General features: G+C 42.0%; 2 protein-coding genes and 1 long non-coding RNA gene across 6 annotated transcripts; 1 reads left to right on the top strand and 2 right to left on the bottom strand.

Moving 5' to 3' along the window:
- Positions 1-25,683: 25,683 nt before the first annotated feature.
- On the bottom strand, positions 25,684-47,763 carry COQ2 (coenzyme Q2, polyprenyltransferase). Its single transcript, XM_081582445.1, has 7 exons — positions 47,478-47,763; positions 38,572-38,738; positions 34,296-34,417; positions 32,674-32,759; positions 30,712-30,845; positions 27,140-27,328; positions 25,684-26,254 (listed from the first exon to the last, which is right to left on the bottom strand). Exons 1-7 carry the CDS (start codon positions 47,728-47,730, stop codon positions 26,090-26,092), a joined length of 1,116 nt encoding a protein of 371 aa, XP_081438571.1. The 5' UTR covers positions 47,731-47,763; the 3' UTR covers positions 25,684-26,089.
- Positions 47,764-53,542: 5,779 nt separating this feature from the next.
- Positions 53,543-95,642, bottom strand: HPSE (heparanase). Of its 3 annotated transcripts, XM_081582344.1 has the most exons (12): positions 95,378-95,642; positions 81,592-81,737; positions 78,954-79,079; positions 72,334-72,507; positions 69,362-69,530; positions 68,863-68,910; positions 68,288-68,381; positions 67,739-67,845; positions 65,047-65,161; positions 61,588-61,706; positions 60,288-60,434; positions 53,543-55,363 (listed from the first exon to the last, which is right to left on the bottom strand). In XM_081582344.1, exons 1-12 carry the CDS (start codon positions 95,605-95,607, stop codon positions 55,204-55,206), a joined length of 1,635 nt encoding a protein of 544 aa, XP_081438470.1. In that variant the 5' UTR covers positions 95,608-95,642; the 3' UTR covers positions 53,543-55,203. The 3 variants fall into 3 exon arrangements, with proteins under 3 accessions (XP_081438470.1, XP_081438481.1, XP_081438484.1); XM_081582355.1 differs by lacking the exon at positions 72,334-72,507; XM_081582358.1 differs by lacking the exons at positions 65,047-65,161; positions 67,739-67,845.
- Positions 57,238-93,614, top strand: LOC145542812 (uncharacterized). 2 transcript variants are annotated; one of them, XR_014080154.1, is made up of 3 exons: positions 57,238-57,335; positions 91,839-92,004; positions 92,393-93,614. It is a non-coding gene; the product is annotated as an uncharacterized LOC145542812 (long non-coding RNA). The 2 variants fall into 2 exon arrangements; XR_014080153.1 differs by lacking the exons at positions 91,839-92,004; positions 92,393-93,614 and adding an exon at positions 59,242-61,399.
- Positions 95,643-106,982: the final 11,340 nt, after the last annotated feature.

Genomic DNA, 106,982 nt, shown 5'->3' with positions numbered 1-106,982 from the left:
GAATTCGCATTTAGAATCAAACCTCATTCCTGACAGAGATGCTCAGAGGGCTCAAACATACCTTGTGCACTCCAAGACCCAGGGTCCCCACAGAGACTGAGACAGAACTGTGTTTGAGTGTCTCCTGCGGAAGTACAGGTCAGCAGTGGACTGCTGCAGGGGCAGGGGCTCTGGGTGTGGGTATGGCATAAGGCCTCCTGGAGGAGGTCACTGTTAACCCCACCATAGAGCTTTCAGAACTTACACAGGACTGGGGAAACAGACTCTTGGCGGGTACAAACAGAACCTTGTGCACACCAGGACCCAGGAGAAAGGAGCAGTGACCCCACAAGAGACTGACTCAGATTCGCCCAGGAGTGTCCAGGAGTCTCCAGCAGAGGCATGGGTTGGTGGTGGCCTGCTGCAGGGTTGGGGGCACTGACTAGCGGTACATGCATGGGACCTTTTGAAGAAGGCTGCCATCAACTTCATCACCTCCACCATAGTTTGGCCGAGGTAAATAGCAGGGAGGAACACAGCCCCACCCATCAACAGAAAATTGGATTAAAGATTTACTGAGCATGGCCCCACCCATCAGAACAAGACCCAGTTTCCCCCTCAGTCAGTCTCTCCCATCAGGAAGCTTCCATAAGCCTCTTATCCTTCTCCATCAGAGGGCAGATAGAATGAAAACCACAGTCACAGAAAACTAACCAATCTCATCGCATGGACCACAGCCTTGTCTAACTCAATGAAACTATGAGCCATGCCCTGTAAGGCCACCCAAGACGGATGGGTCATGGTGGGGAGTTCTGATAAAATGTGGTCCACTGGAGAATGAAATGGCAGACCACTTCAATATTCTTGCCTTGAGAACCCCATGAACAGTATGAAAAGGCCAAAAGATAGGACACTGAAAGATGAACTCCCCAGGTCGCTTGGTGCCCAATATGCTACTGGAGATCAGTGGAGAAATAACTCCAGAAAGAATGAAGAGACGGAGCCAAAGCAATAACAACACCCAGTTCTGGAGGTGACTGGTGATAGAAGCAAAGTCCGATGCTGTAAAGAGCAATATTGCATAGGAACCTGGAATGTTAGGTCCATGAATCAAGGCAAATTGGAAGTGGTCAAACAGGAGATGGCAAGAGGGAACACTGACATTTTAGGAATCAGCAAACTAAAATGGACTGGAATGGGTGAATTTAACTCAGATGACCATTATATCTACTACTGTGGACAGGAATCCCTTAGAAGAAATGGAGTAGCCATCATGGTCAACAAAAGAGTCCGAAATGCAGTACTTGGATGCAATCTCAAAAATGACAGAATGATCTCTGTTCATTTCCAAGGCAAACCATTCAATATCACAGTAATCCAAATCTATGCCCTGACCAGTAATGCTGAAGAAGCTGAAGTTGAATGGTTCTATGAAGACCTACAAGACCTTCTAGAACTAACACCCAAAAAAGATGTCCTTTTCATTAGAGGGGACTGGAATGCAAAAGTAGGAAGTCAAGAAACAGCTGGAGTAACAGGCAGATTTGGCCTTGGAGTACAGAATGAAGCAGGGCAAAGGCTAATAGAGTTTTGCCAAGAGAACGCACTGGTCATAGCAAACACGCTCTTCCAATAACACAAGAGAAGACTCTACACATGGACATCACCAGATGGTCAATACTGAAATCAGATTGATTATATTCTTTGCAGCCAAACATGGAGAAGCTCTATACAGTCAGCAAAAACAAGACCTGGAGCTGACTGTGGCTCAGATCATGAACTCCTTATTGCCAAATGTGGACTTAAATTGAAGAAAGTGGGGAAAACCACTAGACCATTCAGTATGACCTAAATCAAATCCCTTACGATTATACAGTGGAAGTGAGAAATAGATTTAAGGGACTAGATCTGATAGAGTGACTGATGAACTATGGACAGAGGTTTGTGACATTGTACAGGAGACAGGGATCAAGACCATCCTCAAGAAAAAGAAATGCAAACAAGCAAAATGGCTATCTGAGGAGGCCTTACAAATAGCTGTGCAAAGAAGAGAAGCAAAAAGCAAAGGAGAAAAGGAAAGATATATCCATTTGAATGCCGAGTTCCAAAGAATAGCAAGGAGAGATAAGAAAGCCTTCCTCAGTGATCAGTGCAAAGAAATATAGGAAAACAATAGAATGGGAAAGACTAGAGATCTCTTCAAGAAAATTAGAGATACCAAGGGAACATTTCATGCAAAGATGGGCTCAATAAAGGACAGAAATGGTATGGACCGAACGGAAGCAGAAGATATTAAGAAGAGGTGGCAAGAATACACAGAACTATTCAAAAAAGATCTTCATGACCCAGATAATCATTATGGTATGATCACTCACCTACAGCCAGATATCCTGGAATGTGAAGTCAAGTGGGCCTTAGGAAGCATCACTACGAACAAAGCTAGTGGAGGTGATGGAATTCCAGTTGAGCTGTTTCAAATCCTAAAAGATGATGCTGTGAAAGTGCTGCACTCAATATGCCAGCAAATCTGGAAAATTCAGCAGTGGCCACAGGACTGGAAAAGGTCAGTTTTCATTCCAATCCCAAAGAAAGGCAATGCCAAAGAATGCTCAAACTACTGCACAATTGCACTCATCTCACATGCTAGTAAAGTAATGCTCAAAATTCTCCAAGCCAGGCTTCAGCAATACATGAACCGTGAACTTTCAGATGTTCAAGCTGGTTTTAGAAAAGGCAGAGGAACCAGAGATCAAATTGCCAACATCTGCTGGATCATTGAAAAAGCAAGAGAGTTCCAGAAAAACATCTATTTCTGCTTTATTGACTATGCCAAAGCCTTTGACTGTGTGGATCACAATAAACTGGAGAATTCTGAAAGAGATGGGAATACCAGACCATCTGACCCGCCTCTTGAGAAACCTGTATGCAGGTCAGGAAGCAACAGTTAGAACTGGACATGGAACAACAGACTGGTTCCAAATAGGGAAAGGAGTATGTCAAGGCTGTATATTGTCACTCTGCTTATTTAACTTATATGCAGAGTACATCATGAGAAACGCTGGGCTGGATGAAGCACAAGCTGGAATCAAGATTGCCGGGAGAAATATCAATAACCTCAGATATGCAGATGACACCACCCTTATGGCAGAAAGAGAAGAGAACTAAAGAGCCTCTTGATGAAAGTGACAGAGGAGAGTGAAAAAGCTGGCTTAAAACTCAACATTCAGAAAACTAAGATCATGGCATCCGGTCCCATCACTTTATGGCAAATAGATGGGGAAACAGTGGAAACAGTGACAGACTTTATCTTTTGGGGCTCCAAAATCCCTGCAGATGGTGATTGTAGCCATGAATTTAAGAGACGGCTATTCCTTGGAAGAAAAGTTATGACCAACCTAGATAGCATATTAAAAAGCAGAGACATTACTTTGTCAACAAAGGTCCTATCTAGTCAAGGCTATGGTTTTTCCAGTAGTCATGTACGGATGTGAGAGTTGGAATAAAAAGAAAGCTGAGCGCTGAAGAATTGATGCTTTTGAACTGTGGTGTTGGAGAAGACTCTTGAGAGTCCCTTGGACTGCAAGGAGATCCAATCAATCCATCCTAAAAGAGATCAATCCTGGGTGTTCATTGGAAGGACTAATGTTGAAGCTGAAACTCCAATACTTTGGACACCTGATGCGAAGAACTGACTCATTGGAAAAGACCCCGATGCTGGGAAAGATTGAAGGCTGGAGGAGAAGTGGATGACAGAGGATGAGATGGTTGGATGGCGTCACTGACTCAATGAACATGAATTTGAATAAAGTCGGGGAGTTGGTGATGGATAGGGAGGCCTCTGTGCTGCAGTCCATGGGGTCGCAAAGAGTCGGACACGACTGAGCGACTGAACTGAACAAAATAAAAAGTTTAAAAAAATCAAGAAATATGTTACAAGAAAGACTTTGAAAAACTAGTGAGGATGAAGGGTAAGACCCAAGGCCAGACTTGAACAACAGAAGATGGCTGTAAAATTATTACCCACCAGTGAGGAGAAGTTATATTACTCCTGGGAGGGTGGAAGGAGAAAGGGGCAGGGGAGAAAGAGCAGGAAGAGAAAAAGAGGCAAGCAAGATGGCGCAATTCAGTCCAGCCTAGCCCAGAATATTTGTGGATTGGGGCAGGGATGTGGTGTGTCCCGACCGGCCTAGGAAAGCCAGTTGTGCAATTCTGGCTGCGTCATCGTGTTGTTAGCTCAAAATAACCCATGGTGAAAGTATGAAAGTGTTAGTGGTGTCTGATTCTTTGCGACCCCATGGACTGTAGCCCACCAGGCTCCTCTGTCCATGGAATTCTTCAGGCCAGAATACCCATGGTAGAAGTGAGTATTTATTCCAAGGACACTGTGAGTACTGCACACCAGGGTCACCAAGCCCACCCCTCCTCCGAGAGCCTATTTCAGAATACACATCTGAGTGTGGGGCAAGTGTATGCAGGCATACCCTCAGGGACTTTGTGGCTTTGGTTACAGACCATCACAGTAAAGCAAACACGGCCATAAAGTGAGTCACACGAAATTTTTGGTTGCCCAGTGCATATAAAAGATACGTTTACACTATACTACAGCCTGTTAAGTGTCCAATAACATTACATCTAAAAAAAGTACTTACCTCAATTCAAAAATACTTTATTGCTTAAAAATGCTAATCATCATCTGACAACCCACAAGCCTTCAGTTGTTTTAAAAAAAAAAGTAATATCTGTGAAGTGCTATAGAATGAGGTACAACAAAACGAGGTATGCCCGTAAAGAGAGGCCAACATAACATGTCTAAATATTTAAAAGCTATAAATCAAGGTAACAAACTATTATATAAAATATGTTTGACAAGTATACATTTACAATGACCTGAAAGTATAGATTCAAATTTAACTTTCTGTTGGGGTTCACAGCAGAATGAAGAAACAGCTGGCTCCCTGACTGCCCCTCCCTAGCCTAAAGCCAGTTCCTCTACTAGTTCTACCCATCGCTTTGTCCCACACCACAAAGTCCATAAAGCATGTTCCCCTTTGGCATCCATGAGGACTCTGGGCATGTATTTCAGCTAGCCATCTGCCCTTGGGAGGACTGAATCAGGAAACAGGCTGCACAAGTCCTGAAGGGCTGGTTCAGGGCTATTGGGGCAGGTAATTGTAATTCTGGGTTCTCAGGCGCCCTGAACATGGTATAGAAGGGAGTGGTTTTGGATCCAAGTGAGTATGTCTTCTGGGTCCAACAGGTTCCTTGTCCTGTAGGGAGGGTGTGGTCAGAGGAGGTCAGAGTAAGTTTCCCTAAAGCACTGAGCCCAGCCCAGGAGATCTTCCTGTAGGTCTAAGGATTATATTATACTGGGCATTGCACAATGACTCTCTTTATGGATCCTCTAAATTCTAAGTACATTCTAGAAGAATCATAAAATGTCTGGGTTATTAGATTTCCCCTACCCCCGAACCAGTGCTGAGTCCTTGGTTGACAGAGAATGAAACAGAGGCCATACATCTGGACATGATGGGCGTGAGGGCTGGAGTGGCCAGCTGACATTTGGCTTCTGAGTACTGAGTTGAAAAAATTATTTCCTCTACCTGTGCTTCTGTTCCTGCTCCCCCAGGATCTTTAGTCCACCAACCATCTTCTCCTCCACATCTTCCACCCTAATTCTCTGATGGACTTTCCCATCAGTACTTACATTTGCTCAAATTCCTTTCATGTGAACTCAATACAAAATAACAACTTCTTTAGCTAGCAAGTGAAAGTCACTCAGTCGTGTCCAACTCTTTGCGACCCCCTGGACTATACAGTCCATGGAATTCTCCAGGCTAGAATACTGGAGTGGGTAGCCTTTCCCTTCTCCAGGGGATCTTCCCAACCCAGGGATCGAACCCAGGTCTCCCACATTGCAGGCGGATTCTTTAGCAGCTGAGCCACCAGGGAAGCCCTCTTTAGATTGGTCCTCCTCTATTAACTATTTTCTTTTTTTTAATTAAAAAAAAATCTTTTGATTGCATTGGGTCTTTGTTGCTTTGAGTGGACTTTCTCTAGTTGTGGCAATTGGGAGCTTCTCTTTGTTGAGAGGTGCAAGCTTCTTGTTGCAGTGGCTTCTCTTGTTGTGTAGCACAGGCTCTAGGTGAGCGGGCCTCAGTACTTGTGGCTCGCGAGCTCTGGAGCACGGGCTCAGTAGTTGTGGTGCATGGGCTTAGTTGCTCCTCGGCATGTGGAATCTTTCCAGACCAGGGATCGAACTTGTATTCCCTGCATTGGTAGGCAGAATCTTATCCACTGTGCCACCAGGGAAGTTCCTCTATTAACTCTTGTCCTGTTTCTTTTCTCAAATTCAGAGCCAAAATTCTTGAAAAGTTACCTCTCTTTGTCTTTTTTTAAATTCTCACCTTAAATCCACTGTAGCCAGGCTCCTGCTGGCATCCATATTCAGCCTTTGCTTTGCTTACCCGCTCTCTGGCATCTGAAACTATTAACTGCTCTCTCACTCCTGATGGGTTCTCCTCTCTGGCTTCCAGGAAATCAATGTTCTGGTTAATCTCTAAATACGCCACCTCCTTGCCATTTCCACTGCAGGCACCTCTTCTTCTTCCATCCATCAAATGCCTGCTCTCTATAAGGCTCTGTCCTAGTGCTTCTGATCTTCTTACTTCATGCCCTCCCCTAAGGTCATCTCATATGTGGATGATTCTCAAACCTTTATCCCCAAACCAGATTTCTCTCTCTTCTGATTTCTAGGCCTAAAATATTTCACTCTGGATCCACCTGGAAATCTTGGTCACTTTCAACTCAACGTATCCCAAACTGAATTCATCCTCTTTTCCCTTCATTTAGAAAATGTTGTGTCCTTCAGAAACCTGAGTTATTCTTGGTGTCTCCTTCTCTCTCACAGAGCTCAGAATGGGCATGTTGCAAATTGACTTAAGTCTAACTGGCTGTTAATAACTGCTAGATTCTTACTGGGAGATGTTGGAGCCCTCCAACAGCTAAAGGTAGGTGAAGACTTCATGGGGCTTCCCAGGTGGTGCTAGTGGTAAAGAACCTGCCTCCCAGTGCAGGAGATGTAAGAGATTCCGGTTCAATCCCTGGGTCGGGAAGATCCCCTGGAGGAAGGCATGGCAACCCTCTCCAGTATCCTTGCCTGGAGAATCCCATGGACAGGGAAGCCTGGTGAGCTATGGTCCATAGGGTCTCAAAGAGTCAGATATGACTGAAGTGACTTAGCACGCATGCATACACACTGTTACTGTAAGCTCAGCCCAATCCATTAGGCACTGTATTAGTTGCAGTAAGGCAGAGCTGATGCAGCAAACAGATCCAAAAGCAGTCCAGTAGTTTAAAGCAAGTGCCTGAAAGGAACATTTCAAGTCAGCTGGTGGCTTCTATTCCATGCAGTTACCCAGGGGCTCAGGTTCCTTCCAACACAATTTTCCACCATCTCCAGGGCTTCGTTGCCTGCATGGTCAAGGTCGTAGCTACCCAAATGGCAAGAAGGGAAAGAGAACACGGAGGAGGCATACTCATGGTCTTAAGGCTTAAGCTCAGAAATCTAGGTACACATTCTCTTACATTCCATCAGATAAAACATAGCCATGTGACCATACCTATCCATTAGGCGGGCTGGAAGTATGGTGTAGCTGTGTACCTACAGATGTTTTTTTTTTTTTCATGGATGACCAGTTGTTACCTTGCCTGTCTAATGTGCTAAGTCGCTTTAGTTGTGTCCAACTCTTAGAGACGCTATGGACAACAGCCCACCAGGCTCCTCTGTCTGTGGGATTTTCCAGGCAAGAATGCAGGAGTGGGTTGCCATGCCCTCTTCCAGGGGATCTTCCTGACCCCGGGATGCAGGCAGGTTCTTTACCACTAGTGCCACCTGGGAAGCCCTTTACCACCCCTGGCATATCGCCAAATATCTTACATGAAAGGGTTAATCAAGACAAGTGCAATAATATTCTAGAGCTCCTCACTAGTCAGAACAGGGAGCAGAATCTTTAGGTCTAGACCAGAACCAAAGCCAAGGGGGCTACTCTGAAAGACATAATCTGCTGGGCTCATAAATTCATAAACTCCGGTACATATAAGGGCAGAAGTGCCTCTGCAGTATTGACAGTTAATATATGCAACTTAAACACTGCTCATTTTTCCAGTTAAAATTATTTTGATGGCTTCTTAAGCTTATTAACAATTAGCATATTCACATAGAAAGAGTTGAATTGCTTGTTATAAGTCCTCTGGACTGTGGGGACCTGATAAAGGCATTTCAAATATATTCTGGAGAGTAAATACCCAAGGAGGGGTTTTCACATGCTTGATTATATGTCTAGAGTAAAACTAACAAACACATGTACATCACATTGTCCATGCTCTTGATACATATTACAAGCATTATACACACAATACGGAAGATTAGATGTCAGAACAGAGGTGATAATTATCAAGTAGGATTCAATCTGTCCAGTTATCAACATACAAATATTCCCAAAGAGATTCTGTAATTCAGGATCTTATGAAGGAAAACAAAGGGATTTAAGAATGACTGAATCCATTCTGCACGTCCGATCCTCATGTCAATTTCCAGTTCCCCCTTTCTAAGAAACTGGCCATAACATCTAACCTCTGTGGCCAGGGGAATGTTTCCGGGATGGTCAGCATTCCCCTTTTTGGGGTTTCATACTGCACTTATCTCACACCATTTGGGGATGTTTACTTATTGTTTCTAGGTCTTTATGATATATGAAAGTGGTTCTTCTTTTTTTTTTTTTTTGCTTCAGTCCTGGCACAAAATACAGGATCACTGATACAGTCCTTATCAGTTCTTTTGCATGTGACTGTGTTACTGCCTGTGAAAGGAAAATATGACTGATGGTTAAAGCAAGGACTCTGGACTGATCATGGGGGGCTGAATCCCGGCACCGCTATTAACCATCTGTGACCTTATACTCATCATTCAGCCTCCCTCTTCCTCTGTTTCCATCCTATAAAATGAGTTATAGGTGCAAAGGACTCAGAACATTATCTGGATACAGTAGTGCCAGATAGGCATTGGTTATTATCATTAGTCTCTCCCAACACACCAGCAGATTGTGAGCCTTTGAATCTTTTCCACTTTATTATTATTTTTTATTTTAAGAAGTAAACCAGTAACAAAAGCTTTTTTACATTTTTAAAATTGTATTTTTGGAGAGTAATTGCTTTACAAGGTTGTGTTGGTTTCTGCTGTACCGCACAAGTGAACCAGCCGCATGTATACATATACCCCTTCTCGCTGAGCCTCCCTCCCACACTCTAGGTCATCACAGAACACCGAGCTGAGCTCCCCATGCTATACAGCAGCTTCCCACTAGCTATCTATTTTATACATGGTAGTGTATATGTCAATGCTATGTTCCCAGTTTGTCCCACCCTCTCCTTCCCCCACTGTGTCTACATGTCCATGCTCTACATCTGTGTCTCTAGTCCTTCCATGCAAATAGGTTCATCAGTACCATTTTTCTAGATTCCATACACATGTGTTAATACACAGTATTTGTTTTTCTCTTTCTAACTTACGTCACTCTGTATGATACTACAAGCGACCCAATTTCATTCCTTTTTATGGCTGAGTAATATTCCATTGTATTATATATATTATAGATATATATCACATCTTCTTTATCCATTCATCTGTTGATGGGCATTTAGGTTGCCTCCATGTCCTGACTATTGTAAATAGCACTGCAGTGTAAATTGGGGTACATGTGTCCTTTATTTTAATTTTTATTGGCATATAGTTGATTTACAATATTGTGTTAGCCATGGGTATCTTTTTAAATCATTTTATTTATTTATTTTTGGCTGTGCCGGGTCTTCATTGCTGCTCGGGCTTTTCTTTAGTTTCGGCAAGCAAAGCTACTCTCTAGTTGTGGTGTACAGGCTTCTCATTGCAGCGGTTTCTCTTCTAGAGCTCAGGCTCTAGGGCTCTTGGACTTCAGCAGTTGCGGCTCCTGGGCTCAGCAGCTGTGGCTCCCGGGCTCTAGAGCACAGGCTCAATAGTTGTGGCACAAGGGCTTAGTTTCTCTGAGGTATGTGGGGTCTTTCTGGATCAGGGATTGAACCCTTGTCTCCTGCATTGGCAGGTGGATTCTTTACCACTGAGTCACCAGAGAAGCCCACACGCGTCTTTTTAAATTATGGTTTTCTCAGGGTATTTGCGCTGGGTTTCCTGGTGACTCAGACAGTAAAGAATCTGCCTGAAATGCAGGAGATTTGGGTGTGATCCCTGAGTTGGGAAGATCCCCTGGAGAAGGGAAAGGCTATCCACTCCAGTATTTTTGCCTGGAGAATTCCATAGACAGAGGAGCCTGGTGGGCTACAGTCCATCAGGTCACAAAGAGTTGGACACAACTAAGCCCAGCATGGTAGTTCTATGTTTAGTTTTAACAAATGCTTTTATATTTTAGGGCTTCCCTGGTAGCTCCGTGGGTAAAGAATCCGCCTGCAATGCAGGAGACCTTGGTTTGATTCCTGGGTCAGGAAGATCACCCGGAGGAGGGTTAGGCTACACATTCCAGTATTCTTGTGCTTCTCTTATGCTTTGTAACATGTCACTCCCACTCTCTACCCATCAAAGAATTGCAGGACCAGGTTCAGGCAGTTGTTGGGATTGTTTTGAAACTTAAGATGCTTAAGATTGTGATTCTGGCATAGAAAAAAACATTACTTTTTTTCTTGTCATTTATCAGCTGTCTACCTTTTAGATGTTTAACTGATTATCAGCCTTTCAAAAAAAAGGAGAATTGAAATAATTTTTTTGAAAGGAAAAAAAGTCAGTAGGCAGCTGTTGAAAGAAAGTCTAAAAGAGAGTTTTCGGATCACCCGGGCATTGAATTTACATCCATACTATTCGTTCCTCTCATTTTTGTTGTTTAATCCCTAAGCCATGTCCGCCTCTTTGGACCTCATGGACTGTAGACCGCCAGGCCCTTCTGTCCATGGGATTTCCCAGGCAAGAATACAGGAGTGAGTTGCCATTTCCTACTCCAGGGGATCTTCCCGACCCAGGGATCGAACCTGAGGTTCCTCTCATTAGCTTAACATCAGACTTTACTGATGTTAAGATATTCTGCAAATTCTGAGGAAGCTATTTTTAAGTTAGTTATCTACGACAGACTGCGTAATTTTGAGCTTCACATTAACTATTTGTCCACTGAGTTTCTAGTAAATATTTTACCATCTTCTGACTGGAATCAATACTAATGGCCAAAAGATACATAAAAGTTTTTTGTTGTTTGTTGTTGTTTAGTTGCTATGTCCAACTCTTTGCAACCTCATGGACTGTAGCCCACTGCAGGCTCCTCTGTCCATAGAATTCTCCAGGCAAGAATACTGGAGAAGATTGCCATTTTCTTCTCCAGGGAATCTTCTCGACCCAGGGATTGAACCCGCGGTATTCTGCATTGGTAGGCAGATTCCTTACCATTGAGCCACTAGGAAAGCCCATGTAAAATTTAGAGGACAGTTTATTTTAAAAAGTTCCAAACAGACTAACACACTTGATTATATCATAAAGTGGAGCCAAATCTGGGTAAGCTCAATTCATTGCTTACCCATTGCTCAGGTAAGAGCAATTATCTTTCTGTTTTCCTGTACTCCTAGGCAATACAGCTGCTAGAATGTAGCTGGATTACTGGAATACGGGGATCTGGTTTGCCTGGGATTTCCCTAGTTGCAGTATGGCAAGTCCCAAGTCACAGGAAATACCTCAGTTCTGGTCAAGCCAGGACGTTTGCTCACCCTAGCTGGGGGGTAAGAAGTTTTATATGCCAGCCTAGGAAGCCCTGAATACTAGCAGAGCAGCACCTCGAACACATAGGTGCTAAGTATTGTCCTCCATCTACAAGCTCCTAGGAGCCTCTCCTCCCAGAGAAGCAGCAGCCCCAGTCACTGCCCGACAGTCGCAGGTCTGCCGCTCAGCATCTAGAATGCTGTGTGCAGTCCACAACAACCACAGCTCGGTGAGCTTCAGTTGGATTCACACGTCATTCAGACCAAGGCTGTCTCATTATCTTGTGTCCCATATGGAGATAAAAGATAATAATGGCTAAGGGTAGGAGCTGGGGCTCCCCTGTTGGTCCAGTGGTTAAGCATTCACTGGCCAACCCAGGGGACGTGGGTTCGATCCCTGGTCCTGGAAGATGCCGTGTGCCATGGGACATCTAAGCCCCCAAGCTGAAACTACTGAAACCCGCGTGCCTAGAGCCCATGCTCTGCAACAAGAGAAGCCCAGGCACTGCAATGAAAAGAAAAGCCTGACAGTGCATAGCGCTCGCTGCAACTAGAGAAAAGCCAGTGGAGCAACAAAGACCCAGTGCAGCCATAAATAAATAAATCTTAAAAAGAGAGACAGAGAGAGTAGGAGTGGAATTCAAGTCCCTGTTCTGCTCTTTACTAGGCGTGGTGGCCCAGAATTTCTTTCCCTGTGAGGCTCCGGTTAGAATGTGTCATAAGGGAGATTCTTCATTCAAAGACATTCAAAGACATAAATTCACTCAGGTCGAGAAACCCAAAGTGAAAGGCAGTGACTTGCCACTAGGACAACTCAAGCCAAGTTTTGGGCAACCAGTCCCAGAGTTTTCCCTGTGTCAGAAATCAAACCATATGGCAGGCTGTCCATTCTTTTCTGTCAGTTAACCGCTGCCAAAGATCTCTGTGAGCCAAAAACATTCTGACTTCTGAGACGTCACTGCCACCTTTTACGGTGGGTGTGCCCACACATCTTGTTTTTGATGGTTAAATGCTGCCACTTGGCCTCTGCTATCCTGGGGTGCCCTCAGCCCCATTCAAATCAATGGGCCCCTGTTGATGGTGACACCCTCTTCAGTCACACCTAGCCTATGAGAGAGAGCAAGGACAGAGACTGTCAAGGATGTAGGTGCCTTAGTGAAGGGATGGGTCTTCCGGGCCTTTTCCTTGGAACAGAGCTGGGAGGTGGATATGACAATCACACATGATAAATTAGGTCCAACATTCCTGTCTCCTTAAGCTTTTGCAGCCCCTCCTCCACATTATGCCAGGAAAGCATTCTGATAAGTGTACTGGGTCAATACATCTGGCCTGAAAATTGAAAGTGTTAGTCGCTCAGTCCTGTTCTACCCTTTGCAACCCCACGGACTGTAGCCCACCAGGCTCCTCTGTCCATGGAATTCTCCAGGCAAGAATACTGGAGTGGGTTGCCATGCCCTCCTCCAGGGGATCTTCCTGACCCAGGAATCAAACCCGGGTCTCCTGCACTCCAGGCAGATCCTTTACTGTCTGAGCCACCAGGGAAGCCCATTTGGCCTGACCTAGGGTTGTACCACATTCTTCTGGTTTTAACATCTCTAAAATAAATTCCCACATGTGTTTCTCAGGTTTCTGATGAGCTATATTAGAAAATGTGGCAGTTCTGTTGGCACGGAAACTATTTCTTCCTGGGTCATAATGTGTACCTGTCCTGTGGGAACATGTTGAGGTTCAACCTTACTTATGCATCTAGTCACAAAGCTGGACTGCTGGGCCTTGAGAATGAAAGATCCCTTTCAAGACATCTCAAGTGGCCTCAGGTGGGTTTCTCACAGGTATTTAAGCGAGGGAAGGCTCATTTGCTTGACTTAGTTTGCAAGCTGCTGTTATAGGAAAGAGTGGCTCAGAAACTAAGTTCCATCATTGTGATAATTCAGCAACTCAAACAATTAAATTTTATGTTTATTTCTCAGTAGTACCAGCATAAGCTTCTTTTAGGGCTCTCATGGAAGAGTTCTAGTTCTCCAAATGTGACTTTTTGGTTGTTGTTGTTATTTGGCTGTGCTGGGTCTTAGCTGTCCCATGCAGAATCTTTGATCTTCATTGGAACACAAAGGGTCTTTTAGTTGCAGCATTTGAACTCTTAGTTGTGGCATGTGGGATCTAGTTCCCTGACCAGGGATCGTACCTGAGCCCCCTGTGCATTGGAAGCGCAGAATCTCAGCCACTGGACCAGGGAAGTTCCTCTCCAAGTGTGACTTGAGCTCAGAGTTAAAAGATTTGAGTTGGTCATTTTCTTTCTGTTAAGTACTCAAGTGTACTCAGAAATAATTGATCTTGCACCACATTTCTTATTATCATCACTGACTACTGTAACAGGTGCAGCAACCACTTGGGATGATAAGACATTTGTTTCAGTTTGCACTTTAATACCATCAACCAGAGGTGAGAGTTTGGTTGTGCTATCTCAGCATGTCAGGAATTATTAGCTTCCCATACCCCACTGGGCTGCAATGCAGGAGACCCCAGTTCAATTCCTGGGTTGGTAAGATCCTCTGGAGAAGGGAAAGGCTACCCACTCAAGTATTCTTGGGCTTCCCTGGTGGCTCAGCTGGTGAAGAATCTGCCTGCAATGCAGGAGATCTGGGTTCACTCCCTGGGTTGGGAAGATCCCCTGGACAAGGGATTCTGGCCTGGAGAATTCCATGGACTGTACAGTCCATGGGGTCACAAAGAGTTGGACACAACTGAGTGACCTTCACTTTCGCCCCACTGGCAAGGAGCTCAACACTGTGCTCAAATGCCAGGACATCACCAGACAAACTCCCAAATCCCATCTCTGCAGGTCTGCCTCTTAGGGCAGCTTCCAGCGCTGATTCTTTAACAACTAGCAGTGCGTGTCCATGCATAATATGAAAGTGAAAGTTTAATATCAAGAATTACTAACTGTAACAGAATAATAACTATGAGAGGTAAAGAGAACTCTACAGAGTAACCTAGGTCTGAGAAAAGTACCTGAGGAAGAAGAAAACTTGGAATGGTCCCTGTTCTCAAGCTGGGACTCAAACCTGTGGAACCCTAATCCTAACCCTAGAGGAGTGGTTGCAGCCCATGGGATGGCCTCAGTATAAACATCAGACAAACAGGAAATACTCTTCGGGGCAGGAGGAGGGCTGGCCAGGGAGTCATGGTCAGGATTGGCAGAGTAAACACCTCTGGAATACAAACAGGCAAGGCTGGCAGACACTCTGGAGTCCAGGAGGACAGAGGCTGGCACGTGGGTGTGTGCAGGGATTTAGGGAACAAGAACCCATTTTCCAGCAGGTAGTCATGAGGCCTGAGGTCAGGAGGGCTGAAGCTTAGCTGTGTTGGGACTGAGAGCTTACCTTTATATTCACAGCTGGAGTATTCGTTTACTATGACTGCCATAACTGGGTACCACAGACTGGGTGCCTTCAACAACAGATACACATTTCCTCATAGAAAATGTGTATTTCCTTCATAGAAGGCTAGAAGTCCAAGAAACAATTGTCATCAGGATTGATTTCTTCTGAAACCTTTCTCCTTGGCTTGTAGATGGCCTTCTTCCAGCCTCTTCACATGGTCTTCCCTCTATGTGATCTCTTCTTCTGCCGATACTTGTTAGATTAGGGCCCCTCCTAATAATCTCTTTAATATTAACTGCTTTTAAAGAGTCTAAATACAGTCCCACACTAAGGTACTGCGGATTTAGGACTTCAGCATATGAACTTGGAGGAACACAATTCAGATCATAATAGCTGAAGCATTACTGAAATCGTGATCGCATGCTACTGACAGCCACATGTATTGAAAGCACAGCCTCATGTATTGAAAGCAAGCAAACAGAAACATCGGGAGACCCTTCCTCCTGCCCTGCAGTGCCCTCTACTGGCAAAGTTTAATATCAGGCTGACTGCCAAGGAGACGTGCTTCCAGGGTCCAGCTCCCTCATCGTAGAGCAGATAATGCGGGTTGAATTTAGAGCTGAGAGGCAATAATTGATAACTAGCATGCCAGTTCTTCATTTCTGTGAGATTTCTGATGTTCTCTCGACAAACTGCTGAGATTGACCCGTTTGCCACTAAGAACTGACACACTTGTGTTTTTGACTTTTTGACAGTAGTTGGGCATGATTCTATCTTCAAGTTATCATTTTGGGATATATAGACCAAATTTCCCCTAGTATATTATCATTTTGATAAGTGTAAATTAAAATGATCTGAATTCCTAGCAGGGCACGATTATGGACTATGGATACAAGACCAGAAGTTCAGCAATCTGGTTGCTCCTCGTATCTGCTTGATTTATCCAGTTTCAAGGCCGATACTCTTCCTGTCCTCTCTTCCTGGAGCAATCTCCCCCCAGCTATTAACATAGTTCCTCCATCACATCATTTAATCCTATGTTCAACTACTACTCAGAATCTCCTCCCAGGCAGTCTATCAAAAATAGCCTCCTTTACCCTTAACCCTCTTTCCCTTTACCATGCTTTATTTTTCTTTACAACTTAACCACTATGCCAAATTATATTATTTTAAATAGTATATTTATTTATTTGCCTATGCATTCATTCATTTATTTGTTATTAAAATGCAAGCTCTGGGGAGTTGGGGTCTCATCTTGTCCATCTGAGAAATATTAATTAAAGGAATGACTCTAGGTGTTAGGAAACAGGTGGTTCTTCTGGAACATAAATCCATATGCAGACAGAATTTTAGCTTCTAGCTTAATTAGCATAACAACAATGTGATTGCATTTTGATTGTTTTCACCTCATCTTGATGAAAACAATGTTCGTTTACTTTTTGTATGTGTGGTATAATTAACATTAACAAGTAAAATTCACCTTTGTGTGTGTGCACATTTCTATGAGTTTTGACAAATGTATACAATTGTATAAAACCTTTGCAATCAAGATATAGAAGAGGGACTTCCCTAGTGACCCCGTGGTTAAGACTTCACCTTCCAATGCAGGAGTGCAGGTTCAATCCCACATATCTTGTGGCCAAAAAACCAAAACATAAAACAGAAGCAATATTGCAAAAAATTCAATAAAGACTTAAGAAAACAATCCACATCAACAAAAACTTTAAAAAAAAGGATATAGAACAGTTGCAGCATCCCTCCAAACTCCCTCATGCCTTTTTATGCTCATCCTCTCCCCTGACCCCCCGTTTCCAGCAACCACTGATCTGTTTCCTATTCTCATAGTTTCACCTTTATCAGGATACCATATCAATGGAATCCTTACAGTACACTGCTTTTGGAGTCTGTTTTCTCTCACTTGAAAGTGAAAGTGTTAAGTCTCTCAGTCATGTCTGACTCTTTTGTGACCCCATGGACTGTAGCCCGCCAGGCTCCTCTGCCCATGGAATTTTCCAAGCAAGAATACTGGAGTGGGTTGTCCAGAGGATTTTCCCAACCCAGGGATCGAACCTGGGTCTCCCACACTGCAGGCAGATTCTTTACCATCTGAGCCACTGGAAGCCCTTCTCTTACTTGGGATAATGCATTGACAGCCACGCCTAGATCAGTAATTCCTTTTTATTGCTGAGTAGTATTCCATCATGAATACATGCCACAGATTGTTTACCTTTTACAAGTTGAAGGACATTTGGGTTTTTTTCCCCAGTTTGGGGTGATTATAAATTGAGCTACTGTAAACAATCATGTGCAGGTGAACCTGTTCCCTTTTCTCCTGGGTAAATATCTACAAATGGGAATGCTGAGTCAAGTGGTAAAAGCAGAGTTAACTAGAAGAAACTGCCAAACTGTCTTCCAAAATGACAGCGCCATTTACATGTCCATTGGCATGTGGCCACCATGACTTATAACACAGCATGGCACTAGGGATAAATAAGAAATTTGACCTTCTTGTTCCTTGAATCGGCTTGTTTTTTCCTCTACTTCCAAGCTTTGTACTTGCTGTTCCTTTTTCCTAGAGCACATTCACACCTGTTACTGTAACTTCATGCACATCTGACTTTGGAGGAGGGTCTACCTACACACACAATATCCACCAGCCAGAAACAAAATGAAGACACTCAGAAACATGAATGCAGGAATGGGGAAAAATTATGAAACTGTATGCCTTTTTCTTACAATCTTCTGCATATCCTGAGATCATAACAATTTTCAACTAGTAGTTTATTAATCTGTGCTGAAAACTTTGTTTACAGGAATTCCCTGGCAGTCCAGGGGTTAAGACTGTTCTTTCACTGCCAACAACCTGGGTTCCATCCCTGGTCAGGGAACTAAGATCCCATAAGCCATGTGGCCAAAAAAAAAAGCTTTGTTTTTAAGTGAATTTATTTAAAATATTCATTGAGAATTCATTATGTTATGTCAGAGACATAAACTCATTCTTGATGCTAAAGTGTTATAGTTGCCCTTGTCTCTCTTCAAGGAAATAACACAAATGGAAAGGAATTAGTGTTTATGAGGCATTCCTGAAACAAGCCTTGAACTTGGATCCCAGTAATTTTCACTGACACAGTGCAAGTATTTCTATTGCCTAAGCATAAAGGAAGTAAGAGTCATGATCACGTATTTTTGGTACAATGCTCACTGCTGCCTAAGGAAAAATTAAATGATAATTTTAATTTTGTATTTCATTATTTAAAAATGTTATATACAATTTTTAAAGGTTACTTTCCATTTATAGTTATACAGCCAATATTTTGTAATAACCAACAGTAACTTTAATTTTTACAAGAAGGTTCTTAGAGTTTTAAACTCTAAGTAAACAAACAGAAATCCAGTTAGCATTAGCATAATTACTTTCCATTTCTTTACATTGAACTTGTACTTTATTAGTGCGTAGGATATTTCCTTTAAATTTTGTCCATAATTTCAACAAGTTCTCTATTTTCTGTATTTTCTCTATTTTTTCTATTTTCTCTATTTTCTCCCACCGCTGAAAAAGTGAAACCGTTTAAGAAACTCAGGCTTAGGAACTGAATGTGAAAATCATTCTCCTAGAATAGATCTTTAAAAGTAGTTCTTCCTTGATGATTTTGAGAAAGAGGGAGTTTGAGAAGAAAAGGAAAGCTGAAGATGCCTGCAAAACAATCACAATATTTAATAAACATGTTCCACGCTATAAAAAGCTTTACATACGTGAGTCATTCAACAAATATTTATTGAGGGCTTGCTCTGTGTTAAACACCTTTCCAGGCATTGGATATAAGTACTGGTAAAACAGGAAACATCCTTGCCCTCATGGAATTTAAATTCTAGACGGTAAGGACACCCAATAAATAAAATCAAATTAGGTACAGAGCTTCCCAGTGGGCTCAGCTGTCAGGAATCCACATGCAGAGGCAGGAAACACAGGTTCAGTCCCTGGGTTGGGAAGATCCCCTGGAGAAGGGAATGACAACCCATTGCAGTACTCTTGCCTGGAGACTTCCACGGACAGAGACGCCTGGTGGGTTACAGTCCACGGAGTTGCGAAGAGTCAGACGTGACTGAGTGACTAGCACTTTCAAGAGGCTCAGTGGTAAAGCATCCACCTGCCAAGTCTGGATCCCTGGTCTGGAAAGACCCCCTGGAGAAGGAAACAGCAACCCACTCCAGCGTTCTTGCCTGGGAAACCCATGGACAATGGAACCTTGTGGGCTACAGTCCATGGGGTTGCAAAACAGTCAGCCATGACTTAACAATAGCAACAACAGCAAATCAAATTACATTGTGTTTTACTATGGAGAAAAATAAAGCAAAAAAAAGGAAGTTTGTCTGTTTTGAGTGTGTACTTTGAGAAAGGGAAGACAAAGATGTAGGTTTCACCGAGACGGTGATATTCGGGCAAAGTCTGAAGGAGGTGAGGGAGCAGCATTGATAAAACCCGAGGGGAAGCATTTCAGAAACTATGAGGATGCCTGCAGAGCTGGAGCAGGGGAGCAGGGAAAGAGTGGAAGGAGAGTCAGGAGGAAACAGGCAGCCTCATCACACAGCACCGGAGGGCCATGCTTAGGACATTGGCTTTACACTCTGATAACTCGGGCACCCCTGAAAAGGACGGAGAGGCATGACAAGGGCTAGCTTGTGTTTTCATAGGATCACCCGGTGAGAACAGAACGAGAGGGGGAAAGAGGAAAGGAGGGAGGCCAGTTAGGAAGTACTAATTCAGGGTATATTACATAATACCTGTAGTACAGAAGTATGTAGTTCAGAAAAAGATGGTGATGTGGACCAGAGTGGTCGCAATGGAGGTAAGGAAAGGTGGGCTTCTGCACCAATTTTGAAGGTGGAGCCCAGAGGCTCTTGTGATGTCTTGGATGTGGAATGTGAGAGAAGAGGAACCATAGGCAGTCCCAGGGTTTGGCCAGAACAACTGGAAGAGTGGATGCCATTACTGAGGTGGTACAGAGGGTGAGGAGAGGGTTTGAGAGGGAAGACAGAGAGCTCAGTTTTGAACATGTTGAGTTGGAGGTACCTATTTGGAATTCAAGGAGTAGCATCAAGTAGGCAGTTTAACAGTCAATTCTGTTCAGTTCAAGTTCAAAGGGAAAGTTTAGGCTGCAGGTACACATTTAGGAATAATTAGGGTACAGATGACATTTAAAGTCATGAGACCAGATGAGATTGTTTCTTTGTACAATCCTTACACCACCACCATGAGGTAGGTTGTATTTTACTCCTCATTTTAGATATAAAGAATCTGAAGCTGGAAAGATTTAGTTGGCTCTTAAGACAGTTAGTAAACATGTGGACTTACATGTTCATTCTTATCTCAATTTTCATCTGGCAATAAATTGCTCTATTGTTGTTGCTTAGTCCCTAAGTCGTGTCCAACTCTTTTGGAACACCATGGGCTGTAGCCCACCAAGCTCCTCTGTCCATGGGATTCTCCAGGCAAGAATACTAGAGTGGGTTGCCAATTGCCTCCTCTAGGTGATCTTCCTGACACAGGGATCGAACCCACGTCTCCTGCATTGGCAGGTGGATTCTTTTAACGCTGAGCCACCAGGGAAGCCCTATGGGTAAATTACTGTAGGTAAATTATTTCTTTAGGCCTAGTTTCCTTTCATGCAGAATTAGAGGAGAAACAGTTTTCTGACTGGATGGTGTGAGAATCCCAAATCTCCCCAGCAGTCCAGCAGGGATGCCACTGAATGAAAAAGGGAGGCTTAGAGGAAGGACGTCCAAATAGCAAAAGGAGTACGCCAAGGCTGTATATTGTCACCCTGCTTATTTCACTTATATGCAGAGAACATCATGAGAAATGCTGGGCTGGATGAAGCACATGCTGGAATCAAGACTGCTGGGAGAAATATCAATAACCTCAGATGTGCAGATGATACCACCCTTAGGGCAGAAAGTGAAGAACTAAAGAGCCTCTTGATGAAAGTGAAAGAGGAGAGTGAAAAAGTTGGCTTAAAGCTCAACATTCAGAAAACTAAGATCATGGCATCTGGTCCCATCACTTCATGGCAAATAAATGGGGAAACAGTGGAAACAGTGGCTGACTTTCTGGGCTCCAAAATCACTGCTGACGGTGATTGCAGCCATGAAATTAAAAGATGCTTACTCCTTGGAAGGAAAGTTATGACCAACCTAGACAGCATATTAAAAAGCAGAGACATTCCTTTGCCAACAAACGTCCGTCTAGTCAAGGCTATGGTTTTTCTAGTAGTCATGTATGGATGTGAGAGTTGGATAAAGAAAGCTGAGCGCCGAAGAATTGATGCTTTTGCACTGTGGTGTTGGAAAAGACTCTTGAGAGTCCCTTGGACTGCAAGGAGATCCAACCAGTCCATCCTAAAGGAGATCAGTCCTGGGTGTTCACTAGAGGGACTGATGTTGAAGCTGAAACTCCAATACTTTGGCCACCTGATGCAAAGAGCTGACTCATTGGAAAAGACCCTGAGGCTGGGAAGGACTAGGGGCAGGAGAAGGGGACGACAGAGGATGAGATGGCTGGATAGCATCATCGACTCGATGGACATAGGTTTGGGTGGACTCCGGGAGTTGGTGATGGACAGGGAAGCCTGGCGTGCTGCAGTTCATGGGGTTGCAGAGTCAGACACGACTGAGCGACTGAACTGAACTGACTGAGAGGAAGGACTCAGGCACCTTCACAGGTCAAAGGGTCAAGTCTCTGTTTTAATCTGTAATTTATATATTGGGACTTTATGTAAGCTTCTATTTGCAGAATGCATTTCTGTTGCCTATTTAACAAAAGTTAGAGAAATTCACTGGACTAGGTGGTCTCTATGGACACTGCTGCTGCGAAGTTGCTTCAGTTGTGCCTGACTCTTCGCGATTCTATGGACTATATAGCCTGCCAGCCTCCTCTGTCCATGAGATTCTCCAAAGAATACTGGAGTGAATTGCCCTGCCCTCCTCCAGGGGATCTTCCTGACCCAGGGATCGAATCTGCGTTTGTTATGTCTCCTGCATCGGCAGGTGGGTTCTTTACAACTAGCGCCACCTGGGAAGCCCTTCTACATCCCCTACCTATTCCAATAGCTCCATTTATTCATCCAACAAGCAATTAGTGGGTGCTCCTACTGTTTTAGGCATTGTGCACTGCTTTTATGATTCTAGCTCAAGGTCGAGAAGGGAAGGAAAGCTAGGAAGTTTTTCCCATTTTCTGATTAAAATGTCAATAGATGAGGTAACTGAGTATCTATGTTTCTATTGGCCTGTTTATCCATCCATTAATTATTAATCTTCTATTTATCATCATCTCTCTCAACTAATTCATGAAAAAGCATCCAGACAAATAAAAAGACAATACTGTTGGTAGCACTGAACTTTGAAAGTGCTGACATACTGGTTTGCTTCAGTGTTTTTCTTTTTCTATAGCTGCTTACCTTTCAAACAAGGGAATGGGGGATGAACTAACATTCTTTGAGTTTATATCATGTGCCGGGAAATTTATCAGTTTTGCCTCACATCAACCAAGTGAAGTTAAATTTTTTCCCTGTGTTTAGCAGATAAGGAAACTAAAGCTCTGAGTTTATGTAATTTTCATAGATCAAATATTTTGAGTATGGATGAGCCCATATAGTGTGTTACTATATACCAGAAATATAATGTTAGCAACTAGTGCAATACAATGTTTTTCTAGTAGCCCCATTTAAAAAACAAGTAAAATTAATTGTAATAATATATTTGACTCAATATACAAAAATGTGATTTCTTCTTAAAATCAGTAAATTACTACCGAGATATTTTGCACTTTTTACACTAAGTCTTTGGAATCTGGTGTGTATTTAATTAACACTTACAGGACATCTCAATTAAGACAAGCCACACGTCAAGTGCTTGATCAACTCATGTGGCCAGTGGCTACACTGGGCAGCAGAACATACACAGCAGAGCCACCAGTTAAGCCCAGAAATAACATCTTGCTGTTACTGTTCAGTCGCTCAGTTGTGTCCGTCTCTTTGAGACCCCACGTACTGCAGCACGCCAGGCTTCCCTGTCCTTCACCATCTCCCGGAGCTTGCTCAAACTCAGGTCCCTTGAGTCGGTGATGCCATAGGAAGAACGAAAGTTTACATTCATTTATTAGTTTAAAACATGAAATTTAGGACCAGTGCCTATCTAATGTTATTATAAAGCCATATTATACTAACCTATTACCCATGATGTATCTATTTTTGTTTCTTTAGTCTTAATTATATATATGTTTACATATTTTAATCATGTGTACATGAAAATCTAGGCTTCCCAGATGGCTCAGTTGGTAAAGAATCTGCTGGCAATGCAGGAGACCTGGGTTCGATTCCTGGGTCAGGAAGATCCCTTGGAGAAGGAAATGGCAACCCACTCCAGACTTCTTGCCTGGAGAATTCCAAGGACAGAAGAGCCTGGCAGGCTACAGTTCATGGGCTTGCAAGAGTCAGACATGACTAAACGACTAAACAACATGAAAATCCATACTTTTATTATGGTGCCTCACATTGTGAATTTTTTAATGTGTTGTTGAACACCATTCATAATTTCTAACGGTGGCACTTAATCCTGGTTCTGGCATGTATTGAAATGTTAGCTCACTGATGTACGATAAATTACAAATACTTATTGAATGTCTACAGTGTGCTATATTGGGGCTATTTTAGTGAATAACACAAAGTCCCAGTTATTACAGAATCTGCTTTCAGACAGATGATTTTGAAATCTACAAGATTATATTTAGCCCCATTTGAGAAACTGAACCACAGGGAGATCAGGTAACTGGTACATGTTAAAGGAGAGACTCAAACCCAGGTGAGCTGTCACTTGGACTTGCATTCTCAGCCACTGCTCCACTGGTACCAAGAGTTCAGAGGACAAGTCAATAGAGCTCAAATAATTGTTCTATTAGTTTAATTGTTGACACTGCAACAAATTACCACAAATTTAGTGGCTTTAAACAACACAAATTTATGATCTTACAGTTCTGGAGGTCAGAAGTCCAAACTCAGTCTCATGGCACTAGAGTTAAGGTGTCAACAGGGTTGGGACCCTCAAGGGGCTCAGAGGGGATAAGCCGTGTCCTTTTCTTCAGCTTCTAAAGGCCACCCACATTTCTTGGCTTGTGAACCCTTTATGGCCTCACTCTAACCTTTTGCTTCTGTCATCACATCTCCTACTACTGACTTGACCTTGCCTCCTTCTTGGAAAGGCCCTTGTGATTACACTGCAGCCGCCTGGATAAGCCAGGATAATCTCCCTGCCTCAAGATCCTCCTCAATTATATCTGCAAAGCTCCTTTACCATATAAGGTGATACATTTTCTGGCTCTGGCATTAGCACATAGACATCTTTGGAGGGTTGTATTCAGCTTACTACTGTTATGGGCACCGTATGGGTTATAAAACTTGTGCTTTGAGACAAAAAAGTCACAGTCAGGGTGGAAAAGGAGCACTTTCTAGTAACTGCCTTCATAAAGTATCTTTTCTGTTACAGTTCAGTGCTACAGCTTGGTATTAAGTTTGCTTGGGCTGCCATAACAAAAGGGTGGTTAAAAACCACATTCACTTTCTCATGTTCTGGAGGCCAGAAGCCTGAGGTCAAGGTGCTGAAAGGGCTGGTTTCTGAAGCCTCTCTCCTCGGCTTGTAGACGACCGTCTTCTCCCTGTGTGTTCAGTCATCTCTCTGTGTTTGTGTCTCTGTGTGTATCCAGATTTACTGATAGGGACACCAGTCACAATGGTTTAGGGCCTACCCCAAGAACCTCATTTTTCACTTACTAACCTTTAAAGAAAGACCCTGTCACCAAATATGGTTATGTTCTGTGTTACTGAGGGTAGGTTACAACTTCACTATATGAATTTTAGGGCAAAACAATTCAGCCCTTAACAGGTTTTAACATATACCAAGCTCTATCTAATGGGTGCTTCCCGGGTGGCTCAGATGGTAAAGAATCTGTCTGCAATGCAGGAGACTCAGGTTCGATCCCTGGGTCGGGAAGACTCCCCTAGAGAAGACAAGTCATAAACAAGGCCAGATCACGGCGGGCCTGCCACATGACTAGACTTTTAGTTTGTACTCAGTGACTGGGAAGGTCCTGGAGGGTTCTGAGCAGAGCAATGACATGATCTGATAGAGGACTTAAAAAAATGATTCTGGCTGCTGTGTTGAGAATATTCTGAAGGGGGCAAGGAAAGAAATAATTATTATACATAACCAATATACCGCTATCCTATAAATTACAATCAGCTGAGATAAAAAATTAACAGAAACTAAAATAGTCCCTGGTGACCACTTGCCTATTCTAGTCCCTATAGCTGCACACAGAGGCCTTGCAAATAAATGTCAGGATTGGAAATAACAGCAGTATATACAGGTAGAATAGGTAAAAAAAAAAAAAAAATTATTTACCTACTTAAATTATCCTAAAATATAAAAACCAAAATGGTTTCCTGAATTACAGCTTTTGGCAGTAAGTAAAGGTCAATGCAAAGAACAGTAAGGTCCAACTTTCTGTAGCAGCTTTTATTTTTCCCCTAAAAAGAGAGTCCACTTTCCTAGAGACATTCATTTAGATGAGACATATATGAGTTTTTATTGCTAAAGTGCTAAAAATCATGTAATTCCTGTAACTCTAGATGAGGATTACAACAGGAAGAAAGCATTAATTTAAATATTCCCGGTCACTGCAAATCCTAAACAGTCCCTGGTTCTTGTGACAGGAGAAGAATCTGACATGTACATACTTGAACTAAAATCTAGGCCAAAATGCTCTAAAACGTCATGTACTGGTTTGTCATTCAGTAACATACTATAAGACTTATTCAAATCTAATTACGTGGTAACAAGACCTGAAAGTGTTTTGTAAAAGTTTGCTTTTAAAATCCCAAGATAAACTTAATCTGCTAATTTTCTATTCTATTTGCTCTATTTTTCTTTGTTTCATCTGTCTCTTTTGCTTTCCACACATTCCCAAGGACAATCCCTAAGAAAATTATTAGTCCTATTGTTCGGTTGGAGGTGAACTTTTCCCAACAGTCCTCAGGTCTGTGGATGTCCAGAGTGTAAATCTAGGAGAAAAGAGCACATGCTGTGTGAGACCTCAGCATCATCACAGATAAACACATCACTATGAAGAAGATAACGTTGTAGAATTTTAAGCAATGGGAAGCCCTTAATGCACCTGAGACTATTTCCCAACGTAGAAAACAATCGACCATATCTTTTAATGTATAGCTTTTAAGCTGTCCTAAAAACCAGCATTTGACAGGTGGAGGAACACTTGGAGAGGCAACACAGGCTATTTTTAGTTCTATTTAGAAAGTTCTTCCTTACACTGATTGATCTCAGATCTGCTTCCCCCAGCTCCTACCCTCCATTTTAGCTTTATTCTTTGCAGCAATGTTTCTCAACAGGAGAGCAAGTTACGTTTGGGCAGGACAGCTCTCTACTGAGCAGGGCTGTCCAATGCATCAGGAGATATTTAATGTACCTGGCCCTCACTCTGTTTACAGCTCAGCATTTTGTGTCTTATCTTGCCTTGGTCTCAATGCCAGTGGGACCCGAACATGTGAGTGATTAGTTTGCTAATCATCAATAGATGCCCACATTTAAAAAACATGTTTGTGTTGATCAGTTTGCTTTTGGAGTAATTCAACTCGAGCCACAACCTTAAGACATTGCTCAAATTTTTCTAGATATGCATCAGAAATAATTCCAAGAAAATCAGAAGGAAAAAATTATCTAGGTTTAGGTTTATACTGTTTCTCTAAAATAATACAGCTAGCTTTTTTATATGGCATACTGGGGCAGGGAAGGGACAGTCGAATCAGCATAAACCAAGCAATTGTTTTAGGAAGTGTCTAGCTTGGTAAAACACAGAGGGCATTTTGTTTAAATGATTTTTATAATTTATGCCAATGAAAAAAGAGGGAAAGGAAAGAAAAAGACCAAACCTGGTGAGCCAGATGGGCTCCTACAGCAGCCAGGGCAGTGTAGTAGGGCACAGTCTGACCACTGTTCACTCCCACCAGGCTCAGTGCCCCCAGCATGGCCACACTGAAGCCACTGAGCCACTTCTTGGTGTCTTCACGGAACCGCAGTGCCGTGGACTTAAGCCCAATCAAAGCATCATCTTTCTTATCCTAATATTGGAAAGCAGTAAGAAATTGATTTTAATGAGATTTAATTCACATACCACAAAGTTCACCATTTTGAAGCATGTAATTCAGTGCGTGTGTGCATGCTCAGTCACTTCAATCATATCCAACTCTTGGCAACCCTATGGACTACAGCCCACCTGGCTCCCCTGTCCATGGGATTCTCCAGGAAAGAGTAATGAAGTGGGTTGCCATGCCCTCCTCCAGGGCATCTTCCTGACCCAGGGATCAAACCTGCATCTCCTGTATTGGCAGGAGGGTTCTTTACCATTAGGGCCACCTGAGAAGCCTTGTGCAACTATTACTAACATCTTAATTCCAGAAGAAACTGTGTTTTAAAGACCATGTAGGGACTTCCTAGTGGTCCAGTGGTAAAGAACCCACCTTCAATGTAGGGGATATGGGTTTGATCCCTGGTCGGACAACTAAGATCCCACATGCTACAGGGCAACTAAGACCGTGTGCTGCAATAAGAGAGCCCTCGAGCCTCAACTAGAAAAGCCCATGTGCCACAACAAAGACCCAGCATAACGAAAAAATAAAAACATAAAAACCATGTAGATATAAGTAAGTATGTGAAAAATGACAGCAACTCAGAAACACAGTTGATAAAAAATGAATGTGCAGGCCAAATCGAAGTTAAATGTTACTGCTAAAATGATCTTCCAGGTCTATTTCTATATATCACTGTACTTCTACAATCCTATACTGACTTTTTACTTTTACTAAATTAGAAATCAAACTCAAGTCTAATTCTTCACATAGCTCTTCTTTCCTTCAGAGTTCTCAAACCTTGATAATTTCCTATATATTTCAATCTTGCTAAAATCAAACATGTAGAAAAATGATCACTTGCTAGCTAACCACATCCATTCAGATTTCACTTCCAGCTCAGTTTATTCCTTGCTTCTCCCGTCAAATCTTTCCTGTTTAAGTAGAGCTAGGTCTTGATGATACACTCACACGTGGTGGACTGGTCTCCTCTAGCAACTTTATTTGTAAGCATTTCTATTTATTGTTGTAATCACGGTCATGTTACATTAGAGACTGCATGCAAAGCGGGCATGGAGGGAATGTACCTCAACATTATAAAGGTCATATGAGACAAATCCACAGCAAACATACTCAATGATGAAAATCTGAAAGCTGTCCTTCCAGGATGAGAAACCAGATGAGGAGACCCATTCCTGCCACTTTTATTCAACATAGTACTGGAATTCCTCGCTAGAGCAGTTGAGCAAGAAAAAGAAAGAAAAGACACCCAAATTGGAAAGGAAGAAGTAAAACAATCACTATTTGCAGATGACATGGTTTCATATATAGAAAACCCTAAAGACGCTGCCAAAAAACTATCAGAAATTATAAATGTGTACAGTGAAGCTGTAGGGGACCAATTTGATATATAAAAATTTGTTGTTTCTATACACTGAGCTTGCAGAAAGAGAAATTAAGAAAAGAATCTCATTTACAGTCACAACAACAAAATACCTAGGAATAAATTAAACCATGGAGGTGAAAGACCTGTACTCTGAAAATATGAGATATTATTAAGAGAAATGAAGACACAAAGAAATGGAAAAATATTCCATGCTCATGGATTCAAAGAATTAAAATTACTAAAATACCCATACTTCCTAAAGCAATCTACAGTCAATCCAACCTCTATCATAATACCAACAACTTTCTTCATAAAAACAGAACAAAAAAACCCTAAAATTTGTAAGGGACTACAAAAGACTGTAAAAAGCCAAAGCAATCTTGAGAAAAAAGAACAAAGCTGGAGGTATCATATATCCTGATTTCAAATTATACTACAAAGCTATCAGTCAAAATCGCATGGCACTGGCAGAAAAACAGACACATATAGATCACTGGAAACAGAACTGAGAGCCCAGAAATAAGCTCACCTATACATGGACAATTAATTTACAACAAAGGAGCAAAGAACATAAAATGGAAAAAACTTTCTTTAATAAATGGTGTTGGGAAAACTAGACCGCCACATGCAAAAGAATGAAACTAGACCACTATCTTATATCATATATAAAAAGTAACTCAAAATGAATTAGAGATTTGAATGTAAGACCTGAAGCCATAAAACTCATAGAAGAAAACATGGGCAGTACACTCCTGACTGATGTCAGTCTTAGTAATATCTTTCTGGATATATCTTCTTAGGTAAGCAAAACAAAAGCAGAAATAAATGAATAAGACTACACCAAACTAAAAAGCTTCTGCACAGCAAAGGAAACCATCAACAAAGTGAAAGGACAAACTACCAAATGGGAGAATATATTTGCAAATCATATATCCAGTAAGGTGTTAATATTCAAAATACATAAAGAACTCAACAATAAAAAAAAAAACCCTAGTTAATAAATGGGCAAAGGGTCTGAACAGACATTGCCTTGAAGAGTTTTTCTAAAGAACACATACAGATGGCTAACAGGCATATGAAGAGATGTTCAGCATCACTAATCAATAGGGAAATGCAAACCAAAACCACAAAGAGGTATCACCTCATGCTTGTTAGAACGGCTATCAGAAAGACATGAAATAACAAGTGTTGACAAGGTGAGGGAGAAAGAGGAGCCCTTGTGCACTGCTGGTGGGAATATAAATAGGTGCAGTCACTGTGGAAAAACAGTATGGAGATGTCTCAAAAAGTTAAGAACAGAATTACTGTATGATCCCAACTATTCCGCTTCTGGGTATCTAATGAAGAAAACAAAAACACTAATTCAAGAAGATACATATGTACCTCAATGTTTATCACAGCATTATATACAAGCTAAGATATGGAAGCAACATAAGTGCCCATCAACAGATGAATTGACAAAGATGTGTTATATACATACAATGGAATACTATTTAGCCATAAAAAAGATAAACTCTTGCCATTTGCAACAACATAGATGGATCTTGAGGGTATTATGCTACATAAAATATTATGTTAAATAAAAAGTCATACAGAAAAAGACAAATACCGTACGATTTCACTCACATGTGGAATATTAAAAAAAATAAATGAACAAACAAAACAAAACTAAACACATAGATAGATACAGAGAACAGATTAGTGGTTACCAGAAGGCAAGGGGCAGTGGGGAGGGCAAAATGGATAAAGGGAGTCAACAGTATGGAGATGGGTGGAAATTAAACTTTTGGTGGTAAGTACCCTGAAGTGTATACAGAAGGCAAAATACAATGCTGTACAAATGACACATGTAACGTTATAAACCAATTACCTCAATTTTTTTAAAAAAGCCTAAAGAAAAAACCTTTCCTTTTAATTTGGTTCTTATTTTAAAGTTCTTTTTAAAAAAACAACAGTTAAACCAAAGTTACAAAAAAGGGTATTTCTTTACCTGATGGGCATAGATAGTATCGTATATCAGAGTCCACATAATTCCAGAAAAATAAAGAGGAAGGCAAACAGATGGATCACAGGAGCCCTTGATAGCAGACCATCCAAGCAACGCTCCCCAATTAAATGTCAACCCTACAATTAGCGAAACAGAAAGAGAAGAAAAGTCTAAATGTACTTCAGAATTCCACAGGGAAGGAAGGAGGCATCCGCATGTGTTAAGTGCTTCCATGTATTAGGTTGTGTGTGTGCTGCTTTCTCATGTTTCTTTCTTAAATTCTCCCAAGTGTCTATGGTAGTTATTAGCAACATTTTACAAAACAGGAAAACAGAACCAGAAAGGTTAATTAAAATTTACATTGTTAACAGAGAGAATAATATCCCATGGTAAATAGGGGGGGGTTCGTGGGAAGAACATGTGTCCTACTTAGTAAGACGCCTGACACAACCAATAAATAGTAGATGCCTTAGGGTTTGCACTCAGACCTGAGTCAAACTCCCGTGTCCTTTCCTTTACTGCTGTATCTCCCCTCCAAGTTACAGAAACAAGAGTACAGACAGGAACACTGGTTCCTTACACCCTCTCTAAGGACTATAAACAAACATCCACATGGCGACAACTCCTAAATATCTATGTGTCAGCCTAATCTCTTCCCTCAGCTTCAGATCAGATACTGAACTGCCTGCTAGACATCTGCAACCTGCAAGTCCCTCAGGCACGCTGACCACAGACGAGAGGCACTTCACCAGCTGAGGAAGAGGGGTTCTAAGTGGAAACAGGCAACGTAGGAGGAAAAAAAAAGGGTATCTGAGAAAAGATGTCTGGGACTCACTGAGTCTGAGGTACCTGAGGGACTTGCTCCTTCAAGATGGTGAATGTGTTTCATTTTTATTTTTCTAGCACTTGGTATGATTCCTGCTGCTGCTGCTGCTGCTAAGTCGCTTCAGTCGTGTCTGACTCTGTGCGACCCCATAGACGGCAGCCCACCAGGCACCGCCATCCCGGGATTCTCCAGGCAAGAACACTGGAGTGGGTTGCCATTTCCTTCTCCAGTGCATGAAAGTGAAAAGTGAAAGTGAAGTCGCTCAGTCCTGTCCGACTCTTAGCGACCCCATGGACTGCAGTCTACCAGGCTCCTCCGTCCATGGGATTTTCCAGGCAAGAGTACTGGAGTGGGGTGCCATTGCCTTCTCCAATGATTCCTGACACAAAGTAAAAGTTAGGGTTTCAATAAATACTTAGAAGTAAATATACTAGCTTTCTCAATACTCTTTTCAACATTATTCTAGAAATAGAATAGCAAAGTCTAGGAACAGTTATTTTTGCAATAGATTTTGACTTACGTACCTATCTTCCTCTTTCTACCAACACATATTTGTTGATAACTGTGATGTGCCAAGTGCTACGTTAGATGCAGCACCATCCATATATAAAGAATACTTTATTTTCTAGGCGTTTACAGTTTATTAACGGAGAGAGAGGGCAGGCTCTCAGTATCTTCCTGTTGAACTGCTGCTGTTGAAATGAGTAAGAGCCACACGAGAGTGCTATGAGAGAGACTGGCTAAGTCTAAGGAAGGCCTCACAGAGAGGGAGGAAGCTCTCACACACCGTGACCCTTGTTCTCAGTCCACTGCATCTTCAGGGCATCCACATCAATCACCTGAAGAAACGGGTAGGCTCAAGGCCACTAACTTTTTTCTTCATGACATACCCAGATTTTTTAAGAACATTTCAGGAAATAATGATGATGACCTTAGTAAACGTCCAAGATTTTTTAGCCAATAAAAGCAGCTAATTGCCCTCTTTTAAAATATGAAAATCTATTCCTGGTTTGGAAAATTTCACGACTGACCTGACATTTTATCTCTGTCACATTACACATACACGTGTATGACATTATAGATAAAAGTATAGCTTGAGGGTATTGAAGGAGATACTTATGTAGTTATTCCAAGCTCACCCAAGGCTAACTGAGGCCAGTATGTAATTCGTTTCATTAGCGGGTAGGTGATGACAAGAAGTAGGGATGCTGCTCCAAGAACTATACTGAAATCAAGAAAAAAAATATTAAGAAGATTAGTGTCACCATCTCTTAAAAATCGCTAAAAGATAACAATAGTAACACTAATTAGGAAATTATTTATCTTAACTAATACCTTTTTATTTGGTAAAATTTTCTTCCTAGACCTTGATTCCTGAACTTTAATTAGTATAAAGGATGATCAGAAAATACCTGAAGTGCTATACACAGGGAGCTCAGCTCAGTGCTCTGTGATGTCCTAGAGGGGTGCAATGAGGGGTGAGGGGTGAGAGGGAGGTTTGAGAGAAAGAGGGTATATATGTATACTTATGGCTGATTCGCATTGTTGTATGGTAGAAACTAACCTAACACAACATTGTAAAGCAATTATCCTCCAATTAAAAATAACTTAAAAGAAAACATCTTCAGTGTTATAAACAACCAAACAAAATAAGAATAGCTAACACATATATTGCTTTCATGTATTAGGACTACTCTAACTGTGCCACATATGTTAAGTCATAATAATCTTCACCACAACCCTAAGAGATGGGCAGTTTTATCCTACTTGGTTGGTTTTGTGTTTTTTTTTTTGGCAGATGCAAAAACTAAAACACAAAGAGAAAGTAATTTGCCACGTGTCATAACAGCTAGTCAGCAGCAGGGCTGGACTCAGGTCTAAGGCATCTGGCCCCAGCATCCAACACGATATTCCCCATATGCTACTGCCTGTCTAAATTTTGCTTTAAAACACTGAGACAGCAGGTAAACTGAGATGTCCTAACAGAGAATGGGAGTTCAAATACCCCTCCTTGTATGCATGACAAGGCATTATTTCTCTGGAAGATAAGGTCACAAAGCACCTAGGAAAGGACAACAACATCAGATGTTCTCAGGATGCTCACAGCTCACCCGGCATTACCTCTTCAGGAATAATCTTTCAAAGTGTTATCACTAGACTGATAACAGAATAAGATATGCAGTAAGTCTAGTCTCCATATTCGCTGAGCTCCTCCTCTTTTCTGTCTTATTGAAGCACTATGTAATAAGCAGCCATCTGATACACAAAAGTTTAATTCTGTCTGTGTTTAAGAGGTACACAAATGAGTCCTTTTTTGTTCTGTCACCGATTAGGAATATGATTCTGGGAAAGACCCAGTTCCTCTTTTTGCAAAGTTGAGTACAATCATTCCTGCCTCTCCTGTCCCTACCACTTCAGAGAAACCATGTGGATAGGTAAAATTTTACAAATGGGTTTATACACACATTCCCACGCATGGACCTAGAAAACCTAGGAAAGTGCTTGAGTCCTTCAGGGAAGCACAGTGCAAGTCCTGGAGATGGTGTAGGATAAACGAAATTGCTGATCTCGTCACTCCTTTGGCCGAAAGCATTCCTGACTTTATACAACATGAGGTGATTTACTTAGATGGTTAACTTGACACACGCTTGATTAGGTAATAAACAACTTTGTGATTCAGGTATTTCAATTCTATCTTACATCTACTTCTGTACGAAACGAGAGATTTTATGCATGATTATGAAAAACACATTTACTGTACCTGTAGTAATTCAGACACAGAAGAACGCCCAGGGCCAAGGTCAGCTGTCCCCCAAGAAAAACAAAGGACTGAAAAGTTGAAATGTCTCCAGCAGCTATTGGGCGACTTGCTGTTCTTGTAACCTTAACACATAAAACAGATCCCTTAGTGTCGAGAAATAGCTCAATTATTTACTTAAACATTGACTCGAGACTGGCCCATGGTACCCACTAAGACAGATACATGAATAAAAAGTGAATGCTGGAAGGACTGCCAAGAATTAAAGTTCCTATTTAAAACAGCTTTGAAAAGAACTAAAAAGTCCCACCATTCATTCCTCTTTCTGTCGCCCATCCCCATCTACAAACAAAACAACTTCCTGATCTAACTATTTAGCTTCCCAGCTTAGCAAGTATATGCTCAATTTCCACAGAGCAATGAGGGACAAAAATAACGGGATTGTCAGGAAAGGAAACTGCAGAGCATGTCAGATAAGGGTGCTATCATGCGAATGCTTCGAGTATGGGAAGCACTGCAATCAAATGTCAAACATGAAGAAAGAAGACAGATTATCTGAGTCTGAAAGCAGGAATGGGACTTCCCTGGTGGTCCAGAGGCTAAGACTCCGAATTCCCAATGCAGGGAGCCGGGGTTTGAAACCTTGTGATTATTCTAAACTCAACCACAAATAAACAGCACAAACAAAATTTTCAGCGCTGCTGGAAGTTGAGAACTCAGGATCTGGTATCAGAGAGCCTAGTATTTGAATCCAATTCCATCACTTATTGGCTCTGTGACTTCTGGCAAATTACTTGACCTCCCTCAGGTTTAGGTTATTTACTTACTAAAGGAAAAACAGAAAGAGAGGAAGAGGTAATAATAGCCCCTACCTCACAGTGCAATGTCTGATGCCATAAATATTAATTGTAATTAATATAACATAATTTTGTATGATTTATGTCAAGGGTTTAGCAAACTACGGCCTGTGAGTCAAATTCAGCCTTCTGTTTTTATATGGCACTATGAGCTAAGAATGGCTTTTACTTTTTTTTGGTGATTGAAAGTAAATCAAAGAAAGAGTAAAGTATTGTGCCACATGCAAATAGGCTGAAATTCAAATTTCAGTGTCCACAATTAAAATTTTATTGAAACAGTGACACATCCATTTTCTTACATATTGTATGTGTCTGCTTTCATGCTGCAACAGAATGCAGTAGTTGCAACAAAGACTGCACGGCCCACAAAGCTAAAATATTTACTATCTGGTCCTTTATAGAAAAAATGTACTGACCTGATTTAGAGTATGCCTCACTGTGCAATGAAACAGTTTGTCGGAAACTGTAATGATTCATCTTGGTTAGTGCCAGACTAGATATTTTATCCTCAGTTTGGTTCCTGTAGTTTCAAGTGGAAATAATATTTATGTTCTTATATTTGACTTAGGGTATTATGCTTATTCCTGCCAATAATTGAGTGTTAACAGTATGCTACTCAATCTAAGAGTTATACATACATCTCATTGTTGAATCCTTGTAACGACTGTCTTTAAGCCACTCGAAGTTCTTGCCACTTCTAAGTTTTAGGAAATTGAGACAGAGAGGCTCAGTAACTTCCCAAGGTCACAGATATGAAGATGGCACAGCCAGTCCAGTCCCACCAACCACGGTTCTAATCACAAGATTACACTGCCCCTTTAGTAAGATGGAAACTGCCTGGCTAAACTTGAGAGCTGAAAATAAAGCACCCATCAAAAGACTAAAAATGGTGTAACATGATAATCAAAAAACACATTCTATGTGGTTTTTATGAAACTAGAATGCTCACAGCTGATAAAACCAAATCATTAACATCTGTGCACTGTGATTTTTGGACATGTTTATCACATGACTAGCAGACTACATACCTTATCAACAAAACACATTTAGCCCATATAACCTGAGAGCAATTCACTTATTTAATGTATTAGCAATTTATTTAGTCATCTACTATATTAACCAAATGGAGAAGGAAATGGCAACCCACTGCAGTATTCTTGACTGGAGAACTCCATGGACAGAAGAGCCTGGAGAGATACAGTCTATGGGGTCGCAAAGGGTCGGACATGACTGAGCGACTAACACACATACATATTAAGCAAAACCTTCAGCCATAAACATATACTTAAGGATACACAGCCTTTAAGAAACTGTAAGGTAAGCATTACAATTTGACCAAGTTTTTTAACCCACTCCCTCAGAGATGCTCATAACATTTTAAAATTCATGTTAGCAAAACCACAGCTATAAAACACTCACTTAAGTGCTCTGCTGTATGTCAACATAGACTCTGGATTCTTCTAACCAGTGAAAAATGGCATGGGGGAGATGTAAGATATCTAATCAGTTCCCTTTTATCTAGGGAGGAAAAAAATCACTTAAGAGAAAACTAAAATGGCTCTATTTTGTTAATTTTAGAAGTAGAAAAAGTTGGTTGGTTTGATTATGTTAAAGTTAATTATGTTATTTTTTAATTAAATTTTTAATTAAACTTTTTTGGAGACAATTTGTGGATTAATATGCAATTTAAAAAATCTCTGGAAAACATGTATACCCATGGTGGATTCATGTCGATGTATGGCAAAACAAATACAATATTGTAAAGTTAAAAAATAGAAAATAAATTAAAAAAAAAAACTCTGTATTTTAAGAAATATAGAGAGCCTATGTATCCTTTATCCAGTTTCCTCCAAGGGGAACATTCTGCAAAACTTTACAATATCACAATCAGGAAACGGACACCAACCTGCTCTAAATGTGTTCAATAATTATTCTGAAGTGATATACACTAGAAGTCTCGTTCATATGGTCATACAGAATGAAAAACCAACCAGGATGTGCAAACCTCCAAACTAAGAAAGTATGCATCGCTTGGCATGGATCAAGGCATCCCAACTGGGTCAGCAAGACATAGAGATGCCTTTACTGTGCATCATGTGACTCTCTGCCACTGTCCTACCCTCCATCCATACACACAAACCCACAGTTGCAGCCATCAAGCATCACAGACTTTAGCTCACAGCCATGCCTCTGGATCTGCTATTCCCTCTGCCTAGGGTGACCTTCACCTTCCAGCCAGCCTTCATTTTTGGCATCTTATTCTGTCATAGTTTGAAGGTCACCTTACCCTACCTGAAAAAGTTCTCTCTAACCCCTTCCATGATGCTAAGGTAAGGTAGGTGATTTTCAGTAAGTTTCTTTATGTATACCATCTCGTGATAGCTGCTGCTGCTGCTGCTGCTAAGTTGCTTCAGTCATGTCCGACTCTGTGCGACCCCACAGACGGCAGCCCACCAGGCTCCCCCGTCCCTGGGATTCTCCAGGCAAGAACACAGTACTAAACTGAAGTCAGCAATGTTATCTTTCATCCACTCAATCCCAGAATCTGTCACTGTGTCTCATTCACAGTAGGTATTTGATAAATGTTTTTGTATTAAAAAATATACTAATGTGAACTAAAAATCATAGGTGTGCTCTACTTAAGGAAAACTCAGACTTATAGGAAAGGCAAACCCAGGAAGATTATTCACTTTATGTGTTATATGATTATTTACTTTACATAATTCATCCTGGATTTCTTACAAATTGAAAGTTTACTTGATTATTTACTCAAGCATTTAATGAGCTTGTATTTGTTATAGTATGGCTGCTGGAATAAAAGGCAAACAAAATGGACCTTTCCCTTGGGAAACTAATGTATCAAGTTTTAAATGAAGTTTTCTCTGGGGGCTTGGGGAAGGCAGATAAGGAAGGCTGGCATTTTCTATTCTTTCTATTTTTTGTACTAAGTATTTCAGAGAAAGCATGTATTGTTTTTTCTAAGGAGAAAAAAAAGATGAAATTATGTTTTGCAAATGCTAGTAGGGCTGCCTTGGTTCATTTAAACTAAGGTTTGATTTACACAGGAATAGTTATGGTCCCAAAAGTTCTCAAAGGAAGGGCTGACAGTTGTTTCAGACACCCACAGGTTCAGGATGGAATTTTCAATCTCACTTCCAGTATCCTTACTCTGCCCTTACAAGTTTGAATTCACGTTGTAAAAAGGAAGTGTACACGGCCCCCATAGCTGCTTCTGTGTAGAGAAAGGCAGCTCCCTGCACTTTGCAACACCAGCTATTCAGAGGATACTAGCACTTGTTATGCTGATTTCAGAGAGGACACTAAGTGATCCTGTCCCTTTATGTGGCATTCAAAAGGCAGGCCACGGTCTTACTCTGCAGAACTGAGAAGAGCCCCTCTGTGCCTTTCTGGGACAAATCTACCTTTTTATCATAGTCCTGGTCCCACATGTCGTTAATAGTACAGCCGGCTCCACGCATCAGAACAGCTCCAGTGCCAAACAGGGATAACATGTACCAGTCTGGGAGACAACCTGGGTCCGCTGCCAGACCGATGCTCCAAGTACATGGCAGATACAGCAGCCAGGTTCCTGAGCAAAAATAAAGAGACAAAAAAGGGTACACATTCAAGTTAGTTAACTGCTTTCATTTGCTTGAATGCTGCATCCAAAAGAAGTAAGGAACACAAAGTCAAAACCACATGACAAAATTGGGAAAATAAACCTGAAACTCATGTCACAGGGGACTATTCTCCTAATATGTAGGGGTCCCAGAAACTGCAGAGACATCAACAGCCCAACTGAAAAAAATGGACAAAAAACATAATGGAAAATGCAAATGGCTTTTATACCAATGAAAAAATACTCAACCTGATAAATACACATCAAAATTACATTGAGATAATATTTTTCACCTACCAGGTTGACAAAACTCAAAGTCTGACACATACTCTGAGGATTTGGATACTCATGTATTTCTGATGAGGTTACCAATGATCCTATGGAGGGCAAGCTGAGAATTTTTACTATATATGTGTGTGTACGTGTATATATAGGCACATGCATACACATATTAAACAAATATATACATTTGAATGTATGTTCACTATGCCAGGAAGGACACATTAGAAACTGATACTAACAATTGCTTTCAGGGAAGAGAACTGGTAGGGAAAAAGGAGTAGAAGACTTAGTTTTCACTTTACACCCTTGTACCTTTTGAATCGTGTCATATGCATTATTAGCTGCATGTATTACCTGCTCAAAAAAGTGACTAAAACTTTATTTATTGTTGTTAATACAATATGAGAAAATGACCTGGGGAGAGAGGGATTAACCTTTTTTTTTTTAATATTTTGCTAGAACAGTACATGAACAAATGTGAGTAGTTCTGGTACTCAGCTCCTAAACTAGATGAAATTAAGCTAAAACCAAGGAGACTATAGGAATGGAGATTTCACACATGAACTTTAGTAGATATCCTATTTTCAAAAGAAAATTTTTCAATGACTGTTTGGATATAGTGCCTATTAGATAAGTTCTAAGCCTTCCTTTCCTATTGAGAAATATAAAGAGTACAACGCTCCCCTACCCCAATCCCTCAAATGTGTCTCTCTAGCATGAGGATTAATTTAGGCTGATTACCTTTAAGAAACAGAAGATTGAGGAAGTTTTCTTGTTATAGAATAGTGCTATCATCAGATAACTGCAAAAAATATGGGCTAGTTGTGCTGCGGAAAACTTGGTAGGACCTGGAGACCAGAGATAACTGTTTATTGAACATTTGCTTTTCTATCTCCAGTGAATTATGTTCCTCCCCACCCCTTTGAGGTTCTAAACCACTACCCACAATATCCTGCCATGTCTTTAGCTGAAGATGGCATTTAAGATGAGGATATTTTGACCATTTTGGTGAGCTGCTCAGTCTTCTTGGGTCTCTCTCCAGCATTCATACAATTAAACTTTTGTTTGATTATCTCCTATTAATCTGTCTTATGTCAACTTAATTCTTAGACTTAACTTAGAAGGGTGTCACCTAGAGCCAGACATCCTGGAATGTGAAGTCAAGTGGGCCTTAGAAAGCATCACTATGAACAAAGCTAGTGGAGGTGATGGAATTCCAGTTGAGCTATTTCAAGTCCTGAAAGATGATGCTGTGAAAGTGCTGCACTCAATATGCCAGCAAATCTGGAAAACTCAGCAGTGGCCACAGGACTGGAAAAGGTCGGTTTTCATTCCAATCCCAAAGAAAGGCAATGCCAAAGAATGCTCAAACTACCACACATTGCACTCATCTCACACGCTAGTAAAGTAATGCTCAAAATTCTCCAAGCCAGGCTTCAGCAATACGTGAACCGTGAACTTCCAGATGTTCAAGCTGGTTTTAGAAAAGGCAGAGGAACCAGAGATCAAATTGCCAATATCCGCTGGATCATCGAAAAAGCGAGAGTTCCAGAAAAACACCTATTTCTGCTTTATTGACTATGCCAAAGCATTTGACTGTGTGGATCACAATAAACTGTGGAAAATTCTGAAAGAGATGGGAATACCAGACCATCTGACCTGCTTCTTGAGAAACCTGTATGCAGGTCAGGAAGCAACAGTTAGAACTGGACATGGAACAACAGACTGGTTCCAAATAGGAAAAGGAGTATGTCAAGGCTGTATATTGTCACTCTGCTTATTTAACTTATATGCAGAGTACATCACGAGAAACGCTGGGCTGGAAGAAACACAAGCTGGAATCAAGATTGCCGGGAGAAAATATCAATAACCTCAGATATGCAGATGACACCACCTTTATGGCAGAAAGCGAAGAAGAACTAAAGAGCCTCTTGATGAAAGTGAAAGAGGAGAGTGAAAAAGTTGGCCTAAAGCTCAACGTTCAGAAAACTAAGATCATGGCATCTGGTCCCATCACTTCATGGGAAATAGATGGGAAAACAGTGGAAACAGTGTCAGACACTGCTGATGGTGATTGCAGCCATGAAATTAAAAGATGCTTACTCCTTGGAAGGAAGGTTATGACCAACCTAGATAGCATATTTAAAAGCAGAGACATTACTTTGCCAACAAAGGTCCGTCTAGTCAAGGCTATGGTTTTTCCAGTGGTCATGTATGGATGTGAGAATTGGACGGTGAAGAAAGCTGAGTGCCGAAGAATTGATGCGTTTGAACTGTGGTGTTGGAGAAGACTCTTGTGAGTCCCTTGGACTGCAAGAAGATCCAACCAGTCCATCCTAAAGGAGATCAGTCCTGGGTGTTCATTGGAAGGACTGATGTTGAAGCTGAAACTCCAATACTTTGGCCACCTCATGCGAAGAGTTGACTCATTGGAAAAGACCCTAATGCTGGGAAGGATTGGGGGCAGGAGGAGAAGGGGACGACAAAGGATGAGATGGCTGAATGGCATCACCGACTCGATGGACATGGGTTTGGGTAAACTCCGGGAGATGGTGATGGACAGAGAGGCCTGGCGTGCTGCGATTCATGGGGTCGCAAAGACTCGGACACGACTGAGTGACTGAACTGAACTGAACTGAGAAGGGTGGAGGATAATCTCTTCCTCCTCAAAAAGTGAAATAGGACACGTGGCTAAAGAAATCACATACTGCATGAAAACGGTCAGATGACAAAGTCCTTAGGATCATGTTTAAGCCTCATTAAATTTAAGTTTTATTCATCTGCAAATATTTATAAAGCGCATGCTTTGTACCAGAGATGTTCCAGGAACTGGGAATACAATGGTGACTAAGAGAGAGATGGTTTCTCCCTTCGCACAGCTTGTAAATCACAAGGGAGAAACCCAGTTAAGCAAACAATAACAATAAAATAGACCAATTCAACAACAGGGCAAGTACAGGATCCTACAAAGGCATAAAACAGTGCCACCCAAGTTAACTGGGGATGGAGCAGGAAACAATCAGGAAAGCTTTTCCAAAAGGGGTTTAAACACACACTGCAGAAAAGGCAAGGCAAGGAGAGGCTAAAACACAGGAAGGACCAGTCTAGGGCTGAATTTAGGTTGTCCTGGATAGACTCACATTCAGTGTGTTCCATCTCCAACAGTAACAACAATAACGCTCGGTAAATGTTTGTGAAGTGTCAGGCAGTGCTCTTGATGCTCTCTCTAGACAAACTCATTGAATCGTCAAAGACACCCTTATAAAGTAGGCACTATTATTATTCCCATTTTACAGATGAGGAAACAGATGCACAGAGAGGTTAAGTAACACACAGTGGGTTTAAGCACTTCCTTTTCCCTGCACCTACCAGAAGAGTTCAGAGGGACAGGAGTGTGGCTAGCTGAACCTGTTCTGACAGAAGAGAAAGGACATTACTTCACAGGCATTTTCCTGGTGCAATAAGAACTGAAGGTTTCACTTAAAAAAAGAATTCTAAAGACAAAGATGTGTAACCACCTATAGCATTTCATGTTGGTGTCAAGATTTCCTTGACCGTAAGTCTGTATTATAGGTTCCGCGTGCACTGATGGGAAGCTGTAGGGTGCTCCTACAGATGAGGAAGGTTTCTGTAATGAAGGTTCTAGTGTCTGCTCCCAGCAAGTGAAAGTGATACCAGACACTCAAGTATATTAAATTTGAACGTTCAGTTTTTCTTATCTACAAAAGAGGGGAAAGAACACCTACCTCTTAGAGTTGTTACGACAATGCTAATGACAGTGATAATGAAAAACAATTACAAATTCAGTGTTTACCTGCGACAGGTGCTGTCATATAATACTTTTGATTCTCACAATAAACATATGTGGAAGGCTATTATACTTATTTAACAAACACAGAAATTGAAGCATTGAGAAAGTAATTTGTCCAAGGCCACAAAGACAAACCTAGCCAAACCCGAAAGTGAAAGAGTTAGTTGCTCAGTCGTGTCTGACTCTCTGTGGCTCCACGGACTGTAGCCCACCAGGCTCCTGTCCATGGAATTCTCCAGGCAAGAATATTGGAGTGGGTTGCCATTCCCTTCTCCAGGGGAATCTTTCCGACCCAGGGATTGAACCCAGGTCTCCTGCACTGCAAGAAGATTCCTTACCTTCTGAGCCCCTAGGCAGCATATTAAAAAGCAAAGACAACACTTTGCTGACATAAGTCCGTAGAGTCAAAGCTATGGTTTTTCGAGTAGTCATTTACGGGTGTGAGAGTTGGAACATAAAGAAGGCTGAGCACTGAAGAACTGAAGCTTTCAAACTGTGGTGCTGCAGAAGACTCTTGAGTCTCTTGGACTGCAAGGATATCAAACCAGTCAATCCTAAAGGAAATCAACCTTGAATATTCATTGGAACGACTGATGCTGAAGCTGAAGCTCCAATGATTTGGCCACCTGATGAGAAGAGCTGACTCACTGGAAAAGACTCTGATGCTGGGAAAGATTAAAGGCAAAAGGAGAAGGGGGCGGCAGAGGATGAAATGGTTAGATAGCATCACGAACTCAATGGACATGAATTTGAGAAAACTCTGGCAGATAGTGAAGGACAGGGGAGTCTGGTGAGCTGCAGTCCATGGGGTCAGAGACAGTCCAACACAACTTAGTGATTGAACAACAACACAGACAAAACATGGCAGAATTCAACGTGGCTGGAATTCAAATCCAGGCAGTCTGCGTCCATACTATCACTCTGGATATCTAAATCTCTACATAACCACGAATTCTTTTTTTTTCTTTTGCCCTCCTGATACTCAGCAACATGTTTTTGTCTTCCCTATGACACTTTAGCGACTGATTATCAACATGATATTTTCATTCTGTTCTCTACCATGAAGAAAGATAGTGAGGATACAAATAGGTTTTAGAAAGATATATTCATTACAGAAAAAGTAAAAACTCTGCACAACCATGTGAATGTACTTAGTCCCATTGAACTGTACAGTTAAATACGGTTAAAAAGTATGATTTATGTTATGTGACTTTTATCACAATAAAATTTTTTTTAAAAAAAGAAAATTAAACTCTCTGGGAAATTACAAATAAATTGAGCAAGCATTCTGAAAGGTGATGAGTGGACCAGAGAGCTTGTATAAACTGAGTCTAAGATTCATGTACTAATAGACACTATCTTCAAGACAACACCAACAGCCAAAAATGCAGTAAAACCAGTTATACCACCAATCTAGTGGAAAGAGCGCCACCTGCTGAAACTTTCTGAAATAATGCAGTCTGTGACATGGTTGTAGGAAGTTGTAATCCTTTCTGAAAAACAGTGAAACCCACTTTTTAACAAGAGCAAACTTCAGCAAATTAAAACATCACACATAGGGGCTTCCCTGGTGGCTCAGTGGTAAAGAATCCACCTACTAATGCAGGAGACATGGGTTCGATCCTTAATCCAGGAAGATCCCACATGCCACAGAGCAACTAAGCCCATGTACCACAACTATTGACCCTGTGCTCTAGAGCCCGAGAATCCCCACTACTGAGCCCACGCGCTGCAACTACTGAAGTCCATGGGCCTAGAGCCCGTGCTCTGCAACAAGAGAAGCCACCACAATGAAAAGCCCACGCATCACAACTAGACAGTAGCCCTGCTCGCTGCAACTAGAGAAAAACCCACGCAGCAACCAAGACCCAGCACGGTCAAAAATAAATAAATAAATAAATAAATAAAATTATAAAACCATACACATAATACCCACAAAAGAAGAATTTAAGTAAAGAAAAATCAAATCTGGAATTCTACTGCTGTCAATTTATTATTCCTGGCATACAGTAGGGACTCAAAAAAATGCTTGCTGAATGAATTCTAATAGTACTGAGACTGACCAGGTGGGGCTAGTGGTAAAGAACCTGCCTGCCAATGCAGGAGATGTAAGAGACCTGGGTTCGACCCCTGAGTCGGGAAGATCCCCTGCAGGAGGGCATGGCAACCCACTCCAGTATTCTTGCCTGGAGAATCCCATGGACAGAGGAGCCTGGCGGGCTACGGTCTACAGGTTCGGAATAAGTCAGACATGAATGAAGCGACTAAGCACACAGCACAGTACTGAGACTGTTAATAAGTCCCACAGTCATCTTATTTAGAACCAAAGCAAGCAGGCAGGTATCCTCCTAACATACTTAATACTATTTACCCAATCGTCTCCAATTCCAATTTCTCAAGTAATGGCTAACATTCTCATGCATTAATTATGTCAAGCACTGTTCTAAGGACTTGACACTTACTAACAAATTCTCATGACAACTTTACAAAGTCAGTATTCTTAGTATCCTCATTTTACAGATGAGACATGAAGGTCCAGAGGGGTAAAGTAACTTACCAGAGGTCTCTCAAGTGAGCAGAGTGAAGATTCAAAGAAGTCTGGCTCTAGAGTTTTACTCATATATAAACTCTTTACAGTCTCTTATTATGTGGTCCAGCCTCTAAGGGAGAAGCCAGAGATTTATGGAAATGAGACTTAGAGCAGTTGCTGATATTAGATGCCCATAAGCCTACACTATGGCTCTGTGACACAGATCCCAACAAGAGAATAACGATTAGGCTTCAGGTTAGAATTAGGCTTAAAATTTTATGCCTATAAACTTGAATCCAGCCCCAAAATGCCATGGGTCATGATGACAAGGACCGTGCCTATCATTTAATTGACTTTTACATTTTAACTGCTGATTGTTATCAATTCTTAGTGCTCTGATCTCAAATTGGTAGTGCATAAATCTAGAATACCAAAAACAAGGCCTAATTTGGGGGTCTTGGCTAAGCCAAGGTGGAGGGACTATATCTAGGCATTTGAATGTATTTACCATCCACTGCAATGGTACATGCCATCAACCAGATTACCTGGAGTTCAGCCTCCACTCCACCCTTCCCTCTGTCCATTCTTATTCCATCCAGCTCTTATCCAGTCTTGATGCCCACTATTTTCTATGCTCAACTGGGGTTCCAGACGAGCTTATATCCTTAGTGTACCAACACTCTACCCTTGAGTCTTTGCAAAAATAATTCTCCCACCAATGAGGAACTCTTTCCTCCTCTGCAAAATCTACCTGTCCTTTGAGGCAGAGGTCCCCAATCTCTGGGATCTAATGCCTGATGACCTGAGGTGAAGCTGATGTCATAATAATAGAAATAAAGTGCACAATAAGTGTGATGCACTTGAAACGTGAAGCGAAAGTGAAAGTTGCTTGGCTGTGTCTACCTCTTTGCGACCCCATGGACTATACAGTCCATGCAATTCTCCAGGTCAGAATACTGGAGTGGGTAGCCGTTCCCTTCTCCAGGGGATCTTCCCAATCAAGGGATCAAACCCAGGTCCCCACATTGCAGGCGATTCTTTACCTGCTGAGCCACCAGGGAAGCCCAAAATGCACTTGAATCATCCCGAAACCATGCCACTCCCCCATGGCCCCAAACATCCAGGAAAACTGTCTTTCTGGAAACCAGTCCCTGATGCCAAAAATGTCGGGGATCACTGCTTTGAGGTACACTTTCTTCTCAACTTTTTCCAGCAATGAAGATTCACAATAATTACTCTTTTCCTGCTGTATTTACTACCTGTATCACTTATATTTGATCCCATACTTTCCCAACTCACCCTACTTTTTTTTTTTTTAAACCCGACTGGGAGTTCTTTGAAATGACAGTTTCCACAGCTCTTTCTATCCCTAAGTCTAGGCGATGCTGTAGGACTTCAATCTTTCAGTATTACTGCCAGGGTCTTCTAGACACTAGAAATAAAAGTTCCATATAAGTAGAGTTTATGCTGTATTGGAAAAGTGTATCAACCAATAAATGCATAGGGCTAGCGGCAAAGGTTATGAAGAGAAATGAGAGATAAAGAGATAGAGACTGAAGTGAAAGGTGAATACGTTACACAGAAAAGTCAAGGAAATCCTCCCTTAGGAGGCGACCGTAAGCTGATAAGTAGTACACAACTGCAATGCCTGCAGCATTCGAATGAATTAACTCTTTGTGCTACAAACAGTGCAGGGCGAGCTAAGTCAGCATCATCCGGTCTGGCTCTCCAAAGAGCCTTGGTTTCCTCTGCATTTGCTTTGGGGGCCTTGCAGCATGATGCGAAAGACGAAACATAATGAATGTGGAAGTGCTTGCACACTGTAAATCTGCGCAAATGCAGGGATGCGGGCACGGAATTTCCGCTAGATTCACAGCTCACAAACACGGTCTGTGTAATGAGCGGAGTTTCTGCCTCGCTCAGGTGCTCGGGATTCAGGGAGGGGTGACGGCCGGCCGGGCACTTCGGAGATCGCCCCGTTCGGGTCTCTCGAGGGTATCGAGCATCTGCAGGCCAAGTCGCGGCTTTCGGGCTTCATTTCCACGACGCCCGCAGCCCCCGGACCGCCGCGTCAGTCCACACTCACCTATGGGCTTGTCCAACCGCATGAGGCGCAGGTAGGGCCTCAGAGGGCGGGGCGCCGAGTTCACGACCGCGGCTGCAGACAGGCTCAGCGGACGCCCGCGCGGCCCCCGCCCGGCCGAGGGCTGCCAGTCCGCAGCGTGGGGCCCGCAGGCCGCGTGCACCAGGGCCAGGGAGCGGCCGCGCGCGCCCCACAGCCATGCCTGCGTCCCAGCCCGCAGAGCCCGCGCGAGTCCCGCGCCGCCCGCGCCCAGCATGGCGCTCTGGAGAGCCTGGACCCGCAGGGGCCTGACGTCATTCCCGAGCGTCAGGTCAGCGGCAGGCTGCGCGGTGACGTCAGCGGGATGACCGTCCGCGCCAGTCTGGCCCCGCGGCCCGGTGGCCTGATCCTTTCGAGTAACGTGAAATGTAAAGTGTCGTGGTCACCTAGCGCTGTGAAGGAGTTCCTCAGAGAAAGGAATTCCTGGTATCAAAATACGTAGCAGTTGTTATAGGGAAAAGTAAAATAAAATAAAACCACCGGAGAAAAACCTGCTGAAGCCCAATACTAGTTTGCAGTAAAAGCTGTTTCCTTTTTAAAGCTAAAAGGTCACCAAGCGGCCAAAAGCCAAGAATGTAAACTAAAGCCATATTCAAGGTTAAGGGACGTTGATTGCGCAAAATGAAAACCTTAAATTTGATAGTCAGTTCAGAGTTCGTATAACCCGGAGGCAGCGAGTGTGTGGGGTCCTGTGAGCTTGCAGCTGGAATATCTGGTCTGAGCACTTCGTTCTAGTCAACTCCTGGGTGGCGCTGTGTCCAGGCCCCTTGACAGGCACTTTACATGTATTATCCCATTTAATCATTACTGAGTGACTGTGGGCAAGTCTTGCGTTTGAATTTTAGAGTTCTAGGAAATTAGGTTAGTCTTTAAGTGCCTGTCTTTAAAACCCCGATCAGTAATTCAGTGATATCTTGAGTCTCCAGTGATGGTGGCCAAGGAAGTAGTCCTTAATAAATTTAGGAAACTAGTTCACAACTAGTTCAATAACTCAGGAAGCTTGCTCAAACTCATGTCCATCCAGTCGGTGATGCCATCCCACCATTTCATCCTCTGTCTTCCCCTTCTCCTCCTTCCAGCATTATGGGAAAGAAGAAACATAATGAATGTGGAAGCTTCCATACTGAACACTCCGTTCAATTGTAGACAGCAGGATCCAGGCACTGGGAAATTTTATTCTATATTTGTAAAGGAAAAAACACACATTCTCCTGTACCTGTTTATTCTCAACTACAGCACTATACGACTTGTGACACCAGACGTGTGGATTTTCCACACATCAAATGCTTCTGCAACACCCAAGTGTCCTGAAATTTTTACTCAATTCTGGCGCTATCTAGCTGGAGTTTGCGTCCGCTCCCACAGGCTGAGTCCTATAAGATTGTTGATAGTCCCCTTTCAGTGAAAGTGGCTCAGTTGTGTCTGACTCTTTGGGACCCCATGGACTGTAGCCCACCAGGCTCCTCCTTCCATGAAATTCTCTAGGCAAGAATACTGGAGTGGGTTGCCATTTCCTTCTCCAGGGGCTATTCCCAACCCAGGTATCGAACACACGAAAGTAAAATTTAATTACATTTGTAGGAGGAATCCTAACATGAGAGCCCCCAGAGACAGTCAGGTAAAATGAGGTGTATACGATCTCCTGGACTAAAGGGCATAGGGGTCTGGGACTTCAAAGAGAAAGAAGGTATTTCGTAGAGAGAATGAGAAGAGCAAATGTTTGGTAAACAAATATTTGCTGGGCCATATAGAAATAATAGGACACAGAATTTTATTTTATTTTTTTTCTCAAATGTTTTTTTAATGAGGTTTTATTTCTTTATTTTTATTTTATTTTATTTTGGTCATGCTGCATGGCTTGTGGGATCTTAGTTCCCTGGCCAGGGATTGAATCTGTGGCCCCTGCAGTGGAAGCTGAAGTCCTAACCCATTGACTGCCAGGGAATTCCCCAGACAGAGAATTTTAACAAACAGATTTTGCTAGGTTCCTCCCTGTCTACCACACCTAGCTCACATTGTACTGTACTTATCTCTGGTGATAGCTCCCTTCCTGGAACACATCCTCTTTCTCCAATTTGTAGGCAGTTGGAGAGGGAAGGAGGTAAAAGCTCTTCCTGATCCATTTGTTTTTTTAAACAACATTCAGTCTACAGCACTCCTCATGCCAGAGAGACATATTTTGGGGTGATAAATTTTGCTTTCAGGTGGCAAGTGGTAAAAGAATCCACCTGCCAACGCAGGAGACTCAAGAGACACAGGTTTGATCCCTGGGTCAGGAAGATCCCCTGGAGTGGGAAATGGCAACCCACTCCAGTATTCTTGCCTGGAAAACCCCACGGACAGAGGAGCCTGGTGGTTTGCAGTCCATGGGGTTGCAAAGAGTCAGACATGACTGAGGATGCATGCATTTGCCATTGTCATACTGGCTATAAATCGGATGTTCCCAAGACCCAAATTAATTTACTAGAGTGACTCAGAGAACTCAGGAAAACATTTCACTTACCAATTATCAGTTTTGCTTTTTTTTTTTTTTTAATAAAAGAGCATAACTATGAAACAGCCAGATGGAAGAGATGAATAGGGCAGGCACAGAGCTTTCACTCTCTCTAGACAGACACCACTCTCCCATCACCTCCATGTGTTTCCCAACCCTGAAGCCCTCAAACCCTGTTCCTTTGGGGTTTTATGGAGGCCTCATTATATAGGCATGATTGACAAAATCACTGGCCGTTGATGTCTGAACTCAGTCTTTCATCCTTCTGCCCCCTCTGGAGGTCTGAGTGGGAGTACAAGTTCCAACTCACTAACAGGTGGTTGGTTCTTCTTGCTACTAGCCCCCATCCTTCAGGATGTCCCACTCCAGTATTCTTGCCTGGAGAATTCCATGGACAGAGGAGCCTGGCTACATACACTGCATGGGGTCACATAGAGTCAGACACAACTAACTTCTAAAAGTCCCCTCTTTAGTATAAATTCTGCTGTGCTCAAAGGGGGTTCCTTATGAATGAGATAAGACTCTTACCACTCAGGAAATTCTCAGGGTTTTAGGAACTTTGTGCCAAGAGCTGGGGGCAAAGATCAAATCTTTTTCTTATATGACAATATTATATAAATATTCATAAATAGGTGTTCCATATATAGATGTTATACATAGATATGTATATAGAAGTCAGAGGGGGACTTAAAGATATGGCCATGCTAGTCCTAATAGAAACTTAACCTGCATAAACTTCTTCCTTCCTTAAAGAAACAGACAAATAGGCAAGTGTTTGCAATCAGGTCACTAGACTCAGCTTAGGACATTTTCTGTGAAAATAAAAGACATGCTCCAAGGACAAGAGAGCAGTAAGATGCTGAAGCATACTTGTTCCAGCTAGCTTTGCAACTTACTCTTTAAGAAGCTGGAAACAGATGAGCTCACTGTTAAGGACACATAACTGGAGGGCAGTGATAAATAGTAACCTAGAGACTGCCATTCATTTGCAGCCAAAGCAAATAGACTGAGACAGATAAGCACTTCAGGTAAAGGTTCATATGCCTGCCTCTGGGGATGAGGTACATTCTCAAGTGGCTGCCTTTGCTGGTCTAGCAATCCAAGGTGGACTTTTCCTACTTATACTCCCCCAGTTATAAACATTACAATATTTTCCAGTTGGGATCTGCTACAGAGGGGCAGGGGTTCCTGCAACCCTGATTCAGTGGAGGACAATAGAGAGCTTCTGAGGATGCACTGGCCCTAGGATAAGGGTACTCTTTGGGGATGTGGGTCTTCATAGGGTGTCTGGGGGACAGGTATGACGTTTAGGCCAAGGGTCAGCATTGCCAGAGAGTACCTCCTGATCACACAACCATCCTCCTCCATGTGTTCTGTTAAATTAATTAAACAAGGAGGTTATTAGACTGATGTGATTCTGTGCTGTGGTGGTCTAAATGCCTACGTGCATACCTGCTCAGTCACTTTAGTTGGTAACTATCTCAAGGTTAGGCGATCAAAATACTAAGGATAACCAGTCACAAATAGCCAAACTAAGTTTCAAGTGATAGCCAGATAATTTCTTTTTTCCTGTTTCCACGCTTTCTCTGTATGTCTTTCCCTTGGCTCCTGTCCAAAGAGAGTTCCTAACCACTTTCAGTTTGGCCTTAAAACTATTTTATGTGAAGCAGATGCTCTTTGTGAAAATTATAATCGACAATAAAGTGAGTATGAAATGATAGCTGCTAAGAAACATGAGAATAATAAGAGAAAAATGATGAAAGGCATCCATGTTTCTCAGTGGTACTGGTGGAACTTAACTCTCATTGCCTATTGCAGCAATTTCAACAACAAACCTCAAGAGTGGCTTTCCCTTTTCCTCCATCTCACTCTCCCTGATCTCTCATGCCTGCTTCCTGAGATCCCAAATAAACTACTGGACCCCCAAGTCCTTGTCTCAGACTTTGCTTTAGATGACCCCAATATCTGCTACCTAAGCATAGGAAGGGGTTTAACCCAACATACTACTGGTTCCATATCCTGTCTAGATTCTCTAATCAAATGCTAATTGTTACCATACTTGGTATAGAGGCCCTGAACTGGTAATTCTGTTAACTCTGGCTAGGATAGTAAATTTGTAACTTTGGCATGAGAAAATGACATTTTTGTACAAATTGTGTTTATATAGGTTTTGTGATTAATGGTGTTTTTAAAGTGTTTAAATGCTTAGGGAACTTGATCTACTAAATTTTTGTGTGTTTTTTTTTTTTTAGATGTATGAGAATTTTTTTTTAACTGTTTTCAATTTTTTTAAGGCATGTTTAGAAATATTACGTTAAATACGCAGATTTGCCTTATTAAGTTTGTTGTGCTGCAGTTTCAGGTAAACTAGCCTTTGAAAGGTCTATGGGAATGTAAATAAACATGTAAGTTGCATTTAATAAAGTAACCTAAGAACTAACTTAAAAACTAGTGGACTGTCATCAGCTGTACAAAAATAAATGTCTAAACTGCTATAGGAGCAAAGAAATATGACTAATAGGGGAGGCATTGAAACTGCTATTTGAACTGGGTCTTTTCTCTTTTTTTAATATTTATTTATTTGGCTGCTCCAGGTGTTAGCTGCAGCATGGGGATCTTCCATCTTTTCTGTGACGTGTGGGATCTTTGGGGCCTCCCAGGTGGCACTAGTGGTAAAGAACCTGCCTGCCAATGCAGGAGACACAAAAGACTTGGGTTCAATCCCTGGGTGGGGAAGATCCCCTGGAGGACAGAATGGCAACCCACTCCAGTATTCTTGCCTGGGAAATCCATGGACAGAGGAGCTTGGTGGGCTACAGTCCATAGGGTTGCACAGAGTTGGACACGAACGACTCTGAAGCAACTTAGCACGCATGTGGGATCTTTAGTTGCAGCATGTGGGATCTAGTTCCCTGACCAGGGATCAAACCTGGGCCCTCTGCATTGAGAGCTTGGAGTCTTAGCCACTGGACCACCAGGGAAGATCCTGGGTCTTAATAAACCTAAAAATTCGAGAGGAAGGTTAGAAGAGTCCAGATGGAGAGTAGAAGGAGCAGCACTAAAGGAACAGAAGTAAAAGGTGAAAGAGGCTGTTTGTCCAGATCGCTCAGCCAGTGTGTGGGTGGCAGAACAGAATTCATGGGGTAAGCAATAAGAATTGAGGCTGAAGAAAACAGCAGGTGCCAGGTTATGGAAGGACCTATATGCTAACGGAATGGAGAGCCATTTTAATTTTTAAGCACATTTTAAGCCAATTAAAATTTTAAGAATTTTAAGCAAAGTCAAGGAGACCAATTAGGAGATTGTTACACTACCAGTGAAAAATTGGGCCTTGAATTTATTAAGTGGCAGAGGGGACAGGGAGAAGAAAAATAGACAGGATCGAACTTTGACCACGATCCGATCTCCATGATGAGGGAGGAAATTATGTTTGTGCATGGTCTCTTTACTTCAAGGTCGACTCTTGGTGTAGGGGAGGCTAAAAGGACAAACGAAGGTCGGGGTGTAAACAAAGTGGTGAAGGAAACAAGGGATCTGTAGGCTTACGCTTTATTAAAAGAATAATCATTGTAATAGTAGGTTACAAAAATTACTTTATTTCAAATGTGAAAATATAAAAACCACTGACATATAAAATTTAAGGATATTAAATCATCCAAACTTTAGGTACCACTTTAGCTCCTTATAAATGTACTTAAATGAGACACTATTCATAGCAGGCATAAATATAAAGAGAATTATATTTCTTAGAATTAAGACACAGGAGAAAATAATACATTCTGTTACTGATAAAAGCAGGGAACTGTAGTGGTCAGTGTCATAGACTTCTCAACACCCTCTCCATTCCAAAAGATTATTAGGAGACAATTGGAGGACTCTCAGTGATGTTAGCAGTTGGGGACAATGGCTATGCAACCCCCTCCTGGCCAATATGACACAAGGAGACAGGAGGAGAGGTTTGCTGAGAGAACCTCTGAGAAGTTCAAAAGTCTATGAAGAAGAAAGAAAAAATGGCTCATATTTCTCTGGCTACTGCCAGGTCTGAATGGGCCCGTGGAATAGCTACAGACATCATGCCGCCAGCTTGAGAATGAAGCTGGTGACAGAGCAGAGAGACAGAAGCAACCTGTTTCTTTGGTGACATTTTCAGCTGTGGAGCTCACCCAGCTTCAACTTCTCATTATGTGGGATTACGAATGTCTGGTGGTTTAAGCCACTGGAATCAAGGTTTTCTGTTACTTGCAGCCAACTAAAACAAGAATTTAAGGTAAATTAAAGGTAAACATGGGGCTTCTCTGGTGGCTTAGACAGTAGAGAATCTGCCTGCAATGAGGGAGACCTGGGTTCGATTCCTGGGTTGGGAAGATCCTCTGGAGAAGGGAATGGCTACCCACTGCAGTATTCTTGCCTGGAGAATCCCATGGACAGAGGAGCCTGGTGGACTATAGTCCACAGGGTCGCAAAGAGTTGGACACGACTGGTGACTAACAGAGGTAAACACGAACAGATGGTTGTAATGTATGGAGTTAAATTTTCTCCTCCTGGTAAATCAGTTTCATTTGCAGTCATTTTTTATTTTGTTTGAAGTGTATATAACCCCTTCCCTCTGAATTGTCGTTAATCTTTTTTTTAAATACTATCACATCTAGCCATCTGTCTTCTCACATGGTATTACTGACAAAGACAAACAGAACAGAGGGAAGAGAAACAGCTACTGAACTCAGCTCTCTGTTAAGATGCAAAGAGATTGTCTCTCTTTCATAGACAGTTTGGAGCTTGTGATAGTAAACTTTTTCTGTAGCAGCCCATAGAGATAGCATATGGAGGGAAGAATCTGACAGTTTTCTAGTAACTGTTTTATTTTAAATAAAAACAACTAAATACTTTCTTGAAACTAATAATATATCCTTCACATACTTGCCTCCTGGCTGTATTATATTATGTACATTTTTAATAACCTTAAAATAATACATGCAAAATATAAGCATGGTGTTTGGCATTGGCTTATTATTAGCAGGGGTCTACTTAGAACAAAATTCTTTGCTAAAGCTCATGCTGAGAGTCTCCCAGGGACTCAAAATCTCCCACCCATTGGTCTGTAATACATCTGCTCGCCTTTCTATAGTTTGAATTTTACTTTCCTCTTTTCAATACACTCAAAAATGCAATCTCCAGGCTAGTATATGTCTTTCATTTTCAGATACAAGCAGCAACTTTGGCATTTCTTATCACAAAAAATCCATATGAGAAAGGTGGCATGCCCAGTGAACTTCCTGGGCGGAGAGGTTTTTCTATCAAAGCTGGCAGGGTTTGTTCATCCACCATCTTCAGAATTTGACCATTGAGCTGGACAGATCTGCCAAGGGGAAAGATACATCCAGGTTAGCCAAGCTGTACATCTTCCATCTACTCTATAAAAGTCCTGAGAACTTTTTAAGGCCAAAAGTTTTTCTGTGGCAGTTTATATTATGTAACTTGTATTTGAACACTATGTCAGGTAGGTATTTGACCAAGATGACCTTTAAGCTACACTGGTAGAGTTGAATAGTTGTGCCAGAAACCATATGGTCTGCAAAGCCCCCAAATATTTACTATCTGGCCCTTTACAGAAAATGAAACACACACAATCCACACTAGGCAAGATGACGGAGATATAAAAAGGTTGAAGATGACATAATTCTGGATTTGTGGCATTTTGAGGGGGAATGGTAAGTAACTGTAAACATTTATATATGAAGCAAATATATAGGATGGAATGTGAGTTGCATGAATTTAACATACAAAATGACCATCAATTTCCTACTTGTAACTATGTCCGTAAATCCTCTTACTCCCCTTCTCCCAGGAGGTATGTATTCATTTTCTTAAGCTGTTAAGCTACTTTGGTAGAATATATATTGCTGTGGTGAAGAAAAATGATTTTGTTTAGCTAAACCACGGATTTAAAAAAATAATTGTGTTTTCTTTGCATCTCACTATTAAAATTTTAAATTAAAAACTGAGTCAAAAAATAAAAAAAAATCAAGGACCAGTGTTATGTATATTTATTATTCTTGAAATCAAATTAATATATTCTTGGGCTTCCCTGGTGGCTCAGATGGTAAAGAATCTGCCTGCAATGTGGGAGATTGCAACCCAGGGATGCAATGTTCCATCCCTGGGTTGGGAAGATCCCCTGGAGGAAGGCATGGCAACCCACTCCAGTGTTCTTGCCTGGAGAATCCCCATGCACAGTGGGGCCTGGTAGGCTACAATCTATGAGGTCGCAAAAAGTCTGACATGACTGAAGCAACTAAACATAGCAATATATTCTTAAGGCAACAAATCTTATATAAGTAAGAGCTTAGGAAGAAAAGCTTTAATCTACTTTTAGTTTTATTGATACTTACTTCCATAATTCTAAATGATATTTTTACCTTTTATCTTTTTCTTAAATGGTTTTTATATTATGAAATTTTTATAAAGAAAAAGTTTTTTATTGTGGAAAATTTAAATTAATGCCAGAGTTTATGGCATACATGTAATACATATATGTAGAACACTTACAACAGTGCCTTGTACATAGTAAGCATGTAAAAGTATTATCTATCATCATCCTTATTATTCAGATAAAAAAATATAACAGAAGCAACCTATCTCATCATAACCATTTTCAAGATTTTGATGTATATTGCTTCATCTCTTTTCTACATATGTATGATCACACTAGTTTTCATATGGACAAAAATGAGTATACAGTATATAGTCTCTTAAAACTTGATTCATTTCCCCTTAACATATCCTAACATTTGCTCACACCATTAAACATTCATCCACTGCATCATTTTAATGACTGCACAAGATTCCATTGTACGAGCATATTAGTTTATTTACTGAATTGTCTAGTGTTATACACTTGTTTGTTTCCAATTTAGCATTATTATAAAGTTTTCATTTTTAAAGATCTCTCACACTGTATCCTTACTAAGTATCAGTGAGCAGAGAAATTAGTTTCCATTAATCCTTGGTTAAATGCCCAGCTGTGGGCTCTGTACCTAAAGATGTAATAAGATAACCATAATTGTGCTGAAGGCTAACAAGCCTGTATTGCAGTTACACTCAGCTCACATGCACCCGAGCTTTGTTTCAGCACCTATATCACAGCACTTCCTGCAAGGGGTGGAGGAGGAAACGCCATGACCACCATCAGGAAACCACAAACAAAAATAGGTCTTGACAACATCTCTAAATGGTGATAGTTAGAGCTCTTCTGCAAGAGATTGAGGACCGTGACAAGGGTGCACAAAAAAGTTTCAGAAAGTCTTGAGGAGAGGTCACAGTGTTTAAAGGTAAGTCTGATCACTGTAAATTAATGCTGCTCTGGGTTAAGATGATGAAAGATGGGCAAGATAATATCTAATCTACCTGTCTACACTGTTTAATCAGCTATGAATATAGGTTAAGGATGTTATCAGTATACTGAGTGTAAGCTTAAAGCATGCGAAATATTTCCTCATTGGGCTGGCCAATAAGGGTAGGGTTTTATCTGAAGGTAGTATATTTCCTATTTCTAAGTTAGTAATATGGTGACAAGAAATAGAAGACATGTTTGTCAGGTTTTAGATGAAATAGAGCTGGAAGGAATTGGCAAGCAACAGATTTGGTAGAATTGAAAAAGGTGGGCAAAATTCATCCGAGATAACCATAAAATACTGCTTTTATGTTAACATATATTCAGTTCAAATATTTATTAAATACTTATGATAAAGGACACTATGCAAGTTATGGGCACTATACAAGTTATTTAAGTGAAAAGTAACTTTTTAAAGGTGATCATTATTTAACTCCCTGAGGTCGTTAGCATGAGCATGTGTGCAAACTGTGCGTTCATTAGACGTATCTGGGATACTTTTGCGACATTTTAAAGAGAGAAAAATATAAGCAATATATAGTCATCAAAAAGAACTTAGGGTAATACAGCAATGTCCACAATTTTACCAGTTTTCCAAGTATAAAGCATGCAATATATGATCAGAATGCAACAGGGTCTGGTAAATACAGCAAAGAGAAGAATCAGTGAGAAACCTGGGCATATTGAGCCTGGAGAGAAGACAGTCCAGTTGTCCTTCAAATATTTGAGAGTTATTCTGGAGAAAACAGAGCATTCTGTGTTGTTTCAGATTAAGACTAGCAAACTCAAAGCCCTCGGGGTCAAGGAAGTGACATGTACCAGCAGTAGGACAGGCCTATGACAGCAGGGTCACATAGGGACTAAGGGGAACAGAGAGCTGGATGAGTTGTCTAAAGTGAATAATCCCAGTTAGGCTCCATCGAATTGGAAAACACCCCAGAGTTGCCAGAGCACCTATTTTCAAAGAAAAGCTAGAAATCCAGATATTTTAATACTTGTCAATTTTTACAACACTGATACCTAATTGGAAATAAAAATTAACACAGAGTGTATGCTACCCTCCCCTATCAGAAAGAGGAAAAAAAAAAATCCTCTAAACCCCCTTGTCCACAGGCATGAAGTGTAGATCCCACCCTCTGCTCCAGAGAATAGGACTAGAAGGCACAGGGGTTTACCTTACCCTTGCCACGGAGAGCAGTCACCAGCAGAGGCTGTGAGATCCAACAGAGAGGAAACAAACAGGGCTGAACGGCCTTGGATACCCATCTAAGGCTAGACTAAACTCTAAGACTTTGCTCTTTGCTGGGCCACTCAGGATCTTAGTTCCCCAACCAGGGATTGATCCTGTGACACCTGAATTGAGAGCACGGAGTCTCAACCACTGGACCACCAGCGAAGTCCCTCTTAAGATACATCTAACTCTACAACTATTATTCAGCTACTTCAGAGAAGTTTTTCCCTTCTCGGCCTCAGACACAAATATGCTATGAACTTAAAAAAGTGTCAAAATCCTCAAAGAGAGAAGTATCTGTTATCCAAACATACATTATTTATAACAGAGGGAAAAAAGTATGGGAAAAAACGGTAGGAAAATTAGTAAGTAAACCATGGTATTTTATAAAATGTGCAGCCTATTAAAATGTCTACAAAGACTATAGATGGAAAGATACTTGGGAAAACTTGTGGGTTCTCCTTCAATTTCTCCTATTAGAAGTTGTATGATTACAGATGTATATAGTAAAATAAAGGACAGGAAAAAAAATCATGGAATGGTACCCAGTGTTAATAATGCTTGTCTATGGGGCTAGGACTTTGGAGAAAGCATGTTTATGGCATTTTTTCAGGTTCTGATGCTGTCACTGAAAACATCACTCATAGAGCATTTGCAGAGATGGGAGATCCACTAGAGGAGGAACTGGCAACCTACTCCAGTACTCTTGCTGAGATAATCCCATGGACAGAGGAGCTTGGCAGGCCAGAGCCCATCGAGTGGCAAAGAGTCAGACACAACTAAGCAACTGAGCACACATATACACACACAGTGTGAGAACAGCCATGAAAAAAAGAGCACCTTCCAACACACAATGGACTGAAATCTTACAATACTTGTGCCTAACTCATTCTTGGGTATTCTGGTTTTATAAAAATATTTATTTGGCTGTGCCTTATTTGCACATGCAGGATCTTCAGTCTTTGTAATGGCATGCAAACTCTTAGTTGCAGCATATGGGATCTAGTTGCCTGACCGGGAATTAAACCCAGGCCCCCTGCATTGGGAGCATGGAGTGCTAACCATTGGACCACCGGGGAACTCCCGAGGGTATTCTGTTGAATATAGGCTTTTTAAGACATATTCAGTCATGGGCTTTTAAAAGTAAAATGTTTAAGAACCAACTTTAAATAATTCACCTAAAAGGCACATTTCTGACCACTCTTTTTCTTCACTCTAATCAATAAAAAACTATTCTGATACTGTAACAGAATCACATCCATGACACATGATATTTTATACCAACTCCTATGCCTTTATATAGCAATTGCATACAGGTATTTTTGCTTTAGTGACTGTATTACCAAGGATTATTTTTTTGTAGCAAATAATCTAAATGCATTGAGTGGATCCTGATATACACCAAGTTGTTTTGAAATGAAAACATTTCTGTAAGATAACTGCCATTTTGTCTTCCCATCCTTCTGCTCTGATTCTCCAAATGAGTTACACCTGTATTACTGTATTACCTGTATTATAACTTCCTGAATATTAAGAATTGTTAGAACTTGAAATAGTTGATTTTTTTCTTTTACTCCCTGTCAACACACAGTACTCTGACAAATACCAATAAAATTCACTTGGGGTGAAAGTTTGAAATGAACCAGGAAAATTACTCACTTGGAAAGTAAGCCATCGGGTCCTGAAGGTTTTATGAGGTATTTATCCACTTGCTTGTTAAATAAGTGATGTGGTAACTGCAAGCGCTTGGTGACATTATGGAGGTTTAAGGCATAGAGAGTTAAATCTCCTTCTTTATACCTTGGGCTAAAAGCAAATACATGAACTCAATAAAAGTGTTTATTTAACTTAAGCAATTAAGTAGTTGGTTACAATATAATCACAGATAATACTAAGTGTATTTAGTATTTATAGTCATGCTGCACCCTCTTTGTATCTTCCAGTTATGATAATATCAGACTGCTGATGTGGTCCTGTTTTGAATACGTGATAAAAACATTGCTCTTTACACAACCATTTTCTGGGCTTCAGCACTTTGCGATCTTTGCTGCTTTGCCAGACTGACTTATGAGGGAGTCAGTCAGCTCATATATGTTCAAACTTAGGAAAGTTAAATGGTAAAAGAGAAATTTTGTGGGTTCATATGAATTCATATTATAAACCATATAAACCAAAACTTTTTCTAAACTTATGAAAAGACCAACACAAATAAGAAAGTTAAACCTACTGACGTTTTGCAGAATTTATTCACCTAAACCATTCCCCACCATTCCTAATGGGGCCACTCATCAGAAACAGAGTTCCCACTCAGTGAAATAGTAAACTGTGGATAGCCTTTGTAGCTAAAATTAATACTTTAGTATTATTCTATCAGGAAAGACAGACTGAAACTAAGAAGAGAAAAATCTCAAACTTGGGAATATTTTTTGCTACCTAAGGCCAGAGTACTGTACTATAAAAATCTCTTATGGCCTCTCAATTCCAGAAACTGGGTTAAAACTTCTGAAAACATGAGAGTTGTTATCAGTCACCTTTTAATTTTTCTGCTTTATTAATCAGATATGATTTAAAATGATAAGTATAGTAACATAATTATTCACTCATATGAACTCATATTTATATTCACCCATAGTCATTCAATTGATTAATCATTCATATGAAATCTGTTTTATGTGCTTACATTTGTACTATGCTTTATTTAAATTCAGGATATATTTTCATTATATATTATGTTAATCAAATCATTGTATAAATCTCTGTTGGACTGCAAATGCCTACATTTAACTTTTTTTTTTAGCTAGACTCTGGCACCATATCACTATGAGAATGAAAAGAATAAAGAACAATGAGACATCTTAGATCCACTGTATAGATAGAAGACAGTAGGGTGTTAGCGTAGGAAGTTGTGTGCTTACTTATTAAAACTTGTTGATTAGTAAAGGGTGTGTTACACACTTACTGGTTGATGTTTGTGCAATGAAGATACACTCGAAGTTTGCTTCTGTCTGGACCTTTCACACTTGCCATTAACACATTGGTGCCCACCAGTTTCTTGAACAGAAGAGACAGCCAATAATCCTAGTTGGAGTGATTGGGGAGGAGAGGGACAAAAATAGATCTTTACTTACTTTTTAACAAAAACAGTGTCAAGCAAATAGCTATCCTACAAACAGTGTGATTGTTATCCTAGAGGTATTTAAAAAGGATTCATCTTTTGGTCTGTGTTGCCACCGTGAATCTGAGGGCAGTATTTTCTTTGCTGCTATTCATCACCAGAGGACTATATTTCTATGATTCAGAGGGCTATGTCTTCTAGGAGATAGATCTCAAGAATACAACTGATTGCTTGGAGGCAGTTTAAGTATTCTTTGTTGTCTGTCATCCAAGAATTCAAAACTCAAAGCAAAAATTTTAGATACACACACACTCACATACACATACACACATACAGGGCCAAGTTTGAAAAATAAAAACTTCTATCTGATGAACAAACTAAAAAAACTGCCTCTGAAACCTTATAAATCCCTACTCCTGCCAAATAAAGCAATGCATCAGCCAATGATAATCACTAGCTATCAAGATCAAAAAAGAGACAACCAGACATTAATGTATCTCTTGATGGAAGCATACAATATCACCTAGGAAGAATTATTGCAAAACAAAACAACAAAAATCAAGCCTCTGGGTCTAACTAACAGTTTACAGTAAATACAGGAGACAGAGGAACGTGCTAAATGATACCACAGAAATACATTTAGTAAAATGCAAAATGTGGAAAACACTATAAAACAAATTACCTGGTTTGTTTAATTAATAAGTGCCAAGGGACAAAAGAAAGGGAGGGAGAAGTTAAAGATTAACAGGCTTAAGAGATATAATAAATGCTGAAAAAAGGGATATAATAAATGCAACATATGGACCTTGTTTGGATTCTGATGTGAATAAACCAACTGTTACAGACAGTTGAGAGAGCAGGGAAAATGTGAAACACTGACTAAATATTTAATGATATTGAGAAATTATTGCCAATATTTTAAATTGTAATACTTATATTTTGTTATGTTTTTACAAAGGAGAAACATACTGGAATACTTACAGATAAAATGATATACCTGAGGTTTGCTTAGAAATAATCCAGTAGGTGGGAGGTGAGGGATAGGTAGGATTATGGATTAAACAAGATTAGGGCTCCATATACTTTCCCTCTACTTTGAAATTTTTCATAATAAGAAAGTTATTTTTTAATCCACTAGATACATATACCTCAACCCTTCCTCCCAGGTCTCCCACATTGCAGGTGGATTCTTTACCAGCTGAGCCACAGGAGAAGCCCTTGAACTGAGATAAAGCAGACTTAATAGGCAAACAGCTTTTGTTTCTCTGCTTAACTTAAGATTTTACACTGGAGACAAGAGGAGAATCAATTAAATGTTTTCAAAAGAGACATAACTTTAGTATGGTTCTGGGGATGGGAGTAGAAAGCAAGCAGGCTTAGAGCCAGGATTTGTACAGGATTCTTTAGACTAACAATGAGACAGTGTGACCTCCAGGAAATCCCACAAGCATCCCTTAATATGAATGTCTCCATGTGAGAAATGAAAAAGCAAATCCACCCTGAATATTCATTGGAAGGACTGATGCCCAAGCTGAAACTTCAGTACTCTGGCCACCTGATGCGAAGAGCCGACTCATTAGAAAAGACCCTGATGCTGGGAAAGATTGAGGGCAGGAGGAGAAGGGGACAACAGAAGATGAGATGGTTGGACGGCGTCACTGATTCAATGGACATGAGTCAGAGCAAACTCCAGGAGATTGAGGGATAGGGAGGCCTGGCGTGTTGCAGTTCACGGGGTCACAAAGAACAGGAGACAACTTAGCGACTGAACAACAACAACAACATTTGAAAAATGGGGGAGTCCAGCCTGCCGTCTTGTGATGACCTAGACAGGTGGGATGGGAGGAGGGAGGGACGCTCAAAAAAGAGTGGATATATATATATATAAACACACATATATAAAATTATGATTTATTTGCATTGTTGTACAGCAGAAACCAGCCCACTGTAAAGAAATTATACTCCAATCAAACAATTAATAAATAGAATAATGAATCTAAGACACCTGCGTTGCCACCTTCCAGTACTGTTATGCAAATCGAATAAGAAAACAGACATGTACAATAGGTTTAAGGCTGATTCCCTAGGATCCTGCAGATGTCAACGGTACCAGTTACTCTTTCAAGTTTTTCTAGCTGACTTGTGAGCCTTGAGGAAGAAGTATATTTAGCATATATACAAAGAATTCTTAAGTCAAAAGTTTGTGTTTGAAGCTTTAGATAACATTATAAATATCTGGCACTATTTACAAAGAGTGACAGGGTAAGGTGGCTAATTTCTAGTTATTGTACTTAGAGCACTTTGTGAAGAAATTATTTACTTCTCTTCCTTATTCAAGGTCCATTTAAGAAATGGCTAGTAGTAGATTTTGGATATTTATTCAATGAAATGATCACACTTGGTTTAACTCATTTTATAAATGACTTGGGGAAGATAGATTCCATTTTGTACAAAGACATTTTGCTAAAAACTTTATTATGAACAGTGTGCTCCATGAGCTCGGACCACTGTAGATTAAAAGCAATTTTAGGGGGACATCTACAAACCACAAAAGCCTAGCTTATATTTGGCATGTGCTTTTTGCAGACCTTCTTAGCTTTCTTACAGTGTTCAAACAATTCCCATAGGAATTATTCTTAGAAAATAGATATTCTCAAATGCTATTTTAGACTACAAAAATCAAGGTCATACTTCTCAGAGCTAAATCTACGCTATTCATATATATATATCTTCAAGGTGGTTTTTATATGAAAGGCTACAGTTCCTGATTTAGCACCACATGTAGTTGGAGATAGGGTGGAAATGAGACTTTATTCATAAATATCTTGAAGATTACTAACAAAATAGCCAATCTTAGGGTGATATTTTTGAACAAATACATGGTACTAGCTTATCTTAAAAGTTAAATAAATGATGATTTTATGACATAAAAAGGTTTTGAAACTTCGGATACTAATGGCAATTTAAACTTTGATTTACTTTGCAAAATAGTTGATTCAAGTTTGTTATCATGTAAAATTGAAGTCATAAAATTTTAAATTACCCCTCTTTTTAAAAAAATCTCATGCCATGCTCCAAATGATTCATGCTGAAATCATTATTTCTGGGTCTTAATTTCTTGAGACACAAAAATGTTACAATGGGTTTCTTCTAAGATTTCTTCCAGTCCACCTTTCCATGGTTTGGCTACCTACTAAGAGCACTGAATTTAATGAAAGAATTGATTCCTCATAAAAGGTTAAAATGAGGGACCTCAGTAGACTTTAATCGACTCACAATAATAGGAAAATAATGGTCACTTACAGGCAAAGGTTCAAAATTTTCATCCACTAAGTGGTAGTTCCCGGCTCCGAACAACACTTGCCTCATCACCACTTCTATGCCCATTCTGGCCGACAGGCCCAATTTATCCAGCCACCTGGAACAGAGTGAGGCCAAGCTTTCTTCAGATTTGGAAAGCAAAATAACTCAATTTTACCTCTACACTATTCTGATTTATTCCTCTGTGTGGGAGGAGTTGACAGAAAACCAGAAAAGTAGTAGTAGTCATGAATAAGACATTCAGATGAAACAGAGACTATCCTTTTCTTCATGTGCTCTCACACTTCTGCATGATAACAAATTCTTGAAGACTATTAATATGCCATAGGAGTCCCTATCAGGGGAGGGCAACGTCTACAATGGCATAGATATCTACAGTTCGGTTCAGTTCAGTTGTTCAGTTGTGTCCGACTCTTTGCAACCCCATGGACTGCAGCACACCAGGCCTTCCTGTCCATCACCAACTCCCAGAGTTTACCCAAACTCCTGTCCATTGAGTCGGTGATGCCATCCAACCATCTCATCCTGTGTCATCCCCTTCTTCTCCCGCCTTCAATCTTTCCCAGCATCAGGGTCTTTTCAATGAGTCAGCTCTTCCCATCAGGTGGCCAAAGTATTGGAGTTTCAGCTTCACCATCAGTCCTTCCAGTGAATATTCAGGACTGATTTCCTTTAGGAATGACTGGTTGGATCTCCTTGCAGTCCAAGGGACTCTCAAAAGTCTTCTCCAACACCACAGTTCAAAAGCATCAATTCTTCAGTGCTCAGTTTTTTTTACAGTCCAACTCTCACATCCATATATGACTACTGGAAAAACCATAGTCTTGACTAGATGGACCTTTGTTGGCAAAGTAATGTCTCTGCTTTTAAATATGCTGTCTAGGTTGGTCATAACTTTCCTTCCAAGGAGTAAGCGTCTTTTAATTTCATGGCTGCAGTCACCATCTGCAGTGATTTTGGAGCCCCAAAAAATAAAGTCAGCCACTGTTTCCACTGTTTTCCCATCTATTTGCCATGAAGTGATGGGACCGGATGCCATGATCTTAGTTTTCTGAATGTTGCTGCTGCTGCTGCTAAGTCGATGGCACCCCACTCCAGTACTCTTGCCTGGAAAATCCCACGGACGGAGGAGCCTGGTAGGCTGCATTCCATGGGGTCACTAAGAGTCGGACACGACTAAGCGACTTCACTTTCACTTTTCACTTTCCTTCATTGGAGAAGGAAATGGCAACCCACTCCAGTGCTCTTGCCTGGAGAATCCCAGGGACGGGGGAGCCTGGTGGGCTGCCGTCTATGGGGTCGCACAGAGTCGGACACGACTGAATGTTGAGCTTTAAGCGAACTTTGTCACTCTCCTCTTTCACTTTCATCAAGAGGCTCTTTAGTTCTTCTTCACTTTCTGCCATAAGGGTGGTGTCATCTGCATATCTGAGGTTATTGATATTTCTCCCGGCAATCTTGATTACAGCTTGTGCTTCTTCCAGCCCAGCATTTCTCATGATGTACTCTGCATATAAGTTAAATAAGCAGGGTGACAATATACAGCCTTGATGTACTCCTTTTCCTATTTGGAACCAGTCTGTTGTTCCATGTCCAGTTCTAACTGTTGCTTCCTGACCTGCATACTGATTTCTCAAGAGGCAGGTCAACAATAGATGCCCACAATTATAGACAATTAGACAATATGGACAATTGTTCTCCATCCTGTTGTATCCATGCCCACCCACCTCCCACCCACCACCTCTCCACCCCCATCCCCATGTGAGGATAGAAGAAAAGGTTGCTGGTGGTCAGTGAAATGCAAAATAATAACCTTCTAGGGACACCTCTTTCCTTCATCTTTTTTTCTTTTTTTTAATGTGGACCATTTTTAAAGTCATTACTGAATTGTCACAGTATTGCTTCTGTTTTATGCTTTGGTTTTTGATCTAGAGACATGTGGTCCCCAACCAGTGATGGAAACTGCACCCTCTGCATTGGAAGGCAAAGTCCTAACCACAGGACCACCAGAACCACCAGGGAACTTCCCGCCATCTTTATTTAGTGGCAAAACAAACACCTCCACTCTTTCCTCTGCTCCTCATGCCCCTACATAAGGATAAAGATGTGCACTTTATTCGGGACTTCTAAGAATGAGGGTAGGAGAGGAAAGAGAATAAAAGCTCAGTGAGGATACAGAACATTAGGTTAAGAGCGTTAACCGAGTAGTAGAATGTAAGTAAACAAGTTGATTTCCAAGCAATCAAGTTTGTGGAAGTTTTAGTAAATCTTTAAACTCACTGGCAGCCCCTCAGGTGTGACCTTATACTTCCAGGCTCTAAACGGTCTTGAGAAACTATGAATGGAGCTACAGGTACTCAGTATCCTTCTCAGGGTCAAGGCTCTTGATACACTCTTTTACCATGTACTTCTTTAGAGAAAGGAATGCTTCACATAGTTATGGGCCATAATTAAGGAACAAAATTTCTAAAGCAGTTCATTCACACAATGATTAATCTGGGGCACTCATTAAAGATGTCCAACTAATTTAGTAAATCATTTTATTGCAAAATCTGGCATGAATTTTGGAGTTCAGCCATAGAAACTGTCTTTGATTTTTGGCCGATGAGTTATTTCAGCTGAATAGAACAGGAGAGTACTATCTGATCCCTGAGACAAATGCAGGTTCACTCACATAAAGCCAGCGGCAAAGGTGTTGGACAGCAAGGGTGCTCCACCCCCAAATGCAGAACTGGTCTCTCCTAACCAAACCTTCTTGTGGGGTCTGGTCTCCTCAACAACCTATGGAACAGAAAAGTCTCCTTAGTAATTGCAAGCAAGAGGACCAAATATGATGCTAAAGATTATGCCACATTCAAACCCTTGCATTCCCAGGCCCATCATCCAATACAGTTACAAAATATGTTCACAGTCATTTAGGTTTTGGACAATTAACTTTTATTGGAATACTAGGTGTGGAAGGAATGAAAATAACCCCATTCTTACAGACTATGAGAGTTTATTCTACTGAATGGCTGTGGGAAGTATTTTTAATTTCTAATCAACATACATGGGTAAGAGCCAATGCTAACAGGAGGGAACTGAAGGTAAATAAGACCTAGTGCCTGTTTTCTAAAACTGGAAAAATATGTAAATTTATATATCCACAGAATTTAGGACTAGCTAGACTACAAAGTACTTTGGTTTTACATTAAAAAGAGAGAGAGAAAAAAAAGACTATTACCTGGAAAGTTTTTTGCACAGATGAAATAAAAGTGTCCAGTATATCAGGGTTTAGGAAATCTTCTTTGGTAGCAATTCGCCCATTCACATAGTAGCTGAATTATTCAGAAAATATTCAGGAAGAAATAACAAACTTTACTTTCTGCTTTTAAGTTAACTAGCAATCTTTGTCCTCCTTTTTACTTCTTCCCACCCCTGTGTTATTTAAAAAAAAAAAAAAGGCAGAGGTTCTACTAAGGAGAGAATAAGATGGGAGGAGACCAGTTACTCTGTCTTAAGAAAACATAGTCACAAGTGTAGGTATTTGTGGGTTACACATTCTTTGGCAAGTGTATTCATTTTACCCACTTATCTGTTTCATGACTTAAATGAAAGTGTGCCTTGATCTTGTAGAAACCATCATGTTACTTAAAATTAGTTAAAATTTTTGCTTTATTAATATTAAAATCCTAGTACAATGCTGCTTTAGACACTATAAAGTCAATTAGCACTTAATGAAAACATTGTTTTGAAAAGGAGGTCATAAAGTAAAGCTAGCTGTGCTTTCTTAGTATGAACAGTAGGAGACATACTTACTGATGCCATGTAACTGAATCAATCACTCCTCCCCCAGCCTTTAGGAAACTAGAAAAAAAAATCTATTATATTATCACTTAATCCTTATATGGATAATATATGCACACAATATATATACATGAGTTATTTTCCATAGAATGGGCTGGTTACTACTTTAGGATAAAGCAACACAAACTTCCTGATTCTAGTACAAATTTTTATCACAGGTGCCATTTGCCCCAAAATCTTTGATACTCTGAGCCAGTCAGTGTTTGCTCTTTTGGTAAACCATCTAGTCAGGCAACAAATTGGCTTATTTATATTGGCTGTACCATGTGGCACGTGGAACTTCCCTGACCAGGGACCAAACCTGGGCCCCCCTGAAATGGAAGCACAGAATCTTAACCACTGGACCACCAGGGAAGTCCGAAGATTATTTAATAATAGGTAGTTTATTGAGGATCTTCCACTGAAGAAAAATATTTTTAAGAAAAGTGGTTCTGCTTCCTCTAGCTCTTACCTCTTCAGCATCTTAACAGTCTTTCTTCTAGGCTGGCCAACGTCAGGACCATAGAGTTTTGCATTTTTGAAAGCAGATTTTCTTAGAAGTTTATGCAACTCAATAAAATCTTCTCCTAACTGCCATCCATCGATGAAAATACCAGCCTTCTTCTGGAAACTGTTAGGTTCTGAAAGATAGCAATTCTCAAAATAAATACTCACCTAGAATTTTTTTCTATTTAGAAGCAAACATAAAAGCAACAGAGCATTTTTCACATTACAAAAACTTAGAATCCAAAGTCAAGAAAGGTAAAATATCTAGCTATAAAGAAGAGAAAAACACCAATACAGTATACTAACACATATATATGGTATTTAGTCAGTCGGTAAAGATAACCCTGTATGCGAGACATCAAAAGAGACACAGATAAATAGAACAGTATTATGGACTCTATGGGAGAGGGCGAGGGTGGGATGATATGGGAGAATGGCATGGAAGCATGTAAATGATCATATGTGAAACGAATCGCCAGTCCAGGTTCCATGCATGATACAGGGTGCTCGGGGCTGGTGCATCGGGATGACCCGGAGGGATGGGATGGGGAGGGAGGTGGAAGGGGGGTTCTGGAAGGGGAACACATGTACACCCATGGTGGATTCATGTCAATGTATAGCAAAACAAATACAATATTGTAAAGTTAAAAAATAGAAAATAAACTAATTAAAAAAAAAAAGAAGATATTCCAGGAAAACAAAAATTTAAGTTATATAACTGAAGTATGAGGTGGTAATGAAACAGTTGGAAATTAATGATAGGTATATGAAACCATATTCAGGAAATAGTCTGTATCTAGTATTTAATAGCCTAATTTACTTTTAAAAAAGATTGTGTGAGGAGAAAGCATTTAAAAACCTGTAGAAATTACAGGTAGACTTTAGAATGCAGAATGTAGAAATTACATTTCTACAATGTAATTAAAAGCCTTATGAGCTTATATTGTTTATCTGTGAAATGCTATACACATGTGTCATCTTCACTAATTAGAATTTTTTGAAGCTCCATATTGCCTCTATAATGTCAAAAGTTATCTTAATAGCAAATAAAAATTAAGATAAATTCTTTAAAAAAAAAGTCTTATTGAGAATTATAAGGGCAAATCACATATGAAGTGAATCTGGAAGTAACAAAACTGAAGAGATGGGAGGAAGGCACGGAAAATGTCTAATCTACTTCCCAAATTATTTTAGTCTCCTTTACCCTGGAAACCAGACCTTCTCTTTGCAAAATGGAGCCCAAGGAAGAGGGACACGTGATGATATCACTGTTTTATCCTGCCCTGAAGAGCAGAAGGATTTGGGGATGGGTAGGATAGAAAAGTAGGGAGGGAGGGATGTACAGAGACAGGTAAGGATGACCTATGGTTCACATAGTTGCTGCAGTAAAGCTGGTCAGCAGCATCTAGCTAAGATATGGTGGCCTCTATCCTTCCTTCTATTCTGCTTCAGTGCTTTACCTTGTCAGTTATCCTCAGCCACCGAACCCCAAAATCTGTGGCTAGACTTCATCATAACACACCACTATAGATATGTATCACTTCTTTGCTTGCTTTCTGGTAGGTCTGGTTCCTTACCTCCAGAACAGAAGTCTCAAGAGAGCAATGACCTCATTCTAGAGCCAGACTCCCTGGGTTCAAATCCTAACTCCTCTAAGATTTCTCTAACTCATAATTGCCTAGCATCATAAGTAAAGAATCTGCCTACAATGCAGGAGACAGGAGACGTGGGTTCAATTCCTGGGTTGCAAAGACCCCCTTGAGGCGGAAATGGCAACCCACTCCAGTATTCTTGCCTGGAGAATCCCATGGACAGAGGAGCCCGGTGGGCTACAGTCCATGGGGTCACAAAGAGTTGGATACGATTGAGCAACTAAGCACAGATGTACGCACACAGCTATATATTTAGCTAACATTTTTTGTGCCTCTTTGGTCATCTATGAAATGAAGGTCAAAATTGTATTCACCATCTCACTTTCCATTTTATGTTCAGTTCCATTAGCTGATGTACGGACAAAGCACCGTAAATGTTTGAATGAATATGGCTAATTAGCACTTTGAAAGTGAAAGTGTTTGTCGCTCAGTTGTGTCTGACTCTTTGCAACCCCGTGGATTGCACCCACCAAGCTCCTCTGTCCATGGAATTCTCCAGGCAAGTATACTAGAGTGAGTTGTCATTTCCTTCTCCAGAGGATCTTCCCCACCCAGGTATTGAATTCTGCATTGCAGGCAGAATTCTTTACCATCTTAGCCACCAGAGAAGACCCACTTTAATTAGAATTTATAAGTTCCTTTAAAAAAAAAGAATGAAGAAGGACACACTCAAGAGCTTGACCCAGAGGGAACTCTGTCCTGGAACTTCTAGCTTGAACCTATTATGAATGTCAGGATGGGGTTGCCGAGATTAAATGACAAGCGGAGAACAGAGGAGGGATGGAAAGGCAGAAGCAAACTGCTTGAGTCCAACCTGCCAAGCGACCTGCCAAGTGACCGTAAAGATCTCAAAGGAATCAGGGAGCTGTGCATGCGCAAAGTTTCTTCAATCGTGTCCAACTCTTTGTGACCCCATGGACTGTAGCCTGCCCGGCTGCTCTGTCCATGGGATTCTCCAGGCAAGAATACTGGAGTGGGTTGTCATTTCCTCCTCCAGGGGATCTTCCCGACCCAGGGATTGAAATTTCGTCTCTTAAAATCTCCTGCATTGGCAGGCAAGGGAGCTGTGGAAATACTCAAATGTAAACTGGGATGAGCAATAACATCTGGGCTATGTGAGGAGTTTTCTACCACAATTCCAAACTTGCACCACTGAGCACTTGTACAAATATTCCAAGACAAAATGGATATTTGCTATTATTAAAAAGGTCATAAATAGGAACAAATAATGCCAAAAGGGAATCTCCTTATTATTGAAATGTTTCTGGAGGTGGGAGGCACTTACCATTGCCTAGTTCCCAAGAAATGTTATAATTCTTGGAAGAGCAGTAGTCCAGGAGTAACTGAGCGTTGGAACTGTCCCAGTGCATATCTGCGGTTCGTAGTAATGCATTTAGACCAAAGATCAAGTTCAGTCCTGAGCAATTGGCAAAAGTGTACAGCATATCCACCGAGTGTTCTAAAAGAAAAATGTTGCCATTTCGTGGTTAGGTCAGCACCTGAATGTCAAAGTGATGAAGTCTTCCAGATTTGTTCCTCATAATGAATTACTATTTCTGTAGTTAAATGGAAATAATTCTAGTCCTAATGAGTGCTTATAATTATGAATAGGAGTCTAAAAAAAAATGGACTAAAAAAAAAAGCAAATATGACTTTATTTGCTTTAGCTGCTGAATCACGTCCATGGAAGGTTCCAGAGGCTTTGGTCTGACACTTGGGTTTTGTTCAAGTGACCTCAGGTGAACTGGGGAAACTCAGTGCTCAGCATGCACAGGCCAGACTTTTCATTAGTCAACACAAACCCCACTCTTCATAACCTAAAAATCTCCATTCACAAACTCAGCCACAAAATGACTTGGTAATTTCTATTAGGTTTTTAAAACATTGTCTGAAAAAATCATGTATATAATATATTAATTCAAAATATTAACAAAAGGAATTTTACATTTAAAAAACTGGCTTAGGGTTCTAGGAATGTGGCAGCCTTTTGTTGTTGTTCAGTTGCTAAGTCGTGTCTGACTCTTTGCGATCCCATGAAGTGCAGCGTGCCAGGCTCCTCTGTCCTTTGCTATGTCCTGGAGTTTGCACAAATTCATGTCCATTGACGCTATCTAACCACTTGAGCCTCTGTCACACCCTTTTCCTTTGGCCTTAAGGCACCCTGGGGAGTGAATTTACTGGGACCGTTTAGAAGTTAAATATATACAACATCTGACATCAGTTAAATTTGAACTTCAGATAAATAATGAATAGTTTTTAGTGTATGTCAAATACAATATTTGAGAAAAACCTGCAGTAAAGAAATGATTGTTTATTTGACATTAAAATTTAACCAGGCAACCCGACTTACAAGGGCACTGCAGGATCTTTTAAATTTGCAAGGAAACACATCAACATCTGTTGGACATGATGAAAACTATTACTATTAGGTTGTTCGGACCTAACAGTTTAATTGAAAACTCTTAGGCATTTCTTTTGGGCTAGATTGCTATGAAAAAAAAATTACAGAGTCACTAAGGGATTATTAAAGCTTTGAAACTTTTGAACTCAGCTTTTTAACCATTAGCTAGCTTATAACCTCTTTCTGAGAGTGGCAACAATGTATTTATTTTATTTACTTATTTATTTTTATTTTTGGCTGTGCTGGGTCTTTGTTGCTGCACCGGCATTGCTGCGTGGGCTGTTCTCTAGCTGAGGACAGTGGTGGCTACTCTCTAGCTGTGGTGCACTGGCTTCTCACTGTGATGGCTTCTCTTGTTGTGGAGCTCAGGCTGTAAAGAGCTGCCTCAGTAGTTGGTGCACATGGGCTTAGTTGCCCCATGGCATGTGGAAACTTCCCAGACTAGGGATTGAATTCCGTGTCTCCCACCTTGGCAGGCAGATTCTTTATCACTAATCCACCAGGGAAGCCTGGCAACAATTTTTGAGTGTCATCTTTAAATCAGTTATTATCTGCATAAATCTGGTGATCTTAATGTATATTTAGAGTTATCTATTAAACAGAAATTCACTCCTTTAATTCATTTCCCTTTTTTTAAAATTTCTATCTTTTCTGGCCATGTCCTGTGGCATGTGGGGATCCTGGTTCCCTGACCAGGGATTGAACCTATACCCCTATATCGGGAGCTCGCACTATTAACCACTGGGCTACTGGGGAAGTCCCTCCCCTAGTTTTAAAAAACGTCTGTATCTGGCAGATTTACCCCCTTTCTCCTTAAAAGTGGTTTTGTCTTGGTTTTGTTTCTAAGTCTTCAGCCTGAACTACTTGGGTTACCATAGCAGTGAAACCATAGATTTAATACTGCCCATAATAGCTGAGGAGCGGTAATGACACTAGCAAGCTATTTTTGATGTTTTTGATATTTGCTGTGTCACCCGCTTTCACAAAACTACTGCCTGTCATCAAGGACTTACAGACATTGGGGGCTGAAAAGCTCTCAGTCTTGCAGCTTCTTCCTGGGATCTTAGGGCTGCAGTGGAGGACAGCGTGGGTCTTTATGGAGTCCTTTATGGCCTTTATGGAGTCCTCCCCAAGTGTGGCAACATCTATGAGCTTCTTAGATACTTATTCCTACAATCAGTTGGTGCCCATCCTCATTTTTCTGTGAGGAAACTGACACCCAAAGAAATAAAGAGCTTTGTCCAATATCACAGAGCTATTTGGTGACAGTGCCATATTACTAGAGCCTGTTATAAAGACCCTCTGACTGTCATAGTCACAGCTGTGTTTTACACATCTATAGCAAATCAAGCTGAGAACGTGTCCTCAATCAGGAATCATATATCTGAGTTTGGGCCTTACCCTCCCACTTACAGACTGAATGGTCAGCAATGACCCTTCAACCTGCGTGAGCCTCAGGTACTGATCTACAGACCTGGAACTAGTACCAGCATCCATCTGCCTCACAGAACCAAGTTGAAATAGCACATGGGAAAACCCTTTGTAAACCATAGAAAACTCATATAGATGTTAAGCACTGGTACTGCGTAGAACCACAACAAAGGTTATCGCATTTTCAAGAAACCTAGAATGTTTACATTTTTGAGTATTTATTCAGTTCATACCTTACTCTTCCTCTATCTCCTCATTTTTCCAAATACACTTTAAGTAGCTTCAAATTGTATAGCAGTAACATCTCCTAGGATAAGGACTGTATATCACAGAGTTCAAATCCACTCTTGACAAATAAAACTGCAGCACTTCCCTGGTGGTCCATTGGTTAAGAATCCGCCTGCCAATGCAGGAGACACAGGTTCGATCCCTGGTCAGGCAAGATCCCGCATGCCGAGGAGCAGCTAAGCCCATGTGCCGTAACTATTGAGTCTGCTCTAGAGCCTGCGAGCCTAGACTACCGAGCCCCTACACAAGTGCTAAAGCCCTCGTACCCTAGAGACCGTGCTCCCCAATAAGAGAAACCTCTGCAATGAGAGGCCTTCGCACTGCAACTAGAGAAAGCCCTGGTAGAGTGACAAGACACAGTGCAGCCAAAAATAAATTAATTAAAAAACCCACCAAGTTGGGGGGGGGGGTTGTGTGGGATGAGGTGAATTGGGAGATTGAACGACATATAGACACTTTGTATAACATAGATAACTAACGAGAACATACTGTATAGCTCAGGGAACTCTACTCAGTGCTCTATGGTGACCTACATGGGAAGGAAATCCAAAAAAGGGATATATGTATATGCATAGCTGATTCACTGCGCTGTACAGTAGAAACTAACACATTGCAAAGCAACTATATGTCAATAAAAATTAATTTAAAAAATGAAAATAAAACTCACCCAACCTATTTCCTCCTCAAAATAAGAATAAGAAAACTCAGTTAATTATCCAATTCCCAGTCATTATCCAGTCTCTTATCTCTCACTGTCTGAGAGGGTGGAAAACTCCCTGGGACCAAGATAATCTAAATGAACCATTAAACATAAGCACCAACTATTGTACCATCTCCATTTATATAAGTGTGTCCAGCATCCAGTCTGGGAGTGGGACAATGAGGAAGGAAGGTGGAGAAGAAAGAGAGAAAACAATTAGCTCATTAAATGATATTTTAATAAAGGAATCCTCCTTTCTGCAGTCACACCCAAAATTACACCTGTAACACTGCTTCCTTTTCCTGCCCAGACAGGTTTACAATGTGAATTTATATTCTCATGACAAATGTTGTTGTCATCTTCTACTTAAGTGAAGCAAAGCATCTGATGTGTCCTGTAATTAGAAAACTTACCTAGAGCTTCTAGGACACCTGTTTCAAAGGGGCAGGCCATTAACTAAGCAAAGAACACAACAGACTTTTGCTACCTCTTCCATCATATGAGGCCACTCTCAGTTATTCAGACATTACCAGCCTTGGCCATGGATGCAGAACCAAGTGTGGTAACATCTATGAGCTTCTTAGATACTTATTCCTGCAGTGAGTTGGTGCCCAGACCAAACACAGTAAATTTCTATCTATATGTTTCTAAGACATGCAGATTAAAAGAGAAATTTTCAAATCAGAAGTCAAAATATTTCCAAACACAATTAACTATCTGTAGTATTTGTCATACACTGTAGCATTGCCAACAGGGTGGCTGGAATTATACTGACCCAGCAACACAGTTAGTGAAAGAAGGGCTTTCCCTTGGGGTAGAAACTAGGAAGGTCCAAGTTCCAGAGGCAGGGAAAAGATGTTGAAAACCTACCATCTTGGTTCTAAAAAGATCATGTGAGGGGGCAAACAGTTTTAAAGAAAAATCTAAGGTAAATTGGCATATAGTTAAGATGACCGAGAAAAAAAGTGTGAATCTATATGCCTAATACCACGGCATCTTCTCCTAGCAGGCCTATATCAGATGATTTATTACAAATGAGACCTTACTGCTGCAGGCCTCTTGGACATCTGTCATTCCTTTAATGGAATCTGAGAAGGCCCTGCTATGCCAAATTTTGTTCAACCGTGGATCATATTATTTTTTTTTAATCTTTTTTAAAAATATATCTTATTTTTTGGCCACACCATGCGACATGTGGGATCTTACTTTCCCAACCAGGGATCAAACCCATACTCCCTCCATAGGAAGTGCAGAATCTTAACTACTGGACTGCCAGGGAAGTCCCATAGATCATATTAGTAAAGAATTAGAGTATTTCCCCCACAGCCCTCTGCTTCAAAATGCAAAAAATAATTTAGAGGACTACATTTTCTATTAGCGTATAACCTATTTTCTGATTTCTTACATGTTACTTTCCTCCTGTACCTTATCCATAAAAAAATATTTTAAAAAATTCATTGGATACACTGGAATCCAGATAGTTTATAGTAAAATCTTACAAAGAAATAATTTAGTGTCAAAAATATACTCTTAGATATGTTGACTAGCCCAATTTAACTTCAAGATTATTTATTTTTCAGAAGTCAAAAGAAGATAGTTGTAGAGTATCTACGCAGGACATTTTCTTAACTGAGATCTGGGGCAACATCATCCCTTAGTTGGGTATAAAGCATCAACTTTCAGATAAAAATATATTTCACAGTTAGGTAAGGACTGCTTGTTTGTTTTAGAGACCTGTGTAACAACATCAGGTGGCAGAGTGGTAAAGAATCTGCCTGCCATTGTAGGAGATGCCAGAGACATGTGTTTGATTGCTGGGTTGGGAAGATGCCCTGGTTTAGGAATGACGACCTGCTCCAGTATTCTTACCTGGAGAATTCCACGGATGGAGGAGCCTGGCAGGCTACAGTCCACGCGGTTGCAAAGAGTCAGACACGACTGAACACACAGCACACCCACACACACACGTGACAACATCACCCTATTTAAACACTGGAAAACTGTTTCCATGAATGGAAATAAACTCCTGGTTAGCTGAGCTAGTCCTATGTTTTCAAAGCCATACAGGAAAGAAAATGAGAAAGCTGCCCTGTCAGTGATACACAGCTCATCACAGGGGCTGCTTCTGGGAGGGGAAACAGAATGGACAATGAGGTGTGAATGATTTCACATTTCACTCTTCACACTTTTGTATTTTACTTTTTCTCAAGGAATGTATTCATGTCTTCCTTGACTTCCTAGTTCTTCAGAGCAGTTAAGGTCATTATTAGCTTGTGAATGAATGATTCTTTTTTTAAATTGTTATTGCTTTACAATGTTGTGTTAGTTTCTGCTGTACAGCAAAGTGAATCAGCTATACATATCCATATACTCCCTCTTTGTTGAATTTTATTCCCATTTAGGTCACTACAGAGCACTGAGTAGAGTTCCCTGAGCTATTAGGTTATTAGTTATCTATTTAGAAAAACAGTATGCGTGTGTGCATGCATGCTAAATTGCTTCAGTTGTGACCAACTCTTTGCGACCCTATGGACTACAGCCCACCAGGATCTTCTGTCCATGGGATTCTCCAGGCAAGAACACTGGAGTGGGTTGCCATGCTCTCCTCCGGGGGATCTTCCTGACCCAGGGATCGAATGACCCAGCATTCGAAACCCAGTCTCTTATGTCTCCTGCATTGGCAGACAGGTTCTTTACCACTAGCACCACCTGGGAAGCCCAGAAAAATGGTATAGATAATCTCATTTGCAAAGCAGAAATAGAGGTACAGATGTAGAGAACAAACGTCTGGAGAGCAAGAGGGGAAACCTGGGGGTGGGGTGGGATGGATTGGGAGATTGGGATTGATATATATATACACACTATCGATACTATGGATAAAATAGAATGAATGACTCCCTGGCTATTAGGCAAAGTCAGGTAAAGAAAAGAAAACAGAAACTTGAGGTTCAAGATTGTCCACTAACTCTTGCTAACATGTGAGGAATATGCAGCTTTCTATGACTGCTATAGGGCTTCTTAAATTTTAGCCCAAGTTGAAGCCATCCAAACATTTCAGGGGCTGGGACACCAGCAGGGTACCTACTTGAGTAGGTACTGTTTTTGAACTTTTTCTGATACTGTTCTCTGAGCAGCAGTTGCTCCTGGAAGGGCCATTCCAACAGCAGCTTCTTCTCCACATCAGAAGGGATGGATCCGGATTTGCAAATATCTGCAAATGGAATTAATAATTCAGAGAATCTACTTTTACAATGATAAGTTTGAAATTGCATACACTTATTTACCTAGCTATATATGTGAACTAAAGCAGGATAGCTGAGTTTCTGGTTTGGGGGTCTAAGATCAGAGAAAGATGTATTCTGTTACATATGTCAAATTTGCTGCTTGGCCAGTCACCACAAAAAACCAGCCAAAGGGCATGCTTCCTAAGAAGCACTGTACATATACTGGACACAGATACACTGGACATAACTTCAAGTTACCGAGCAATTCAGGAGGCTCCTTGGAAACTTGAAATTGCTAGAGAACCCCCCTGGAAGACAAAACATTGTTCAGTTCTCTTAAGGTTCATTTTCAAAATACATAGCAATTTTCTTTGCATGGACTATATCTGCTTTATGGCAATTTCCTCTTGCCAAAATGGTAGGACAGGGAATGCTGACTTATATTGCTTCATATCTGTTATCATCAAAGCTCCCGAGACCACAGCATGTGTACTTGGACAAATCCACCCCATCCTGTCCGGCAGGATAGTACTTGTCATACTTCTTTATCGCGAGGGAGCAGGGCTGCCAGGCTCGGGCTACCAGGACTGGCTGACCCCCCGTGACTTCCTTTCTCAGAAGGTTCACATTCTGGCTTCCTGACAGAGGGTGCCTCATCTACTCTGTGTTCATAAAAAGGATGTTTCAGAAAATGTTGGTCGCTCAGTCGGGTCCGACACTGTGACCTCATGGACTGCAGCCCACGAGGCTCCTCAGTACAAGGAATTCTCCAGGCAAGAGTACTGGAGTGGGTTGTTATTCAGTTGCTAAGTCATGTCCGACTCTTAGAGACCCCATGGACTGCAGCACACCAGGCTTCCCTATACTTCACCATCTCCCGGAGCTTGCTCAAACTCATGTCCATTGAGTTGGTGATGCCATCCAACCATCTCGCCCTCTGTCATCCCCTTCTCCTCCTCCCTTCAATCTTTATCCCTACCATAGTTTTGCCTCAGGCTGAACTACAGGGAGGGAACACAGCCCCACCCATTGGCAGAAAATTGGATTCAAGATTTACTGAGCATGGCCCTGCCCATCAAAGCAAGACCCAGTTTTCCCCACAGTCAGTCCTTCCCATCAAGAAGTTTCCACAAGACTCTTATCCTCATCCATCAGAGGGCAGACAGAATGAAAACTACTGGAGTGGGTTGCCATGCCCTTCTCCAGGGGATCTTCCTGATCCAGGGATCGAACCTGGGTCTCCTGAATTGCAGGCAGATTCTTTACAGTCTGAGCCACCAGGAAGTCCCTCATAAAGGATGTTTCAGAAGCACTTGGATAATCCCAGTGATCCTCTCTCCCCACCAGGATGAAGAAAACTGATGAATGAAGGACAGTCTCCTATGTAAACTTATGAGAACTTCTAAACGCATATGACTGACTGGGGAGAAAGGGCGAGGTCTAAACATATTCCAACATGTTATTCCAGGAAAACCCTCCTGCTTTTGTTCATTTTTTCTAATTACTATTCTATCGACTTTGGCCCAGTTACTGATTAACTGTTCTAAACACTTTCTAACCACAAAAAAATGTAATATATAAAATAGCAAAATATTGTTCATTAATATATACATAATACACTATTGTAATTCAGATGTATACGGTATTTTCAATAATTGTTAAGATACTAATTTAACTTCCATTTGATGTCTGCATAGCACTTATGAAAGACACAGGGCAAATCCTCGTGGTGCCTTAGCGTGTTTCTCAGATGAAGCCCACAGGCTCCTAATATTTAGAATCACAAGGAGGAGCTTGCTCAACTTGTAATCTAAGGTTGGCGCCCAGGAATTCAAATATTCAAACTCCCCCTGGGTGACTGTGTATAGTCAATAAAGTCTGAGAACCACTGCCCAACAAATCAAGCCTTAAAATCCATTCTTAGACACAGAGCATATCTCCACATCCCCTTATTACACCTCTCATCCACATTTTCCGGAATAAATGAGTTTCAATCAGTGCTGTCTCTTCAGCAGGGAATACTCCCTGTTTTGGTGCATTTCTCCCCACAGGTTCCTCTAGGCAGCTCTGCCCTTTAGCTACAATCTTGGTTCTGTTTACAGCACAATTAACTCTCTTAAGGGCTTCCCTGGTGGCTCAGACGGTAAAGAATTCTCCTGCAATGCTGGAGACCTGGGTTCGATCCCTGGGTCGGGAAGATCCCCTGGAGGGCTACAGTCAGTAGGGTCGCCAAGAGTCGAACAAGACAGCGAGTAACACTGACTCTCTTAGAGCCGTGCCCAGCACCTTCCCCGTGCCTCCTGCGTCTCACATCCCTGAGAACATCAAGCGGAGGAAACCTGCCCGCTGCTTCCACCTTCTGTGTCGGCATCCCCACAGTTGCACTGGGAGCCCTTCATCTCTTATCAGTTGGTGATGTGACAAACAGCTCTTCTCTGAGAATGCTCGTGACCGACTCAAGTGAATTCAAATAAATGGGTAATCTTTAAAAAGTTTCACCCTGGTTGACTTGAGATAGCCAGTAACTTCTCTCTTCAAAGGCTGGTTCCTTCTTGGGGTCAAAAATGAGAAAGTCTGCCTTGGTGCCACCAAATCTTAGGTATGCAGGAGACAAACCTCTGGCCAAGGTACGAAGCTTTGAAGAACTGTTATGAAGACAAGCAAGAAATGAAAATTATTTTTTTTTCCCAAGACAATGACATCTACACATTGACTCCCTTCTCTTTTGGTGGACCCATTTTCTAACATCTAGCTGTAAGGGCGTTGGAGAGAGAAGTCATATCACTCTAATGGGGACATTGTCTCAGTTGTAATCTTCCTAATTGCAAGGTTGCTCTTATAGGAACCTGAAGGCAACTTGGGGTGCTGACTCAGCCAAGAGCTTATATTTCAACCTGACTAGCAGGATAGTGTTTAGTGCTTTCAGAGAAGTCACAATCTTTTGTGACTGATGGAGGAAAAGAGGTACGAGAGTGGAAACTACAGCCAAGATGACTCTGTGTTTCTTTGAAAAATATGTTGTCTTCAAAAATTTATGTTCCAAGAGAAGTTCATAATGACTTATGAGTCCTTCTCCTCTCCCTCAGCAACCTCCACCTCCACCCCAAGGAAAACCATCCTTTTCAATTTAAGTCAAATGTCTTAGGATGGTGTAAGATTCTAATTCCTATCCACCAAGAACACTTCCAATTCAAGCAATTCTAAATGCATATGTCATCAAGCCAAAAATGCTCCTGTTAGGTGCTCAGAATGGTACAGAATGTTATAGAACTGAATTCAAATGATTTATAATCCATTCTCTCAGAAAGATGAAGATGTCATGAATACTTAAGTGAACAAAACTAAGAAAACAGAAGACGCAGGTAACAGGAACAAGCTGCCATGTATTTCTGAAGCCTCACATATGGGATCCTGGCCACCATTCCCTCTGGAAAGCTCTTAAAACACATGGGACTGATGCTGGGTGTTCTCAAAATGGCCCAGTTAATTGGTTTAAGTGTGGGTTTGTTTCAAGTTGGAAAATCATGTCACATAACTATCTAATTGCCAATATTTCTTGACATCCTGTTCCCCCTTCCTACAGTTTAGTTTTATTTGGATTTGTAGCAAAGTGGAAATGACTTTCTTCTGAATCCTTACTTGGTCCAAGCTAACATTCCCATTTATTTTCAAGAGGTTCTGAGGATTTCCTGGCTGATGCCACCATTCCCAGAGTTCTCTGGTGCTGCTGGGGATTTCAGTCAATTCCCCGTTGATAACATCCCTGAATGAATCTCACTTTGTGTTTCATCTCCTTGTGCCAGGACCCACCATAGGTTCAGGGACCCTCAAAAATACTTCAAGTTCTTTTAAGATGCTCAAGGTGTGGCTTGAGCCTAGAGACTGGGGGCAGGGAGGTGCTGAGAGAGGACAGACTGGAGAGGCAGGCAGGACCATATCATGGATGGCTGGTGAGCTGCCATGTCCAGGAGTTCTGGTTTATAAGATGGCAGCCATGGGAGGATTTAAAGCAATGGAGTGACTGCACCAGACTTTTGTTTTAGAAAAGAATCCCAGGCTGCCGTGTAAATCACTGAATAGAAGGACCATGGCTGCGGTCATGTTAATGTTCAAAGAAAGTGATGGGCTGAGGTCAGGTAACAAAAGTAGGGATGAAGAGAGGTGGATAAATTCAAGACACAAGCGAAGATAGAAATACTAGTGTTCATGCATGCTCAATCGTGTCTGAATCTTTGCGACCCCACAGACTGTAGCCCACCAGGCTCCTCTGTCCATGGAATTTTCCCAGCAAGAATACTGGAGTGGGTTGCCATTTCCTCCTCTGGGGGATCTTCTCCACCCAGGAATTGAAACTGCATCTCCTACATTGGCAGGCAGATTCTTTACCACCTAGCTGCCTGGGAAACCCAGAAATACTAGCTTGAGAATTTAACAGAATGTTGGAGACGAATCCAAGATTACTCCTGGGAAGCATCTTGGAAGATGGTAATATCATGTGATGAGATGAAAAATAAATAGACATTAGACTGGAGACAGGGATGAGGGCAGGCATGGGGCTCAGTGTTGTAAGATACCAGTGGTGTACCAATAACCATTTCCATCAGGCCCTTGGCCATGCGTGTCTGGAGCTCAGAAGACACATAAAGGGGAGGTGTACAATGGTGAGTTCTCAGTCTAAAAGTCAGTCAATGCTTAGTGTGAACCACTAGTGTGGTTCCCCTTTTGTTGTTGTTCAGTCACTCAGTCATGTCCGACTCTTTGCAACATACCAGGCTTCCTTGTCCTTCACCATCTCCTGGAACATGCTCAAACTCATGTCCATTGAGTTGGTGATGCCATCCAACCATCTCATCCTCTGTCGTCCCCTTCTTCTCCTGCCCTCAATCTTTCCCAGCATTAGGGTCTTTTCCAATGAGTCGGCTCTTCTCATCAGGCGGCCAAAGTCTTGGGGCTTCAGCTTCAGCATCAGTCCTTCCAATGAATATTCAAGCTTGATTTCCTTTAGGATTGACTGGTCAGATCTCCTTGCTGTCCAATGGACTCTCAAGAGTCTTCTCCAGCACCACGATTCAAAAGCATCAGTTCTTCGGTGCTCAGCTTTGGCTAGTGTGGTTCCACTAATGTGAACCACTGGTGTGAACTAGTGAAGCCCTAGCCCACAGGTAGAGTTGCAGCCCTAAACCTGATACAAGGAACTTCTGCAGAGTCACTTCGGCCTGGCCCCGTTCCACTGCTTTTTGGCCAGGCACTGATACTAGCCCTTGACTTCGATTTTGGTTGTGTGTGGTGTGACAGAGGAAGTTCTTTTAGATTTGTGGGGCTGATATCTGTAAGCAGTTGAGACGGGAGAGCAATTGAGACGGCGCTTTCTGGGAAATGAAGGGAACACGAGTGCAGGCAGGAGCTGTGGGGTCTCAAGGCGGGTGTCCCTGTACAGCCTGCCTCTGAAGTCGGAGCACACCAGAGCCTGGCTCCCGGAAGTAGTGGCTGTACCCCCTCAGGTCACTCTTGACCGCATTACTCTGCCTTTGTTTTCTTCTGAGCATCCAGCAGTCTCTGAAATTAGCTTCCTATTGTGTTTCCTTGGTTTACAATCTATCCCCACCCCCACCTCGAGCTAAGCTCTATGAAAGGAGGGTCTCTGGATCATCAGAATCTCCTCAGCGCCCAGATAAGCACCTAGACAAGTACCTGGCACACAGCTGGTGCTTAATAAAGGTTCGTATTCTTGCCTGGGGAATCCCATGGACGGAGGAGCCTGGTGGGCTAAGTCCATAGGGTTGCAATGAGTCAGATGTGACTGAAGCGACTCAGCAAGCACACCCAAGTGCATGAACAATCGAGTCCAGCCTGACAACAGAGCGTGAGGGGTCAGACATAGACCGTTTCCTGAACAGAATTAAGACCCAACGCTACGGCTTCTGCCAAGTAAACGAAATCACATGTTTCAGAGTATTGTATCAAGGACCTTTTGGTCTGTCTCCTTTGCAATGGAATCTTTTGTTTTGAGAAACAATATTGATGCTCTCTGACAAAAGCCAGATTTAAAACACCTGCGAGCTTGTCCTAAAAACAAAACTGAACAAAGGTACAGTATTTCCATCACACACGGAAAAAAGAAAGGAGGAAAATAATTCATTCACCACCACCACCACCACCACAGTGACATGGAAATAACCAAAGAACACACGAAAGCTGTGGCAGGCATTGTGTTTCTGGAACAGTTCGTTAGTGGAAAGAAACGTCTGCAGGTATTTTTATTTTACTGTATGTGTAAAAATAAGTTGCTTATCTCTGACACAAAAGCAGAGGTGTGTGGGAGCCACCCTCCACTGGCTGGTACCAGCTTGTGAGAGCCAACTGTTATGTTTTGAGAACCAGTGCTTAACTGTTGGCAGTTTGAAATCAGCCGTGGTGGGGGTGTTTAGACTAAAGAAATCAGAAAAAAACACATAAATCAGTCTCCTCTCCTCTCAGAGAGCCAGTTGTGACACATTGCTTGACACACCACTGCCTGAACAGTAATTCAAGTGATGGGAATGAGGTGAAACCACTCAGGAGATTATGTGAAGTGAAAAAAGAAGGCCTCAGGATTTCCCTGGTGGTCCAGTGGCTAAGACTCCGTGCTCCCAATGCAGGGTGCCCAGGTTTGATCCCGAAGAGTCTGCATGCCACAACTAAAGATCCTGCATGCTGCAACTAAGACCCAGCACAGCCAAATAAATAAATAAATATAATAAAAAAGAAGGAGAAGGCCTAGGTCAGAAGCCTGGGGAATACCACGATTAAGACAAGCTAGAGGAAGAGGTGGTGAAGAACCCTGGAGTGGTGGGGGAAACCCCCAGACATGGCAGTGACACCGATCTGAAGGGACGAGAAGGTATTTCAGTTGTCACTCTTGCCAAATGCTTCTGGGAGACTGAATTGGTTTGCTAGGGCTGTAGTCGCAAATCACCACAAACTGGGTGGCTTGAACAGTGCACCTGTCATCTTATAGCTCTGGAGGCAAGAAGTCTGAAATCAAGATGTTGGCAAGGCCATGCTCCCCCTGCAGGTGCTGGGGGAGGATCTACTGCAGGCCTTTCCCCCAGCTTCTGGAAGCTTCTCAGAGCAGTACAGCTCCAAGTGCACATGGTGTTCTCTGTGTGCGCGTGTCTGTTTCCAGTTCCCTCTTTTTATAAGGTCATCAGTCATATTGAATGGGGGCCCACTCCATTTCAGTATGAGCAATTTTTAACTAATTATGTCTGCGTGTGTGCATGCTTAATTGCTTCGGTTGTGTCTGACTCTTTGTGACCCTACCAGGCTCCTCTGTCCATGGAATTCTCCAGGCAAGAATACTGGAGTGGGTAGCCATTTCCTACTCCAGGGGATCTTCCCGACCCAGGGATCCAACCCGTGTCTCCTGCATTGGCAGGCGGGTTCTTTACCACTGCACCAGCTGAGAAGCCCAATTGTGTCTGCAATGACATTTTTTCCAAATAAGGTCACAGACTGAGGTATATCAGGAATGAGGACTTCAACATAGGAACTATAGCGGGGCCATGCAGATATTCAACCCAAAACAGAGACAAGTAAGACAAGGATTGAAAGGTATTTAGTGTATTTCTCAATAAATGAAGGTCACTGATCATATATTGGGCTTCCTTGGTAGCTTAGGTGGTAAAGAATCTGCCTGTAATGCGGGAGACCTGGGTTTGATCCCTGGGTTGGGAAGGTCCCCTGGAGGAGGGAATGGCTACCCACTCCAGTATTCTGACCTGGAGAATTCCATGGACTGTATAGATTCCATGGATCTTATATTAAGTGAAACTTAAAAATGCATTCCAATATACATTAGATGTAGACAAATACTGTTTGAATCCACTTAGACAAAGTTCCTAGAATAGTCAAAATCATAGAAAGTACATTGGTAGATGCCAGGGGCCGAGGGGGTAGGGCGGATGGGGAGTTAGTGTTTAAAGGGTACAGAGTTTCAATGTAGGAAGGTGGAAATTTCAGGAGATAGATGATGGGGAGAGCTGCACAACCACGTGAATGTACTTAGTGCCACTGAACTGTACAGTTAAACATGGTTAAAATTGTTGTTGTTTAGTCAATAAGTTGTGTCTGACTCTTTTTCGACCCCATGGACTGTAGCCCTAAAGGATCCTCTGTCCATGGGATTTCCCAGGCAAGAATACTGGAGTGGGTTGCCATTTCCTTCTCCAGGGGATCTTCCCAACCCAGGGATCAAACCCGTGTCTCCTGCATTGGCAAGTGGATTCTTTACTTCTGAGCCACCAGGGAAGCCCCATGGTTAAAATGTGTGTGTTAGTCGCTCAGTTGTGTCTGACTCTTTGCGACCCTGTGGACTGTAGCCCACCAGGCTCCTCTGTCCATGGAATTCTCCAGGCAAGGATACTGGAGTGATTTGCCATTTCCTCCTCCACATGGTTAAAATAGTATGTTTTATATGACTTTTACCACAATTTTTAAAAAAAGCTCGAAAAAGTAAGGTCACTGATGATGTTGGAGAGATTGATTTTTTGACACGATGATGAGGTCATCATGCGGGTGGAACACAGAAAGCACTACCAGTTAGAAAGGCTGCAAACAGGAGGAGAAAGAGAGCAGTGACTGCACAGGTGCTTGAGAGGGGAAAAATTTGATGTTTCTATGCTAAGAAGTGGAGAAGGCAATGGCACCCCACTCCAGTGTTCTTGCCTGGAGAATCCCAGGGACGGGGGAGCCCGGTGGGCTGCCGTCCATGGGGTCGCAAAGAGTCGGACACGACTGACACGACTTAGCAGCAGCAGCAGCATGCTAAGAAGAAGGATCCAATAATAAGGGAGAGGTAAAAGATACAGGAGAGAGAAGAGATGAGTGCTACAGCAAAGTTCTTGGGGAGGCAGGAGTGGACAGGAGCAACAGCAGAGCTAGAAGAACTGGCCTGAGAAGAGAGAAAGGAAGAAAGCTAGACATATCCATGCTATACATGTAGGTTTGATGGCAGGAAGAAAAGGAAGTTCCTGTCTGAAAGTGAAAGTGAAAGTTGCTCAGTTGTGTCCAACTCTGTGCAACCCCATGGACTATACAGTCCATGGAATTCTCCAGGCCAGAATACTGGAGTGGGTAGCCTTTCCCTTCCCCAAGGGGATCTTCCCAACCCAGGGAGTGAACCCAGGTCTCTCGAATTGCAGGCGGATTCTTTACCAGCTGAGCCACAAGGGAAGCCCAAGAATACTGGAGTGGGTAGCCTATCCCTTCTCCAGCAGATCTTCCCGACCCAGAAATTGAACTGGGGGTCTCCTGCATTGCAGGTGGATTCCTTACCAGCTGAGCTATCAGGAAAGCCCAAGTTCCAGTCTAGTGACTTCATTTTCTTCAGGAATGAGAAATTTGGTCATAGGCTAAGAGTGATGAGTTGGAGGTGGGATCAAAGATATGAAGGAAGTGGAGAATGAGAGAGGCAGGGAAAAGCATGACGAAGTAGCATTAAAGACCAAGTTAGTCTGGGGGCTTCCCTGGTTGGTTCAGTGGTAAAGAATCCACCTGCCAATGCAGGAGACACCGGTTCGATTCCTAATTGGGAAAGATTTCACATGCTACAGAACAACTAAGCCACAACTATTGAGCCTGTGCTCTAGAGCCTGGGAGCTACAACTACTGAAGCCTGTGCGCCCTAGAGCCTGTTCTCTGCAACAAGAGAAACCACCACAACGAGAAGCCTTCGCACCACAACTAGAGAAAAATCCGGGCAGCAAGGAAGACCCAGCACAGCCATAAATAAATAAATTAAATTATAAAAAAAACCTTGGCCACTTACTTAAATTTTTTTTTTTTTAAGGAGCAATTAAATCTGGAGGCCAGGAATTTCCAATGCAGCATCAATCCATGTGGCTGGGAGATTCCCCTTTGTCCCTAAGAGTGTAATAGCCCAGCTACACAGGGTGTTCATTGAGACAGGAAGCAGAGCCAAATACCTAAAACTGGTTTATTAATATGCATGACTATTCGTGATTAGGGCTTCCCTTGTGGCTCAGCTGGGAAAGAATCTGCCTACAATGCAGGAGACCTGGGCTCGATCCCTGGGTTGGGAAGATCCCCTGGAGAAGGGAAAGGCTACCCACTCCAGTATTCTGGCCTGGAGAATCCCATGGACTGTATAGTCCAGGGGGTTGCAAAGAGTCAGACACAACTGATCAACTTCACTTTCACTTTCATTCGTGATTAGGTAATATTTTCCATTGCCAGACTTTATGGCCACCTTATAGATTCCCAAAATTATAAAAGGGAAAATATAAAAAAATATTCCTTTTATATTTAAAAAAAAGGGAAAATATAGCTAGACTAAGCTAGGTTTGGGTTTTAGCAAGAAGAAAAATGAGACAGGAGATTGGGAGTGTTATCATAAGAATGACTCATGGAGTAAACCGAGAGGCCTAAATCAGATATGGAAGGAATAGAAAAAGAAAGAGGCTGTTTAGTAGAGGTACTTAAAAAATAGTTGTACTGGGACCCACAGAGTCAAAAAAAGCTAAGAGAGTGAGGAGTATAGTCCAAGAATAGAAGTTTTAAGAGTTCAGATGTTGAAAGGTTCTTAGTGATGGAAAGAGTCAAGCCACGGACATGGCATCAGGTGGCTGAAATGAAGCGGTGTGTGCTAGGAAACTGGCTCCCACCTCCCAGAAAACTGCCCTGCTTTGTTTTTTGGGGGTTTTTTGCATTTAACAATTGCCATGATGTAAATATCCCCTTCAGAGCTGATTTCAAGATAATGGTACCGATGTCACTGAATGTGGAGTTGGGAAGAAATGAACACATTTCACAAGCCAGTGGAAGCTGGTTCCAGTAAAACACTGAGTGAAGATTATTAGAAAATGCGGATGTGAAGAAACTGAGAGACAGTATTCGAGTGAACTTGAAGTTACCTAGGAAGGTGGTGGGGCGTGGGAGTGCAGAGGAAACTATCAGTGCTGATCGTCAATAAGGAGGAGTAAGTAAGGGAGCAGATGCAGTGGTAAGGAGCAGGCGAGGAGAGCCAGGCGTGGAGACAGTGAACCTCACACGGATCAGGACAGTCCTCTCCAGCGGGCAGCAATTTTCCAAACTGAATGTTTTAGACACTTTGCATAGATTATTTCACTTCATCCCCAAACAACCCAAAGAGGCAGCTCTCTTTATTACTCTCATTTTACAGACAAGGAACCTGAACAAAACGAGGCTAGGTCATCTGCCCAAGGTAACAAGCCACTGGGGATTTGAACCACAGCAATCTGGAGTTCAAACCAGTGGGCAATGATCTAGAAGCTGCCCTGGGTAATGGGAAGGGGCTGCAGTGTTGGACAAGGCACAGCTTCTACTCCAGAGGGCTACTTCAGAGGAGTAGCATCTATTTCTCCACTCGGGTCTTCAGAGAAGAGCTCAGTTTGAGTTAAGGCAAAAAAGAAGCAGGAATATTCTCCAAGGAGGGTGCAGCAGGGTTACCATGCAAAGGGCTCCAGGCTGCATGGTGAATGGTTTGGGAGGGAAGGGAACAGTGAGCACTGTTCAACCAGGGAGTCTCAGGGATCAAAACATATGAGCCTATGGCTTATGACTGTCCTCAGTTGTCTTGTTGGCTATGGTTCTTTCTTTCAGCAACAGGCACACAGAGTGAAGTGTTAGTTGCTCAGTCATGTCCGACACTTGGCGACTCCATGAACTGGAACCCACCAGGCTCCTCTGTCCATGGAATTCTCCAGGCAAGAATAATAGAGTGGGTTGCCATTCCCTTCTCCAGGGGATCTTCCCAACCCAGGGATCAAACCCATATCTCCTGCATTGTAGCGGATTCTTTACTGTCTGAGCCACGAGGGAAGCAAACATCAGTTATCCAAACATTCATTTGGTATTGCTGATAAGTGCTTTTCCCGAGATGAAAAACAACTTTGTCAGTGAAGACAAAGGAATCTGATTATTGAAAGTTACAAATAAGTATTTGTCAAATTAGCAAAAGGGGATGCACTTTGCTGAAATAAAATAAGCAAACCATTTTTCTTTTTTTGGTCATGTCATGAAGCATGTGGGATCTAGTTCCCTGATTAGTGATGGAACCTGGGCCCCCTGCATTGGGAGCTCCGAATCTTAACCACTGGAACCAGAGTTCTAATTCTTTTGAAAAGCAAACACAGCTGCATTTTTACTGCATAGTCACTGTGTAGCACCACTGTTTTTTTCTCTGTAGCACTCCTGATTTCTACCACTGGCTCAGTACTCTAATTTTTATCTTGAATTAGTGAACTGTGCTTGATATGTGTCTTGATTGAAATGTGGCTGGCTGCACTGCCAAGATGGTAACCACATGCGGTAACCCTTGAAATGCGGCTAGTCTGAACTGAGACATGCTGTGAATATAAAATATACACCATATTTCTTTGAAGACTTGGTTCAAAAATCAATGTAAAATATCTCATTAATATTTTGTATTGATTGTATGTTGAATGATAATAATCTGGATACTTTTGTATTAAGCAAAATATAATATTAAAATTAGTTCTTCCTGTTTCTTTCTACCTTTTTTAAGTATGGCTACTAGAAAACTTTAAATTATATTCCAAGGCTTGCACATGAGGCCCACATTCTATTTCTATTGAGTTGCGTGAGTCTCTGTCCTTCCATCTTTGAGAACCAGATCTTCGGGCTTAGGAAGTTTTTGCCTGGGTTGTTGAGGAGTTTCCTCCGGGAAGAGGGCAAACTGAAAAGATGCTCCTTTCTGATTCTAGATTGTTCTTTCACCGGCATTGAAGTTCTGTGTACTCCATGTTCTTTAACTGCAAATGTGGGAAACAAACAAACAAACCCCAAAACACCTCTGTTTGCCATTATGGGAAAGCAGAACCGGACCCATCTGACTGAATTTGCTGAGGTCTCTTTTGAAGTACAGTCAAGGTATGGGCCTTGAGTTTCCTACTCCCAATTCCTTCCATCAGTCGTCTCAGTTTTTTTCCAGACAATCTTTTTCTCCCATCCCTCCTCTGCTGCCTTTAAAAAAATATAAACTGCTTTACTTTCTTTTTGTGTCCTTGTGTCTGTGCAATTAGCATCTGGTTTCAAATCCTGCTGCTTCATCTCATAGCTGGCTGACCATGGGCAAGCTGTTGGATCTCCCTAAGATTCAACCTCTTCATTTTAAAAATGGGGATAATAATAGTCCCGACCTTAGAGTTTTGTAGCAAGGACTAAATGAATTAATACCCAGGAGATGCTTAGAACAGGGACTGGCCTGTGTCAACAGCGCAATGAGTGTCAGCTATTTTTATAATCCTTTCCTTCTTAGTATTTCAGCTTTTATCTGCTCAGCTCTTCACCCAAGCAGTTAACTTTTGAGGAAATGAAATACAAAAATGCCCATGTGACTCTCTGCTCCTGCGACAGATAAGCCCTGGGTTGTCTTCTGAGATGGAAGCTAAATATTTCGTCTTCTGAGATGACCAGGTCACTTTGGGCACTGTGCCAACCACCCTGGGGAGATGGACCCGCCACAAGCTCTAATTCAGAAGCTCTGTCCTAGGTGAGAAGGGGAGGGAGCTTCTGCCTCCTGAAGTGGAGTCTTTAAGGTCTCAGATGAGAATTGCATGGATATTCCTGCAGATGCCTCTGGGAGTAGACGTGGAAGACAGCCCCTGCTCAGGGAAGGGACCTAGAGGGGTTGGGAGCCAGCCCTGGAGCCCTTGTGAACAACAATACTCTGTGTTTTGTAAACAAACAGTTTTATTAATTGCACTCTATACTGTTTTAGTTTTCATTATCCTCCAGCCTTTAACAAAAAGGTGGAGACCAGTGGGGGAAGAAAGAGTGCTATGAGAAATTAAGAGATGCATTTAAAAAGAGGGGAGGGTATCCCACTCACTAAATCACAGGATGGAAGTTGTGTGTGTGTGTTTGGGACTGGGACTGGGGCGGGGGCAGAAGCGGGGGAGAGCCTTCTTTGTGAGTTGGTTAGCTTGATTGCAGGGTGATCAGACCTGAACCCCAAAAGTCATACTTCAGGGGTTTTTTTGGACTTGTTTCCCCAGGAAGGGATCCTCAAATGCTCTTCCTTGGGGAGGGGAGGGGAGGTGAGGTTATATGCTGGCCACAGTAGCAGTAAAGGACTTAAGTTCTCACCTTTCAGCAAATGATTATTTACTTAGTCTTTCTGTTTGCAGTAAGGTATCTCCCATTCTCTCTTCTCCTATCACATCCTCCTGCCCCTCACATCCCTGCTAGGCCGGGGGTCCTCACATATGGAGCCCTGTAGCCCAGTGTTTCTCCAGAGTAATCTTTCTGTCTCTCAACCAGCACCAGGGGCTGCCTGGTATCAGCTCACTATGGGTAAGGGGAAGGGCGCAAAGTGGGAACTCCTTCCCACCAGGAAATTCTTGGTGGAAAGATAGAGGTTAATGACCATTAAAAGAAATCCACAGAGAACTGATCATGGTTAGCAAAAACTCACCAATTTCTAGGAAGCAATTAACAAAAAAAGCAATTACATTAAACAAAAAAACAATTAAACAAAAGAAGCAATTAAATTTTGAGCACTGTCAAACATTATGTTAAGTACTTATTTATTATCTCATCAAATGCTCATCACAATCCTACAAGAAGGTTTTAGAAGTTCCACTCTAAAGTTGAAGAAATTGAAGCTTGGAGTTGCCACTGCTAAGTCGCTTCAGTCGTGTCCGACTCTGTGCGACCCCATAGACGGCAGCCCACCAGGCTCCCCTGTCCCTGGGATTCTCCAGGCAAGAACACTGGAGTGGGTTGCCATTTCCTTCTCCAATGCATGAAAGGGAAAAGTGAAAGTGAAGTCGCTCGGTCGTGTCCGACTCTTTGCGACCCCATGGACTGCAGCCCACGAGGCTCCTCCGTCCACGGGGTTTTCCAGGCAAGAGTACTGGAGTGGGGTGCCATTGCCAAGCAACCTGTAAAAACCAAGCCAACGGGTTTTGACAGAGTTGGGAATCAAGGCTGGTCTCAGTGTCATCTGCTTTTATTTGCATAGTGCTGCTGCTGCTGCTTAGTCACTCAGCCGTGTCTGACTCTGTGAGACCCCATGGACTGTAGCCCTCCAGGCTCCTGTGTCCATGGAATTACCCAGGCAAGAATACTGGAGTGGGTAGCTATTCCCTTCCCTAGAGATCCTGCCGACCCAGGGATCAACCAGGTCTCCCGAATTGCAGGCAGATTCTTTACCTCTGAGCCCTATTTGCATAATAAATAGCTAGAATTAGCAATAGCAGCAGAAGGTCACCTGTAGCTGTTTGGCAATGGCAGGAATCCCAGTTGTTTGAGTTGGGTGAGAGGTGTGGCATTCTCTGGAGGCCCTCATGACCCAGATGAATGGCCTAGATGACCTGGGTCTGGCAGTGCCCTATCTCAGGATCAGCTTACACTCACCGGCAGGGGCCAGGGAACCTGCCTACACCAGGCTCAGTCTTCCTCAAAGGAGAAAAAATTTACAGCTAATAAAGCAATGCCACATTTTGCAGCCTCATCTTGGAGAGAGAGCTTTTTGTTAAGGCTCTGTAAGTCACTGTAATAATCTCCCAGGTGTCACTGATGTAACATTAAATTTTTTTAAATGACTGTATTATGGAAAATTTCTGTACCCAGGGCACGATTTTGCTGTGAACCTAAAACTACCCTTTAAAAGTTTTATTGGGACTTTCCTGGTGATTCAGTGGCTGAGACTCCTCGCTCACAATGTAAGGGGCGGGTGTTCCATCCTTGGTCTGGGAGCTGGACCCCACACGCTGCAACTAAAAATCCCGCGTGTTTATGCAGCCAAATAAATAAACATTAAAAAAATAAAAGTTTTACTATAGAATAATAAGTAAGTTTATTCTCCTTGACGGCCTTTTCCACCTCCTCCTTCTTTCTTTAACCTTCCTACCAGCGTGTGAGACCGAAGCCTGGCACAGTGTTACTTGTCCTACACTGGGCAGCAAATTCAAGCGCTCAACGCGCTCCAGGTGCGCTTGACGGATCCCCTCCTGCCGGCGAGTTTCTGGGGCAGATGGAAAGTTTCTTTTCTCAATTTGTCCCCTAATATCTAGCCGTCAGTTGGCGCTCAGGCACCACTTGCTGAATGAATGAAGGCGGGAAAGGGCGGTTCGGGGGACCCAGCAGCGGGGGTGGGCTGGGGAGAGACAGAGAGAGAAAGGAGAGAGAGATGGTGAGAAGGTCCTGGAGTAAAGAGAGGAGGAGTGGCCGGCGGGCCGGCCGTGGACGTCAGGAGACCAAGAGCGAGGAGGCCAGGGACCCGCAGGCCGGCACTTACCCCAGGAAGGTGAGGAAGCGCGGGTCCGTGGCCAGGTTGGCGTCGATGGTGAAGGACAGGAACGCGGGACTCACCAGGTGCAGCGGCCGCTCGGTGGAGAACTCGAGCTCCGCGGTGTCGTCGGCCGGCGCGGCTGCGGCTAGGGCGCCCGGGGAGCAGGGACCCAGCGGCCCCAGGAGCAGCAGCAGCAGCAGCGGCGGCCGCAGCCCCGCCTTCCCGCGCGCGAGCATCCCCGGCTCACCTGGCCGCCCCTCCCGCCGGCTGCACGCAGCCAGCGCCGAGACCTTGCGCACTTCCTCCCGCCGGGGGCGCGGCGTCCTTTCCTTCGGTCCTCCCCGTCTGCCTCCTCCCCTCACCCCTCCCACCGCGCCCGCCTCCCGGCTTACTCCCGCTTCCCGGTACGCTTTCCCCCACGGTGGCTGTGTCACGTCCACTTACGAAATCACCCACACCCGTTCGAAGGGTGCGGACCTGGCCCGGAGCCAAGCGTCCGGAGGCCCCGGAGAGGGAGCTCCCGGGGAGGAGCGCTGGGCACCCCGGACCTGGCTCCCTGAAGCATGAAGTCAGCGAAAAGGCCAGCGGTTCCTCCTTCCAGGTCCTCCCCGTGGCGCCCACCGGGTCTTCTGACTTCAACTAAAGCCTCCAGTGAGCATACATCGCTTCGCTCTCGCCTGGCTTTGGAACACTTGCCTGTCACTCAGTGTCCCACTCTTTGCGACCCCGTAGACTGGGGCCCGCCGGGGACCTCTGTCCTCTGTCCATGGGATTCTCCAGGCAAGAAAACGAGTGGGTTCCCAGTCCCTTCTCCAGGGGATTTTCCCGACCCAGGAATCAAACCAGGGTCTCCTGAATTGTAGGCGGACTCTTTACCATCTGAGCCACTGAAAGTGAAAGTCGCTCAGTCAGGACTCATTGCGACCCCTATGGACTATACAGTCCATGGAATTCTCCAGGCCAGAATACTGGAGTGGGTAGCCTTTCCCTTCTCCAGGGGATCTTCCCAACCCAGGGATGGAACCCAGGTATCCCGCATTGCGGGCGTATTCTTTACCATCTGAGCCAGAAGGGAAGCACAAGAATACTGGAGTGGGCAGCCTAGCCCTTCTTCAGCGAATCTTCCCAATGACAGAATCCAACCTGGGTCTCCTGCATTGCAGGCGGATTCTTTACTAACTGAGCTATGAGGGAAGCCGTTAGAGCTTGCCAAAATCTGATTAACTGTGTGTCCTCTGGCCGGAGTGCTGTTTCCCAGTCATCTTACTGTCGCCTGAAAAACATCTGACCTCGGCATTAGCTAACCTACACCTGGAAAGAGATCAAAACTCCAAACATTTCTTATCAATTTCTCATGAAAACAATATTTAGCAGAGCATTGAAGTATTCGGTGCTCCAACATCTGAAACTCAGGATGTAAAGCCATACAACATGGTCAACACCAAAATCAGATTGATTATATTCTTAGCAGCCAAAGATGGAGAAGCTCTATACAGTCAGCAAAAACAAGATCTGGAGCTGACTGTGGCTCAGATCATGAACTCCTTATTGCCAAATTCAGACTTAAATTGAAGAAAGTAGGGAAAACCACTAGACCATTCAGTATGACCTAAATCAAATCCCTAACAATTATACAATGGAAGTGACAAATAGATTTAAGGGACTAGATCTGATAGACAGAGTGCCTGATGAACTATGGACGGAGGTTCATGACATTGTACAGGAGACAGGGATCAAGACCATCCTCAAGAAAAAGAAATGCAAAAAAGCAAAATGGCTGTCTGAGGAGGCCTTACAAATAGCTGGGAAAAGAAGGGAAGCAAAAAGCAAAGGAGAAAAGGAAAGATACACCCATTTGAATGCAGAGTTCCAAAGAATAACAAGGAGAGATAAGAAAGCCTTCATCAGCGATCAGTGCAAAGAAATAGAGGAAAACAATAGAATGGGAAAGACTAGAGATCTCTTCAAAAAAAATTAGAGACACCAAGGGAACATTTCATGAAAAGATGGGCTCAAAAAGGACAGAAATGGTATGGACTGAACAGAAGCAGAAGATGTTAGAAGAGGTGGCAAGAATACACAGAAGAACTGTACAAAAAAGATCTTCATGACCCAGATAATCATGATGGTGTGATCACTCACCTAGAGCCAGACATCCTGGAATGTGAAGTCAAGTGGGCCTTAGGAAGCATCACTACAAACAAAGCTAGTGGAGGTGATGGAATTCCAGTTGAGCTATTTCAAATCCTCAAAGATGATGCTGTGAAAGTGCTGCACTCAATATGCCAGCAAATCTGGAAAACTCAGTAGTGGCCACAGGACTGGAAAAGGTCAGTTTTCATTCCAATCCCAAAGAAAGGCAATGCCAAAGAATGCTCAAACTATTGGACAATTGCACTCATCTCACAGCTACCAAAGTAATGCTCAAAATTTTCCAAGCCAGGCTTCAACAATACGTGAACCATGAACTTCCAGATGTTCAAGCTGGTTTTAGAAAAGGCAGAGGAACCAGAGATCAAATTGCCAACATCCACTGGATCATCAAAAAAGCAAGAGAGTTCCAGAAAAACATCTATTTCTGCTTTATTGACTATGCCAAAGCCTTTGACTATGTGGATCACAACAAACTGTGGAAAATTCTGAAAGAGATGGGAATACCCGACCACCTGACTTGCCTCTTGAGAAACCTGTATGTAGGTCAGGAAGCAACAATTAGAACTGGACATGGAACAACAGACTGGTTCCAAATAGGAAAAGGAGTACGTCAAGGCTGTATATTGTCACCCTGCTTATTTAACTTACATGCAGAGTACATCGTGAGAAACGCTGGGCTGGAAGAAACACAAGCTGGAATCAAGACGGCCAGGAGAAATATCAATAACCTCAGATATGCAGATGACACCACCCTTATGGCAGAAAGTGAATAACTAAAGAGCCTGTTGATGAAAGTGAAAGAGGAGAGTGAAAAAGTTGGCTTAAAGCTCAACATTCAGAAAACTAAGATCATGGCATCCGGTCCCATCACTTCATGGCAAATAGATGGGGAAACAGTGGAAACAGTGGCTGACTTTATTTTTTTGGGTTCCAAATTCACTGCAGATTGTGATTGCAGCCATGAAATTAAAAGACGCTTACTCCTTGGAAAGAAAGTCATGACCAACCTAGATAGCACATTAAAAAGCAGAGACATTACTTTGCCAACAAAGGTCCGTCTAGTGTAGGCTATGGTTTTTCCAGTAGTCATGTATGGATGTGAGAGTTGGACGGTGAAGAAAGCTGAGCGCCAAAGAATTGATGCTTTCAAACTGTGGTGTTGGAGAAGACTCTTGAGAGTCCCTTGGACTGCAAAGAGATCCAACCCGTCATTCCTAAAGGAAAGCAGTCCTGAATATTCATTGGAAGGACTGATGTTGAAGCTGAAACTTCATTATTTTGGCCACCTGATGGGAAGATCTGACTCATTGGAAAAGACCCTGATGCTGGGAAAGATTGAAGGCGGGAGGAGAAGGGGATGACAGAGGATGAGATGCTTGGATGGCATCACCAACTCAATGGACATGAGTTTGAGTAAACCTTGGGAATTGGTGATGGACCGGGAGGCCTGGGGTGCTGCAGTCCATGGGGGTCAAAAAGAGTCGACTGCGTGACTGAACTAAACTGAACTGAAAGCCATACAAATCAGGGGTAGCGACTGTCCCTTGAATGTGCATCCTTTGCCAAGTTTCCTCTCGATGCATTTGTCTTTAGCTGTTGGCCAAATTTTTCTTCGGTTTCCCTTTGATCCCTACACTGATAATTTGTTATTGAAGGAGGAAACAGAACAGGCTCCATCTTGAAAGCAGGACTCCATCTTGGGCTGGACTGTGGACTTTGAGCTATATTCCCAGTATGTATGGAAACGACATACCAGCTGGAAATCCAAGCCCCTGGAACCCGTCACCTAAAAGAATACCCTAATTATCTGTGTAACCAAATAGAATCATACATTCTATTATGCTTATTGGAGTATGACCACAGTCCTATTTATAATTGTCCACTGTTAACTACCTAGGCTTAAGGCATATGAATCACAGGTTAACTTGAATTGTATCTTTTTTTCCCTTTGTTCAGACTTGTTTCAGGGAATTTGGGGAAGTGGGTTTGGGCACATACACTTAGGGTATATAAGGTTTTCCCAAAAACTGGTCAGGGTCCTTGGCTAAGAGGAGACTCTACCTTGAGCCCGCTGGTGTAATAAACTGCACTCCACTCTCTGCATTGTCCTTCTGAGTGAGTTTGTTTCCTGGAACGTGTGGCTACAACATTATAATAAGTACCACGTGCTTGCATGGGTGCCTGCTCAGTTGTTGGACTTTTTGGGACTCCATGGACTGGTCTTCTCAGGCGGCACAGTGGTAAAGAATCTGCCTGCAATGCAGGGGTCTTGGGTATGATCCCTGGGTTGGGAATATTCCTTGGAGGAGGAAATGGCAACCCACTCCAGTATATATGCCTGGAAAATCCCATGGACAGAGGAGCCTGGCTGGCTACAGTCCATGGGGTTGCAAAGAGCTGGAGGTGACTGAGCACACCTGGGAAGCCCAGCCATGCGCTTGGGATTGACTATGTGCCTGGTACCATGAGAGATGCTTTACCTGTCTTCTCACTTACTCCCACAACACTGATAAGTGGGTATTATCCTCATTTTACACGTGAGCACCCAAGCTCTGAGACATTGACATTTCCAAGTGTCAGAATCTGGATGGGAAAGCAGTTATAGAATCCAGAGGAAACAGCAGCCTGTCTCAGCTGAAATGTTAACTTCCTCGAAGACTCTGTCTGAATCTCCAGGCAGCTGAATTCCCCCATGACACACTCTTGCAGCATCCTGAACTTGATAGAACTTAAACCATATCTGTTAGTATTGCTCCCCTGTTGGCCTCACCTGCTGAATTATAAACTCCAGAGATGGGGGTTTGTTTTGCCTACTGCATTCATGGAAGCTCAAGTCACCCTCACATCAATCAATGATGAGTAAGCAAATGACACCAAAACCCTTAGAATTTTCTGCTTAGATTGTGCCTCCAATAAAGCAACAAGTACAAATGGATTATTCTGAAATTTATATCTAATTTTCACAGATCTGTCTATTCTTAAGCAATTTAGAAGTTTTTGGGTTTTTTTTCATCCACACCATGGGGCTTGCAAGATCTTAGATCCCCAAGATAGATGAAACCCGGGCCTCAGTAGCAAAAATTCTAAGTCCTAACCACTGGGCCTCCAAATTCTCATTAAAAATTAAATGTATAGTTAATTGAGGAAGGTTACAGTTTGGATATTTTACATGTGTATGTATCCATTACTTAGTAATTTTACTATCTGAATCAGGTTCATATCCTTCAGCAATCCATAAGAAAAAAATTCTTGCATAAGCACCAAGTTCCCAGGAGATCATATGGCCACAGACGTATGAGGTGGAAAAGCAGATGTCTGGGCTCTTTTTCTGCCTCTGTCATGACATTGTTCCTACAACCACCCCACCCCACCCACGCCCTTGTTTTCATGGGGCAAAAGTCACACTGGTTTCTCTGGAATATTTGGGCGATTTGAAAAATTGATCATTGCAAGTTTCTTAAAGAGTAAGTCCTTGTGACATCCTGAGATGTGGGTCAGTGCGGTCCACATGCGAGTTACTAATATGGAAACTTGGAAAACATAAATGAGGAAGTGAAGAAAACTGACTTGCATAAATGATGGTTGAGATCCGACGAGTTCCTGGATCCTGATCTCAGCTGGTTTGATCAACTATGCCAGATAAGAACATATTAATAACATAAGAATATACAGGTACACGGGAGGGAGGCTATATGGTGATATTAATAGATCTTGTTATTTCAGAGACACTTTATAATTAGACACCTTATCTTTTTATGGCAAGTTCCAGCCTACATACATCCTAGCTAGAGCCCTTTAATTGGGTTGGTCAAAAAGTTCGTTCAGAGTTTTCTGTGAACCCCTGTCTTATGAAAAACCCCAAATAAACTTTTTGGCCAACCCAAGACAAGCATCCTAGCCCTGCAGTTTGGAAGGATGTGAAAGTTTGGGCCAGTTTTTCAACTTTCCAGAGCCTCAACTTCCTCATTGGGAAACTGGGGTAATAATGCATAGTTCACAGTGCTTGTTTTGAGACTCAATTAATCTAATACATGTAATACAATCTAGCTCCATATGCAATACAAGGTACATGTTCAAGACATGAGTAGTTATTATTATGACCCATTTAATCTTCACAATAATCTTATAAAGTAGATTTGGACCCAGCTTTCTGATTCTAAGTCCAGAGGTTTCCCACTATTATCTCCCAGATTCAGTGACTCCCAAATTTTGTGATGATCATGATTTAGAAATAGAAACTTTCAAATAAACTAGGACCAGTACATGAGAATCTCAATAATTATGCAGGGGCATCATTTCCATGTGACCTTGGATTGACTTCAGTTGTGACACTGGGTTTTTAGGGACTCACAGAAGGTTTACCTGGTCTCCAACTGCAGACACTTGTAGGACAACAGCTGATTTCAGAGCATCATCAGAAAATAATAATATTTTCACTTGTCTGTCTAGAAAAATTAATATTTTCCTAATGCAGACATCCCTTAGTGAGAGCAACCTCTCAGGCATTTGTGGCTCCCTTCAGATTGTGGTGCATGCGTGCTAAGTCATTTCAGTCTTTGCAACCCTATGGTCTGTAGCCCGCCAGGCTCCTCTGTCCATGGGATTCTCCAGGCAAGAATACCAGAGTGGGTTGCCGTGACCTCCTCCAGGAAATCTTCCCAACCCAGGGATGGAGCCCATTTCTCTTTATGTCTCCTTCATTGGCAGGCAGGTTCTTTACCACTAGCATGGTACACAGCTACTGTGTTGTTGTCAGATATTGGGTTAAGACTTACTGAAGTTTAAAAAAAAAAAAATGTTAATGATCCCACTGTAGTCTAAAGCAAAGAGAAACTAAAAGCAAGTGTATGCCAGAGCTTGGAAAGAAGGAAGTTAACATATACTGAGCATGTTATTCTTCAAGGAGCTCTTACATGTTTATTAATTCATCTAGTCATTCAAAGCTGTGCGTGCATGCGAGCTAAGTCGCTTGTCGTGTTCAACTCTCTGCGACCCTATAGACTGTAGCCCACCAGGCTCCCCTGTCCATGGGATTCTCCAGGCAAGAGTACTGGAGTGGGTTGCCATGCCCTCCTCCAAGGGATCCTCCCAACCTAGGGATCAAACCTGCGTCTCTTATGTCTCCTGCATTGGCAGGTGGGCTCTTTACCACTAGCCCCATCTGGGAAGCCCCTCAAAGATGCATTGGGTGGCTATACGTGTCAAGCACTGGGCTGGGCAGTAGGAAGCAGCAAGCAGGAGGAGTCCCTGTGCTCTGCAACTCTCAGTCACCCTGGGGAGGCAGATGGTATTAAAAATAAAAATTGCACAGAAGTGAAACTGCAAGTGTGGCAGATGCTTCAAAGATGATTGTGGTGCTTTACATGCGTATGTTGAAAGATTTGAATTTGGGTGGGTGGGGCTGTTCCAATGGAGGTAAAACTTAAGTTGAAAGCTGAATGATGAGTAAACACCTTGGCAGAGTTGGGGAGTGGGAAGCATTCAAGTCCAAGGAGGTGGCTTGTGCATGGGTGAGGGTGCTGGACTGAGAGAGTGAGGTGACTGGCATTGCAGGGTCTTGGAATATCCCTGTAGCAATGGGGCTGGAGGGGGCACTGGAAGGGCTTCAAGCTTTTGGCAGGCAGAGAAGGGATGTAATATGATCAGATTTATATTTTATATAATATTTAAAAATTTTTAAAAATTTTGGTCTTCATTGCTGCGTGGGGGCTTTCTTAAGTTGCAGCAAGTGGGGGCTCCGCTCTAGTTGTGGTGCTTGGGCTTCTCACTGCGGTGGTTTCTCTTGTTGCACAGCATGGACTCTAGGCATGCAGACTTTAGTAGCTGTAGCGTTGTACTTGTGGGCTGAGCATGTGGGATCTTCCCAAACCAGGGATTGAACCGATGTTCCCTGCACTGGCAGGTAGATTCTTAACCACTGACCACCAGGAGAGTCCTAGATTTATATTTTAAAAAGCAAACTGTAGATGTTCTGTTTCCACTCTTGGATGGACGTCAGTTTATACAACATGGATGTTCATCTCTCTACAGCTCTAGACTAGGTTCCCAGTTTGTTTCTATTAGCTTTATGTCTATGTATACCTGTAAATATGTATTTCACTCTATGTCTATAGGAAAGTAGGTACTTGAAGCCAGAAAGTAAGCCTAGGGGTGTCAGAGAAAGCAGGAAGTATTCCTAGAATAAGGCCCTATAAGTTCCAGTGGTCACACACGGTAACCAGGTAGGTTATTGTGGTGTGAGCTGAGGATGTATTCAAAGGTCCTCAGAGGAAACAGACTGCTCAGTTTTGGTCACCTGTCTCTGGGATGATGAAGGCCCCGGGTGTGCTTGCATGCTCCGTTGCTTCAGTGCAGTGGTGTCCAACTCTTTGTGATCTCATGGACTGTAGCCCGCCAGGCTCCTCTGTCCATGGGATTCTCCAGGCAAGAACACTGGAGTGGGTTGCCATGCCCTTCTCCAGAGGATCTTTCCGACCCAGGGATCAAACCTGGGTCTCCTGCATTGCAGGCAGATTCTTTACCATCTGAGCCACCAGGGAAGCCCGAAGGGCCTGGAAGACCCTGATAATTATTATACTCATTCCAAAAAAGCACAATAAAGTGAATTAAGTGGGACATTATTCATTGTTATCTCTGGTTCTATAAACAGTGTAAACAATACAAATGTGGGCAAAGAAGGAAATTTCCTGCAAATGCACTGGAAATAGGAAAGTAGTTGGGGAGATAGCGAGGAGGTATCCTATCCCGTATTACTTGTAGCGTACATTCCCTACTGTGTTTTTGGTTTGGATCCAGGCATCAGGTAACTGCCAATACAAGAAACATGGGTTTGATCCCTGGGTTGGGAAGATCTCCTGGGGAAGGAAATGGCTGCCCATTCCAGTATTCTTGCCTGGAGAATCCCATAGCTTTGTGACTAAGCAATCAGGTAGCTTGGGGCTCTCTTAAGAAATAAGTGCTATGAGGTGGAGTGGAAATATTTCCTGCTTTGTTGATTCCAGATAAGGAGTTAAGGTGGCCTGTAGGAAACAGGCCTTGTGGTGGAACTGATTTAGTGCTGGTGACTTAGACCTTGTAATGGTAATTGTTTGCATCCAAATTGTGGCCAAAGTGCATGTTGGAAAGTTCAATGAGCTGGATAGTCAGTGGCTTCTACAACTCTCATTGAACAGTTATTTGGGCATGATTGTGCAATTACTTGAATATTGGATTAGACTTTGTCGTCTATTCATAAAATGAATAGAAAATGGAAAATACTATGGCTGAGAAACTTGGGTCTTGTTAACTTATTTCATTTGCAACCAGGTGGGAAATCATTAGGTGTGCTGATAGAGGCAAATCTTTTTTTTTTTTTTTTTTGAATTTTTTAAAAATTAAAGTATAGTTGACTTACAATGTTGAGTTAATTAGTGCTGTACAGCAAAATGATTCAGTTATACATATATACACATATATTCTTTTCCATTATGGTTTATCATAGGAAATTGAATACAGCTCTCTGTGTTATATAGTAGGACCTTGTTGTTTATCCCTTCTACACATTGAAAGCTTACATCTGCTCATCCCAACTTCCCATTCTGTCCCGTCTTCAACCTGCTCCCCTTTGGCAACCACCAGTCTACTCTCTGTTTCCATGATTATGTTTCTGTTTCATAAATAGATTGATTTGTGCCATATTTTAGATTCCACATATAAGTGATATCATATGGTATTTGTTTTTCTGACTTACTTCACTTGGTATGATAGTCTCTAGTTGCATCCATGTTGCCGCAAATGGCATTGTTTAGTTCTTTTTTATGGCTGAGAAGTATTCCACTCTATATGTGTACCACATCTTCTTTGGGTCTTCCCAGGTGGCACTAGTGATAAAGAATCCACCTGCCAATGCAGAAGATGCAAGAGATGAGGGTTTGATTCCTGGGTTGGGAAGATCCCCTGGAGTAGGAAATGGAAGCCTGCTCCAGTATTCTTGTCTAGCAAATTCCATGGACATAGGAGCTGGGTGGTCTACAGTCCTTGGGGATGCAAATTGTCAGACATGACTGAGTGACTAAACACACACACACACACACACACACACACACATTTTCTTTATCCAGTCATCTGTTGATGGACATCTAGGTTATTTCCATGCTTCGACCATTGTAAATAGTGCTACTATGAACACAGGGGTGCGGGTATCTTTTTTAATTATAGTTTTCTCTGGGTTTTATGCCTGTGAGTGTGATTGCTGGATCATATGGCAATTCTATTTTTAGTTTTCTGAGGAAACTTCATACTGTTTTTCACAGTGGCTGCACCTAGAGACAAATGTTTACCCTCAATCCGAAGTTCTTCAGACATATGCAGGCCAAATGTGCATTCACATTAAAGAATCTATCCAAAAATGCTAGAAATAACCTTATTCCAATCCCAACTCAAACAAAGAATCTTTGTTTTAAAACATTTGTGAGGCAATTAGGGAAATACAGACTGGATATTTAATGATATTAGACAAGTTGTCAATTTTTTTTTAAGTAGGACAGTGGCATTGTGGCTATTTTTCAAGAATCTTTATCTTTTAAAGATGTATGCTGAAATGTTTATGGTTACAGTGATATGATGTTTGCGATTTTCTTCAAAATAAACTCAGCCAGAGGAGGATTTGGGTATGGATGAAACAAGATTGACCCTGAGGGAACAGTTATTGAAGCTGGGTGATGGGGGTGCGATTTTATTTTCTAAATATAGAAGTGACAGTATTTCCCAAACCACATGTCCGCTGTAACTTGACCTTTCCATCCTCCCATAGAAAGGTGAGGATCTATGCTTCTTCCCTTGAATATTAGGCAGGCTTATAATAACTTTGATCAATATGGCATAAGATAGTTGATCCACTTTTTTGTATAGTGGAAACTAACCCAATATTGTAAAGCAACTACACTCCCATAAAAATTAAAAAATAAGGAAATATAAAGGTGAATGGGAAAGTTTCACATTTCCTTTAGGTATGAAACTGAATGAAGAGTACTGTGACTTCCCTATTCAGAGCAGATAAGAATTGTCAAATATAGTTAACCATGTAAAATATTCTAATTTTCAATTAACTAAGAATAGAAATTGGAGAAGGGAATGGCAACCCACTCTAGGATTCTTGCCTGGAAAATTCCATGGACAGAGGACCCTGATTGGCTAGTCTATGGGGTTGCAAAGTTGGATGTGACTGAGTGACTAACACTCAAGAATAGAAATAACCTGTTTTCTTTCATCCAAAATTATGATGATTTTCATTTTTGGCCTTCCCTACTTTCATAAGGATTTAATGATCGTCAATAGTGTGACCGATTTATAAAAAACATGGCATCAGAGAAATGACGCAAGGTGACTTCTGAGGCTAGGTCGTGAAAGCCACGCAGCTCCTGCCTGAGCCCCTCAGTTCTCTTGCTCAATCAGGATGCTCCCTCTGGGAACCCAGCTG

The sequence above is a fragment of the Giraffa tippelskirchi genome, chromosome 1, assembly GCF_054371585.1.
Source record: "Giraffa tippelskirchi isolate mGirTip1 chromosome 1, T2T-mGirTip1v1.2.pri, whole genome shotgun sequence".
Taxonomy (NCBI): domain Eukaryota; kingdom Metazoa; phylum Chordata; class Mammalia; order Artiodactyla; family Giraffidae; genus Giraffa; species Giraffa tippelskirchi.
Note: the sequence above shows the minus strand (reverse complement) of the source record. Positions and strands in the feature narration are given on the sequence as shown.

Bases quoted from the DNA above. Each gene is read 5' to 3' on its own strand.
- COQ2 (XM_081582445.1), bottom strand. From the start codon at position 47,730: ATGCTGGGCGCGGGCGGCGCGGGACTCGCGCGGGCTCTGCGGGCTGGG. The intron at 32,760-34,295 runs GTACAGTAAATG...TCTTGATTTCAG, and splicing joins CTGTGTCTGAATTACTACAG to TATAGTTCTTGGAGCAGCAT. The intron at 27,329-30,711 runs GTAAAGAAATAC...TTCCAATATTAG, and splicing joins ATACTATCTATGCCCATCAG to GATAAGAAAGATGATGCTTT.
- HPSE (XM_081582344.1), bottom strand. From the start codon at position 95,607: ATGCTCGCGCGCGGGAAGGCGGGGCTGCGGCCGCCGCTGCTGCTGCTG. The intron at 72,508-78,953 runs GTAGGTACCCTG...TTTTTCTTTTAG, and splicing joins CAAAAACAGTACCTACTCAA to AACACTCGGTGGATATGCTG. The intron at 55,364-60,287 runs GTGAGTAATTTT...TCCCCTTGGCAG, and splicing joins CCCGATGGCTTACTTTCCAA to ATCTGTCCAGCTCAATGGTC.